Raw genomic sequence first — 130326 nt, 5'->3', positions numbered from 1 at the left:
TGTATGTTAGATTTCGATAAAAAAATCACTGTGGTACTGGTACACGTTCAAACAGTCATTTTTTTTCAGTAATTTTTAGGGTCACGCTCAAATACTACTGGTAACTCAACATTAACTCAAATCTTATCTTAATTTATATGGATTTAAAGAGGACAAAATTTCCAAGAAATTAAAAAAAAAAGGGTGTTGATACGATAAATCTAGCCCAAGATAGAAGCATTTGAAAATCGACAAAATTTCGATGAATTTTTTTGTTGCGATAATTTTGTTGCCGAGTGTATAAGCTAAGCTTTTCGTTGAACAAAGATTTTTTTTAATTAAAATCAATTTAAAAGGTGCAAGCTCTATTCTAAAATGATTGAACTAATTGAGTTGTCTATTGTTCCAGAATCATACCTTTTACGTTTAATTTGTTTTTCATTTTTTATAAAGGTGTATCCTCAATTGGAACGTTTTCAATTATCTTGGACAATGAACAAGAAGAATTATGTTTGCCTAGGAAAAATTATCTGTACTCATTGTAAATTTCATAATAAATGAAAATCATTTTTTTCATAAAATTTCCAAAAATCAATTTTTATTGCGTTTTTCAATTATCCTTCTGGAATTACCTTCCTAATTTAGTATAAAAATTTGAAGCTAAAGTCAGTCAAATTCAAAATTAAGCTCAAGTGTGTAAACGGCTCTTAAAGTCAGTTGAAAACTTTAAAGTTGTCTGGGGGGCAGTTAATCTCCGGGCCTCCACTCAGCCAATCCTAACAAAATTTTGTTTGTATTGTAAAAAATAATTAGGTAATGAAGAAGTTTAAATACGTACATGTCCAAATTTGAGTAGCATTACTACTTTTAAGATACTACTTGTAAAGTGGTGTAGGTTAAAATATTTGTTCAGCTGTAGGATTTAGTTGTAATCAAAAGCGACGAAATAGTGCAAAAAAGTAATTAAAGAGGTGGTTAGTGGAAAGATCAGTAGTTTGAGGAGAGTCTTTGGCAGCGTCTACGATGGAGCTCTCGGCTTCGATGTTGGAAAGGTAAGCAGCATTGACCGGAGCGTAGATGAATGAAAGCTGGCGAGCGCGTGCGAACGAGGCGAAATCCGCAGACGCGCGAGTGGCTCGACTCGATATAGGGCCAGTCGCAAGCTGGCCGTACCGTCATCGTGCGCGGCTCACACAGCCTACGATAGATAGGGGTGAGCCGTAGCGACAGTCGCGAGTGCAAAGCTGCGCAGGGAGGCTTGCGCGCGCACGGACACCCGCGCAGCTATAGCAGTATTATTCAGCAGCAAAAGTTTACTGCTGCTACTACCGTTGGCGAAAAGCTCGTTCGCCCGAGTCTCGGTGTCAAGCACTCCAAGTATACCCACAGTCCGAACCGCATCGCGATTCGCGAGCACAAAATCTGCACCTGTCTCGCGATACGAGCAGCTCGAGCAAAGTTAAAATAACCATTGCAATCGAGTCTTTATTAATTGTTTGTGTCTCATTCTCGAGTCGATCCGGGCAGTGAATTTGGCCCAGTTGACAGATACGCCTGCATTTTTTGCGCGACAACGTGCGCCAAGAGTTTCGCGAGCTGAACCAAGCTATAACCTGCAACGTGCGCCAAGTGTCGAGTGTGCAGCGTGGCGTTGTCGGATTTGCTTGGGCAGTTGGTTTAGAGCTATGTCGGAGCTCGCTGCTTCCGGAGCGGCACGATGACTCGCCTGGCTCTCTCGACTGAGCAGCCGCATTCAAAGGGCCAATGGCTTGCGACGAGCAGGATAGTTCAGCGATGACGAGCGAGCGTCTGCAGCATCGACAAGCCAAGCAATCTCCGCAACGTCGAGCGAGTGAAAGAGTGAATATGAACTCCGCTCGTCGCCACAACAATAACAAAGTCGGCTCAGCAACGAGCAGAGTCTCGTCCCAGTCGTCCGTGTCGTCTTGCTCGTCGTCGTCTGCCTCGTCGTCTCTTTCGTTCTGCCAGCCGGACAAAAACGACTCCTCCTCCTTGAGCTGCAGCTTCGACAGTGCGGATCTCGCTGCGCTTTCAACGACCGCCAGCTGCAAAATTAGCCATCGAAACGATGACAGCGTTGCTCCTTCTGCCGTTCCGACGACGGCTATAGCGACGTCTGCTCGTCAGCTGCGTCCTAGCAAACGAGTGAGTATGATTTACCTATTAGAGCCGCAATGCTTGGGTTGCGAATCGAACGGAAAAGACAAAAAAAAAAGTAAATAGCTGCTGCTTCGTGCGCCAACATTATTGTCGTAGCTATAGCTGCGCTGCCAGTGCAGTAGTAGTAAGTCTAAAGTTATAGTAGTATAGTAGATGAGGTTGTGGGTGAGGGTGACGAAAGCACGAGAGCTTGACGTAGGCGCTAGGCGGCTATGACGGCCTGACGAGCGATGACGATGCATGTGCAAACGGATCACATGGCCCCTTATCTCAATGAGTAGTTATATATATTGGAGATGCACTTACAACTTTGGCCTCGCTGCGCAGCTACTTTATTTTCCTTCTCTATCTTTTTCTGTTTTCTTTTTTTTTTTTTGCTTCGACCGACTCGCTGGTTGCTCGTCCAACTACGACTCGTTGGTGCGTTTCGCAGCTTTATCAAGTCCGGCGGTAGCGGCCAAGTCTTTAGCTAAAATCCGACACGGGCCAATCGACATTTCTGTCACGTAGCGTATTATAAGCCATATCTCACGCAAGCTCGGGACCGACGTAGTTGGGCTGGCATTATTTTTTACGATTAATCATCGCTTTGCCCTCTGGCTAGTGCCTTTATCACTATCTCGTGTATATGTATGTGCTAAAAGTCGGTGCGTAGAAGCATACAAACGAATCCAACGAGGAAGTTCGAACCTCGTAACCTAGTTTTATCAGATAACGCGAGCCAAGGCATATATACACCCTTGCGTATAATATATATATATACTGCATGTGTGCATATGGCTATATAGGAGTAGCAGCTCGTAGTAGCCCCCCATACACCCATGCGCTGACCTGGAGTGCATCGACTGCTGCTGCTGCTGCTGCTGCTGAGTAGTGGGTAATGCTGCGCACCCCACACTGCACCTACACCTAAAACCAGTACCCACACAGTCGCGTGGAATATTGCAGCTGTGAGCTGCGACGAACTGGATGCACTGCAGCTGCGGCAATGCTATCGATCAAGCTGGTCGTTGACATAAATGCGTCTATTTTTAATGGCCCAAAACTCTACATCTTCCTCAACATGCAAACAACTAATTCAACTGCTTATCTTTTTTCACATTCAAAAAACATACGAGTTTTACTCATCCTCTGAATTTTCGTTCATTTCCAGTATGCAAAGGAACGTATATATCTTTCAATTACCATGCAAACTTTAGCATGTTAACTTCCTCCAGCATTTGACATTTTCGTTTATTTATTTATTAGCTTAAAATAACTTATTAAGCGGTCGCATTTTCACGATTTCTAAAAGCTTTTGTATTGCTGTGGCTTACTCGAATTTTATATGCACTTACTCGGTAAAACTTTTTATTAGCTCCTAGAGCGTCTCATATAAGGCGCAAAGATGTGCTGTTGCTGTACTGGTTAGATTTTCGAGAAGTGAGAACTTGTGAAAAAGTTTTTTATATCTTTTTTTTAACTCTTTCCATTTGCGGATTTTTCTGATTCTGTATTTTTGATAAAATCAGATAACATTAAAAATAAATGAAATTTCTGCTGTGATTCATCAAAAATACAAAATGTCCTGTATATTAACTCAAAAAAGGAAATCAACTGAGAAAAGCATCTTTTAGTCCAAAAACACAATTCTATTAAAATAAATTCTGAATTTCATCGGCGGTAATAAAGAAATATGGCACATCACTAATTCGTTTACAGTCGTATTTTAAACAAGCAACCAGTTAGTAATTCAGTTATTAACATAATTTAATTGTACAAGACAAAAAGGTTGCACGTGTACTAGATTACCGAAGCTAAGTATTACTGCACTAGCCACGTTTTCAGTTTCCAATGGTTCTAAGTTGAAAGTACCTTTTTCTTTTTGCTACTTTTAATCTCATGTGTTGTAAAAATTGCATAAATATTGTATGTAAATGATGTGAATATGCTTTCACATGAAAGCACGCTGACAAACAATTGATTCAACGAATAACTCGTGCATTAAAAAGTATGAAATTGTTTGAATTTTTGAGTAGGTTTTTGTTTGAGTTTGGGCTTCTTAAAAATGCCTATGAAAATGAATCACAGGCACAAAGTACGGATGTGATAAAAAATGAGCTTTTTGCAAGTTTGATCAATTGTTGGGTGTAAAGTTGAATTTAAATAATCTTTGCCATCTAGACAAATGTACATAAATGTGTGCGTATGTGTGTGTGTGTGTGTGTGTGTGCTACTGGTACGTCGGAGACATTAAGTAGGGCGAGTTGGAAAGAGAACGGCAGTACGTAGAGAAGCTAGCGGGCGCACGGATAAATCGATAAGTTGTCTTTAGCAAGCCCCTCCTCGTGCACGCGGCCCTATAGCTTTGCCTATTGCGCTCGCTGCAGAAATATGTCTGTGTGTATGTCTTACGTACTGCACGTATCCAGAGACGCAGGCGCTAAGCTTTCATTCATGCTTACCTACAGCTTTTGCGCGCGCGCGAGCGACAATATGCTCCGCATTGCCCGGCTAGTTTATACTTGTCTCTATGCGTGCTTTACGTCCATTCGCTTTTTTTTTAATATACCTCTTCTTGTGGAGGCTTCGCCGTAGCTCACTGCCTTTGTAGCTCGATGCTGCCTTGGTGGACAAACAACCAACTACATTATATGCACAGTCAACTGCTCCTACCTACCGTATATGCAACTGCGCATTACCAATTCCTAAAAATTACATCTACCCATGCATTTAACAAGTAGAACGAGTGCGAGTTTCAACTGGCGCTCCGTCCACATGCTTACCTGTCTTTACCATTCATTTTAATTCAATTTTTTATATGTAAGACAAGTTTTTCTAATTCTCTATTTAGTCATCATATAAGGATTGGATTGGTTGCATGGAAAATTATCGTCGATCAATTAACAACGCACGCACATGCTTATAGCGCTCAACAGTACACAATGAATAATAATTTCATTGACCAAAAAATAGAACATATTCATTATTTTAGCATATATCTCGATGTATATAGATGATTATAAAAAAAACTGTTGCCGGTTAAATTTAACCGTTTAAGCTGGCAGACCTTATTTTCCATAATAACCGTATGTTCAATTTCATAAAATCAGTTTTATGTTCGTTTTTGTCTACCTACCAAACGTTGAAATCTCTCAATAGAAGAAAACTTTCTCAGTGCCGGTATTGTTCTCCATTGCGAGGTTTTACGGTGTTTACGAAATTGTTCGATGGATCATTCAAATATACTAGACAAAATAAAACAAATTGGCACCGTTGCATTCTCAAGTTCTCGTCAAGCATTCTAAAAGTTGTATGTGATAAGCAATAAGAAAGTTGCACTAGCGCCATACTGATTTTTCATTTCTACTGTTTGTTTATTTAAAAAAAATGATGTTGCTCGTGTGATAAATAACAAACGTAGAATCAGTAGTTTTTCCTCAATAATAAAATTTCAAAAGCGAAAAATCAATATGGTTGTGCTAAAACTTTCTCATTGTTCATCATTTACAACTTCCTGAATGCCCATGTTTGCAAAAAACCTCGTATTCAGAATATATAAAAGCCGCAAACTTAGATGGTCCAATTCAACGGTCTGTGTAAACTACAACACCAAATTTCCTTTTTTTCTGATAATCACTCATATATATTGACGTGAGAGTAATGACAATCACTTACTACTCAATGCGATCGTGACGTGTTTATTTTGTATTACACGAATACTTATGTCAAAGTCGAAGTAGTTACTTGGACGAGAAATTTTACAACGATAATATCGTTTCGATTTATTTCACGCAAGTTAGTAATGCAGTTGATCTTAATACTGGATAACGCGATAACGATTTCTTTTTATTGCTTCTCTCTGTACTTGCTTGAATTTAAGCTGGATAGCTTCATTGATTTCGCGATATTGTATGTGCATCGCCACACGATATTTCAATCAATTACTGCTATTGTTATAAGAATACTATCAAACATTCTGGGCAAAGAAGAAATACAATACATATTTGTAGACAAGTGAGAAAACTAATTTTTTCTAGTGCATCTACAAGTTGTGAGATTTCTCCATTTTATGGCATCGAGAGTGAATACAATTACTTCAGGTGTTAATGTTGTTATATTAACTTGTTCTTTCAGCTAGGTCAACAAATATTTAAAGCTCGTTTTTTTCATTACTTCTTCGACTGTTTGATCGCGTTATATTTCATTCAAAAAATGAAAGTAATTGTTATTTATGCAATAAGTATGATATTACGCACAAATTCGAGGCATTTTACCGTAGATCAGTATTCAAAATCGCGCTTTGTCCACGAAAAAATTCCTGAAAATAGTAACTTACGATACAAGTACCATAAGTAACAAAATTTTTGTCATGGCGAAATTATTATAAGGGTCGGAGCGCAAGCATGAGTATCATACTCAATTTTATTATGCATTTATGCAGTGAGGTGCTTTTTACTACCAAATAAAATCGACATTTTATTTTCCTATAACGTTTAGTTATTCAAAATGGTAATAATAATAATAATAATAATAATAATAATAATAATAATAGAAAAAAACTGATAGAATTTTTATAGTCTGAACACGTCAGCCCTGTAGTAAGGAATGGAAAAACGAGAGCAAATGTGAGAGGTTACTCGAATATAATGTAGGTTGCAAAAAAGTATTAAATGTGAGAAAAAAGTGTGCATAGATTGTCGAGGCGGCGCAAAGATAAGAATCGGGAAAAGTAGTTTTCTTTTCTTCAATTTTTCACTGGAGCATTCGCCATCGCCATCGTCACAGCTATAGAAAGGGAGCTTGCTCTGGTCGCTCTTTTCTCATTACCTAGCTCATATAGCTTGTGGATATAATACTCAGTTACACACGCGCGCTCAGACTTTTTCGCACGTTTAAGGCAGCGAATACTAGCGAGGTCTTAGGCGAGATTTAGATAAAGAACTCGATAATCTTTTGAGAATAAATCAAGAGGAGCCATTGTATGGTAACGCAAAGAAAAATATCATCGTGTACTAATTTAAATCAATGCGTATAACGAGTTAAAATTGTTCAAGGATTGTAGGGATAATAAAAACAATTCCTCGATTAAATGCCATTTCGGTAAAGTTTTAGCCTTAGAATACGTGCATAACTGTACTTACTTGAAATGAAAGATATCACAAAATTAGTACCACAAATGATGTTTTCATCACAAACTTTTTATCTCGATAAAATTACGTTCAATCGGTTGACCATTTCATCGAATTGAAGTGGCGTTGCACCAAAGGCTCGAAAGCTCTATTTTTTGCCAGTCGAATACATTGAAATTAAGCATCACGTCTTATGAATCGTGCAGAATATTAACCGACCCAGAAGGGGTGAAAAATAATACACGAAAGCTCATACCGATGTATAGTCGTTTTTCTTACACGAGAATGAGGAACATTTCCAATTTCCGAATGTTCAGCCAAATACAGATGGCGTTGATACATCTCCAGAGGTCTTGTTTTTCTCTCTGGGCGCGTGTCTATTTTAAGCTCTTCGAGCAAGCACGTCATACACAAACTTATCATCGTTTCGGTGTAATAGTACATTTAGACAGGATACTCTTCACGATTGTGTACTTATTTCGAGTACATTAATTGCAATGAGTTTCGTAACACGAAAATTTGATATTTTTGCATGTCCACACGAACGAAAACAAAGTCTTGACCTTTTTGGTAAGTTAAATTTTTTTACGGTGGACATGAGAATTGGAGAAAAAAAAGATGGCTCTCGCGTGCCGAAATACGGGATTTGCAGATCTCCACACGACTGCAACAAAATGTAAAATACTTCCTCGAAGAAAGTCTAATTAGCGTTGTTACCTTTATACTCGTACGTACGTACTGCAATATACATATGTATCATCATTTACTAAAGTGGGTCAGCCGCGAACATCTTCAGCGAGCTCTTAAAACTTTCAAAAAGTCCTGCCTCTTGCTCGCCTACGTGTGAATGTGTATTATACAATGTGTGCAGTGTGTATATACAATATTCACACACGATGTATGTGTATAATGTTGGAACCGTCGCTGGCGTACGCTGCGCGCGATGCGATTATCATGATGTAATTTATAAGCATAATTAAGAGCCACCGTGTCGGCCTGGCACGACCGAAAGTAAAATCAAAACCTTGCGGCCACGTAAATGAGCTGATAAAAACAATTATGATTTTTCATGATTTTCTTTAATAATGCAAGCACAGCACATTACTAATGAGATTCTGCCTATTAAGTTCATTGGGTTTATTTAATAGAAAGTGTCATTGTAGTTGAAATATTCTTTAGCTCGTTCAGGCTAAAATGTCAGACTACGCGATGAAATGCAAGCGAAATATGTGCATCAAGAAATTATGCACGTGTGCAGAGGTCAAAAAGCTCCCAACTTTGTCGCGCTTGCTCCTTGCCAATTGTGCCTTTTATAACTAGTGTTTATTTACCCGAGCAAGAAAAACGTTTTTTTTTCTTCTTTCTTCTCTTATCGCACTCTCTCGTGCCTCTCACGAGATACGGTCAGCGCTATATTTTCTACTAATTGCTAGCATATTTAGTTAGCTGGTGGTATTTTTCAAGGGAATGCAGCACACGTCGAGCCGTGAGAAAAACATTGTCAAAATTTCATCTGTTTGGGTGCCCGTGAAAATAGTTGTGATTAACTTTTCAAAGAGTTTCGGTTGACTGCTTGTCGCATCGATCGCCGAGAGATTTTTTTTTTTCAACGCTGGCATTTCTCATTTTACAACTATACTTTCTTATTTAGTATTTTCTTATCGCAAGTCCTGAATTCTAGTTGGATAAAGAATAATTTCTTAAATTTACCTGGAGGACAGACTGAGGCACTTGAAATTTGCAACTCACGAACCTATGCTCTGTTTACTTCAAACATGGTTGGCATTACTTTTTATTCCGATCAACTGCAAGTCTCGTTCGAAAGTATGTATGTGAGTAAAATGTATAATTACTATGTGGGAGAATAGATAGCACACATCCATTATGATATTATTAAGGCGCTTAAAAAACATCATATTGTAGAGTCACGTGGCATGATTAACAATCTGACTATTATAGGAGATCACGCGTCGAATTTTAGCAATTCAGTCGTTCAAAATGCCACCGCGAGCTCTATTTATTACGTACGTTATTTATCACATGCATTTCCTACGAGCAGAGAGAAAATTGTTGGCTGCTTCGTGCGCGAGCGAAATTATAATGAACGCCGAGAGCTATAAGTTGGCCAGGCCCACGAATCGAAATTCGAATGTGCAAAGCTCTATTAGAGCTCAATGGGCATTTCTCGCGAGCCTCCAATTCTCTGCTGTACCATACAATTGAAACGATTCAACGACAGATGCTGCAACGATCGTACAGAGTAAAAATTGAAAAAACCAAGGTCAAATTGTTGTAAAAATTGCGCCGCCTAATCGAGCTAATCGAGTCGATGGGAATGGAAGTAATTTGCACGAAATGTTTAGGAGCATAGCTCGCATGAACGCTCGATTGCGTACGACAACGACAGTCCAACGCCGAGAAGCGGAGGCAAAAAAAAAATGAAACGATCGAGTCGCCTCTCTCTAATTCGCTATTACGTTCAATCGTCAAATGCCATTAAATGTGCCATCACAATTCACGACGAGCCTCGTATAATCTGCCTAACGGATGTATCTGATTATTTACGGATAATTTGCTCGCGCAAAGTAATTCGTGTCTTCCTCAAACTCTGTCTTAAGGAGTACGCCAAGTGCAATGAAAATTCACTTTTCCATGCAATACGCACAACTTCTGCAACTTGTATGTATACAGTCGACTCGTAATACGCGTGCCGAGTAGAGAGAGATCACATGACGAAACCCTAAACCGCTAAAGTAACGACTGAACCTTTTACTTGCTACGATAATTCACTCGATGCTTCGAAATGCGTTTTGTACCATTCATTATCATCGGCAATCGGTGAAAGTTTATATTCCTATGGTATATATGCTCAGGCGTGCGCACGCACACACATGCGCACACACATACTCGAAAGAAGCCGCTGCTTAAAAGCAATGATCATTATGTATATGCATAATACTAGTGCGTATATATTTACTCGTGCGTTTCGACGGAAGAAAAAAGGCCTCTAAGGACGCCTTTAATTTAAGAGAACGATGTGCGCCGCTTTTTATAGCTTTTTACGACTATGCTCGAGTGTCGCAACTCTTGTCGTCTCTCTTTCTTTCTCGCGGCCGTTTTTTCGATCGTTCGCCGCTCAAAAGAATAATTAAAGGTGTTGTTTTAGAAATCTTTTGTCACACACGTTGTATTTGAGTATTTCAAGTGGACGCTGTACGCCTACTTAATACGATAGGATAAAGTCGGAGGTTGTCGTTGACAGCTGACTGGCCATCGTAGTGGCTTATCGCGATTCCTCGTTGAAATTCAACGAGACGATACGCGCGTGCACACACGCATACACAAAAGAGCGAGTTATTTCTCTCGGAGACTCGAAATTGCTATCCTGCAGCGGAAATCACGAGAGCAGTACTCTCTATTAAAGTATATAAACCTTGGTTGCTTCAGTCGAAAGGCGTCTTAGGCCGCAAGTGCTAGATATTTTAACAGCGTGTCAATTGTAACGAAGCAATAAAATTAGCCGCTTATCGAATAATGCAGCCTATACGACGTGCTATAGTCGCTAACATCCGCCATAAAAACGTACAGAATTCACTTATTACAAAATCTGCAATACTTTCTCCTAAGATTCTCTCTCTCTCTCTCTATCTCTCGCCGCAGCGTCGAGTCTGATTTTGCACTCAACTCGCCTCGCTCACTCCAGTTCTTTGCGGAGCACGTAATCCGATCGACATCGCAGCGCTCGAGAATCGTCACAATCAATCCGCTCTCGTACGTGCGAGCAGAGAATGCAGTCCCTTTTGCAACGCGTATTTTTACCTCGATGCACTTTACGCATAAACCTAAAACACCTATAGAACAGCTGATCGGGGAATATTTTAATTGACGCACCTGAGCCAGAGCGTTCGAAATTTCGCGCGCTCCTCTGACGCAAATTTACCTCTGCGGCTCTCTCGTCGCTCCGCACTTTTTTTGCCTTCGCAAATTTCTTACCTTATTTGCCTCTTTTTTTCTCCACTCTGAGGCCTGCTCGGCTCGCATTTCTCCTAACCAATAGCATAATGTGCACCTTGAGCTTGTTAAAAATAATAAAGGAAATGTTTATCTCGGGAACCGCTGCAACGAGGCAAAGTAAAAAATGTTTCTATATTTATAAATAGTTGAGCAATTAAAAACACGTGAAATGTCTCGTTAAAGTTAAAGTATAATGGACGAATTTTCGTGCAACAGAGCAAACTTTGAGCTATTTCAGGTGTAATTTATCGCGCATATCAAAAATCGCCTGCATATCTAGCGAGGAATAATAATGCGAGAAACTTTCCATTCGCCGACGTTCGTACGTGTAGCATCGAAAAAGATTTCACTTTGACTTACTAAACGCTCTCCATCTACCCTAATGCCTTTTTACGTAAACAATACATGATTGTCTAGATATTATGAATTGGTCTCGCAAAAATAACAACTTTGAGGATTACGCGTGCGATCAGAGCTGCTGTACTTTTTTTTTATATTAAATTTTATATCATACGTGAACGAGCTGAAACATCGCCGAGGGAAATCTGTCGGTCTCTCTAGACCGTAACATTGTCGTCGACGGTGTTATGCCGCGAAAATGCAAATTCACCTTTTATAGCGCTCATATATGTCTCGTTGCGATATCAAGCCATACCAAACGCAGCTTCCTTCTGCGCAAATGATGCTAAAAATGGACAAACGATTTTATTGTTATTTTAGCATTGCGTGTGCGTGTATGTGTGTCATGTAATATTTATAGCTTTTCTAGTCTCAGATTGTATCTGCTCAATGACTTTCATAAAACATCAATTGTCTTCGGTAATTTTTACGAAATTTTCACGTATTGAATTTCTTGAAACAAATTTCTTTTTTCAATAACAATGACATGAAATAAATGAAAAATTAGCTAACACTATGGTACCAAAACATCGAGTTTATAATGACACGAATAAACTGATTAATCAGGCTACCAAACCACCAATGCTTGAAAAAATCTCGCATACTTCACTAGTTTAATTTCCTTTTTCATACACATTAGAGGCTTTGGAAGGTTGAAACTATTGTAGTCCTACGAAATGTCATGGCTCAGCGTCCAAATAGCCAAAATAAAAAGCTCGTTGCGAGTTTCCCGATCAAATTGCTGTACTATGCTCAAGCAAAAGAACATTAAAACGCCATCTGTGCTTCATTATTCGAGGCTGTGGATCCACATGTTTATACTGGCTTATGCAAACTGCAGAAAGTCATTGTTTTTCTTGCGCAATTTTTTTTCTAAATGAACTTTTTCTTTCACTTTTTTATCATATAGACAATGCATAAGCAAATTCATTCATTAAATCATGTTATGAAAATAACGAACGTTAAGTGTATTTTTGAATATTCTTATTTTACTACGTTGATTTAACTTATAAATTTAATTCTTCGCAGACGCTCCAATTTATATTCAAGTAATGCAAGAAGCAAATTCAAGTTCTGTACAAAAATTGAGAAAAAGAGATAACATTAATTTTTATAATTTATAGATAATAGGATATGTAACTTTAAAAGTTATCGTATAAATCGTTTCGCATTATTTTGTTTAAAATGATTATCATTGTTATAAAAGAATAGAAATATAGTTTAGTGCGCGGTACCGTGCTATTATTACAGAGTTTGTGGCAAAATTAGTAAAAAGGGGTTAAAAAATGACACGATAAGTAATTTAAACTAAACGAAAAAAAGTTAATTAAGTAAGAAAGCAGCTTTTCTCAGAAGAAATAAATAAATAAAAAAATAATCAAAAATTGGTACGAAATAAAATATAGTTGGTATAATTTGTCGTAGGATTCGGGTGACTGTCTTCATTTGTTTTTCGCCCTCAGGCAATCCAAATATAATTATAGAATCCATCATCCAAGGCTGCTTAATTCAGCTCATACACATGCAAGCTCTTTATCGATAAACCATCCCCGCAGCTAATCTCTCTCCTGAAAATGAACAAACATTCTCGTATACAATGATGTTGTTCAATCACAAAGAGATTGAACCTATGATGAATGAGGCATACATTTTTATGCTAAGTTTTTTTTTGAAAATTTAAAAGATATTGAATTTATCGTAAGATATTTTAAGAGAAACATAAATTTTAATTAGAAGGGAGGTTCTTGTTACATGTGTGCAAATTACGCCTGCAACATATGTATTATTAGACTGTCCTCGTTTTCCCGAATCTTGCTTCCATGCTTTCAAAATTTCTTTTGAACCAAAAAACTCCAAAACTCGTAGGTGCGTCTTATTATTATTTGACCGAACTTGTAGTCGAAAAGTTATCCTTATTTTTCAAAAATTCTCTGAAAATGTATGCGTATTCTTTGGCTGATTCCTCTGAATTTTTTTTCTACATTTGTTTATTTCGAAATAAAAAATCCCAAAGGTTTGTAATGGTGATAAAAAATTTAAATTTATAATTGATGGAAACTCTGTTAGTGTTTTGAAAATAACTTTTTTAGTACATAGTTCTACAGCAGGTACGGTAAAATAATTATGTGGAAGGGCCGTAGCTACAATTATTTTAATTTTTAGGTTCTAAAAAAGTTTTAAAAGCACGGAATGAGGTTCCTTGCAACCATGGGAAATTATGGATACTCTCATATGGTTCATTATTTCAAATCACGTCATTACGTGTCTTGGTATCCAAACTTGTGGAAAACGAGAAAAAAATTAAAAACCAAGTCGGTACTTCGTCTCATTCGATGGAATACTGCAGTTCTAAAATGACCTCGAATTACTGCCAAATTGATTTATTAGTGAGATAAACATACAACATGTCCCCTCTGTGACCTGTCCTGAACTCAAAATTGCTTTTTTTCTCTCAATATATGTGTTTTTACAAAAATCCAATATTATTCCGGAACATAGACCCTCTGCTATACATCTCAAGTAAATTTTTTATTTATAAGTAATAAGTGTGTCCTATAATTTTGTGAAATTTCATATCATTTAAAATATAGGACCTGTTGCTGCGCTAGTGAATCATTTTGACCTCTACAACTCCACGAGGGCTATGCTTCGCTACGCTAAATAATGTGTCCCTTTCGAGTATGATGAAGCTGAAAAAAATTTAAGGCTTTTTAGAAAAATACCACTGGGAAAATTTCCCGATTTTTCCAGTTAAAAATGTCTTCAAAATAGTTATTGAAAGAAAACGGAAGTCCATATCATTTATAGCTTACAGGAGCGATATTGGGGTTCAGAGTCTCGGCTTTCTAACTATTTTTTCATGTACATCGGATGGGCATCAAAAGGGAAAAGTTTCATAAAAACCCTGACGCTGTTGATACGCGTCGGCGCAGCGTTGACTCGACTATTTTTGTATCTTGTCGGTGCACGACGTTTATTCACTGCTACATCAGAGTCATGGCAAAAAAAAAATTAGAATCTAGATTAGTAGAACTCAGGACTGTGATAAAGTAAATGACAATAGTATTACTGGTACGCGGGTTGGGCGAGTTAGAGCCCCTACTTTAAAGTAATTACTATAGATTAACATTTTCGCACTGATGCAGAATAAAACGAAAGCGGGTATAGATATGTGTGAAAAAAATCAAAGTCAAAGTTTAGCTGGGAGCAGCGAAAAGTAGACGCTCGTGCGTACACGCGTATACACGTGCGAAGCTCGAAAACGGTTGGGCGCAAACATATGTCGGTTATATTTAAAAGGCTTTTGGGATTAGCTTCATCAGCAGGACGTAGAAAAATATTTCCGCTCGTCTGGATAACAATTGATGTGCATAAATGCAAATGTGTATCGTAGCTGCGAAAAGCATTATTTATCTTTTCATAGAAAGGAGAGAAAGAAGAAAAGTTGGCATACGGAAGCAACGCAGGGGTGAAAGCTTCGCAGGCAGGCAAATGACGTTGTTACGCGCGCTTTGTCCGTTGCTTTATTCATGCAGCCGGGGAGAGGCAGCTCGAGTCATGGCTGTAATCGCGTTCGTCCTCGGGGCTCGGAGCGCGATGCAATTTGCGTGTGGCGCGCTACGCATGAGTAGCACAGCTGCAGATTCAAGGTTTTCTCGGTACGCGGCCGACGAGCATACCCCACCCCGTGTGCAGTCTCGGCTGTATATGCGCCGTGGCGAAAAGAGCCGCGAGCCGTTGTAGCAGCAGAAGTCGGCGGCCAGTGCACGCCAGACGCCCGGAGCTTGCGATCGCGTTCCGAGCTTCTCTCTCTCTCTCGACAGATATATAGCACACGAGCGCGCAACAGATGGCCTCGAGCGCCACGAGCATGTCGTCCACTCGCGCCCTGCTCGATCTCATGGTTTTTCTGGACGTGTGCCGAGTGTACCTGGACACGAGGTGCACGGCTCGCTCGGTCCACCAGACGACGGCCTACGCTCGGCCGGCCCTCGTGCTCGGCTCGAGTCGCGGCCAGAGCCAGCGCCAGCGCCTCGGGGCCTGCACCCTCTGGGCCATCGTGACGTTCGTGCGCACCGAGCCGGGCGCCGCGGACTTTTTGCGCTGGTGCCAGGCCTACAAAGTGCTCCACCTGCACTGCGAGCCCGACGAGCTGGGCCGCGAGCCCGAAAGAGGTCGAGCCTCCCTCGGCGGCCTCGGCAGGAGGATGCACGGCTTCGAGCGCAAAGTCGTGCGCGCCCTGCAGCAGCTCTTCTACAACTGCGCCCCGTGTTTGCCCAGTGCCAACGACCTCGCCGCCGTCTAATATCCCTCCTCGCTCCTCGTTAGCTTTTCCTTAATTCGGTGTCGTGATTTTGAAGCATAAACCGATACAACTTTAACTCGTTTTTCGTCAACTATATAATGAGCCGGACCATTTGCAGTAGCGGTAGAAATCAAGGAGCCGCAGCAAGGACAGCGGCAGCGTCGCCATGTCGGACGTGGCCGAACGCAACGAGCAGGCGGCCCGCTCCCTGGCCCTCGAGCAGGCCTACGTGCACGACGTGTACGAGCAGTGCGCCGAGCGCACCCTCCATAGCCGGCCCCGGCCGAGGATCCAGCAGTTTCTCGAAGAGCTCGAGCCCGGCGCCCTCGTCTGTGATATTGGTAACGTATACCATGCTTGCTTCATTCGCTTCTCCTATTCTTATGTCGCATATTGACGCCTGTAACGCGACGAATTTTCATTTCAACGCTCGTTTTCCGTCCGAGAGAGAAAGAGCAAGAAAAACGAGTAGTAAAGCAAACTAATTAGTCAGACGCCCGTACCATAAAGTGTAGTAAAAGAAAGTAAATGAGAGTGACAAAAAAGTGACAAAACATTCATGAATCTTCAAGTAAACGCAAGCACTATAGAATAATTTTTTAATTTTTTTGTACTGCCTATAAACAAATACGAATAAAAAGTAAAAGTTGCTCTTTCTCGGTGTCATGTGTTGCGCGCAGATGCAGCCCACGCGTCAGCTTTTCCATCGTTGTTTCAAATATTGTTTCATCCGCAGATAGCTACTTTGCTCTTTTTCCTTCTCTCTCTCTCTCTCTTTTATTGATATATGCAAGCTTGTATAGCATACGGACATTGTTGTGACGCAATATAGGCTTACTCTACTAGCTCGGACTGTTCGATACAATTGATGATCGATGTAGTACGTGCGTCGCGCTACACGCTTAGAACAAGGCCACCTGCATGTGTATATATAAAGCCGAGACGATGACTTTGTTATCACTGCACTCTTTTATGTACCTATGACATCGTCCCTTTTAACGCGATTATTCACTCGAGCTAGAGGCAAGAGTGTGCATGTTGGCTAAGGTCAGCAACGTTTGTGCGTACATGGATACAAAATCGCATCTGCGTCCTTAGCTGCCCTCGCACATTTCTTGCGCGTTACTAATTTGTCATCTGTCAAAAACGAATGTCATACTTTTTTACAATATGCACGATTCGATTTTTTAACAAAATGTAGTTACTGCAGTCGCAAACAACCGCGATAGTTTAGTCGTAGCGAGCAAATGTGTATAAAAACGTCGAAACATGATCAACAGGTTGCGGCAATGGGAAATATCTCAAGGTCAATCACAACGTGTTCAAAGTGGGCGGCGATCGATGCAGAAAATTGGCGGAGATGGCGCGCGATCAGAACCGAGGCCTGAGCGCCGGAACGGCCGCCGGCCAATGCGAGCTCATGACCTGCGACAATCTGGCCCTGCCGTTCCGCGACGAGAGCTTCGACGCGGTCCTCTCGATCTGCGTCGTGCATCACCTGTCCAGCACCGAGCGTCGCGTCAGGGCCCTCAAGGAGCTGGCCCGCGTGCTGCGCATCGGTGGCAGGCTCATCATATCGGTCTGGGCCATGGAGCAGAAGCACAGAAAGGTGAGTGGTGAAGCTCGCGTGTCCTCGCTTATAATATAGCGTATCAACTCTTGTGCTTATTTTTGCTCTTTAGTTCGAGTCGCAGGACGTTCTGGTGCCGTGGCCGAAAGCCTACTGCCTCAGCTCGGCCGGCGGCAGCCCGATCAAGCCCCGAGGCTTCGTCTGGGACGAGCATCAGCGTCAGCGAGACAGAAACGGCCAAAGTTCTTTGTCGGGCAAACGGTAAGCAAGCTCGTTCGACACACGTATACTTACTCGTAGCTCACTTTTGCTCTGGCTTTCCAGGGAGAAGCGACGAGGCAGCAAAGTCGCAGCCAACAAAGCCTACTGGATCGAGCCGATCTTCAGCCCGTCGCCCTCGACGAGCAGCAGCCTGTCCAGTCCCAACGAGACCTGCTACAGCTTCTTTCGTCGGGCCCTGCAAAAGCTCGCGGGTGGCCGTCGCAACAGTCGGGCCTGGTTCCTCGACAACTGGCAGCAGCAGAACGGCGCCGCCGCCGCCAACGGCAACAGCACCAGCAGCAGCAGCAACAGCAGCCACAGCGGCAGCAGCAACGGGCCCAACGGCTACGCCCTCGAGCACGGCCACGACGAGGAGGACGAGGAGGACGTGGACGACCTGCCGATCGAGCTGCGCCGCTTGGAGGACCCTCTGGGCGTCTCGCTGGGCGTCAGCGGCTGTCGGGGCTCCGATAAACGGGATCGGCTGCGACAGCAGAGCTCCGACAGCAGCGGCATGAGCGCCAAGTCCAAGAGCCTGAGCAGTCTGCACGTCGAGCTGCAGCGCAGCGACGACCTGGTGCGCTCGAGGTCGAGTCTGCCGCTGCCCACGAGCGGCCAGGCCTCCTTCGACGAGCAGCAGCAGCAGCAGCCCGATCAAGCCTCCAAGCCCAAATTGGTCAAGCAGAAGCAGCACCTCGCGTTCGACGATGCTTGCCTCGACGATCTACCCGAAGACACTGCCATTGACATTCGCCTGAGCGCTGCCGACGACGAGCAAAACTCCACCCTTCAGGTACGGCTGCTAACTTTTTCCAATGATTCTCGCCGAAACTAATCCTGCCTCGCATCTACTTTTAGGCGTCGTCCAGCAGCGGCATCTGCTCGTTATTATCGGCCTCCTTATCGGAGCTACCAAAGACGATATTGGTGTCCTCGTGCGAAGCCGAGCCAGCGGAGCAGCAGCAGCAACCGCAGCAACCGCAACTGCTCAATCCACTGAGAAACGTGTGCAAGCAGAGCTCCATGAACGAGGAGATCATGTCGTTCGAGCGGCTCAAGGAGCGCGAGAGCGTCCACCGGAATATCATGAAGCAGGCCTCGCTCAACGAGGAGCTCATCTACAACACCGAGAGGCGGCCCACCCTCGAAGCCCTGAGGGACAGCATCTACTCGGCCAGCGCCTCGAGGCGATTCCAACTCCTGAAAAGCGGCCTTACCAATCGCATAAGACAGTCGACGACCAACATCGAGAAGGTCTCGAGCGCGGCCATCAAGAATGCCTTTGTCGGAATACTCCAGGTAGGTCCCTACTCGCTTCATCGTTCTGACACATTGTCCCTGCGGCAGCAGCGCATCATCGTTGCTTTCCCTTTGACAGAGCTGGAAATCGACCGAAAGCCCGACGGCGACGCCATCGACCACGACCACGAGCGTCGCGAGTGCCATGAACAGCGCTAGCGCCGGCACTGGCCCGCTCGGCGCCGATCCGAACCGAGCCGCCTCGCAGCCGGACACGCCCTTGACGAGGCAGCCGATCGACTGCCCGATCGAGCGACGATTGTCGCGCGAGGATGGCTCGGACTCGTCCAAAGACTCGAGTCTGCAGAGCGACACGAGCGTCGACTCGGAGGACAGCTTCGCCTCGGTCATCTACGTGCCGAAAAAGTCGTCTTCGCCTCTGCTCGGCGGCGAGGCGGCCATGAACGCGTCGCCTCTGCCCTCGGCGGCGTCCAATTTGCAATTCATCGCCGCGTGCAGCGCAGCAGCCGCCAGCTGCTCCGTCTCGTCCTCGTCGGCGCCGCCCTCGCCCAGGCTCAAAGACGCCTCGCAGAGACTCAAGATGATGAACAGCGCTTGCTCGCCGCTGCTCAAGCAGCAGTTCCCGGCCACCTCCAAGAGCCTGCCGCCGACGAGCCCACCCGGCTTGTCGCCGAGGATGCTGAGTTTGGCCAACGCGAGGCCTTTTTTCCCCGGCAACGAGTCACCGCTCGCAGCGCCAGCCAGCGCCGCTCCTCACAGTTTGGCCGAGCGAGTCGCCGATATGAAGCGAAGCTTCGACGCGAGCCTGCCGCGCCAGCAGCTCTACAGTCGGCCGGAAATATTGCCGGTCAGGAGAATGAGTAGTCTCGGAGCTAACATGACATCCATGGCCAAAGTTACGAGCGACAAGTCGGATAAAAGCGAGCTTACTCGTGTGCAGATGACAATAAATAAAGAAACTACTATGGACATGCCAACAGAAATTAGTATAAAAAGAGATACGCCAGATTGGAAACAATCAGAAAATGTACAACCTCATCGGTCCAAAAGCAGTGAAGAAGGAGGAGGGGCGTCAGAGGGTGGTGCTGAAGAGGTGACTTCGAAAGCCAAAATAAACAACGACGAAAGCTCGGGAGAAACGAACGACAAGTCGAGCAATCGCTCCTTGACTAGCTGCAGCGAAGAAGAGGAAACACTCGGCAGTCGCAAGGCTCGACTGAACCAAATTAAAGAATTGCTCAAACAAAAGCCGGGATTCGCCGCGAGAACGAGACCGGCTTATCCTCTGGTGCGTCGAGCCTCGACGGCGAGCGGCAAAGCGTCCGAGGCCCAGGCCAACAGTAAACTCCTGCCGAGGCTCTTGTCGCTCGAGCTGTTCAACCCGGAGACCGACGACCTGGACAGCGACTCGTCGGGCCTGAGCTCGCCCGAGTCCTGCGGCAGCGTCATCAGCGTCGTCGGCGACAAGAAGAAGACGGCCAGTGCCTCGTCCAACAGCAGCGCCAGCGCCGACAAGCCCGACGACGCCAACTCGGACAAAGCCAGCCAGAAATCGACCTCGAGCGCCGACTCGGACTCCTTGGCGCAGGAATCGCGCGAGGATTCCTCGTCGCGACCGATCAACGTTTTGGCGAAATCCGACGACCAACGACTAGCCAAAAACGACATCGACAAAGCCATGGAAAATCTACTCCTCCAAAAGAACAAGGTCAAACTCGACACGGTAATTGCATTCTTTCCTTTTCTTTGCCTTGTAACGCTTGTAACGTAACACAAAGCAACGTTACAAGCGTTGGCTTGCGCACGTTGAAATAAATATTGAGTTTATTTAAATGGTATAATTGGTCGCGCAGAGTGGAATTGGCAGCAGATCGGGAGTCGGTGCTTTGGACAGGCACATATCGCCGATCGAGAGCACCTGGAACGAGGAGTGCAGCAGACAGCTCGAGGATCTGCGAGATCGTCTGGGCGAGAATCTGATCCAAGACATCGACCAGTTCTGTCGCATGAGCCAACTGGCCGACGCCGAGCACGATGGCCCTCTTGCCAAGTAAGTATGGGCAATCGATCGAATCCGAAATTCGATCCAACTCGATTACTCAACTGGGGTAAAATTGCAGGAAACAGACGAGGGCGACGAGGACGACGAAGCGGGCCGACAGCGATCACGACGCGACGAGTCTCAGCAGCGGCAGCGACAATCAGAGGGACGAGGGTGTCCAGCTGTCGCATCAACGCAGCTGCGGCAGCGAGACCGACTCGGCCTCGTTCGACGAGCCGCCGGCCACGACGAAGCTGCCGAGCGGCTCGCTCAGGTCGATCGGCGCCGGCAGCCCCCCGCCCCATCTGGGCCGCAAGCATCGGTCGATCGAGTCGAGCGACATCGGCGACTCGATCGAGCACACCATGAGCAGCGACAGCGAGTCGATCCGACGGAGCGGGGGCACCTCCTCGACCGCCAGCCTGGCCACCACCTCGTCGAGCTTCAACGAGATCGAGCGAGCGGCCAGAGCCAAACTGCCTACGGCGGTGGCGGCGGCGGCGGCGGCCCAGCTCGATCGAGGCCAGCAACAGCAGCAGCCCCGGCTCAAGACTCGACAGGAGCCGAGAAAGCAGCAGAAGCAGCTGAGCAGCAGCGCCAGTCGCAGATCGGCCACGAGCAACGACGGCACCCTCAGTGGCTCCAGTTCTCAGGAGTCCCTTCCCTCCGATCAGATGACTTATCATCAGTACTATCACGTGTTTCGCGAGGGCGAGCTCGATCAGCTGATCGACAAGTACGTGGAAAATTTACACGTCATATCCTCTTATTACGATCACGCGAGCTGGTGCATCGTCGCCGAAAAAGTACAAGTTTGGACCATATGACTCGTTGCGTTTCGCCACATGAATCTATATGTCTGTCTTACACCAAAGCCATACGTTCGACCAACAAATGTACTTAGTAAAAGGTCTCCTTCTTCGCCATCTTCAACCTCGATCATCCATCCTGAACATTCATGTTCATTTCAATCGACGAGCTTATACATCGGCAAATATACATTTCGCCATTCTATTAGTTTTGACAAGCTGTATCTTATACTTTCTATCCGCTGTAGCTTATCAGCTGTATCTTATACGCACTATCCGCGTGCCTATATTATTATATAATATATGCATAAATCATATTTGTCAAAGAGATACGCGTCGCCACAAAAATTCTTCGTTACCTCCACATATTTTATTTTTTTTACTCCATTTGCTGTGATATATATTTTATTGTTATAGAGAATTCATTATATATAAAAAAACCTTTTGTTATCATTCATTCAACGTTTACACAGGATGAGTGTTACATATGAACGTGAAGCGAAAAAAAAATTTTTTTCGCTCCACTCTAATATGTATGCAAAAATACATATTTTACGCATGTAAGTGAAAAGTGCAAAACAAAAAAATTCTTTTCATCATTACGTACGAAAATTCGAACAATTTATAACTTTTTATAAAATGATAAGAAATCTATTTATATGTTAAACTATGGAACAAAAATAAACTGTTTCCTCGTCAAGAATCGGAAAAATCGTCATTAATGTTGAAAAATCAGAATCTATGCATAAAATTCTGACTGATATAAAGGTATGGTAAAGAGAGAAAAAAATTGTTATATTAGTATTATGAAATAATTGGAAAATTTGAATATTACAAGGATTTTTAACACACTCAATCTCATGTGTTAAAAATGATTGTATGGAGAGTGCCACAAATAGATGTACTCAATGAAGATTTAAAAAGGTTGCAGTCTTATAAAGGTTCTGTATTTATTGTATCTCATCAATCTATTTACTGAAGAAACAATTTAATTATGTTATATTATCACAAAAAACATATCATTTAGAATAAAATACTATTGCTTTGACTAGAATGTAAAATATTTATTAATATCTGTGGACATCAGCACCAAATGACGTAAAAAAAAGCAAAAGCTCCAATACTTTCTTGTACATATGTAAAATAAATACGATAAAAATATATTAAATAAAGTAAATAGTAACAAATAATGCTCAGCAGCAGTAAAAAGCGCACATTTATATTTTTTTCAATATTATGTGGGTAGGTAGTTAATGAAAATTTTAATTTTTTGCAAAAAGCAAAAATATTCAATTATTTCAATATTTTACGACAATTCTCATGCGCTTTTATGATGTTAATGATGATAAATACTGCTGTATCTATTATATGTCTCAAATTATATTGCATTTATGCGTGTTATCTATAACTATGACTATTATACATATTTATAAAAAGTATTATAAGGTTGTTGTTGAAGAAAAATGTATTTGTTGAAGTGCAAAAATATTTTACGATTTTCCAAATTCAAAAGGTGATAAACTTGAAATTGATTTTCAAAAATGTTTGATACGATGTAGACATTGCCTTCTAAACAAGTTGTACAATTTTTTTATCAATGCATAATTTGAAAATAAATTATTAGAGAAATGTCAATAAAATGAACCAATATGACTACAGTTAAAATAAAGATGGTGTTTTTTTACTAATAGCTTAAAATCCAATTAGATGTATAAACTATTAGTGCCACGAACTAAAGCTTTGAAGAGTTTATGAAGTATGTCGAATAGTAGTTTTTATTGCAAAGACGATAGAACAGTCTTATAAGTAAATTCATTTTTCTAACGATTAAGTGTTTACATTACCAATTACTGCAAAGAAAAAGTATAACCCTGTAGAGAATCATCAGTTACTCACCTGCCAAAATAAAATGAACACAAATATTATAAATAATAAAACCACTCAGATATATAAGTAATTATCATTAAAAAAATGATTTACTTTCAAAATGAAACATACAATTGACCACAGCGAAAAAGTCAACTTCTGAATATTTCAAAATTATAAAAACGTTATCATTCTACAAATCTAAACAACACGTTGATTGCGAAACATGTTTTTTTATAATTTTTCAAACTAAAATTATTAATTAAGAAAATATGGATATTGTTAATGCTATGATGAAAAAAAAATAAAATTTTCAAAAACTTTTTTATAAGCAAAAAAATTAAATCGCGTGTAAATACATGTAATGAAGGTATTTCAATGATAGGACTACCATTTTATTAAAAATTTTTCATTGAATTTTTTCGAAAACTTTTCAAAAACACAGATTATGAAACTAATGAGCAGCTAATAGTTTAAAACGAGATTAAAAAAGAAAGGCCTCCACTCGGCATTTGGAAAAATAATCAGATAAAAATTTGCAGACAATATTCTAAAATCGTCATTTTACACACATCTTACTACCTTCTGAATATGCTCGGCTAGTAAATGAAACTTGTATTAATATGCAAAAATCAAAGTAAAGGATAAAGTCATGGTTAAATTGTTGTTCGAGCTAGAAAAATATACATTAAAATATTAAAGTATAGTTACGTGTAATTAATCATATCAATGATTAAGACAAGGATGAATTATTAATGGTATTGAAAATGTTTGAACACGATTTTTAAAATAATCTATTTTGAGTTGCCTATGAGAATAAATTTAAATGCAAAAAAGTTTATACGCGAGCCTTTATGATCAGGCTTATAAATTACTTGTATGAAAACCCCTGTCATATAAAATATAACAGATTTAACGTCTCGAATTGTGATACTTTTAACCAATAAGCGAGATTTAAACGATGTTGTGCAATGAGATAAGTTGTAAAAAGTCAAGCATTTATTGTGCAGAATATATTCGGGGCAAATTGTACTGAAAAATATGAATAAGTAACTGAGAAATACCAAGCTTTCTTTTTCATCTCTGAAAAAGATCTCTCATTATAGTAATATCATACACTTCTACCTTCCAATGACATATCAGTATTAAATGCTTTTGTTGTAAAATTCTATTATGAGAGTAATGCTAAAAAATATATGAAAAAATTAACGCTTAATTTGAAAAAAAAAAAAAAAAACAAATTATCGCTGCACAAATTTGACGATTGAGGCCCAGACCCCTTCACAAGTCTTGAATCATAAAATATATCTGAATATAAAAAATGACAAAGTATTATGATACTGACTCACACTCGTTATACTTGCATCAATATAATGGCAAATTACCTTGATGGACATTACTCTTCATCCCAAAATGATTCAAGCTTACTCATATTAAATGCTTATAAGATGAATTTATAAATTTGAAAACAATTAACGTGACAAATGATGCAGACTTGATGTATGTAATCATTGTAAAATATTTAAGACATGATAATTATTTCACAGATAATGACATGATACATAAATCATGGTAATGTGTTTGACAAGGCTCAAAACTATTATAGATTTTTTGATTCCAAGTATTGATGTTTAGAACAAATAATATAAACACAAATTCATTAAACGGTTTTTATATTCTGTTCATAGCAAAATAAAAGTCAAGTTTTATTTATAATATGAATTGTAATAATTATTACACAATATTATGAAAATATCATCAAAAGTAAGTATATAATCTTAAAATCGTTTATTTTGTAAAATCTGATAGACTTACTCATTGCGGTCAGCATAAGTATTATAATGAATATTATAAAATTTTTATTAAAAAATAAGTATTAAGCTTCCCAAGAAGCATTGCTCGCATAAGTTCAAGCTTTTGGTAAGTTCTGTTCTCCTTATCAATCTTTTCATAGTACTCAACTACTCTTATGCATTGCTGGATATTAATAAGCAAACACACTAAATGATTTAGCGTGATCTTATTATCATTTCACACAGATTTAAAGTTGTTTACATGATGTAAACGTAATAGCTTATAGAAATTTTTATTTTTGCCTGTCTAAAAGCTGCTAGAAAAAATTATCAATTCTTTTCAAATTGCAGTGAGAATTTATAGTTTTCAAAAAAAATTTAACAAGAATTAAATTCTTATAAGCTAAAAAATTTATCACAATGCATATATAAATATTTGTAATATATACATAAGAAATGATTCATATCAACCACAATCAAACATAAAATAAATTCAAACTAAACGCATACCACAAAATGAAGATGTAAAATAACTCAAAGATTTAAACACTTAAAAGATCTTTGTAACCATTTCAATTTAAGATTATTTGTTCAATTAAACATTTATTTCTGATTTATTTTTAACTTTTGACTTAAGTATAAAAAATTTAATAAATTTGCAAATTATCTTAAACTCACTATAAAAATTACTTAATTTGAATTTTGTTTTTCTGTTCATCATGATTGACGTGATTCAGCCCATATGTATAGAGTGTTTATACATTCTGTACACTAAATAAATCATCCACTCGAAAGTCACTCACATCAATAACAAGTTACTACTACTCGCGACGTAAATTTTCAAGACGAGCTTGAAGATCTGCATCGGCATCAGCAAGATCTTCGCCAGCTCCAGCAGCAGCAGCTACTGGTTGCTTTGAACCAGCTACACTTAAAGAACCTGATGCTTGTGGTAGTCCAGACAGCTGATCATTAAGCTGAAGACCTAATTCGTCTAAGACTTGTGAAACAACAGCATCGCTAAAAAAAATTAATATTGATAGTCATATGAATATTAGTTACTTCAATAACTCATCTAAGTAATTATCAAATTACCTTTCTTCCTCATCATCTTCATCTCCCATAGCATCATCAATGGCATCATTCATAATTTCCTCTTTCATGTCCATAATTTCAGATTGTTTTTCAAACTCTTGTAGAATTTTTTGAATTTGAGGAAGATTGAGTTGCCTAAAAATTTTTAAGCAAAGATTATTAGAAAAGCAATTGGAATTAAAATTGTGTAAAATAATATTAATCACTTATTCATATTCTGCATTGCTTTTGTAACCCCTTTCATAGCTTGAGCCATTGTATTTTGTGATCTCAGTGTTTGAATCTTCAGGGAAACTGCTTGTATATTAGCTTTCATTAGCATGAACTTTTTGACATAACGCCTGGTTCTTACAAGATCTTTTGCCATAATTTTAACAGCATCCTAAATTATCAAAAAGTATATCATTTAAGATAAGATATAAACTATTTAGGAGAATTATTCATTTATCTCTATTTTGTTTAATACAGATGAGTAAATATACCATTTGACCATCCTTAGCCATCTTTTTGATATCTTGAATAATTTTTTTCTCTTGTTGTTCCATTCTCATTCTCTCCCGATCAAGATCTCTCATGGCCTTATTAAGGGCTCTTTGATTTTTCCGCAGCATCTCCTCTGGAGTTACTCTTTTACCAAAAAGCCACTCCATCTTTCTTGTTTATAGCTAAAAAAAGGTATTGCTATTAATCAAACAAGTAACATTCAAATAGTACTTGAGCCCAACTAAAATGATATTTTAACTATGTACTACTGTCTCAATTTAAAAGTCACAGTTATTTTAACTGATATAATTTTTTTGAATTTTATCAATGATTAAATAACAGTACAGGTAAGAATTTGTCACGTTAGTTATCATTAACAGTATAATACCTTGAACATGACTCATTCTTACTTGTTTGATATTTTCCTTCAGTAGTCAACAACTATAAGTAATAATTCAGGTTAAAAATAATGTTCTTAATATTTTAAAATTAGTTTTCTTGAAAATTAAAATTTACATTTGGCAGAATACTTGATTTTTTAACACACACAAAACCTTCTTATGATGACACTCTTCACAAAATCAGTCTGATGAACACGTCAAAGACTAAACCTATAACTTTACGTACGCACAAGTCCGTATAGACACTATATTACATTCTGTTGTGTTTGTGATCGCTCGAGTATTTTGACCCCCACTCTTGCCTCGTGCAGAAGACAGAAGTCCGCTTCGACGATAAGTCAGTTTCAGTTAGTGCGTCTTTAATTTTTTGGTTAAACTTAAAAGTTTATGAAAAAAACATATAACTTTTAGTACATATAAAAAATTGGATTCTGATACCTACTATTTGAAATATATTCTTGTGAAAATATCATTGTTTCTGAAAACGAAAAGCTTAATTTTGTGTTGTGTTTACAACGATTATCTAGGATGAATATGTGAACAAGCTTGTGATGTATTTTAGTTTTTTTACACTTTTCGTCAATAATAAATAATCATCATGTCTGGAAAAGGTAAACAAAATTCAAAAAAAGCCATGGTTAAATCTGGTACCTCTCGAGAGAGTGGAGGTAAACTGTCTCAACAGTTGCAACAACCAAGTACTCCTTTGGCAACAGATCATTCCAGTTCTGACAGTTCAGAAGCTACAATAACATTACCTGTTATTAAGATGATAGACAACAGTAAACTTCTTCCACGTTATACCAGCATTCTTGAGCGAACTGCTGAAGAAGGAATCACTATGGAAGATTTGGATATACTACAAAATGAATTAGAAACATTATTATCGGCTACTGTTGTGCGTTCTAGGCTGATAAATGAAGAAATCATCAATCTCAATGTTTCAGAAGAAAAAAGGGACAAAAGATCAAAGGCTAGTAAAAGTTTAACTTTGGTTGATAAAAAATCAAGAGATGAAAAACTCAAACCCAAAGAACTTGGTTTAAAGTCACATTCACCATTACCTACAAAGTTGATGAAACAGAGAGCTGCTGGCAGTTCAGCTACTCAAGTAGTACCAAATCCTCATGAAATTGTAAGAGTAGAAGGTTCTAAGTTGGATGGGAAATCTTTACTACCAAAAAATGACACTTTAAATAAATTTTGGGCTTCGGTCGAACCATATTGTGGTGATATTACATCAGAAGATATAAAATTATTGCAAGATCTCATTGCTCATCATAGTGATCTTGGGGAATTTAAAAAAATTCCGCCTCTTGGCAGGCATTACACTATGGTGTGGGCTGAACAAGAACTCATGCAAGAGGAAGAAGCAGGAAGAGATCCCAATAATACAGAAAAGAAAAAACAGAGTGATGTGACTCGACTGCTGTCAAAAGTGGACAAAAAAAGTAATGGTATGAATAAATTTTTAAATGAGATGATCATTTCTTATAATTTTCAAAAAATGTTATAACTATTTTATTTTTTTATAGGAATATCAGGACCTTTAACTCAAAGACTTGTATCTGCTCTACTAGAAGAAAATGTTTATGTGGCAAATAATAATGCAGATAATAAATTATTCAGAGATGGCGATCCCCCAGTATTACGTGATTTATCTATTCAAAATTCAATGAATCTGGAAATGCGGATGCATAAAGAATTGGTTGAACAAGGTATTCTTGATGCTGAACCCCAAAAAAAAAATCCAGAAGAAGATGAAATTCTTATGGAAATTAAAAGATGCCAGAGAGAATTAATAGCATTGTCTAGTCACAATGAACAACAATTAAAAAAACTGTTACATCACGCTAAAGATGAATGCAAAAGACAAGAACTAAAACGTAAAATATCAACTGTTGACAATGAAGTTGTAGAAAATTATACAAAACTTGTTGCAGCAAAACAAAGAAAAGTACCACTGACTAAAAAAGATCAAGAAAAGGCATGGGCCAGTCTCAAAGAAAGAGAACAACTTTTAGAACAATTGAATTCTATGCCTCCAAATGATATTGGAGAACCTGTAGTAGTAAAACCTAATCTTGATACTCAATGTTAGTGTTTTCACAATATAGTGCCACTTAAATATCAATTAATTATTATCAAATTTGATTTTATTTGGTTCACTAAAATATTAATGTACATTTGTAATAAGATTCTTATTGTAGATTTTGAATAATGAGCTATATCTAATGATTGCAATGAACATTCATTGTCAAAAATTAAAAAATAACATTTTTCATAAACTACTTTGCATTTTTTGAGTTAAAAAAATGTCTATTCCTAGTTTTAAATACGCACTGAACTAAATCTTTCTAGTCTGTGCTAAGAGTTATATGAAAAAAGTATTTCATGTACTAAAAGTGAATCATAAATCATTCACTTCAAATGAAAGTTTCATTTTTATATAATGCTAATAAAATGAAACATGTATATTTTTGACACTTAATAATTTTGGCCAATTTGAGATCAATGTTAATTTGCTTACATACTCCCAAATGACGCATTTTTTTACTGCAAGGTATTATGAGTAACGCAGTATGTATTAAAAATTAGGCATTTTAGAATTTATGTTTTTTTATAAATGAAGAAAATTCAGATTATGAAATAAAAATAATAACTTCAAAATGAATGGATAACTTTCTCAATCTATATTTTCCTACTTATTTTACTACTTACAAGTAGTATGCTGTTAAAAAAATTTACATGAAACTTTATATGTTATTCAATCAAATATATTCAGAATTGCATTATACTAAGACTAAAATAAAACGAAATTTTTTTTTAAATTATTTTAATGCAACCCCTGTTTAAAAAAAATCGCTGGATTCCCAATTGGAAAATCTAGCAGGATTGGACTGGAAATCGAACTCGATTCGACTAGAAATCGAGCTGTATTTGACTAGAAATCTAGCTCGATTTTTTACTGGAAATCCAGCTCGATTTTCGATCCGAAATCCAGCTCGATTTTTAAACTGAAATCTAGCTTGATTTTTGACTAGAAATTTAGCTCGATTTTGGACTGGAAATCGATCGATTTCAGATCAAAAATCAAACTAGATTTAAGGCCAAAATTCGAGCTGGATTTTCAAAACTCGAGCTAGATTTCAGATCGAAAATCGAGCTGGATTTCCAGTCAAAAATCGAGCTAGATTTCCAGTCAAATACAGCTCGATTTCTAGTTAAATCGAGTTCGATTTCCAGTCATATCCTGCTCGATTTTTCAACTGGAAATCCAGTGATTTTTTTTAAACAGGGACATATGATAAAAAATTATTTATCTATTAAACTATGGTACTCAAATTGTGCCGGTAATGTTATTATTAATCTTGAGTTATACTATGACATTATTATAAAAACATCAACAATTTTGACATTTAATTTTCTTTTATTTATTTATTTATTATTTTTTTTTTAAATAAAAAGCTCATTATAGGTGTCTAGAATGATGCCAATGTGGTTTTGTAGAGTAAGAATATTTTTATGATGTTTTATTTTTAATTTTTCTATTCAGTTGTATACAAGAAACAAATGGGTAAGAAAAACTTTAGACACGTTTTACTCAGAACAACATTTTTCTGCACTATTGGAAGAAAATTTCGGAGAGTACTGTATGGATTGAGCTGAAATTGTGACTGAAGGTTCAAAATAACATTTTCAACAGAAGTGTTCGTAGCCGTTTTTCAATTAGTAAATTATTTTTAAAATTTTTATAAACAATTTACAGTGAAATTTTTTGACTAAGATCGAATTTTTTGGAAAGCGGCCATTTTCACAATTTCCACTTTTGGGTTAAAATCGTAGATACTTCCCGCTAGAAAAAGCATTCAACTTTAAGAGGTTTTTTTTTTGTTCTAGATGACCTAGGATCCGAGAAATGTTACCGGTAGTGAAAAAATCGTTTTTTGTAAATTTACGATCTATCCTTCCAATTCTGTTAAAATCAATAAAAAAATTTTGGGAAGTACTTCAAGACATATGTTATTAATCCCCAAAGACTCACATTAAAATATTTTTGTGGCCCCACGAAAAATTCGAGAATTTCAGCTTTATCCAAAAATTCTACAGCGGTGTTTCCCCTTGAAAATTTCGTAAGTCCCGAAAATATTATCGTTTGGGTGATTTATTTTTACTAATGAACGAATTTAATAAGTTCATTAAACAATAGTTAAATTAATAACTAAACGAATGATATGAGGATAATGAATAATTAATACAAATTTATATATCTCACGACAAAGATGTTTATTTGATATCACTGTACAGATTCTTCGCCAAGAGTTACCTCAACAACGTGCGACAAATAGCACAACAACAATCAATCGCTCGGTTAACAAAAACAAAAAAAATCACATTATAATGAATAAAACAAATTTCCTGCCTTACACTTGTGGCATTTGCATTGGGGATGTTTTTAAAGTATGCATTTATAATTATCGTAATGCGTTACATGCGTGCGCGAAATAGTGGGGTATGCTTTTATTCTGTCGTTCTTGATACTTTTTTTCGGTAACCTCTTTTTCTATTAATAATTGGTTTACAAGATTTCATAACAATGTGAGATATGCTACACCTAGCAGTGAGTCCATGATGTATTTAATGGTATCTAGTCAAGTGAGCTGTCTAGTAGTATCTGGAGATAATGTCAATAGTAAATGGTCAAGATCTTTTTCGTGTACGTGTACGCCTCGATGTTGCGACATTAAGACTCCTCCTTACTAAAATAGCACAAGTCACTGATTCCCATAAGAGACAAACCCATATTTATATAATATAACGATTTTTAAATTTTAACGTTTCGTGTACAGTGACGAAAAGCCGATATTATTAATGCAAAGTAAAGCCTTTCATTGATCATAATTTTCCATCACTGTAGAGAACTAAGCCTCTATCACTTTGATCAATCATATCAGGCTCCAACAAATTTACTGTTATGAAAGAAAAGTTTGAATTCCCCATGTGTGGTAGCAGGTATTGTCTCTGCATCCATGACTACAGTAGATAAGAGTAGAAATGTATGATGCTCAACCTCACTTATAAAATTTTAATGTTCATTTGTCATTTCTCAGGATGATATTGAGAACAGATGTTATTGCAATGTACATGTTATACAAATGGAAAACTCTTTACTGCAGGCTTTTTTTCCAAGCCCATAAGTAATGTTATAATTTATAAACACATTAATTAATTTTTAAGTTACTCATTTCTATCAAGGTTCTCAAATTTCTTAGTAATTTGATGAAAATTCAAATTTATTACCTAGGTGTATAGGTGTAACCAAAACTTCCCAAGTTTTTTTAACAAATTAATTGCACATGTTTACACTGATGCAAATGTATTGTACATTCAAATAAAAAATCTGGAACACCTAAATGTAATAAAATCTTGGATAACTTTTTTTAGAGCAGATCTTAAAAAATTGAGTATTAGATTTATATAACATGCGGCAAGTCAATAATTTATTTAGGAAACTTTAAAGCAAAGGATATGAGGTAAAAATGGCATGGATGGATTTCATACCAGTACAAACAAATGGTGTTACCCATTTAGGAACATAAAAACTTCCTAAATTTATTTGGAGACTTAAAGTTAAAATTTATTAACATATCTCAATTTTAGCTTTAAAACATGGGTTTGTCCCCTCAATATTATCATGGACTGTACCGCATTACCATAAACAGCAATCACAAACCCTAATTCAAGATCAATGATAGCTGTTTTGGCAGTGACGCACTAGAACTATTTGTATTTTTTTAAATGATTCATGGCTTAGAAGGCGAAGAGGAGCAGGAAAGCCATCATAAGACAGAAGAGACCCATGGCCTCTGACAGGGCAAAGCCCAGAATGGCGTATGAGAAGAGCTGTTGCTTAAGTGATGGATTCCTGGCATAACCAATGATGAGCGATCCAAAGACAGATCCGATACCAGCACCTGTAAAAATATGATGTATTATTATTATATTATATCATTACAATTGCTGTGAAAAATTAAGTAAAAAAAAATTTTTTAAAGAATTAGTATTTAGGATAAAGGATAATAAATAATAAATGAATGAAGGATATTAGTTACTCCTATATATATGAGGAAGGAATTCAAACAGGAATGGTCGTGATGATAAAATGAATCAGAAGGCAAATAACATGATGAAGGCCATCATTAGACAAAATAATCCCATAGCTTCTGACAAGGCAAAACCAAGGATTGCATAGGCAAAGAGTTGTTGTTTGAGGGAAGGATTTCTTGAATAACCAATTATTAAACCTCCAAAGACTAAACCTACTCCAATACCTGAAAATGAGAGAAAAGACAAGGGAATGGTGATAAGATAGGAAGTATAAAAGCAAGGTATCACATAGTATGCGTTAGAGTAAAATTTACAGGTTATATAAGTATTGCATAATCAGTATGTAAGGAACCTGTTAATTTATGTTCATCTGTTATTAATGATAAATTAAAAAATTGATTAAAAGGAGATCAATTGTTTAGTTTTATAATATCTTACCGGATCCTGCAACTCCAACAGTGGCAGCACCAGCACCAATGAATTTGGCTGCAGAGTCGATGTCACGACTGATCGTGGATGTTTGGAAGTTACGAACCAATGGGGACTGCAATGAGCATAACATCATTTTAGTTCATATTACAAGAAATTCTGATAACTACAAGCTAATTGGTGAATTTAATTTTCACTACTACCCTTACATAACCCTCACAAAGTTATGCAATAAAAAAAAGTAGCATTCTAAACTTTAACTGAAAAAATATTGTAGAAATCATTGTCAACTTACCAGACTGACCACTGGTGTCTGTTGTTTCTGTTTTTGGAAAGTCTGGCTCTGTTGGAGAACCGCGCTGCTCAGAGGCCTGACGTAGGCCTTTGTACCAGCAACCAGCTGAAAAATATTAGTTAAAAGATCAATTGACGTTTAACTATTTCAGGACAATTTTTATGGAAAAAAGTTCAAAGTGTCATCATTACATAACGACCAAAATGATAGAATGGACATTAGGCTACAAAATGAATACCATGTTAGTAGATTAAAAGTTATGGAAAAACTTACGGTGGACCTGGCAACGGCGGGGGCGATCAATCGGCTGCAAGCGAACATGTTGACTTAGAAGGTTGGCTTCGTACTTCCTTTGGAATAAACCTGAAACAAGTAAATTCTATAAGTCTCGAGTCAGAATGCTTATGTGAGCGTAACCCTTTTAAACGTTCGTTCTCACAGTCTTGCTCGCTCACACGTACACACGCACACATACATACAAGGTCACAGAGTTACGCGATTAAAGTCTAATAAAACGCGACCTAATTATCCGGACGAAATTATCCGTAGGTGCAACTAAATGAAAAGAAAAGATTTGTCGGAAATAAACGACGAGCAGAAACGAAGCAGCTTTAGAAGTCAGGCAAAGAGTCACACAGTCACACACTAATTCACTCAAGCTTGGAAGGTTACGTAACGAGAACGAATTTCTATACGGGAGCACGGGTCGAACGAGGGTCGTTCCTTGGGCTCTTTACCGAACTTTGCAAATGTCGAACCACACCCGGGTAATATGGGACGGAAAGAGCAGTGCAGAATCAGCAGCAGCGTAAGGCCGAAAAAAGTCTCGCGACGCGTTAGTCCACGTAAAGAGAGCCTTTTCTAGACGACGATGGATACTTACGCACGCGCGGGTGATATCTTCAACAGAGTGTGCACACCGGTGTGATGTGTGTCGTGTGCGGCTGCTGCGCTGCTGCTGCTAAGCAAAAGGCGCCTCGAAGAGAGAGAGAAAATGGCCGCTTATAGCAAAGAGCAGGCAGTCGCAGCAGTACGTATATTCCATATACATAGGTGATAGACTAGCACGAGAGGCGGAGTGCGAGCGCGCGCACCCGGCGCCACTATCGTCACTATAGAGACTCTATTTTGCAATTTACTCGATGAAAAGCCACCAAATAAATTTTGTTAACATTGAAAATGCAATCGGTATCCATGAATTTTCGCAATGGGATTTCGCTGGACGGCAAAAGAGCTCATGGAGCCAAATGAATCCGCCTACAGAGAAACTTAATTAACTAGTGGCTACTCGACGAATAACTCATCGTCTCGTGATCTGGCGAATCAGCAAATGGCTGAATGAATGATCGAGATGGACCCTACATTCGCGAATTATTGATACATATTGAAGCTTTTAAACATTAACAATTGCACCTAGTCGACATACCTATCATGAACTGAACGTGTTTAATATTTGCGCTGGGAGTACTTGATATGCCAAACAAGTTTACTATTATATTGAAAAAATTGACTCTGTGACGTGCATAAAAACATGATTTTATGAATTAGAACCGAAAGTAATTGTTTATAATCGATAACACAGTGCAAGCCCAGAATCAACTGTAGTTGAAATGAACATGATAGCTGAGGGCAACAGCCTTCGTTTGCCTTCAAAAATTCAACATTCAACGGGTTTCATGATACTTATAACATTGATTTCTAACGAATATTAGTAAAATATTACAAGATCATCAGATTCACTTGAACGAGTAGACAATTAACATGACATTTTACATAAACGACTAGTTAAATTTAATGGGATTCATTCATCGGTTTTATCGATGGTTCATTGGCAAAGAGCAGAAGATAAAAAAATAGGCAGATGAGACACGTAGGTCGGCAAGACAGACAAAATTATCGATTATTTTCGTACGCTGAAAGATATAAGTACGGGCGGTTATGTGGTCAATGCGACAAAACGCCGTCTTGCCAACGTGTTATGTGGTAATAGCTAGTTGCCTCGACATCACATGCAAAGACACGAGGTGGACAAATAAATTTTTCCTACGATTAGAGCGACTTTTCACAATGCCCAAAAGATCACCATGCTCCGGAAAATGGAGATGATCGGTCTGACGCTACGGACAGAAATAAATGATACGTCCTATTTAAGAGCAGCGTGTCAAAGAAGCGAAGTTAACTTCTGTTGGGAACGATCATTGCAGCCGCACAGGCGATGGAAGAAGCGCAAGTTCTAACCTACAAGACAATTGATTTTGCCCTGTCTACTTGCTCGTTGGCTTTAGCATGCCATACTGGTTATGCTACTACACTTTAAGCGACACGTCGGTCATTTTCGTGCATTCGGGGCGTGTGTAACTGCACAAACAAATTGATAATTTGCAACTTTTTGTTGGTGAAAACGGGTACTTACTTCGAGTGTTTTTCCTATTTAATAGGCTAAACTTGAACTGGTCTTGGAATGTAGTTAAAAAAATCGCTGTGCAGAACTGCGGCGCGAGCGGGCATACGAGGTAGGTATACGAATAACGGAGCAGTGTCGCTTCAAGCAGTCGGAGTTTCAACGAATGGGGGAATATAGTAAGAGTGGGGCTTCTTGGAGTTCTCAGGGGAAATACGCGTACCTACTCGATGCGCAGATGCTAAACCAAAGCACAAAGCCACAATGCTGACTGCACGCTGACGGACTGTGCAGTCGCACTTTGTGCTTTTCTGCAATTTGCATCGAGCCGCATGGCATTAATTGACAGCTGTCAGCCTGACATTATTGACCGCTGCAGTGACTAGCTTCTCTGGTCCGGCTTAGCAGTGATTATGAGGTAGCATTGACGCTTTGAACTCATGACAATCACATTTACTCGCAGCACCCAACGGTCACTTTTTTATCCTATGGCATTTCAGCTACGTACGAATTTTCGCTCAACTATTCCTAATTCCATTTAAATTTAAAATTTCGAGAGGTAATAGTAGTCTGGATTAAGAATTATAACTTTAAAGGTGCGTGCATGTCGTCTGCTCTGGTCAGTGACACTTTAGCTCGGTATCTATACTCGCGCGTTACTCGCTAGAAATATGAAAAGGCAGCTGCAAACGAACTGCGAACGATTTGAAATTCCAAAACTATACATATACTATTACTTTAATTATTTTACTATTTACATCGAAGGGAAACAATTGCTTGTGTAATTATCCTAGTAAGTGTTGAGAAATTGGTTGCGGTATAATAATTATAAAATGATTAAATGCAATGTAAGATAAGGTTATTCAGCATTCGACTGGTGAATAAGTGACAAGGGAGAAAAGTAACGCAACAGTTTTAATTTTCTAATCGTAAAATGGTTATGAATTGATAAGACAATTGATAAAAAAAATGCTGCAATTGAAGAAGCCGCTTGAATCGGAGCGCTCACAGTAGATCGACGAGAGTAAAAATTAAAGTTACGCAACGAGTTCGCAGAGTCGTTGCCGAACTGCGAGATCACGAGGCTTTATACCGAGACAAACGTCGAGCATACCGCGCGAGCCACGAGGACCACGAGGTAGAGCGACTCCCGGATATCGATGGGCTGGCGCGATTCAAGCTCTCTGCGACTCGTGCGAAGCTCGCAACGAGTGCGCGCAGCTGGCGACCGAGGAGCTTTTATCGACCAACCGAATTTAGCCGAGCGCAACCTATAGCCAACCTCATATGTATACGTATATACGCCTTTAAAGAGGGAGAGAGAGGGACGGAAAACTGCGCTACGCGCGCTAAGATGCACGTTCAACGGCACTCTACTCGCGGATAGCTGTTTGCATGACCGAATATTGACTATATAGAATCGTAACGAATTGTGCGAGCTGTGCCATGTCGGCTCGCTTCTGGCCTCTTCCAGAATCCCCTGGGTACCTAGAAATATAAGCATCATTATCCTCTCTATAATGCCGCAGTCGAGTTAAATTCTGAAACCTGATAAAAATTGATGCTGTACGAGAGATGACGCAGGATGCACGGACGCTTAATTTGATCCGGGATATAGCTTTCATTCGGACTATGATTAATTCTAAGTTGACATTAAAAAATTACGGAACGAATCCATCTTGCCGCACATCGCAGGCATCGCACACAATCTTATACTAATAATGATAAATAATAGTAGCTGTATACATATTTCATGTGTAGATGCAAGTTTGTCAAAAATAGTGCTGGAGTTGCCGAAGCAGCCGACAATCTATATGCCAACAATCGAGTCGATAGATACGGAGTCGCCGATACACGAGTTCCGATTGTCACCGATTGCCTGATTACGTCCCATAGAAACGCGCAGGGATATTCTTATCCGACTCGAAGCTCAAGTTGATTGTGTTTTTTCATTGGACCAATTCACATACCATATAAAATCAGTTATAATGATGATCGGTCGCTGTAAAAGCGATCCTGTAGGCTCATCTGTCTTTAAATCCACGAATCTTAGTTTCTCTGCTTGATTTTAAGCTGATCCATAGAGCCTTTAGCGGGTGCTAGGACGATGGATTACCCAACTCACAACTCAGTTGGCATCCATAATTCCGTTGCTGGTTTCATCGCCCGAGATTTATATTTATTTATCCGTAAAACAGCAACGAATGCCCATTTCAAATGGAAATTGACCCAAATGGATAGTCTGATTGAATGTCTATTTGGCCACGAGCTGCACAAGCTGCGATGAGCAGTATACAGCTGAGCCTGGACACATCATCATTATGGTGCGTGGGCCTGCATGGCATTACGAGGCAAGCACACAGGTACACTGCATATGTTAGCTGTATCTATACATATATTTATAGGCATACAAGAGGCATGAGCAGCGCAGCGAGAGCATACATATATGTATATAGAGCAGAGAATAAGCAGCTGGCGGCGCGTCGGCCATCCGTCACAGCAATAGCAGCTCAGAGAGTTGTCGCGGCTGATTGCAGAGGCCGCGAGCGAGAGTCGACTCACGACTGAGCCGAGCCTCAGCGCCGAAGCGAACCGAGCCAGCGTGTTAGTGTGTAAGTGTATTCGGCGTGTGTGCGCACTGCGTTACGTACTGCTGCGAGCGAGAAAGAGAGAAGCAGAGCCGTGCGCCGCTACTGCTCTACACAGCACCGCAGTCCACCGTGAAAAAGCTCGTGCAAGTTATATCCTGTGCGTGTACTCGACGCACAGAGCTGCACGAGAATAAAGCGTTGCCGATGCCGCCGCGGCTGCTGCAGCTACGACTGGCCAATATGCAATGCAACGGGGTGCATTAGACTCTCTCGTGAAAAGCTCGACTGAAAATACACGAGGAGCTGCTGCTCGTGCGGCTCGTGGCTCGTGGCTCGTGGCTCGTGCGCGAGTGCGTGTGCGTGTGTGCGTGTGAGAGAGAGAGTGACTACCGACTACTATAGTGAGTGCGTGAGTGGGATCATCGTGCGCCAGCCGCCAGCGTGTTCGCTGTTTAGCTGTTTCATTTGGTCTTGCCTATTGGTTAGTGGCACTTGGCATTTGGACGCGCGACTTGCTCCGGCTCGTGCGACGACCTGAGCCGTGCCGCCGCCGCCGTCGACGCCGACGCCGAGCCTCGTGGTCCGTCTCTGACACTCGCGCACAAAGTTAATTTAGCGCTGCGAGGCCCAAGGAAACGACACCTCGTTCGTGTAAGGCTTTCGTGCGCCCACACCTGCATCGTCGTCGTTGTCGTCTCTGCGTGAGCAGCCGGGACTGGCGTGCGGCTGCGGTGAGCAGACACCCGACGCGACAGGCGGCCACCTACCTACTTGGACTATTACTTGCATTTACGCTTGTGCATTGCCATGGCCGTATTCATGCTCAATATCTGTAAATTCAACTCTTGCGGCTTGACTTTCGGCACGCTAGGTCATCTCATCCAACACATCGAAGAGACTCATATCGGTATGTCTATCATACGTGCGTATAACGTACTCTCAATTTTGTTTATTTTTCCACGCGACTGCGGCGAGTTTTGACTCTCTGACATTCCTTGACGCAGTCGTGTAACTCGCGCTCGTTACTTATCGAAAGCCGTTTTACTCTGTCATTCATAATATTGTCAATTTTTTGCACGTTTTTTCATCGCCTCGCCTCCAAAGAGCGGAAGAAAGAGCCGATGGCGGCGATAATCGCCGCCGCACGTTGTCATGGTGACGAATTATTATACAGTTCTTTCACGCTTCGGCAGGTCTTGACTGGTCGAACCGCGAGCCCTTTACACGATTCTTGAATGTTGTATGCAGCGAGTGGCACAAGTCGCGAACTCGAGGCTTTTAAAAGTACCCCGAAATATAGTTCTTGACAATTGTCAATTGTCGAAGGGACCCGGCAAGTGTCTTTCTCGCGAGACATCGCTCACTCCGTCTACTTATCCAATGCACGATTTCCATCGTCGTTGTTTCGCTCGACGCGCTTACATTTCGTCTGCATGAATACTTATGAGCCATTCGAGTCGTATCTACATGTGCGTTCTACGAAGCGTAACGTATATGTTACGGCATACAACACGGGACGCTTAAATCGACCTCTCCAACATTTTCGCATGTACATTTTTGCATCGTGGGTCATGCGCGACACGTCCCAAAAATCAACAACTCGATATCACTACGCGCTGGTCTGAGCCCTAGATTTTTTCTAATAGTTAGCGATTACACTTACAAGTAACTTGGAGGCATTCGAGTTAATCTGTTACGAGTATACATCCGTCATGCTTAAATTCGATTATCGAGCATCGTCTCTTCAAGTGCTCCTGAGCATTTCTCCACCCTTGCGCGTTTTTCCGTCAGCGATTCTTGATAATAACTTTATCAATATGTATTCTATCAAACGCGTAATCAGTTTCGTCCGCAGAGCATAGGTTCGCGCGCCTACAACACCGTGTTGCATATAGAAGCGTAATTGGAGGTTTCGGCTCGCGAGTCAATGACCCATCTGGTCAGTCTTAAAAAAAGCGTCTCTTTTAATAAGGAGGTTCGATAGTAAACTTCATGTCTTTAGAAACGCCTGAAACTTTTTTATTTCAATCTTTGATAAGAAATGAATGCACTGTTAAAATCTTAGATTGATCTACAATCTAGTTTTCGAGAAAAAAAAAATCAAAAACGACGTCTTATACATGGGTCTTATGGGGAAAGTTACAACAATGTCACAAAAAAAGCATTATGCAAACGAATTAGACTTAAGAAATGAAAAAAAAACTATTTTTTAGAAAGCCAAGAAGGTATTGATCATTTTGAAAAAAAAAACGACTCGTTTTACAACACCGAATGCTCAATAAACAAGTCTAAAAAAGTGAGATTCTGAGCCACGCGAGCCGAAATGTCGCGTTTTTACACGTTCATCGCTGTATTTCAGCTAGTAAAAATAAAATGTACTCTATGGAAAATATGTATTTCGATGGGAAATTTCCTCAGCTTTCGATTGAGACTACTTTGAAAAATCTTAAAAATGCGTTTTTTGAGATATTTAATGTTAAAAGTTTATTTTTACAATTTTCCGTAGAAAATGGAAAATTTTTGAAAATCTGACTTCATCATCGGAAAGCTGAGGAAATTTCCAATCGAAATCATATGTCACATATTTTTTTTAAGTGCGTTTAGGGGGTTTTTCAGCGAGATAGAAGTTAAGCAGTTTCGCCTATAAGGGCCGTGCGGCCGCTGCATGCTGTTTTGCTTATAATATTTTGTTCCCATGAGTTGGTATCACTACATCGTGCCCGTGTATAAGCATAGGCGACCCCCTCGCCCCGCCTGCCCCTTGAAAGTGCTATCGAACCTCCTTAAATGTCATCCACTGCTGCAGCAACGAGCTCTCGAGCTCTCGTCTGCTGCGGCACGCGCGCCACTCTGCGCTCTCGCGATCAACTTAGCGCTACAAAACTGTCAGCCCGATAATTAATGCAATTTTAATCGATTTCACGCTGGAGCAGACAATGACCCACAAGTGCTGGAGCGCCAGGAGCGGGCACAGCCAGCCTGCGTGCCACTCAGCTACGTTTTGCGCTTCCTCACCGACGCGGCCAGACGGGAGAACGCCCTGACGGCGGTGGCGGCTCAGCAAGCCTCCAAGGCCCTCTCGGTGAGCTCGCTCGGCTCCTCCTCGACGTCGTCCTGTTTGTCTTCGGCGAGCTACGCGGCTTCCGGAACACTCGGCAATCCGCAGCAGCTTCAGCAACCACAGACGCAGCATCTTCTTCTACAGCAGCAGCTCCAACAGCCAAGCCAGCTTCATGCGCAGCAGCAGCAGCAGCAGCAGCCCCCCCAGAGGATGGTAAAAACCCTCGTGCCTGCATCAGGTAATAAACCCCCGGCGCGCTTGCAACGGACCAATAGCAAAGCTGCTAACGCGCAGCCATCTCGCCGGGAAACGTAATTTTATCTACTTGACGACTCTACGATACAAATAAGCCGATCGATCGATAGATCCATCTTTCTATCTTTATAGACGAATAACAAACTCTATAGGTGACAAATTACCATCTCTTTTACATGCAACAAGCAACAATTTTTATGTATATACGACGACTATATATTATATATTATATATATAATTATATATACACACATTTTCAAACGATTGACGAATGACGATGAAAAAATTCAATTGACGCGTGTGTGTGTTTGCATGCCAAGTCAGATCATTTTATTCAAGCCTTTTGTATTTATTATTATCATCTATCCTCATTGCTACTCCAAATTCCCATACTTTTTTTTCAATTTTTGTAAATCATTGTACAATTAGGCATCAGTAATGCTACAGCTGGAGCTAGTGACGATGATGAAGATGACGCTGACAACAATGAAGATGACGACGATGACGATGAAGACGATGAGGACATGATTGAATGCGACGACGAGGATGACGACGACGAAGAAGAAGATGATGAAGTCGAGGATTGCGCGAGCAACGATTCCTGGATAACGGCTCGAAGTAACTTCGAACGCAGCGTTGAGCAGCGCCAACACTTTCAACACAACGATTACACTTCGAGCAGCATGAGATACAATCCTACAGTGGCTAAGTGAGAGACTGACTTTTTTATATGCTTCATTTTGCTTTATCACTTTTTTTTCTTTCTTCATTTCTGCACTGAATCATTAGCCTTATTATTTTACATAAAAAATATATTGCACCACACCACATATGATATGGACACTGAGGATATCTCTCCGTATCTGAACATATTCTGGCACTATGCTATCCAAGATATGCGCAATATCTAGTATGAAGTTGATACTATCTCGACTCTTTGTACTCGAGATGTTTTTTATATTATCTTGTTAAAAGCATAAATCTAATAGATGTTAACTATAAATTTTGGCTTGAATTTTTTCTCATCCGATGTATTTTGTGAATGATTACAGAAACAACTATCAGTACCAGCAGCATTTGCAGCAACATCAAACCACGAAAGACGACAGCAGGCCATTTGCGTGTCCAGTACCAGGATGTAAAAAGCGCTACAAAAACGTTAACGGCATCAAGTATCACACAAAAAATGGACACAAAAATGACAAGCTGCTTGTGGCCAATTTGCAGCATCAAAAGTTGCAGCAGCATTTAATCAACAAAGCCTCACAAGCTCGCAACCATTCTAATGTTTCTAGTCACTTTCACAGTAGCGCTAATAACAATACTAGCAATAAGTTATTCAAATGTGGCTGTGGTAAAAGCTACAAAACGCCTTATGGGCTGAAGAATCACATGGCCGTTAGGCACAATATAGTACAGGATCAAAACAAATCAAGTTATCATTATTCACAGACTTTAGTTACCAACAATTCGATACCATCTGCTATTCAAGATCACGGCTACATCAAACAGCAAGAGCCCCAAGGGCTCGAGTGCGACGCTAATCTTGGCGTACTCACGCCCGCTCCTAGCCCTGGTTCACTCAATCATCACATCAAATACTCCGACATGACATCTTGATGCCTATGAACATTATCATTTTCATCGTCATGTTGCCATTAAATTTATTTATTTCCATTACAATGATAATTATGTAATTTTTTTTCTTTTACTGTTGTTATTTGTGCATTTTCAAGTACACACACACACACACACACACACACGTACTATTTTGCTCGCTCTCAAGGTATTTGCTAAATGAATACAATCGTTCGCCGGTGTATTATCATAATTGTGCAGTGACTGAAAATATGAAAAATATAAGATTATTGATATTCTTAGATTTATTATAAATATAGCATTATATATTATGTAAATCCAATTGTAAAACCAATGCAATTATTAATTATCTATCAATCAATTTCTTTATTTACTATCATCAATACTTAATATTATAAATGTTTATGAAAAAAGAGCAGATGTTAATTGTTATCATGAGAATTGAACAGTCGTTGAAAATTTTTTCCCACATTATTTGAGGAAATAATTATATTATTGATTTGTTATAGATTTTATTAAAAAAAAGAAAGAAAAAAATCGATCATACAGTGAAAGAGATGAATTTATAATAAAAATTATAAAAAATGTGATAGTTTTTCTCTGAATTATTGACATTTATAAAACAGATTTATTGTTAATTTTATTATATAAATAAAAATTTAAGAAAAAGAAAGCTACCAGTGTGATAATATTGACGCTTCGCATCTTTAAAAGTTACATAATGTAGTGTAAACTTTTCTCAATTATATATATTTATACCTAGATGTTCGTTGCAGCGTAGCGCTAGTAGGGCTACCAAAACTACTACAGATTGATGTAAAGCGATTTTGAACCAAAAATTTATCCCAAATCGCATACTGATGAAGATTTTTCACGAATTATGGATTACCATATTATTTCCTTTTATCATTTAATATTATACAATATGAGTATTATTAATATTATATATAAAAATAATACTAATATTATTAATCGATATTTAATAATATTAACATTAAGAACTTTGTAAATAACTAAATATGAAAATCACGAAAATGGACGTTCAAATGCCTAGAAATGATTAATTTTTCATTACAGTTAAATGAAATAAAATAATTTTCGCATGAACTCTTGCCTTTGAATAATTGAAACCTTAATTATAGATTTAAGAATTCTAAATTTCGCTAAAAGCGTTTTCAGTCTCGTGAATTTAATAATCTTGTCTGATTATTGTGAAAAAAATATATACCAGTTGATATTTATTTCTTTGAACAAATTTATTCATTCTAAAGCGACGATTTTTATATATGAGTTTTGTTAATTTTTTTTTCATTCATCATGGTATTATATACAGTCACGTACACATATATTGTATAGAGAAGAAAAAGTATAATATGGGTAAAAAAATTGTATAGGTTTTGAAATATTTCTACCTATATGCATGTATAAGAAAAAAGAAACAATCAGGAAGAGAAAGATAATAAAAATATTAGCTGCTGATGTGCTTCAGGTGGTATAGATTCGATAATATGATAATTTGTTTTTTAGTATTGCTCAAAACATTTTTTCATTCTGCAGCTATACATATTTAAATATATATAGCATAATTTTCAAGCAAAATTTACTATGTATTTTATTTTATAATGGATGTATGTACAAACGATTATACGATATTTTTATATAGCTTCAACGTATTCATACTCAATAATATATATTTGTTATATACTTATTTTTTTCGTAGCTTTTCGTCGAAGTGGTGTATCCAACAACATTACCTTATATTATAATATTATCGTTTCACAAAAACAATTAAGTGAAAATCCATTTGTGCAATAATATGATACATTGAAGCTTGTAACACTCTCACACATTTTCTAATATATTTTCGTTATTATTATGTCTTCTCGCTCTCGTAAATTTATTTTTGCTATCTATTACACATGAATTATCTCCTCTTGCTATAGCAAGATTATTCATATATATTTTGTATTCTACCTTGTATGTACGTCGTAATTAAGATACTTGTTATAGAAAAATATGCTATGCCTAAAATAGGATAAAGGCCTGCAAAGGCGACCACAATGTAATTATATATTCTCATTCTCTCGTCTCGTGCATGCACTTAGGTAATTTACTAAGCGATCTGTTCTTTGTATTAAAATTTGTGTGCATAAAGACAAGGTAATAATTTCGTCATTTCGTCAAAGCAAAAGCTTGGTATCATTTCATTCTGATATATGTACTTTGTAACATATCTATCTGTCTACGTAGAAAGAGAGAGAGAAGTGAAGATTAATGAAAAATCAAAGATGAGAACACGATTACTTCGATCGACGGTATCAAGTACTTCCTGTTAAAATATTATTTTGATCGAGTATATGTCAATGAAAGAGTATTGGTGATAAATTCAGCTTAGGAGTACGCAGTTGCATGCGGTACATAAGAAGGAAGAAAAATCATGACAATTCTTAAGATGTAGTTTAGTTTATTTACAGGAAGACTCAATCTGCCGTGCGCTCTACAGTTAAAACATTAAATAAGGGAAAAATAACAATAATTACGACCATTTATCATTTTTTCATTATTGACAGATTAGAATAATAATATGCAATAAATAAGATATCACGCAAGTACCCGTTTCCAATGCGCTCAACACGTATTACATTGCATTGCTTCAATTTACAATGGTAGAATAGTTTATTTTAGAACAAAATCTCAATATTTTTTCAATCTATTTTACAATAAAATATTTGAAATTGTCACCAAATGAATTAATATCAATCATGTCATGTACCTATGAAGTCGTAAATATACTTAAAACAGACACTCACCTTCGGTAATAATCGTACTTATGTATCGTGTCTTGTATCAATTAATGTAGTTATTACTTTTTATTCAGAAAATTGAACATAGAAAGAACATTTTTTATGTTTGCAAGTATGTTTGTATATAATCTTTTTTTTTAATTTGTACTAAAAAGTATTCACTTATTATACATATACATTTATAATTGCATCTTCAATGTTCGATCAGTATGAAAAAAATGAATCGTTGCGGTCATACCCGAATTCTGAGCATTTTTATTGAACAATTATCACCAATTATGCATATACATGGCATTGCTTCGGACCGAAAACAAACGAGATAGTAGATAATTATTCAATATAAGAGTGAAAAAAAATATCGAACAATATTTATTTCTAGCTTTATTTTTCTTTTCATTTTCATTGTCATGACGATTCATATTTCTCAACCAATTCGTTTCTTTCGTTTCGGCGCAAGTAATCAATAGTTTTTTCCTTGGGAAAAAATGTACTCGAGTGATTTCACTTTCTCTAGTTACTACATTTTTTAAATCAAGTACTTTACAGAACATAATGTAAAACTATATTTCTTGAAGAATTTGCAAGCGGGAAAAGGAAAACGGGTATATTTTATATTTTTCTCTTTCCTTTCCAGAATATGAAAAAACAAAATATACAACAAATAGTGAAGAAAATGTAAGAGTTTTATCTATCTTCTCTTTCAATTTATCTTTTTATTATTTCTCTTTCTCTCTCTCTCTCTCTCTCTCTCTCTCTCATCTCTCCTTCTATTTTGTTTTTATGTAAAGATACGCACTCTGTCTTCCGATTGACAAGCAAAATGTGCTTTTTTCATTTAAGCTAACGGCGATCGTTAAGGAAAAATGTTGATTTAACGAAAAAATTTTTTGTAGCTTCCACATTAATTTATAAAACGAATAATTTATTTGTTAATTTATCGTTTTTAACATAGCAATAACTTTTTCTTTTAAATTTGCACCAATGCTTTTAAAATATGAACCACTCAAGTTGAACATCACTGATTACTTCATGTAACTATTGCTTCTCGCTATGTAACAAGTATTTCTAGCTCAACTTTTTTCGTTTTTTTTCCAAGTCCTCACAAGGTTTGATGTTCTTTACCTACCAACCCAGTTATGTTATTATTCTAAAAATTGCAGCCTGCTTCACGCAGTAGTTTCAATGTTCAATTTGTGATAGTCCTTTCATCAGCTTTCAAATATAAATTCCCTCAGACAATCATTACTAGTGTTCATTGACGTTACAATTAATTAACTCGCATATTAAGTTGATAAAAAGGAAGTAATTTTAATAAATAAAATAAGCGAGAGCAATAATTAAATAAATATAATGATAATTAATAATAATAATCATGATAATAATATTAATGATAATTATATAAATAAGACAAACTTACGGAAGAAAACGAGAATTACCGACAAACTATCTGCCTACACGCTATATAGAACGGCTGACAGCCATCTTTCGCAGTAACAGTATGCAGTTAATAATTCATAATAATATATGTATATACTTTTTTATATTCATTTATTATATGTATATAAGACACACACCGATCAGCAAATATCTATTTAAATTATTTATTAATAATTAAATATTTTTGAAGATAAGAGAACGAGGAACGGACACGCGCTGTCGTTGAAAGGTTCATCGGTCATCCTGTTTGCTTTTTGTATGTTTTATGAGCATAGCCAATGTATATACATGTACATACATATTTATTTGCTATTAGCAGGTAAAGAAAGTTACACGGACGTATGCTTGCATGAGCGATGGTTTATCATTCTTTTCACACTCATTTTATATCAATACATTAGTCAGATACACAATTACAAGTGACTATTTCTCGCGAATCCTCTAACCGAAGTAGCTTCTTCTGATCTGCGATCAGAATGAAACTCTTATTTTTCGATGAGGGATTCATGAAACATAATGTACACACTTTGCGTGGAAAAATAAAATGTTCAAGTTAACACGAATTGGCTCCGATAGAAAATTCACATGCGATCTTCAAAATTCTAAATTTTACTACTTTCGGCACGTTTTATGTTATATTGTTGATTTTATGTTATAGTTTACGGATGACAAAACGTGAATTTTAAGAGTTGAATCAAAGAAGGTAAGTTGTCGTTTACGCTTAAAAGAATTAGTCAAGTGTACTTTAAAGTTGGAATGCAAAAATGATAAATATGCATAAACGCTGTACTAGTCATATTCCATTGCATCATTATCAATAGATTAACTACTGTACTTTTACAATTATTTCTGCTAATAATTAAAACTAAATATTGTTATCGATTCACAGATTTAATAACGGCAGTCGTCATCATCAATAACTATCCTTTTTAAAATAAAAAAATTCATTCTGAACTGCATTTTATATAAAGGCACATAACTGAACTTGTTACAAAATAAAATGGAAAACAACTAACAATTAAAACGAGTTTCCAATTTACTTTTTTTAACCAATACATTTCAATCGATAAACTCGCTCTCATCCATTTTAACTGAATAGTATGACATCGCTGAAAACGCCGATTTCTCAATTCGACATCTAATGATAATGACTGACCGCTCTAAGAATTATACATTTGCCTACTTAAAGTACGGAGGAACGCTTAATTATTGAGTAGCGTTCGCTCTTCTTCACTATTTCGTCAAAATAACTAATAAAAAACAAATAATAAAGAGTAATCCTTTAATCATATAGTTTCAAATAATAATCATGTTGATTCAAAGTAATAGGTACAGTAGTATTAATTGCAGCGTTGAAGGTTAGTAGGAATTTAAAGCTGGCAGCACTTAGTAATCAGATGTATAATATTACTAATAATTTGCAAACATTAATCTTTTATACAATCATATAAGATATTCAATTAAATGACAATCTTTAAAAAAATGGCACTGATCACAAAAACTGTGCTTGTTGAACTTTTGTGATTAATTTGCTTGAATGTACTGTATGATTTATGCACTGACAATCGTTATAATAAAACAATTTTTCATCATACTATAAGAAATACATTCCGTTTTTTAATCAAGTATAAGAATTCTTTAAACTTTATTGAAGATTTACCTAGTAATCTGTAGAATTAATCTTCAATTTAGCAAAAAAAATTCAATACTTAAATATCTTTCTTTCCTGCTTTGTTATCAGGTTCTTCTTGTATATCTTATTTAAATAATTAAGCCTCTAAGACTGGGATTCCGTTCCTCTTCTCATTGTCATCTAACGCTTGACAAATTTAGCTATATTTTTTCAGGAGCTTATTCAATAGTTAGAATTGCTTTCACTCAATTTTAGAGCACACACTTGTACACAACGTACTTCACTCACTCACGTGTACACACGTCCGCACGCTCACGCACACATACTCTCACACATATATAATATACTCTCTAATGGACTCTCACACATATTTACGTACTGCTTTTGCACACGTAATAGTAATAATGTTCATTTGTTTGATCCTTGGTGTGCAATTATCATCATGATACAGAGCTGCCAGATAAATTATCTCGTTTTCTTCGTGAATTTTCGTTTAATATTTTACTTAAATTAATTATATATAACCAACTTCCCGAACGATCTACACACTAAAATAGTTCAAATTTTTTGCACTTTTTCACCAACAACAACTGGATTATTACGCCGAATTTCTTGAGCGCCCATTTCTCTATAATCAAACTTGCAATCATGTTTGTCACTGTATCGATGCACAGCGCAGAAGAGTCCACCACATCGACACTCGAATCCTATTAAAAAATAGTAGGGATATTCTCATTTAATGAAACAGCTTAATGTACTTAAAAATACAGGTATGAATCAAAGCAAAATAAATACCAGTCAAGCCAACTTTTTTGCGACAAAGAGCACATCGGTTCTTCTTTTTCTTACTGTCTTTATCAGTCTCTTTGCCATCAAAGCAGTCATCCAAATCTCCACTACTCACAGAACTTCCAGCAGCTGTACTATTACCTGCTTCACTTTCTTGATCATCCCTGCTTGTTTGTAACTGTAAATTTTATACATAACCATTAATATTATCAATATCAGTTTAGTTCACAAGTTTTTATACCATGAAAATATTGAAATGAAAAGTCATTTCAACAATTATACTTTTTTTAAATTTTGATTTAATTTTATTGCCAAAAAAAATGTCTTGGATGGTTTAGGTCTTCATTATGATAGAACAAAAAAAAATCTATCATAACCCCTGTACATATGGTTACCATGGATACGAAGAATGGAACAGATTTAAAATTCTGTAGTATTTTATTACTTACATCTTTTGAACTAGGCAGGTCTGTGGTTGACTGTGGCATGGGTATTGTTGGTATCGTAGGTTGGGCAGTTGTTCCCGTAGATGCTGGACTGGTAAAAGTAGTTTGCAAAACAGCAGCTGCAGCATTACCTGCAGCTGTTTGTGAAGCTGATGGTGCTGATACTGGTGGCTGCTGTTTCTTTTTCAGATTTTCTTTAAAACACAATGAACAGAGTCCATCTGTAGCTGGTGATCCATAAAAGCCACAGCCACTTCGGCATAGAGCTTGCATTGGATTTGATTCACGTTCCATTTTATCTTGAATTTTAGATCTGCTTTAAAATTATATCAGAGCTTGCAGGCTCTTAGGTTGACTCAGGTTCAATGTGTAAGCACGATGAAGTATAGTTTCACACCAACAAAGTTATAGTACAGTGTTGAATGAAACTTTTCAGGCAGGCAGAAGCAAAATTGAAGCCTTTTTTCTCTTGTGAACACGTATTTTATCGTGTCAGTGCTTGATTACCTGAAACATAAAAGTATAGCAACAATGAATAAATAGAATTTGCGCTTGACAGCGTAATCGACAAGATGATAAATTTAAATGTTATGAGTCAACAAATGAGTTAGATCGTAAGAGCAAGGAGGGCGAGGAGTCTGGCCAGCGAAAAAAACGAAGCTAACATGTATACAAATGTACATGCAAGATTCGCAAATATAGACGCACACGCTCACGTATCGCAGGCATTCGCAAATAAATAGGGCATTTCGAAGATATAAACATGTAAATATTCTCAATCATCGTGTGCAAAACGCACAAGTGCAGAATGCATGGGCAAATTTGAAGTACTTGCGCAAGCATAGAGAGTAAGAGCACAATTTTCGCGTATACTGCGACAGCGATAGCAGAGTCAGACTATGCTTACACCATCATCGTCATCGTCGCCTCACCTCTTTGGGTCTTTCTCGCTCACTCACTCACTCACTCACTCACTCTCTTTCTTTCTCTCTCTCTCTCTCTATCTCCCCCTCTTTATTCGCAACAATCATCATTCACTTTCCACGAATCCGAACAAGTTGCTCGACGTATAAACTTGCACAAAACACGCACACGGGCATTAGGAACATGACTTTTAAACGCTCCGCAAAGATACACACATTGATATATTTTGTAAATAGTCCCAATAGGACGTGCTGCTTTATGCGCGCTTGTGCACATACATATTTTTGCGTGAGCGGAGGTAATGCTCGAAGTAAGTAAGAATTACAATCGCCTACAGTCTGCACCAACACACTCACTTTTCAGAGAGCGCCTCTGTTCCCCGACGGCAACCGAGCGAGCACAACATGGAGGTGCTGCTGCTGCTGCTGCTGCTACTATTACTACTGACGATCACGAATATATAATGTATATATAGATGTACACATATATACATATATTAAATATATATGAGTATGTGTATATGTACTTATTATATATACATATAAAACGTATGAGTTATGGATGTATAGTTATTAACGTATGTAGTCAAGACAGATTTTCACACACACTCGCACAGACGATTTGCCACGGAGTCGCGAACACATCACACAAAGCACAAGGCGTAGAACACACAGACTCGTTGGAGTCAAGTATCTTGGAGCACAAATTAAGGCAAATGGAGAGAAAAAACCTCAACTGTAAATATCAGACGAACTTTTTGGTAATAGAGACGAACAGACGCAGACAAAAAGTCGATGTATAATAGAGAAGCTGCTGCTGGTGGTGTTACTAATGCTGCTGCTGCTGCTGGGTTGGCTGGCGCTGCTGGTGTGTTGGCTGTGCTCGCTCGTTGCGATGACTGTAGTTCCCAGCTCTCTGAATGCCCGAGCGCGACAGAGAGACAGCGCCTCGCTCTTGTGCTGGCTGACTGCTGCTGGTTGGTTGGTCGCTTGGATCTCTCTCTCTCTTTCTCGCTCACTCTCTATCTCTATCTCTCTCTTTTTCACGCGCGCTCTCTTTTACACTGACAGTACGAGTAACGTATACACTGAAGCTCGTGCGCCACTACTCTGGCCTCGACGACGATGTGTTACTGACGCGACGGCCAACTTTCAAGTAGTGGAAACCGTCGTGGTCGTTGCCTCGTCGTCGACTTGGCTGCTGGTGCTGCTGCTACTCCTGCTGCTGCCACCGCCGCCGTCGTCGTCGTCGTCGTAGCCGTCGGTAATTCAGAGTGGGGCAATGTTGAACTCGTAGGAAAGCCAGTGTATACTTATACGTACACAACAGTCACTCCTATGCGATGCGATACATACATACGTATATCGTTCTTCGCATATAGATATATATTTATACGAGGCAGTGAGCTCGAGATAGGGAAGGAGAACTGCTGATGCTTCGAGGCTGACTCACTATATACTTCAGCTGCTATATAGATATAGAGAAATCCATGTCCCACACGAACACCGAGTCAGACTGACAGTGCTCAGAAAGAATATAATACTCGGCAAAGGCTCCAACTGCGACTCTGCGCGACCAACTCAACGAAAGAAAGTTTTTCAGTCTGATAACAATGAAATACGAGACAAACTTCACATCGTTGATTAGCCTCTGTACACCGTGTACACTGCTGCACACTCGGTGCATCGTCCTTATTTTTTATAAAAAATATTATGTACTCGAACGTCTTGCAGATTTTCTTCGCTTTCACGATAACCCGGCAGTTGATTATTTCTTCTCGAGAGCTTACGTAAGAACGAGGTTACAACGTCGAATAAAGCGTCAAAGTAGCTATGACTATTTCACCAAGGGAAGCAGCATTACAGCTTTCTTCGAAGCTTCGGCCTTGCGATTTTTTCATATGCATGCGTAACGATCGTCGCCGAGCACCAAAGCTCGAAGATTAATACGCTTAGATGCAGCCTTGGCATTGATCTATACAGCTGCAAGTTCTATTTCAGATTCCTGTTGGCGTCGATATACACACCTGTACGTTGAGTTCTGCACTTGCTCGCAGGCGCACGCACATTACGTAGGTACATCTGTCGATGTGCCTTTCGACATTCAATATATGCTTTTTGTTCTCGCGAGACACACGCAGTTGATAAAGGCACCTGCGAGCCGCGACGAGACGATTTTCTGGCGAATATCCAGATGCGCCACGGAAACTCGTCTATATCTCCCACACTGCCGTTGTTTCGCTTTCGCACGATCGTACGTACGTGTGACGCAGCGATTAGCTGTCATTTCAAGTGTTTTTTCCCTCGCGCTCGCGAATACGTCGTTGGACTTCTATGTTTGTGTTACATATCTATATGTACGCGAGCTGCGCGGCGTCTTGGCATTTGGCAAGCACGAAACAGCGCAGCTCGACGAGAGTACGTTGGCTTTGTGAGAAAATGAGCTTTTTTCGAGTTCAGCTTTGTGTAACAAAGTAAAGCTTTATACGCGTCCATTTGCTTTGGCGCAAATGTCAATGTGCTTTTTTAAAATCTTGCAACCGCTCTAATTTTCGTACGTCATCCATCTCTCAAGCTTGTTTTGTTGCTCGCTAAAAAACGTGACTTACACTTCCCTCATTTTCATCTTCGCGTAGACTTTACTTATATTGGACTGACAAGTCTCGTGCAAATATTAATTCTCTGTTCCGTACAACACAATAATCTCGGGTTAAAACATTTGCGTGCTCAACCGAATATAATGTTGAATATTGGGGTTTCAAAATAACATGTACTCATAAACACGTGCTTAAAAGTACTTGTAAGCATTACAACTCACAGCTATAAAAGCCACGTGGTCGAATCAATTTTCCATCTTAATAGATTCAATTTCCAAAATGAACCTAAAATTTTCGACCATCTCATTTCCAAGCATCGTATTTAAATAGCCATATAGTGAGATTAAACTGGAAAATTGTATGATAAAAGGGCCTATTTTAGGAAAATTCAACAGGGTACTTCCGATAGAGATAACCTTTTTCTCCAACTGTTCAATATTCCATAATTATCCAACTTCAAAAATCAACGGCTTTCAATCAATATTCAAGATGACTAGTGAATTTCAAAAAAGAAATAGTATTCTCGGCATTCGAATGGTGTCGATCAGCCTCGCTGATGAATGTATAAAAAATACTACGTGAAGTAAAGATAATAACAAAAAAAAACTAGTTTTAGTGGTACAAGCATACTTCGGTCAGACGAACAAAAGATGTTTAGGTCAGTGTACTTTCATTTAAATCAGTTTACCGAATAGAACGAAAATATTCTTACATGGGTATTTAATGTGTTCACCTTGTTTCGAAAGAATCTTCACATATCTCATAACAAAGAGAGTCAAGTGCAACCAATCATGTCTCATCATCGTTATTATCATCTCAAATAAGGTCGCTCACTATTCTATTATGTTACAACTATGATGACTTCAAGCTTTTTTTCTTTATCTACAAATCTGAACGTCCATCTCTACTCCACGTGTTACATATCATCGTATAGCGGTTGAATACTTTCACTATGTATTTGGAATCATATGTTCGAATCGGTCGATTAAATGAATCCAAATACAAAAACCTCAACATTAAACTTGTTCAGAGTTATACCGGTAAGAAATATGAAACAAATGTTAATTCATTTTTACATGTTGCAATGTGGTTAATTGTTTTAATGATTCGAATTTTCAAATCACAGCAATAGATAAAATTACTTAACAAGAAAGAGAATAATCATCACGGAGCGAGTTCTCAGTATTTTGAAGAGAAAGTGATGCTTAAATAAATTAACTGGGTCGATATAAACAAGGAAATAATTTCTTTGAATTGTCTAAAGAGACTTTAGTAAACAGCTTTTGGAGTCAAAGGCATGGTTTATGCGTCGATCATTCAATAATACTCAAATATCAAGAATATCCAAATATGATGATCAATACATATCACATTCATTTTTATCGCATAATGCCCTCATTTTCTTTTTATGTGTGTAAGGGTGACAAATTTTTTTAGATGATGTAATGTCCGGTTGATGTTGCTAGATCATATAGGGTAGGTGCACCTATTATTGTGCCTGTCTGTATTACTGGATTTTAACATGTAATCAAATGTTCAGTAATAAGGTCATTAAAGGTTATGTCTTGGGCACAGTAATAGGTGTTTTACCCTATGTATAGTAAAATTCATTTCCACTCAGTTTTTTGTAAAATTATAAATCGTTTCTGTTTTGAAATTTTGAAAAAACAGTCAATACAATTGCGATATTTTTATAGTCTGTGAATCGAAATCTGGTATGAATATTTTGTTATTCAAACTAGTCATTTATTTGAGGTCGTATCTATCTATAAGTCTAAAAAATAGTATACTTTGGACAAGTAAAAAGTATGTTTATTTTGATAGAAATGTTGGTCTAAAATATGCCAATCTGTTACAAGCTCAATGCTCGACTGAAATCAGCGAATATTGCTCAATCTTTCACGAACAATAAGTCTAGATCGCTCGCTCAATGCCGCGCTGTCGTTTCATAGTAAAACTTACGTGCACGCGCATATGAATATTATATAGGCATCGTAATGCAGGGTTATCTTTCTGAACTCGAATGCTGTGCGCGCGTGCGGTCACTGCAAACGCTTACAAGCGCACGTTGATAGGAGCGACATTCTGCAGCTATAAGCTACAACTGCAAATTGACGCGTTCGCCAAACACGCGTGTCAGTTTGTGTAATATCGATTTGAAATATCCACCACGACAACAAAGGCTGCTATTAATTTCTTTTGACATTATACTGTGCAACAATAGCAAGAACCATTTCACCCAATTTCAATTAACGGAAGTTTGATACCCGTTTATAATTTTAAAAATAATTTTAAACAATAAAATAATTTACTAATTTCAAATTGATACTTCTGAACGAGCAGTCAATAAATATTTTCCGATTACTTTCATAAAGATGATTTATTTCTTAACTAGTGATTCTCAGTGCGCAACGACCCGCAGCTGCAGCATATAAGAGATTGACTCAAATTTACGTCACCTCTATACCAATTTGTACGATTGTTTATAAAGAAAGTTTACAAAGTCAAATATTTCGGCGAATGAGACGGTATAGTTGTTTCAAAAGTTATTGACTATCGCCGGCATTAATAGTCAATGACTTTTACTAATATTTGAAAAGCTGCAATCAATCGTAATCTCAATGAAAACTTGAACGAATTAAGTCTCTTTGTCAGGAGCATTGCAAATGCTGCATGGTTGAAACTACCAAAAATCATCTGGCCCAGGTGAACGACCGATACGAAGCAAAAGCACAGGCGCAGGACATAACCATATATTTATAACGACCACTCTGACCAGCAGAGCGACTGAGACGATGATTCATTAACGCACACACCGACGCGTTACACGCACCGCATACGTATAATAGAATGGGAATATAGCCAAAGATATAGCGATGGTGTACTATGCAGAAGTGGCGTGCGCACAGCAGCAATACGAGTTACGAGTATAAACAAATGTGCGCTTGCGCGCGTATAATGTCTGCTATATACCCGGTAGAACGTTATCGTCGCAGCTGCGTATCAGAACAAAATGAGCTTATTTTTTTTACAATTGTTAACTTTTTTTGGAAGAACGTCCCAGGATAAGTTTACAACTAATGAATTGGGAAAAAATTAAAAACAAAATAAACCTCTAGCACGTTATTTACATGCTATTCAGTAAATTTGTGTACCTTTGTCTTTGTCGTTTGCTCTCTTTTTTCTTTGACTTACAGAAGGATTACTTATTATCGTCATGAATTTTATCAAATCGCGGGTATTTATAATGCACACGTATGCGCGTGCCTAACAATTGTAAAGTGCATTATTTTCATTTTTTCATATACAAGATGTACGCGCGTCATTGTAAACGTGTGCGGCTTTTCTCCTGCATCACTCGTCAGCGGGTGCGCAATAAAAATAATCAGCGTTCGTTTTAGCGAATTATCGTCCAATTCGAGAGGTTCTTGAAGATTCGTAAAGAAAATGATCGGATGCTCTCGCAACGAATATTTTTGTTAATAATAAACCTCGGCCAACTTTACGAGCTCGAACTCATGTCCACGCATGTTTGTTGCACATTTCGTCAATGGCGAGCTGAGTAATATATACTCCATTCGTGATTACATAGGCGAAACATTTACAAAAGTCATTAAAGACTGAGAATATTACGATGAGTAAAAATGTGAGGTACTTTTGAACACATGGAATAAGCTGTGGATGCATTGGTCAGTTCCGCTTCAATACATATGTACCAACACGAGTTAAAAAGAAATGCGACATTTTCTACAGAGACAAATTTTTTAAGAACAAAGATTTATATGACCGACAAAAGATCGACGACCTCGATGCGACTAATGTCGAGTTTCCTTTGTGCTCGCATACTGTGTACGAGTGAGCTGTGCGTATGTCCGCTTACGCGCGCGACATGTTTTTTCTTTTTTGATGAAACATTTTCATTATACGGACGCTTGCAAGTGCTTATCCTTCTATTACTGACGATGATGCCTCAACATTGAAAGGAGAGGCCTAAAAAGCAGTTACCACGTAGTACTGTTTAACGAAAAAGTGCATACGAATATGCACACAGCGGGCACTGGTTTGATTCCGAAAATTGAGATCAACTTTGCGGAGCATCGAACTTGAAAAGCCATGAGTCAAAATGCAACAAAGAAAAAGCTTTTTCCGCGAACGTGTAAAAATTTGTTACTAAATGAGCTCCTTTTCATGTGCCTATGTACCGTGGCCACGTCATTCTGTTTTACTGCTATCATGTCAATTCTCGAGCATTTCCGGTAAGAACAAAATTAGGCGATAATGAATTAAAAATACCGACTCAAGATTTAACGACGCACCGTGAATTTTCATTAGAAAATTTGGCCAAACTTCTTCGTCTTTGTGATACGATTTTAATAACGATTGTCTCAATTGACAAGGTTGAATAACGATAACGATAACAATTAATTCTCTTTTATTTAAATCATCTGTACCAGTATAAGTACAGATATAAATATTACGAATATTTAGGTGTGAATTTCAAAAATCTTAAGTCCCATTACAATTAAGATCGTAGCTTGTACTATATGTGGGAGCATGCAATGGACTTCTGTATACGTGGCCTTGGTTCGGGGCGTGCTCGTCTCTCTTTCACTCTGGCAATTGCGAATTTTCGACCTTCGAAGCTCTTCGATGAGTGTACTTTTCTCTTAGCGTATTTTTCTCTCTGTCTCTTTCTTTCTTTATTTATTCCTTTATTTCTTTCTCTTTTTTTCAATATTCACTTTGTTCATTTACATTCAACTTGTCGATGTGGAAGAAAATATTGTTCGGTATGGACAAAGATTGAATCTAAAATTCGATAACAAGATAACTAATTTAATTGCTTAAAAATGAAGTCATTAAAGTTATAACTTTTTAGATAAGATTTCTTTTAAAAGATATTTCATTTGGAAAATAATCTCATCATTCTTACCTACAAGGAGACCGCTCAAATCTTAGAACACAAATTAGCTTCAATTTTTGTTGTTGCTCTTTACTTTAAAAAAATCTATTCGTAGTTCAAGATTACCCATCTTTGTATATATATTGATGTGTGTATTGTAGTGAGCCGTGTCGCCGCTAGGTGGCCCAGAGTGAAAGTGCAGTTCACGCGAATGAGTTTATCAAGTCTGTGCGCTAAATGGACCCAAGAAAGCTTGGGTCTATTTAATCGCATCGTAAAACCGCATGGTCGAATTCACATGCTCAACATGCAAGTTCGAATACTTTTAATTAATATCATGGGCGATTTTTTATCTCGAAAAAGAACGACCTTAAAAAAATATCAAAGAACAAACGAAAATTAGACCACAAATTAGTCAAATAATACATTTGAATTTTTTCAGAATTGTTGAGACTGTTTATCAAGTATTTTTACTTATTCGAATTCGACGTCTTTTCTAACAGAGACTTCTGAAAAAGGGTGATAAATGTTCTGAATAATTTTTATATTCTCTTAATAATTCAAACGTATTCTTTGACTACTTTTTCGTCTCAGATTTTTTTCATTTTTACATGTTTTTTTAATAAAAAAATGAAAAGAATTGTAAAAATGGCCCTAAAAATTATGAATTAATCTTGTTTCCAGAATTGAAATGGTGACCAAGTTATTTTTAATTAATTAAAAAAGGAAACACTCAACAATAATAATTCAATCACAAGAAAAAAAATAAGAATAATAAAAAAAAAGCAGTTAGTCCATTAAAATGTATCGTATTGCACGATACGCAATGTACCACAAAGAAATGAGGATTTTCATTTTTTACATAACCATCGAGTATGAATTCCTGGCCAATAATGATTTTTGTTCATTAGCTCATAAATAGACTTTTTTTATCATTTATACGTTTTATTTTTAAATGGAGATACGTTGTTAAAGAAAAAATGTACAACAACCAAAAATAACATTTGAAACGTCTATAACATTTCCATTTGCAAGATTTTACGTCAAAACATTTAGCATCGTTAATATATTTTTTTCCATATTCAGTAGTATTTTAGAATGAATTTGAAATGCACATATTTTAATATTTGCCAAAAAACAGTCAATGTTATTATTTAACCTTTTTGATTGACTTTTTGATAAATATACGCATGCAACATAGTACGACACATTATCTTTCGTAAAACAATGATGGTAGATATATGATAAATGTTCGATGAAAATTTTACTTGATTATGGCATAGACACCATTGCATTGACTAGCTACGTTAAATTATCATTAAAAGTATATTGATTAATAAGTAACTATACTTAGTGCGTCGTATAATAAAGTCATAAACATGTTACGTAAATACGTTAGAGCACCGTTTTCAATAAGAATAAGAAGCCTATTTCAATAAAATACCCTGATCATCGAATGAAAATTTTGAAGAGATGAATTTATAATTCCATATACTAGTCGACGAGAAAAATAAAAATATGCAATTTAAAAAGAAAAACTACCCGAAAAAACAATAATACCGTGAAAAAGTTCATCGAAAGATCTAGTTACATAGTTAACAAGTAAAAAAGCCATGATAATAAATAAAAAAAAGAACACGGAAAAATCACATAATAATCTATATACCCTTGGTGCATGCACAAGGTAAAGTTTTAGATCATCAAACCTTGTGTATTTTTACAGAAAAAGTTATATTCTACAGCAAAATGTTGCATACATTCACTCTTAGAATGCTTAATTGTATTAAAAAAAAAGAGAACTCAAGCACTTGATGAAAAAATCAACAGCTGCAAATCAAAGTTATATGTGTATACATCTATAGAAAAACCTGAGGAGGAAAAGCATCCGATCGATCAATTGGCACAAGTTACATAATGATATAGACAATTATATCTGTGTATCTCACGACCAACTCGCCTTACATTATTACTCATACAGCTCAATGAAATATATACCAAAGTGTTAATCTCAGAAACTGTTAGAATTGCATCCTTGTGAAAATTTATTTTTCCGGCGCAGTGTCTTAAAATTTTAATTATAGCACTTTTGGACTCTTGTGCTAAAATGAAAATTGTGTGAATGTAGTTTTTCAACAAAACTAGAGAAAGCATGATCAAACAGTGAGTACTGTAATCTCACATTTTGAAGAAAAAATATACCCACACCTATTGTTATTTATAAAAATTGATTTTTTTATTTTTTAATGTGTCTAAAAATCCAAAGGTTTTCCATAAAACTTGTAATTCTCAATGTTATATATAACAATTGACATCTCAGAACATTATCGCAAAGATCACTTGAATGACAGTGAATGAGATTTAAGTCATTTAGTTTCAAAATTTACGTAAGTTTCAGCAATATATAAACTAATGAATATGAAGGCAGAAATTAGCGGAAACGCGTTGAATAGATATCCAATCTGAGCAAATGAAGGAAAAAGGGGAACACACGTGCTGTTGTAAAGCTTGCCCACAGAAGAAAGTATATACTATAACAATATACTATGTGCACACACACACACACACAAATTCATGACAGACATCGAGGCCACCAGCACAACGTCGTTCTTTAATTTGTCGAAAGCGAAAGATATTGTGTGTGCAGCAAGCGAGCAGGCTCTGAGTACTGCTCATAGAGAAATACATATTTCTTCACTCGTACTCGAGTTTTTAGGCAAACCTATATGGGCTCGGGCGCGCTAAAATTATTATTATTATTAAAGTACATTAATATGCGACACTTTGTCACAACGGACAAGGTGATAGAGAATTTGAAGGTTTGTTGCGCGTAACGATTATTAATCCGTTTGATTTGGCTGAATTATTATTATTAAGATTGAGTATTTCATTAAGTCGAAAAAGTATGACAAAATATCGGAAACGGTTGGTCAACTATATGTATTGCAAATCTACGCAAGTGGTACTTGTCAACTCTTTTGGACAAAATGAAAAAAAAATGCATGCACGCATATAATGCATGTGAAACGTACTGTTTTCTTTCCATGAAATATAATTCGACATATTTTGTAACAATTACACTTGTACTCGAATAGTAGTACAGATTAGCGTTTCTACGCGTATGCAGGTGATTATAGACAGAGGTTATTTTACAGGGAGAAAAACTATGGCAAATGAAAATTGTTTACGTCAAGAGAAGCGCATGGATTTGTCAGTAAACGCATAGCGCTGCAATGAGCAGCGACGAGCATCGAAGACTCCTGCGCAGGCAAGAAAAAAGCACCTCATTCGCAGGCGAAACATGTGTGTGCGAAGTAAAATGCACACACACATATATATAAACGTGTACGAAATCCAATCCCCACTCTTTGATAAAAGTTAGTCAATGTGTGTCCAAAGCAGCAGAGCCAGCTGCCGACATTCCCCGCACATATAGGTAGTTCTGCTAATGTTGTTTCTCACTTGCAGTCGCCTGGCCTGGCATAAGCTCTCGTGGCTCGTGCGTACATGGATAGTGCGCACTCACACAGCCGCACACAGACGCGAGACATTAATAATCTCTCTTCCCCTCCTGTATTGTACTGTGTTCGTATATATGCGTGTGTGAATAAGCACCAAGGGTAGCGAGGCAAAAACCGTAAGCGTGGGCGCACATATACATATGCCTTGTATATAAACACGTATCGTGATTCGCGAGTGCGTCCGTGTAACGTGCGCAGAGCACAGGCGAAAGACACGCCAAGGCAAGAGACGAGTCTCTCATATATATATATCCCATATGCAGTCTCTGTGTATATAAAATAAATATATATGTATATACGGTACAGACTACAGATTGCCTTTAGGTCTCTGTGCATCTATACGTTTTTGCATACCTACACTGCTCTTACGGAGCAACGCGCACACGCGTACATGTGTTTTTATGACGTAGATCTCTTCTCTTGGCATTTTCTTACTGATATTTTTGCTGTTACTTTGCACGCACAAAGCAGTATTTACAGTGATTACGTGCAATTTTCTCCGTACACTCCGAGCTAAACGTAATTCCTTGGCGTTGCTAACTTAACTCGGGCGACCGAACGCGCAATTGTTTCGTTAAATGTACAGGTCTCATCGATAAGATATGGGCAGATGAGGCAGAGAGTAAACAGTCGACGAGCATTCGACGAGCATTCGACTCGCTTATCTCGCCGCAAATTTCCCATAACTGAACGTCCTTTTGAGCCGAATGAGTTGTCGGAAGGCTGCTTGTACGAAGGCGCACGTCGAGAAAGCCCAAACCTTACGAAACGCGCACACTTGCGCGAATTTCAAAAGATCCTGTGTGCGCCTGACCGCTGTACAATGTACACGCAGCTATAAGTGTTCAGTTGCAAACTTTGCTCGCAGCGTCATCGAGGAAAAAAATGAGACTGGAGCATAAAATAAGAGGAGCAGCTCTGCGTGCGTATTTTACGGTGCGTACTGGCTCCCAACATAGGTACGGCTATACCCGTAGAGACACGGAGAAAGAAGAAATAAAGTGTCGGAAGGTAAGTTTTAAGGTTTATTCAAGTGCGATGTTGATAGGTGGGCAGGGAAGGCAGGCAGCTATCGCGTGTGCAGGAACGATCGCATACGCACTCGCTTTGTCAGCTTTTCACATTTTTACTTTCGAACCGTAACGCGAGTTGAAGCAACAGAGACCACGTTTCACGCGATTCCAAGCTTGGAGCGACGTAGTGCGCCCATATATATGCACGTATGTGAGCTCTTATTGCAGTCCGCAGGTCGAGGCGCATATCTATATATATATATGTGTGTATATGCGTTTGTGTGCGTGCAAAAGTACAGATTGCACACACACAATGCAATGCAGTGCACGACTCGCAAGCCGCAGCACAGCAGCGAGCGTACCAAACGTGTGTGCGCACACTTTCTCAAGAACGTTTCTAGCGCGTGTTCTCGACGCAAAAAAACTAAGTTATATAGCGCGCGCGCACACACACACACAATATATGCACACTGCACTTGCCACGAGCCCACGAGTTGCGATACGGAGTCGACACGTGACAGTTAAGTTTAGAATAAAAAAAAGCAACCGAGAGAGAGAGAGAGAGAGAGAATGACTAATTCCGCAGCGAGGTATACGATACGTAATACGCTCGAGCATATGCCAGCTGCAAGTGTCTCATTGTATCGGCTCAATAAAAAAAGTGCACGCTGCGTTATAATAATCTCTGTCGCATGCATTCGGGAGTCGTGCGGCCGCAGCGGAATCGTCGTCGAGCACAGAGACGGAGCATCATGGCCGGAGCGCTGGGCAATGCGCGCACGCGTTACACGTACACATGCTCGAATGATGTTTTAGACGTCTAAAGCTATGAAATGCCGAGCAGCTGCATCCAAAGAGACACATATTACAAAGCCGTCAACACGCGACGATATTTTCTATCTCGAAGTTGGCTTATACAATGTATCAACGTATATAACCCAGTGATAAAGAGAGCACGTAACTACTGCGCAGTCACTAGTCAGTATTAGCCTTCTGTGTGTGCGTGTGCAATATATACATATAATATGTGTGTGTGTGTGTGTGTGATGCATTGTGCGAAAGCTAACCTCACTCGCCAACAGAGTCCACGTACTACTTATCAATTTCACTTGCTCATCTCATGCTCCTCGCAGTCTTATTTCTTTAAAAAACATCAAAAAGCCTAACGCATTGGCGTATTGCCGAACTAATCTTGTATGAACGTATGAATAAGTGTGTGATAAGAGAGAATTTAGCGGGTCGTGCACAATGATACCTACCCCTTGCGAGGTCTCGGAGCCATCGTGAAATTACAAAAACGAGAGATTACGCCCAGACGCGACACGTGCACAAAAGTAGCATTCGTGAATTTACGTATTGTACACACATACACACATACATATACACGCGGATATATAGCAGTAGCAATGCTCCGAGCCCTAGCGCAAATTTTTTAGCTATATATAATACGTGCATATGCAAGGTGAATATCGACAAAGAAAGCAATTTAGCTGCACTGCTATAAGCTCACGGTTTCACCGAAGACCAACTCATTGGGAGAGTCTAATATGGACATATCTATATTTTCTCTATCTTGCTCTATGTGGCAGATTGTTTCGAGTTTTATGTTGACGAGGACGACAAAGACAACGGCGTATAGGGTGTCGCCAAGACAAAAAAAAACAAGTTCAGAGAAAATGCGATGCATACGAGATGTAGATATTGCATCGTCGCCGTGCAGTCGCAGCAGCCGTCATAGCGCAATTGCCAATTGCTGCACGCTTACATACATTACACACATACACACAGATATTTATGTATATATGGATATGATTCAATATTATTTAAATGCTCGTGCAGCGGGAATGCTTAGAATTTCACGCGCCATGAGAATATTTTTTAACGCAAAAAGATAGTAGGGACAGTGGAATTTTATCCATTCCAAAACAGCGACTATCGTCAAAAAGTACAAAGAACAAAAGTCTAAAAATCAAGTCAAGAAAATGTTGGACTTTTTTTCAGAATTTTTGTACGTGTCCCTCCATTTTTACTTGGCTTTCTTACTATACTAATTCGAGGTCCAAATTCGAGGATCCCCGGTGAGCAGTTATTTAAAAATTTCTGAGTCTTACCCATATATATGACGTATATATAGTGTAATATACGTATATATACGTCCAAGGAGAGACGTTACGTGGCTGATACTTCTCTTTGCCTCTTTTTCTGTGTTTTTGCATTTACATGTGCATATAAAAGTGTGTGCGTGTGTGTTTGCGTGAAACATGCAAAATACATGACAACGTCGTATTTTCGTCTTTCTTTCTTCATTCATTGCAATGCACTTGCTTCGTTTGCTTATTACACCTGACTCGAAGTTAAAATTTGAAAAGTTGTTCATTAGGACATTTTTTATTTCACAAAAGGAGAGTCGCTCTTTACGTAGTACGAAAGTACACGCTTGCATTCACGCGTTAGAGGAAGGGAGTGAACTAAAATAACAATTCAAGTTTAGAAGTGGGGGTGATAATTCATGAAGGGTATGTGAATGTGCGAGAATATGTTATACATGAAAAAATCATAGATATAATGCCTATACTTCAGCATATAATATATAACTGTGCATATAAGGAGTAGATATGATGACAATTAAAACGGTGCGTACATCTAGCGGATGTGGGTAGGTTGAAGTACATAGCACATCATACGTGTCTACATGTGTTTGTGTCGTATGCATGTAAAGTAACTTACCGAAGGCCGCGACGGCTCGATGTAGACAACGGACGACTGAAACACAGCAACAAGCAATATGTCAGCTGACTCGGTCGCAAATTTTTCCTGAGTACCTTGCTACCTTCAGATTGCACTGCATTATCACACTAAATTAAGCACTGCGATTTTTTTCGATCGTCGCCTTTATTGTATTCTTGCACGTCGAGGATCGTTCATTCATTCGCTTTCCCGAAAACAACGACGAGAAGCCCAAGTATATTTTCTTATAATGCGAGCGAGCGAGCAAGCGCACGCCTGTCTGTGTGAATGGGTGTGTGTAATGTACTACTGTGTACTTGCACTGGCACGCACACTCCTTATTTTTCTCCTCTAGTTAAGCTGGATATTCTTATGCGTATGTGTAAATACGTGCATTAACATTCATGATTCGATGTACGCAGAAGATGATGAAATTTACGTATTTAGTTCGTTAACCGTTCCTTATCGAATTCGATTCGAACGTCAGCTGCCAAGCGGCCGAGCGAGCAAGATTTGTCAACGTTCGACGTAGTTGATGTTTGCACACGTAAATTTCGTTCGAAATCACACCACTCACGATTTCGCTGCAATCTCACGTTGAGTACTATATATTATTATACTTGAAATACGTGGGTAGCGCAAGTATAAAGACATAAGATTACGACGTCAATGAAACGGAGAATACGAGTATCGCAAAACCGTATGCCTTGTGCGATTTATAATTTTTTTTTTTACGTCAATATGCATCGATATCTTAAACGCATTCAAATATCTAACCGTGCTTAGTTAGGTGCGACAAAAAAGAGAAGTAAATAAGAAAATGACTATTACATATATAGAGTTGTAGTGTGTATAACGTAGATACGTTTACGTGTATCCCTAAGTTATATATATGTATATATTATTATATATTATATATTATTATATATAGACTAAAAATGAAAAGCGAAACACGCGACGCACAATGATCTACGTCCGCTGCCCGACGACGACTGAAAGTACGAATTCACATAGAACTGCAGGAGCCGCGAGCGACTTGAAGCATCCCCACTCGCAACTTCGATTTGGCGAGCAGCACAAGCGCGCACACACACACACACACACACACACACTTACATAGCACAAGTGCACACACGCTGACGACTAGCCGCTGAGTAAGGGTTTTGCAAGAGTCTCGTATGAAGCTTCTTCTCTGTGGAGGGGAGACATATGACACTTATCCCAAACATAAACGCATGGTATACACATACACACAACGCACGCACTCCCCTCTTCGACGGGGGAGGCAAGAAAGGCGAGGGGGGCCTCAATTCTATCTCTTTTTACGAGTCTTTGTCTGTGTGTGAATGTAGGGGAGTTAAAATTGTAATTGACATTTAAAAAGATCTTCGGGAATTCTCTAGCGATGGTAAAATAGATAGTCAACGCATTTTTAGGGGGTGGATTTTTTAAATGAATGCTTTTCCGCCTCGTTGCATATGAACTTTTTTTCCTGCTCTTGAATCCGTATCTAATCGGCAAATGCAGCTGTAAAATAGCTTTATTTCCGCGGCTAGGATTATAAATTATTAACCTACACATTTTGCAAACTTGCAATCTAATATTTTCACAAATGTTACAACTCTTATTGATGGTAATGTTGAGTTAGTTTGTCAAATCATTGCTATCGTTTGTTTCTTTAATGTAATAATGTATTTATTTTCAAACCGATTATTTCATAACCTCATTGAGGGACAGAAATAGAGATAATTTAAGGACAGAATCTAACAAGTTATTGTATTTACAATCGATTAACTCCAAATAATCTTGAAACAATGATTACCTAATGAGCTCGAAACTCGTGCATTTATTTCAAGTATTTTTATCCAATCCATAATTTTAATCTTGAATCCTGCATGACAATCAATAGTAAATATTTACATTTTTGTATATTAGCTTTCGTCCACAGTTTTGACTTCTGCACAAAGTTTGGCTGCGACAACCGGACCGATGTTTATACAATACAATACAGCACACTGCATAACATTAGTTATGGTGTTCATACTTGGAACTATTTAACTTTCAGGTTATGAGACCCAGACGCTGAGTTTGTACCGTGATTGAAATGTTTTAAATTTGATACTTCTTGCAAAAGTATAAAGCAATTTTTTGTTATACTGTGTCACTTGAATAAATAAAGAACAAAAATGGCAAGTTCAAGACCTAGACGTTCCAATGCTGGTAATAAAATGGCCAAACTTCTCAATGAGGAGGAAGAAGATGACTTCTACAAAACCACTTATGGTGGCTTTGAAGAAACAGAACAAGACAATGATTACAAGTAAGTTTTTTTATATAATATAGATTGAAACATACATTACTCTTTATATCTTTTTCTAGACAAGAAGTAGAAGTAGAAGATGAAGTTGACTCAGATTTCAGTATAGATGAAAATGATGAGCCTGTATCAGATCATGAAGTTGAAGAAAAAAAAAGACAAAAAGGTGTTTTTACTAAAGCTTACAAAGAACCTGCTAAACCTTCTTCATCCAAAAGTAAAGAAGTGCCAAAGAAAAAAAAATTTAAAGAAAAAGTAACAAAAGAAAAAGTTCCTCGGATACTAATAGAAAATATTGGTACTATTTAGTTTATCTTTTGCAATATTTTACATAAACTCATCTTATTCAATAGCACATACATTTTTATTTTAGAAAGAAAATCCATACGCAGATCAACTGCAGCAAAATCTGCAGAAACTTTAAAAAGATTAAAAGAGCGAACGGAAGATCAAAAAAAGAAAGTTAAAATTGCCAAACAAGATGATTATAAGCCTTCACAAGAAGAATTATTAGAAGAAGCACTTTTAACTGAAGAAATTAACTTAAAATCTTTAGGTAGGTAACTATTTCAAATAATTCTATAAAAATTTGATTATTCATATATAATTTTATCTTTCTCAATTATAGAAAAGTATCAGAGATTGGAAAATGAAAAAAAAAATGCAAGAGCCATTCGTAAACCAAATGTTGGACCAATGATTAGATATCAATCATTTTCTATGCCAGTTATGGTATTGTCCTCAAGTATGATAAAAGAAAAAGATACGCTTGTAGACTTAGACGTGGAAGAATCTTCAAATAAAACTGATAACAAGAGGTAAATTTTGATTTTGAAAATTTATTTAAAAAATGTCTCATTGTAGAATTAAAAAAACATTATTTATTTTTAGCAGTAACAAAGAAAAAGAGAGTAATGAAATTGATAATGATAATATGGATGACAACAAAGAACAGAACTTTGATTGCATAGAAACTAATGGATTCTATGAAAGAACTTTTGTTACTTTTGAAAGTGTTCAGCAATTTGAAGAAATTTTTAAGAAAAAAATTCCACCGAGAAGAACCTTAAAATCCTTATGTGCCATAACAAGGTAAATCAAATTTAATTTGTTCATATCAACGTCCTTACCGCTTCGCATAGCGGATAAAATTTTATTTTTAAGCTGACAGACACGACCAATAGCTTTATTTTTTTTGCAGTATATATACTATATTTCGCTTATTTCAGTTAGCGATGCATATAAAAAACTTATACTTATCTTCAACAGGTATCCAGCAAAATACAAAGATCCAGTCACAAATTTACCTTACAGAAATATACAAACTTTTCGCCTTTTGAGAGATGCGTATTATCAGCGACTTGAAGCTAAGGCAAATAGCATTGACTTGGAATCAAATCCAGAACTTGCTCAATGGATTGAGTATAGACATAAATATCAAAGTAATACTCTAAGAAATACTGTGCGGCTAGAACCAGCATCAGCTTCTTCGCTTTCTTCTGGAATGGCTCATTAACTGTTAGAAACTAATATTATCATTGTAATATAATTGTCAATAATAGAATTTAGTTAAGTTAAAGGACTAAAGGAGGTTAACTTTATTAGGAATGATCAAGTGCATACTTATGCACCCATGCTTATGTACCATCATCTCAGTCAGAAATTTTTTTTTATATTCAATTTTTATAATAAAATTTTATAAGCATCAGCCTTTGAATATGAACTAATACTCAAAATGTATATTTCATCTTGATTCTTGTCACATGCAATTAAAATTGAAAACATATCATTTAAATCAGGAGGTAGGTATAATATACACATAGTTCAAGGAAAATGATCCATATTTATTTAAAAGTAAAATTATGATCGACGCAAAAAACGTTATTAAATCTCGTTTCTTCTACCTTTATCATAAAATTATTTATTAGTCAAATGCATTTAAGATCATTCAAAAGAACTACTTAAAATCTTTTTTCTGTTTCTTTCAAATCTTTAGAATAATCCTTTGATATCTTTCTTTTTTTGGGGAACCTGAGATTTTAATAATAATCGATGATTTTTCTTCTATACAAAAATTTCAAGTATTTTCGATTTCCAACAATTAAAAAGTATTTAGATAAGAAGTCATTGTTTCAAACATCTATAATGAACTTTCTTATATTAAGCCCTTTCAATGAAAAATCAAGTGAAAGCTCTTTAGAAACTTACACGATTATTATTATTATTCTTTTAAGTTTAATAAGAAATTGTAAAACATAATATAAACTTTTAACCACGATGTTTATGCGTATGAAAAGGAACGAAATATTTTAATTGTACTTTATCATGAAATCATAGTCAAGTTGAATACCAAGAGGAATTTTACATTACAATTTTTTCAAATAAAAAAGAGAGCAAGTCTATAAATAAAACATTACTTTGACTAATTATATGGTGAGGATGATGCTGTGCATAAGAATAAAAATGACTGCCTTTGAACACAGTTTGTTTCTACTTTCTTTTCATCCGCAACAAAGTACATACAAATTTATACACTATTATTAAAATCATCAACTTATTGGATCATCAAAAGTTTTTTCCCATATAAATAACATATGACGTTCAACAGCAGAGAGAATTGCGATTTGTTGCCATGCTTAGAGTCACCAATAATATACATCACAAATAGTAAATTGTGTTTTTTTTAAATTATATATTCATTATCAATGCATCAAAATTACGCATTTCAAAAATAAAAAAAATCTTATCATCATGTACTATGAAAAAAGTGGTAATACAATATTTTATCATTGATAACATAATATATGTATCTGTTTACCTTTGCATTCTTAAGAATTTTAACTTTTTAGTCCTATTCTACCCTTTCATTACTCATTTGTGTGATATAGTGTGTATTTGTTTTTGAGTATGATTTGCATTTGTGTATCTGAGTTTTGCTATATTAGCGCATTGAAATTTTAAAATGCATTCCCAATTGAATGTGTATCATGGTATGTAAGCGCACATGAGCAAAGGTACAATAAACATAGCATAAATAGATCAGAGATAGAGTTTAAGAGAATGGTAGAAATAATTGAAAATGTTGCACGTTAAAAAAATACAGATTTGACAAGATAAAATTTTCTGAAGATATTCAAGTGAATGGAAACATCACATGGAACACTCCGAGGATCACTTGATCGTTGCATTACATCATGCACAAAGATAAAAAATTTTTGCCAAAGAATTAATTGAAATTATTTCTAAACTGTGTAATTTTATCTGCTTTTATATTATGTTCAATAGCATTAAGCATTTTGCTCAAAAAGTTTTGACAAATTTAGTTCAGCATACGAGATCATAGGCCCGTATACATAGTCTTGGTTCTCAGGTACTAATATGTACCTGATTCATCTACCAACAATCATCATTTCTCTTGTTTCTTGCTCTCTGCCTTTCTTGCTGGATCTGAAAAAACAATTTCTTGGTAAAAAACTTTAAAAAAATTATTCCTTTAGTTACATAACTTTAATTTTCTAGAAAGGACCAAGTAAATTTAGCAAATGTTTGATTGGGCAAGGTATCATGTGTACGAATGATACCTTGCCTTTGATTGCACTATCATAAATTTGATATCATAAAATCTTAGTATGTAAAAATTGCATAAAGACTGATGTTTTAAAATTTCATGAATAATTTAAGATAAATTATGAATTTAGAGAGAATTAAACTTTTTTGATGAAAATATAAATTGAACTCAAAACTTGAATGAATGAATCAATTTAAAATAATAAAATAGATTTTGACAATTACTTACTTATAAAGCAAATCATTTAATGAACAAACACCACGTCACTGGCAGCATTGTTTACGCACTCCTTCAGAACTCATTGTTGGTTTAACATCAATTGGCTCTACATTTTGTGGTCGAATTGTATCACCTTCAGGTGGATCTCTTATTTGTTTTTGGGATACAATTCTGTATATTTCTGTGAAATGTTGAAATTATTAATAAAATCGTTATTTTATTAACAATTGTATTATTTTATAATTTACCTGTTAAAATATTTTGAAATGCAGTTTCAACATTGGTGGAATCTAAGGCCGAAGTCTCAATAAATGAAAGACCATTTTTTTCAGCAAATGTTTTAGCTTCATCTGTAGGTACTGCTCTCAAATGCCTCAAATCTGATTTGTTGCCAACTAACATAATGACAATATTTTGATCTGCATGATCACGTAATTCTCTCAACCATCTTTCCACATTTTCATAAGTTAAATGTTTTGCAATATCATAAACCAATAAAGCTCCTACTGCTCCACGATAATACCTACAAATTTAATTAGTCTTTACAACCGAGTTTGATAATTAAAAAAAAAAAAAATTGTTCAGTATGAAAATATCTTACGCAGATGTGATAGCCCTGTAACGTTCTTGACCTGCTGTATCCCAAATTTGGGCCTTAATGGTTTTACTATCAACTTGTATACTTCTTGTTGCAAATTCAACCCCAATAGTGGACTTGGATTCCAAATTGAATTCATTTCTTGTGAAGCGTGACAGTAGGTTACTCTTACCAACACCGGAGTCTCCAATCAATACAACTGTGACAAGAAGCAAAACATCATCATTCTAAGCAGTCAAGTAATGACTAATCCAATGACATCAATCTTAATCAATGACAATTATATGAATCAATCAATAGCAGAGAAATGGCATCGAGGAGCGATTCACTTCTGTGCATACAGTTTGAATGTAAAAAACAATATTCAGAATGTCATGAGAAAGAACTTGCATATTACTTTTTGCAAGTATTTTTATCTATAAGAGTACCAAGTTGTATTATTTCATTAGAACGAGTTAATCATTTGATTTGATATAGCCATTCGCAACATACATCTCAAAAATTATTCAAATCCAAGGACGTCAAAAAAAGTTTGGGGAAAATAAGCGATTAAGTAGCATAAATTCTCATGTCAATTTTGTTTTTGCTGCTGTAAAAAATGGGAGTGAACTTTATGAATGTGATCAACGTCTCTTTCTCTCGCTCATCATCGCGGTTCAATTGGGGCCATATAATGCATGCTATATGTACAGTCTATAATATAGATGCACATATGTACATACATACATACACTCACATACACGTACTTACGTATGTATAGTCGCAAAAGAGAGAGAAAGAGAGAGAGAGAGAGAGAGAATCGTGAGCCACATCGACCGAACCTCTAAAGAAATGATAATTTGTCGTTTGCCATTATTCTAGGAACAGAAAAAAATTTGCGCGATTGATAATGAGACGTTGATGAAATCTTGGAGTCGCACATAGCATCAACATGTCATAGGTAGGCCAACGTAAAATTGGACGGTACGATTTCAATAATCGTCGTTGAAGGATAAATAGTACGTCGCAGAGATGACTATTTGACGATGACGACTTTGGGCATATCCGTGGTGATAATGCTCGAAATAGAGAAAAATATAGAGAGCAGCGCAACTATGGCCCGATGACGTTCAGTGTCAATGTAGCAAAAAGTACAAATTGTACGTTAATACGATGGAAATGTGTGGTATGGGAAAGTGCATTTAGGAGTACATCTTAGTTGCCAATTATACATATGCATGCGCGAAGGCTGCGAGACTCACCTTTGAAGAGATAATCGTACTCGTCGTCGCGGGTTCCCATTTTCTTTGATTCGTTGTTGCTTCTTACACACTACGTCTCGAAGGATGACTCTCCACTTGATTTCTCAGCCAGACGTTTTACGGCAGATATTGCGAGAGAGAAAGAGAGAGAAAGAGAGAAAGAGAGAGAGAGAAGGAAAGAGGAAAAACGTAAATATATAAGTGTGTACTGCGATCACGTATATAGAAAAACTTGCTACGAAGCTCTTTATCTCTCTTATATATGTCTCTCCCTCTTGCCACTCGCCAGCACAGACAGTATTGTATGACTGTTATACTCGAATTCTCCAATATCGGTGTGTGAGAGAGAGAGAGAGAGAGAGAAACTTGTGTATCCGCTAGTCCGTACGCGAGTGTACGTATAGCGATGGAGGCTAACAATATACTATAACCGCAACTGAGCCTCTATGGCAGGCTGGTGTAGCGAGCAGTAGCGAGAGCCGCCAGTCGCTTGGCTCGGCGCTCGCGGTTGGAGTCAGCATCTCTGCCCGCGCCTATATAGCTGCTACTCGGTGGGTAGAGCAGAGCTTGTGTCACACACAGCCGTGACGACTGACGAGACATCAATTAATAATAAGACATTACTACAGCCAACAAATATGCAGAAATTATGTTCACCCCTCCACCCTTCCCTCCAGTGGAATAGAATGAGTTGATGCACTGCATTAATACAAACTGTACCCCTATAAAGATCATAATATATGTATTATCATCATGTTTGAGAGCCCATATAGAGAAATCGTAAAGCTCTAAGCCCAGAGGCAGCTGCGAAATTTTGGCTTGACCAAATTTTCTTTAAAATGATATTGTTGAATTTGTTTCGTGCAACTATTAATCAATTTTTGAATCCTTGAGATTAATGTTTTGGGACGTGGATACCATGCAATTTCGACAATAGCCAGCTATAGGTATATCTTCATCTGTTCGACTAGCCGCTGCAGTCGCGAGTCTGCTTCGCTTGTGATCGTAAACATACACATGCGCGACTGAAACGCGGTGAACAGCAGAAAAAGCTCGATTCTGCAGAGAGTAGCGGCTGCTGCTGTCAAAGTGTCTGTCAGCCGCCCTCTTCAGCTGTGCGAGTACGCCCCTTTCGTAAATACCTACCGCGAGCTTTATTGCTTTATACAACTCAACTCACATATATGTATAACGCGCACACACGCATGGCTATCTCCATACACACGCCTTATATACGTGTACAAATTTGATATACGCATGCAATTGGTAAACACGTAGGACTTACGTGTTCGTGGCAAGCTAACAATTTCGCAGTTATACCTGCATTGAAAATACAGCCGTCCAAATCATTATCAATTATTTAACGTATTTACTATTTGAAAAAAAGATTAATGCTCCTTTATGAAACCCTTACTGAAAAACCGTGGACGTGAACGATACTGTTCGAGAACAAACGTTATCAAGCTGATGCTGAGTCATACCCGACTTCTCGTTGCAACAAATTCAGAAAATTTTTCCACAATCACTGCTTTAGTGTGGCGACTTTTGGAATAGTTCACACAGATAATTTATTCCGCTTAATTTTGGAATTACCTTGAAACTAATGGTTCATTAATTTTGTTTTTCTTTCAATATAATAGGTCGGTATAAATAATAAAATTATTTTCCATGTTATTATTTTACGTATTACATCAGATATATTTATTTAGTCCCAAAAACTACTTATTCTCAGTATCGAAAAGTTCAAATATATAATCACTGCATTTCTAGCAAATATCTCTAATTAGGGCGTATTTTTGTGATAATCATGTATGTACAATGTAATCTTACAAAAAGATGCTTTTTTATTATTATTATTTGATCATTTCTTTAAAATATTATCTTCTTCTGATAGATTCATGAAATCAAATAATTCATATTTTTAGGCTATGCAATTAAATTATAGCTTTCTATTAAGTACTCATATTTGAGTAATGATTTATATAGAAGAAAAAATTTGAATATATGCCATCAAAATTAAATTTATAACAATGCTTCACAGTTAACCTGAAGGTGCAGAAATAGAATCAAATTAGCACTTATAGTTATGTTTTACAACACAACTTTGATGATAAGCGCATTATAAAATCTATGAGAGCTGTAGCACTCAATCATAATTACTATAATTACAAAATAAGAAAACGGGCATTTCATAATTGGAGTTTATTAAAACATGTTTTTATGTAATTATAAAGACAAGCCACAAAATTAAAGTGTTCTTGAGGCTATTATTGAACCATAAAAACATGTTACAAAATATTACTAGTAGAAAATAATTCAATTTAAGATAGTTCTCTTTGACCTGGGGTGGTGAGTGAATTTGTCAGTATTATTACAATTTATAAGAGATTGGTAGGCAAATTGATCAGAAATAATACATTTATTTAAAATTTTCAATTGTATCTTCAAATGTACTTTTATTATCATCTAAATTAAGAACCCATTCACAATTTGAAAGAAATCAAGTTCTAATCGACTACCCAATAAATCCTGAATTTTTCATGTATTAATACATTCTTCAATATTGTCTTTATAAAATTATTCTTGAAGTAAGATTAAGGTTATTCCATATGTACCACAAAATTTTTTTTATTTATACACTTATGAATTAACATAAATTTTGATGATTTTTTGGACAAAAATTATTTCCAAATGTTTTTGAAAGTCTGGGTAAAAATTAGAATGATTAAACCTGTTTTCTAAAATTAATCAGAGTTTTTTTAAGTTACTGCGTATAATTTTTTTAAGACTTTATGGTACCCTTTATTTAGTAATTTGTTAGGTAGTCAAAGAGATTTTAGAAAAAATATTTTATAGTGATCTTAAAAACTGGATTTGAAAGTTTTATTTTTACACTAGCTTAGATACCTTTAAATACAGATGTACTTATGAAATCTAACGCATCTTATTTTGTATTTCAATATGCAAAATATGAATTTGTTTAGAACGCGCTCTAACAACGCAGGGATCCAGCCTTTCTTTATTATTTATACACTAATGACTTAAATTATATATTAATATATATATATACACGCATATACATACTTTAGTTCGCACAAATGGCTTTGTATACACAATATTTGGAACTACTTTTTTTATATTTCGAGCAAAAAATGCATAGTTACGAAAATTATAATAGAATAAAAAATTAACAAAACACGTTTATTACTTATAGTACTAAGCTATTTGCTAAAGCTATTTGCCAAGTTAATTGAAAATATATTTTTTTATTTAGACTCTTTTCCCATTATACGATACTTTGTTTACAAAATATTTTTCTGACAAAACTTCCTAAGAGTAAAATGCATAAGCTATCAACGACACAGGCATCAACTCTTTGTCGTTGAAATATTTTTATTTTTGTACATATAAGATTGTTTGTCAATCTATGCAAACGTTAGTGTTATTTTTTTTACTAATACTCTTTTAGTTTGATAAGAAATAACATGAAATTTTTCGTTTTTTTTTTTAAATGTCAATTAATATATCAAATTATCCTTTTCATAATCTTTCTGATAACATGGTTTTACATGACATACCATTAATACAATATAGCAAAAAATATTTTTTCACATCAGTAAAAACCTTCTTGAACTTTAAATAACTGGGATAAATTTCAAGTTGTGTCATGGAATATGACATCAGTTTGGTTTATACTTGCGTAGGAAGTGGATGGCCGTGAGTGTTGGCCAGGATCGGTGTGTAGCAAGGGTGATGAGTAGTTGTCATCGATGTCATCGTTGTCGTTGTTGGTATATTCGTCACGAGGCATTGCTGCTGGTTGATTCTGATCCTCATATTGTTGTCGATTTTTTCTTGCTTGTTCTTCGATTCGGATTTTTCGACCATGCGACATCACGTCTGTAAAAGACGTGAAAAAGTTTGTTATACTGCTGGTGATTAAATTAATTACATACGAGGTTCAAGGTCACGAAGGGCAGCAATGAATAAATAAAGATAATAATTACAATTTTTTTCGTAATGAAAGTTCAGAATTTTGTTAGATTTCAAATAATTAATGAACTATGTAGGCTGGTAATTTTTCACTTAAGGGTGCGCATTAATTTTTATCCACGCACCAACATTCCTAAAAAATAAGCCAACAAACCACAAGAGACCAATGTGTTATTATTCATATAGAATAAAGTGCACCGAAAAATTTCCGAAAAGAAAAAATTTAAACGCGCTTTATTTATAATGATATTGATAAGTCATTATTTCACACGAAAACTACACTACGAACAGTCAAATAATTACTAATGTAAACTTTTTAACAAGTGCTTAAATATGTAAGCAACACTAACTACATAACAATGAAAATAATGAGTAACTTGCAAAATTGTCATTTTTAATCAACAAGTTCACCAATTTTTAGTAAATGATTTATCAAGTTGCCAAATGAGTTTAGTAATTCAAATTCCATACAAATTATGCAAAAATATAAATAATATGACAAAAATTCTGATGGTTTGATAAAAATGTAACTTCATATTTTTAATTTAATGAACGCAAAATCAAATATCATAGATTAATAAAATTGATTTCGTAAAATTTCATCTTTTAAATATAAAATAGACACCTAGGATTATGTAATCATTCATTGATTAGTAAAAAAAAAGTAGATGTTAAACTGAAGACCCAAATTATGTCTGCACACAAACAATGAACGAAAATATACCATTAATGTGCATGAATTAAATGTGAGATCCATAACCACTACAACTATAGGGGTAACTGAAATTTTACAAAAATAATCAAATAAAACCGTGACCATTCCCAAAAATTTCGTAAAACATCAATTACTAAAAATTTCATGACCATAAATAGAATCTCATTCATAAAATAAAAATGAAATTTAATATGTTCAACGTTATTTTAGAAAATTGAAGAATTTTAACGAATTTATCAAAGATCATACTTATTTCGAGATGAACTATTAACCGAACTATTTTTACATTTCTAGTCAGATGGCGCACTTAAAACTATATTTATCGATCATAATAGACTTCTCGGAAGGAAGGTGTAGTAGTCATAGGTGAGGGATATATGGGGTTGCTTACACGATGATTCAAGGAAGTTTCTTGCACGTCCTCCAGATTTCCCTGTTCTGCTCTCTTGTGATTGGCCAGCTTCTCTCGGTTCATGGGCGAGCCTAGAATCACGAAGATATATCGTGATTCGATCAATGAAGTTAATTCGTAAAATCGTTAAAGATAAAAAATTATGAATACAGATTTTAAAATTTTATGCTCAAAATTAACCTCGATGTAAAATTTGGGACAAAGGGGGGATAAAATTTAGGAAAACGAGCATAGTAAATTAGACGCATAAAATTATGATAAAATGGAAACTTATAATCATCAATTGATTGATACAAAACTTACCTATGTAGCTCAAAAGGACGGGTAAAAATATGAGACCATGAGCTGCACCAAAAAGCACAATGCCTAGATACATCCTAAAGTAAAATACCTGAAAAGTAAAGAATTTTTCAGCATTGTTTTTTACTCTATAGATTAAAAACGAATTGATTCATATAATATATCAGCATACTTGGAAAATTTGACTTTTAGCAAAGCCAAGGACTATGATTCCTCCAAATTTGGTTAAAGTAATACCACTAAAAACTGAACTGCCCATGTTTGTTAAAGCATCAGATACTCTTTCTACTCTAGTTGGCTGAACAGAGACGGAGAAAGAATGTACCAAATGACTGCAGAACTCAACTGCTATACCAACAGCCTAAAACAAAAATTGCACTCATCATATTGTTTTACATTTGTTTAGTCTATATATTTTAAAAATGAATTCTAATTATTGAACTCACCATAACAAGGTTTACGAGTGACACAGCATTAAGAGTTATGTGCCACCAGTACATTAAGCCACCGATATTAACAACAATCATTGTGATGGTGATGATCACGACAATTGACGAAAATATATCCAGACCCATGAGAAAGAATGTAACAAGGAAAATAGCAAGTAAAGAAATACCAATGCTTTGTAGTGTGTCGGGCCACATAGTTAAGTACTGCTCGTAAAACACGTAAAAAACGCTGTATGGAAATACCTCAACCTCTTGTTCGTATTTTAGTTTTTTAAGATTTGCGTTGATCATCTGCGTGATATTGGCTGAGATAGCACGCGCTTGTCTCATGGACTCGTAGTAGTCATACGACGATTTAAGAATAGTATGATATGCCATGAAATAGGATGCATCAACTTCTGATAAATGGTTCCGTGGGTTTAAGTGATAATTTACACCTTGACCGTAAGCTGCATGTCCTCCTTTGACGCAAGATGGATCAGGATTATCTTGCAAGAAAAATGATACATATTTTCCAAAATCTGTTTCATTAGGACGGTGATATTTATTTGTGGTGATTTGGCATGTTGGACACGAAGTATCTTCATGAGGACAAAATGATCCATTATCTGCGTTATATCTACAACACGCAGGAGCTAAACTCGCCCAATCAAAATAATCGTCTATCCAAGATGATGCTGGTTTAGCTATAAAAGTTCTATTGGATAATTCTGACGCAGCGAAAATTTGTGTTGTCAAAGAATCTGAATTGCAGTACTGTCCACTACAAATCAAATTCTGCACTGATGGGTCAGAGTAATTCAGACCGTTTTTCACAACGAAGTATACTGGTGGCCCGATGGATAAATAACTGTTCAAGTATTTGAAATATTTTAGTACAAAACTATCCTCAGGCATAGACAGTTCTTGATCCAAACCAATTTCAATGTGCGGTACAACAGCTATGCTCGAGCATAGCCAACCAAAGAATATCACCATTACAGCAGCACGTACCCACTTTTTCATGAGCATCGGTACATAAGCAAATTTGAAAATTTTATACAAAACACCATCAATCATTTCTTCACCATTGTCCTTCTTCAAACCTCGTATACAGCACAAAATATCCATTCTAGTTTGCTGTTAAACAAAAATATTTTAAATGATTAATTATTCTATGAATTTAATACATTATTTAGCCAGTTATATCCTTACCGAATGCCTGAGAGTATCCAATGCGAGCAGACTAACGAAGCACGTAATTTGAAGGATGAAATCAATGAGCAATGCCATTCCAGCGTAAAGAGCAAAAGCTTTTACAGCAGGCATGTCAGATAAACCACCAAGGAAAAAGCAACAGCTTTCAGAGACACTTGTTAGCAACATACTTGGACCCACTTGACCTAATGTACGTCCAATATGCTCGGCAATGGATTCATCGGGACGGCGACCTTCACGTTGATGAGTTTGCACGAGAATGAAGATATTGTCAACACCGACAGCGAGGACGAGGAAAGGAATGACCTCAATGATAATGAGAGTTGCTGGTAGTCCGATGTAACCAAAAATACCGACCGAGCAGATGACCGATGCTAGCACAATCAGTACACCACCCAGTCCTAGGGTTATTTTCGAGTCAACCTGTCAAAAATTTAACAATGCCACTTTAGTCTTATGCACTCATAGAACGTATGATTGAGTCGGTTATCACCGAAATCAAAGCGTATGTATAGCAAATCATTTACTAACCATAAATGTTTTGAAGGATTTCCATTGTCCAAGTGAGACGGCGATGTAGACAAACATGATGAGGTAGGATATCAGGATGGTGACGACGTCCGATGAAGATTCCCGGTCAAGTTCATCTTCTATCGAACGTTCGGACGTGAAGGCCAAATCCATATATTCAGGTTTTTTCTTTTCTACCCAGTTCTTCATGAATGAAACGTAGTTTTCTTCCCATTCCATAGCCGGTACTAATTTTGCCTTGTCGTGATGATTGTTGACCAGGAACGTCAGTATGATGGCCGTGGCTTTTTCATAAGGTGGGTTGCGTAAATTTTCGCCGGGTTTAGTAAAGCCACCAACGGCAATAGCTGGTTCAATTGGTCCACCGTATTGAGCAAGACATGAAACGCTGTAAGGGTTTCTGTGAAAAAAAAAATACTCATTACAAATGATCTTTTAAATAAGATTTCCTGTTTCTAAAATTGTGTCCAGAATGCGGATCGAAATTTAGAAGAAGTATTTCAAATTCAATTATCTTAATGAAGGTCGCATGTTTAAGTATGATTGCATGCGCAGAATAATTCATTCATTTAAATATATTAAAGTGTGTTTCGAAAAAAATTCTGAAAATATATGAATTAAAAACGCAGAAAATTCTATTTTTCTTATCACATAAGAAATTGTAATTACAAAGACAGAAATATTGTAATGATCATATAGGACCAAGCAATTTCGAGTCAGTCAAATACTTGCACCTACATCTGTATTGAAATGTTATTAAAAGTTGTAATTAATATCCCTACTTACTGAGTACAATCTTTGAAAAAGTCCAAGTAGTTAAGAGTGTTATTATTTTCATCGAGGGTTGCCGCATCAAAGTTGTCAACGTCGTCCTGCCAGTAACCCCAGATGCTTTGTACGACACACTGAGAAGTGGTCGGTGGTCCGGTATAAGATGCATGAAGTGGCGCAAAACAAACGTCAGCCAACGTATAATTGTTAGGTGTTTTGATAGCTTTTATACTTTCTTGAAGCTCCAATACTGTCTTGAGAAAAGTAGCATTGAACACAGGGCCGAAGGTCACGTTGCCATTCGAAGTCACGTGTTTGATCTATGACGAAACGCAAAAAATTAAAAATCCAAAAATGTTGCCGATCGTAAAAATTCAACAGAGCCGAAGTAGGCAAATCATTTATTATATGATTCATTAAAAAAACAACGACATATCAGGAAAGCCATATCAAAGTCAGATGTATGTAAGTACTGCGCAATAAATATTACTGTCTCTTGAAATGACTCATCCAATGAGTAGCTGCTTCCAAGTACGATAAACTCTCGTGCATTTTTATTGTTGAAGCCAATAACGCGACTCGAATGCCGTTCTTCTTTCGGATTTCCGCGACCTTATCTTTGTCACAGGCGAGCTTTATAATTACATTTCGGAAACATTGACCTGTCTCGAATAAGGCGAAGTGTTTTGGAATCATAAATTTCATCACTTGAATCAGATAGTTTATTCGAAGCTGACTAAATCCATTCAAATAAACAAGCCATTAAAAATTACTTAATGAATCAACAAATATTCGAAACGAACGTTGATAGAGCGCTCAGCTGTGGTCGACTTGACATCAATGCCTAGCGCAGTTCTCAATATTTATTTCCTCGAACGTGTACGAGTTACAATGTTACCGCGACTTGTTGCTTCGAGTTGAGAAAAATGTTCCGGGCTCTTTCAACTTACCGGTGGCAGGTTAACGGACGTGATGATGATCTGCTCGGTCCTATAGAAAGGTTCGAAGTGGGAGTCGAAGTACGAGCGCTCAACGCGCGATCTCGATAAAGGAGATGCCCATAGTTCCACTGGATCAGTGGTAACGTGAAGAAATTTGATGCCCATTCCGAGGCAGACAACGACGGCAAAACCACACAGCAGTACCATCCATGGATTGCTCGCGCATACTGTAATCATAATGATCGTTAATTCCTGCGATAATTGTTGCAGAGCTCGCGTGCATTATTTTTCACGATAATGTAACAGAGGCAGCACGCGACACTCGAGTAGATACAACCGTGCGATTGACAACGATGCGCTGGAATATTAGCCAAGCAAATTTTCAAGAAGAAAACATAATAACCACGCTTTGCTTACAATGAACTAATAAAGTGTAATTTGAGCGACGTCCGTCTCGTCAGCGGAATCCGTTTGAATCATGCATGAAATTTTCGTCCCAACGAATCTCTTACATTCTGAACTTATTGCTCAGCCTGCGTGCCATTAAGATTAAAACAAATCAATTCGATAGGCTAGTTCCAACTGCTCGTCGTCAATCTCGTACGATAATATAAAAGAAGTCAGAATCAAGAAGAGGACAGGCGAATTTAATTTGTCGGCCTAATTCAATTCTGGCAAACTTACCAACACCCCAGCGGCAGAAAATTTTTTGCAAGTACTTGTCAGTGTTGGCTCCCAGTCGTTCGATGAAGGTCGAGCTTTCTTCTTCTCGCAGATTAGTAGGTAAATCGTCCGCTGAAATGACGCCTACATCATCGGAAAAGAAATTTTAAATAGTCATGTAAAATTATGTTCCTTTAATTTTAATTTATTCTGACTTTCAATATAAGCAACTTATGTTCAAAGATTGTATATATAAATGTATATATTTACAGTTTGTTTGAGCTTGCAATATAAGATAATGTGAAAGAGGTAAAATACTACCATATAGCTGTTAGCGGATATAGTAGATCGCACGTTTAGACTCGACAATGTAGGGGAGATTTATGAAATAAAATGTCTTTATTACCTTAAACTTTAGAAAAATTTGACCATTATGCAAGCTCAATGACTTTATATGAAAGAGGGAAAAATCCCTTCTTTTTTAATAGAAAATTCCCCCGCGATGTCTTATTCTTAATCAATTTTTTTACCTCTTTCTCATAATATTTTTTTTACCACTCTAATGCCAAATTGACTTTGTGAGTGTTTTATTTGAAACAGATATGTAAAAACAAAAATTTCTAAGAGACAATACAACTACAGTAATAATATAAAATATTTACAGCATTATAAAGCAATAAAAGACTACTATATTAAAATATGCAAAAAATATAGAGATCGACAATATGTCGCGTGACCTTTCCTGCCTCTACGTACGCAGATACACGCGCTCGCGTAAATTGATCGATACTAGACATTCTATACGGCGCCACATGAAAACATTTCTTTATTCTACTTTTGCGACACTTAATAATAAAAGAAAAATTATGAATAGCGTGTTTCTATTAATTTTGGCCATTGCAATGAGTGAGCCAATTGATGCCTCTTCTATGATTAACGATTCCAATTGCCAGTTAAGCATGTACTTCAAAGGTATTTATTGAAATAAATTGTCATTAATTCGACAAGATTGGTAGCTTAATTCAAAAAGGTAGAGAGATCGAAAGAGAGAGAGAGAGAGAGATTCAAATACTGTATTGTGCTGAGGGCGTACCCCTTAGACAGGCTGAGAGAAAGTCATATTCAATGTCACAAATTGAATATCTTTCTTTCTTAGAATTTTTACAGATAAGATATGCAACTTTTCATGCTTTTATAATGTACTTTGGATCCGAATAACGTACAAAATTTATTCTTGACTACCGCAAAAAATTAAAATTCCTTTCATTTTTGTAGTTTTTTATGAATAGACTAAAAGATGTCTTCATTACAAAGTTACGCAAACGAAACATAAACGACGAATAATTAATTTATGATGCACCTAAAAATACCATATGATATTATCATTCGCTGATGTGAAAAATCGCAAAAGTATCATAAATACATGTTTAGTTTTATAGATGAAAGTTTGTATTATTATATCGTATGGAGTTGATAGATTTTTTTTGATAATTGTTCAATTTCCAAATAAATGTGTACAACGTGTGAACATGCTTAGATAATGTTCGTATAGTTAAATACTTTCCGTACCCGATTTTTTTGTAAGCTAAATGTTGTAAACAAAATATGTATTGATAAATCAAGAACGCAGAAGGCGCACTATACTCAGCGTACAACATACATGCGTACGTTCGTGAGAGTTTTTATAACAATTATATAACCATTGCATGGATTACTTCGAAGGTGTAAACTTCCAAATGCAACTGGTACATCTTTAAAATAATTTTTTTATATTATATATCTATCAATATATTAAAAATGTTATGATTGAGACAAAAATTGGCCTGGTATATTTCTACGCGTTTGTTTACGGAATCGTAGCCGCTGACCTTGAGCTATATATATGTACCATACACATTTAACGTATAGACGATCGCGAAATAAGAGAAAGAGTCGTACAACGAAGTAAGTGCGAAAGAGAAATGTATTTTATATAGGTAAAAATATGCCGAATGAGGTTGAAGCTGGATTGGACCCAAGATACTTTTATTCGCTTATATCGATTTATATCAAGTCTGGTAAAATCATATTCTAACGTGACATTGAACTTGAAATTTGTTTTATAGAATAGTTTAGACTAATTGCATTAACGGCACGATAAGAGCATTTTTAATAATATTTTGAACGTACGATTCGTATTATTTTCTATCAAATTACGCTTGATTTGTTATGAACTATTACTTACATGTCAAGCATAAAAAATACACTAGTGAATAAATTCATTAATGTTTTATAATAAAAAAGCGAAGCCAGAGGTAGTTTATCGGTTAGTAAGTATTATAAACAGTTAGTTTTACAATTAATAGTGTTAATTTTTAAGCACAAAAAGCTTAAGTGGTTAATAAAAAAGCAGAGAATGAAAGAAATGTGTATTAATCAAAATCGTACTATAAGTATAAACAAACGTGTGTATACGTTTTCATATGGTCAAATGAAACATTCAGTGTGAATTTGTGTGTGCACATAAAACTTTCTATTCTAAAAATATGAAAAAAAGTAGGCGTGATAATTATTATGGTTTAAAAAACATTGATAAATTAAAGTAAAAACATAGCCAAACGAATGGACAAAAAACAACATGAATGCAAAAACAATTAAAAACGCCAAACGTGCGTAATTGGATTTTCACTTTGGAATGGTAAAAAACGTACTGGAACGTTTTGATTGTAGTGGACTATCTTCTTGGTCGGCTGCGAGAGCTATACGAGCACCATCCCCTGAATGATGCAGTCCAGCTGCTAGTCTCCTACCAACCTGTCGTCCTACTTCCTCACCTCGTGCAACTATACACACACATTATTTGGTTGATCACACGTACATACAGAGTGATAAATATTAAGAAAAACTTGAGCTCGTCTTTTTTTTGTTTTATATTAATCAACTCTACACAAAAAACCTTTTGAATGTTTCTTTTTTGGTCGTAGTTGTTAAATACTTTTCACGCAAAGTTAAAAAGGAAAAGGTAACATCTGGAATAACATATGTTATGTGGCAAGCTGGCGACAGAATACCAAAAAATAAATTTATGTGATGAGATCCTTTAATGTGAAGCAATAAATAGTATTTTAATTGAGCTCCTTTCAAATAACGGCTAGCTTTTAATCGAAAACCAAATGTTATTCTCGATTTTAGAGTCCTATTGTAGACTACAATCATATGGAACGATAAGAGTTTATTTAAAATTTTAAAAAATCATCTACTCCGATCACGATTGACGGACGTTTGTGTTATTCCAAATCATTCTTTTCCGGGCAAATGATGCGCTTCGGATTAACAATATTTTTGAACTCGTTGTTGTTAAATTACGTAAGAATGACTTTTTGAAAAAACGCAATATTTAACCGAGTCCTTTATATTATATAAATTTAATGTTAAAGTGTGCATCGATCGCGTGAGCCTTTTAATTCATTATTTTTAGTGATTAGGAGGAAGATTGACGCGGGGAAGGTCGTTTTAAATCAACGTTTACAGACCTGACAGTGTTTAAGAAATAATTGCACTAAATATTTGTTTTGATCAAAATAAAATATTTAAAAAAAATTCGTAGTATGTAATACGCGTGATTGGTATTAGACCATAACCATGTAAAAAATAAAAGTACAAAGATATGCATATAATCCTTCACCTCCGCATGAAAGTTACTGAATTACTCTCAAATTTATTGGACGCACCTAATTGAAAAAGAATGTTTAAAAAATAGCTTTAAATTATATAAAAGAAATGTAAAAAAGTTGTTAATAAAATATAAAGATGCGCGAGAAAAAAATGGTTTGTAAAATTAATTTCCAATCCAAAGTAACGAAGTAAAGAATAACGTAGTCAAATACAAGTATATAAGGGAGAAAAGTACGTTGGACTGCATTTGTAGGGGAAAATTGTCGTAGACTCAAATTAAAATTCATCGCGATAGGGTCTGAAAGTAACTACACATAATTTAGTCTCTTTGTTACGAGTCTTTCGTCGCGAGCATAACGGCGTTAATCAATCGATGCTTCAAGACCGATATTTATATACTTACGTGATTCTCCGATTTTCTTTCGATTGTTAAAGCAGACATGCGACACAATGAAAATACCACTGCCCAGAATGAAAACAACCGTCATGATAACAGCGTATCCATCGCCACCCAACAATTTAAAAGGCTCGGGTAGCGGTGGCAGCGGCGGTGGTACCGGACAGCTTGCTTGACAGTCCACGCAACTACAGGCCGGTGAATCATCCTGATTGTGTCGATAATAAAAATGAATGGAATTAATAAATAAATGAGAAAGTAGGTAAATAAATGTTGGATGTCGATCGTTCGCAGAGTGATCCGAATCGCAGGAAGGCTCGCGAAAGAGAAACGGCGAAAACGAGGCTAAATGCAAATCGATATTGGCTACGTGACATAGTTTTAGAGAAGATGGAACCGACTGTAGTCGTGCGTACACAAATTTTCGCGTCCAGCCGTTTGATACAACGCGATCGAAGATAATAAGATGTAGAGAGTTAATCGTCGATGGGTTAATTAAAACTACTAGTATGTTGTGAATAGGCACATAGCCGTAAAGTCGTAAAATATTTAGCCGCGATAAAGGGAAATTATCGGGCGAGTGTCGGGTCTATGAAAGAACGGATCCAGTGCCTTGACCCGAAAAAGTTGCCAACGCAGCCTAATAAAATCTCGCTTCTGTCTGTATCGTGCAGAGAGACTTACGTTGATAGCCTGATTGCAAGGCGTCACAACTGGATTTCTGGGCTCGAAAGGCCCGATCGGCTGGTCGCTCGCCACATAATCGATTTGGAACGGCACGAAGGGACTGTTGGCGTCGCCCATACTGCCGAACCATTTCATGGGGGTGCATCGAGACGAGCCGTATTCGCCGCACATGAGATCCATGACCACCTGGCCACTGCTGGGCATCTGAACTCGTTTGCACGAGTCGTAGGTGCCATTGAGATATTCGGGCGTGAAGTACACTTGAATGCCAGCGATGTAGGATCCGTTATCTGTAAGAGGCAAATATATTGAGAATCGGCACGAGTCGGCGAGCGTAATCGCTGACCGGTCATACGATTAAATCAAGCTTTCGCGCGCGAGGCCTTCTGTAATTGAATTATCAACTAATATTCGATCCAAGTCTTTCTTATTGAAGCGATAATCTAATGTACATTTTGTCTATTTAACGCGTCACACTCGGATATGACTCAGTGCCAATCTTTACTTTCACGAATTGTAAACAAACACGGGGCAACGAAAGCACAAGTATAATTATATGAGTATGCGGGAACAGAGTTTAGTACGGGCGCGTCCGCTCACTGAATCATCGACGAATCGGTATAGAAATTCCACAGCGTGAGATGTGCTTTTTTTCCCGTTCTCTCGCTACACTAGTAAATGTAATAAAAGAGAAATCGCGCACGTGGCGAAATAACTCACTATCGTTGCTCTGGATGCTCGTGACGTTGACGAATTTCGACTGCTCGGGGCTGCAGGTGAACTCGCATATCTGCTTGAGGAAGTTGGATAGGCAGCTCGGACACCGCTGGAGCAAATTGGACGCTTGAATGATTTGCGCGTCGAGGGTCGTCAGCTGCTTGCTGTCGCAGCAGGTTCTCGGCATTCCATCCTTTGGCACGAGATGCGGACAGTACTTGTTGAGTATGGCGCGGGACGCCTCGTCCTCGAGCTCCTTGGCCGGGCCGCTGTAGGGGCAGTTTTTCTTGCGCGGATCGCCCGAGGGTCCGGCGCACTCGCTGTACCAGACGCAGTGGCCATCGCCGCTGCTGCTCGTCGCCGCGCTCGTTATCTGCCACGAACACGGAGAAAAATGATTGTTCGATTAAGCCGTTGATATGTATTATTGTTGATATTTGTCGAGCGTTTATTTCGCCGGGTATTATCGTACACATGCTCGGCGGCTATTTTATCATCTCGACATCTCTCGTACAGAGATCCGAGAGATTTAGATCGTATACAAATCGATACTTTGGTAAAGTAACAATGTATTTAAGTCGTTCATTCATTTGACAGAAACAAATAGGGAAGGAACGATCGGCGCGTGCAATTGATAATACGAGTTCGTAAGAAATCTCGTCCCGAGACAACAGCCGCCATCGCGTTAAAAGAGAGAGATAAGACTTTGGTAAACGTCGTGCGAGGCAGGCGCGCGCGCGACAACAAGCTCGTGCTCGTTGCGTCACGATCTATATTAAAATGTATGCATATTGCCACTCGATTCAGCACCTTTGGCGAGTAAAAAAACATCGGAACGGCGGCAGCATCGCGCTGCTGCACGCACCTGCACGCATCTGTTTACTATCTATCGATGTGCTTCGCGCGAATACGCGTAAATTGCGTTATATAGTGTAAATTCCTCTTTCCGTGCAAACGCTCGACTAAGCCGCGTGTCGGTAAAATATCTGAGAAATCTAATTGCGCAAGATTTTTCGGCGAAGTTCATTTCGCGGCCAAAATCACTTCGCGGAGAGCATAGTGCCGAATATTCGTGTTTTGTGCGACGTCTGCATGTAGATTAAAAACAATGCTCGAGCGCTTTTCAAAGTTTATGCCTCTGATTGCTACGTCGAACCGCATGTTGCAGCATTATCTTCAATTATCATGAGAATGATAACCTAATGCTCGTCCTGTCTTTACGTGAGTAAGTTTGGTGTACGTTAACTCTTACTCGCATGCTCGGACGATGACTTGTCGAACATCGTTCGTGGAGAAACAGTTTTTCGACGCTATTCTATCGATGAAAATTCCAAAATTTCACGATGAAAACATTTTTGCACAAGTTCGAATTGACTTGCCTGAACGATTGAAATAGGACAAAAATAGTTGTTCAATGTTCTACTTGCAAATTTGTCATTATGTATTCAGCCAAGATAATATCGCGCATAGGACACATTTATATTTAAAGCTGGAGCAAGAAGTGACAAAACTCGAGGCTGCATGTTATTAGAAATTGTAATCGAAATTGACCGAAAAACAGCATTCAAACTTGTACGGAAAAAAGTTTAGAATCGATCAAGCAAAAATAAGCGATTGCTCAAAGATTAAATTATATTCATCTGCAAAAACAATGATTTATTTTGCAAAAAATCTGCCAATGACAGAATGCGAGAAAACCTATGGATATAAAACTTATTACTCATCAGAGTAAATCAATGGATCCGTCTCCTGACCGAGACTGAAATACGATATTGAGAAAAAGACGAATTCGAGCCGCCAGTTATCTTTCTGCGTGTCCGTGTGTATGTTTAAAGTAAACAATTGACGTCAGACCAGTAACGATTAATTTAACATTTTTCCATTTGTGGACGTGGGTCATTTTCTTTCCTTTGTGCGTTGGATAAATCATCGGTAGAATATGAAATTTCTCCGAACCAAGTGCCTCGTGACAGTACACATGCGAGCATTGACAATTCATGATCGATAATGCCAGTTGTAGCTGTATAATATTTGCAAATAAGAAACATTGAACTGTCTCAAGGTGCACGATGAACCTTCCAAGTGCTAGATGGCCTATATGAATAATGATTTTGCAGTTGCGAATGAGCCAAGTCTCTGCGGTGGGACCCAAAAATTAGGGTTTACGAAGAGGAAGAAGCAGCAGCAGCAGCGAGTAAAAACACTGCTATTATATTGTGCAAGGCGTACGCTGGAGTAAGAGCAGCGTAAACGGGTTGACGGCCGCGAAACTCGTAAGTTTGCACGCTGGGGCGTGGTAGAGGTGGTAAGACCTTATTACCTACGAAATGCCAGCAACGCAACGACGACGCGCGAGCACCGCGGAAACGAAACAAATGAACAGATTACAGAGCCAAGATAATATGTACCTATCTTTCTTATATCTAAAAAGCAACGAGGCGATATAAAATGTATATTCGCGACTCACCTGTGTTTGCTGGGCCAAGAGCAAAAAGCCGAGCAGCGGCAGCAAAAGCGTCGTCGCGATCATCGGACTCGGCCGATGACTATACCTCAGTATCATACTGTTGATGTGTAATGACACCTTCCTCTCGTCTGTCTAACGTATCGGTCTCTCTCGGACGTCGTTGCTGCAGCTGAACTGCCCTCGCAACAACAATAACAACAACAACACACGAAATCACGACAACTGCACGCACTAGCGCTACTGCTATAAGTGTCGATTATGCTCGCAGGCATACAGATCACAGGTTGCTACTTGGCGCAACGGAGAATATTCGCGATCGCTGCGTGGAGTCGAAACGACGCCGTTGACGTTGATCGAGCCTTGGTCAGGAATCTTGCTTCATGCTGTCTTATGTAAAATAATACTAACTGACACTATGGTAGTGCGGTCAGCTCGACTACACTCGCGAGTCGCGACTGACTACACCAGCCCCTGCGTTATGTGTATATATCTATCTATATATATAACAGTGCGGGTGTGCGAGTATGTTGGCGACTCGGGACAAGGTGCGCGCTTAGCGCTATCCAAGACGGCCGTTAAAATCTCACTGATGCACGCCACGAAACTACACACTTGAGCAGCCAGTTGAAAATTTATGGAATTCGGGCTGCGCTCGCTAGTCGCTACCTCTCCTACTACCACTACTGAATCCTACACCACAATTCGCAGCGCGACTCCCTTTCTTCGACGCTCGACAGTCGACGATCGGTGAGTCGATGCATACACACACGCGCGCACACACATACCTCTTATTATAGCTCTCTTACGAATCAACTATTTGAACGTATATATCTATATATAATGGCCACACATGTAAGCGAGCTTATTGCTGCCTTCGTGCAGACTTATTGCTCGGTGTGAATGTGTGTATGTGTGTAGTGTGTACGGCAGATACCAGTCAGATTACATGAGTCAGTGTTGCGTGAGACCGAGAGCGCAGTCGCGGATATGTGGCGCGATATGTTTTTCTGCTAATCATGCTGAGGCCGCTTCGCTTCAGACGGTTCTTTTTCTTTTCTGCGACTACTGCATATGCAGCTTAGCTCGGTGGCCGTCGGGCGGCAGCGGCTACTATGCAGCTGCTCGCTCGCATTTGCTGCAGTTTCGACTCAACAAGAGCCATTGCTGTAGTCGATGTCAGCGTTTCACGCAAATTCGCGCACGCATTCGCTCTGACAGCCAATCAGTTGCCAGACGCGCTACATATGAAAATCTATCCTCTTACTTTTTTTTCAAAACTTATTCACAAAATTATTTACAAAAGAGCAATTTTTTTGAGGATGAAGATCAGACTCGAGTGTTGCTCAATTTCAAATGAAATAAAGCTATAATCATCACAAATGAATTCTTCCCGTAGTTTTACTTTTATTGTCTTACATGACTCATATCAGAAAGCACACATTTATTAAGAACAGCCAAAAACCGGATTTTTACACTATCCGAATAAGTGAGGAACAAATTCTAAAGCCATAATATTATAATTTATATTACAAGAATTACCCAACCCAGAGATGTTTTGAAAAAAATCCCTCTTGACTTATCATTTCTGTCTGTTGTTAAAAAATATCAGTTGGCTTTGCTCTACACTTTGGGTTTTCAATCGTTACTCATCGCTTCGAGTTTCACTCAGAAAAATTAATTTCTGAAACAATTGTTTCCACGTGAGTTGATAATTACTTTCGTCGCTTCCATCTTTTAATATTAAAAATAACATGAAATCCATAAATAGAACGTAAAATTCCAATCTCACAAAATAAATTAGAAAAACAGATAAAATTTCAATATCACCTTGACATATTTATCTTAATTCAAAATACTGATGCGTTCACTTTTCGATTATTCATTAAATTTCAATTAAAGTAAACTTAGAATGTGGTTTTGTTTGTCATTTGTATTATGTCATTGAACATTAGGACAGTCTTCTAGTGATATGCGAAAATACAAATCGAAAATCATCGTGAAATTATTAGTTTATACGAATATAATCGAGTATGATAGTTGATGTAAAATATGGGGTGAATTAATTTTTAGTAAAAATTCGATAAATTTAAGTAGTTTTCTATTTTACACATCAAGCATAGACATATTTACATGTTTTGTATTAATTTTTATCGGATCAAATTATTTGATGTAATATGTAACAATGATTAGTTTCTATAAAATTTTATAACGATATGTAATATCGTGGACAAAAATGTTAATATAATAATTTAGCAGATTCAAAGCAAACATTTTATGAACAAATCTTTAGCTCCATTTATAAATCTTGATCTTGCACTATAAAATATGTATAGTAGTTATTATCTCATAAAAGTCCTCATTGAGTTAAATAATATCTATAAAGTTCCTAATGTAATAATATCAGTCAAATCAATTGCACAAGAAAAAAAATTTCAGTTTTATCTAATTTCCAAGGTTTTAATATGTTAAAATTATTTTAGGCTGACAATGTGAAGTAAGGGCAAAGATACAAATATACATAGCCCAAGTACATTGCTCGGCCAATGTTGAAGATGCTTGTTAATATCACAAATAATTATCAGCCGCGACAACAGTGTTGTAAATAAGTCATAGCTAGGCAGCAAGTAAATTTTTATTGCCATAGTCTTATTCCGCTGTGATCCATATTCATAGCCAGGACTGGCAGGTGTGGATGAGCAGAGAAGCGCCAGGACCTCTCTTCAAGGCGCATCTCATGAACCATGTCACCGCTATCTTTGTCCCACATGTAAATGTTGTTGGAGTGCGAGCAGCCGGCCTCGGTGCTGTGCATCGAAGAGCTCGCCACGACGAATTCGCATCTAGTCCCCACGAAGTGCACGTTATAAATGGTGAACGAGTACTTGCTCTTTTGGGGCCTCGAAGTCATGTAAGTATTGATCGGATACGAGCGCAGCGTGTTGAACAAATAAATCGGATCCTCTGAGTAGGCAGCTAAAATTTCCGAACCGTCGTGAGTGTACTTGACTGTGAGAATTCGTCGAGTGTCGTCCGGATTCATCTGCGGAAAGAGTTTCTGCACTGGCTGAGAAAGATTTCGACAATCATAGATACGAATGTCTTTGAAACCACCGATACAAAATTCTGAACACTTTGTTGGATTAATGTCGATGCTGCACACCTCGTAATAAGTTGAATTGTCATGTTTAGCTATTAGCAATTCCATCGGTTTCTCCTCTCTTATATCAATATTAACTATTTTACCTTTTTGACTACCAGCTAATATTGTGTAAGGTAAGTTAGCACTGACACAAAATTTAAAGCCTCCACAAAAGTACTCTTCATCTTCAAAGTATGAGTTTTCTAACAAACGAGATTTGTTAGCTGTTAAATCCATAAGACGTATGTCTCCATATTGACCACTAGTTACAATCAGATTTTCAGTATCCGAAGGCACCCAATTCACCTGTCTAACAGTGAAATTGTGTCCAGAACTAAAAAATGCTTTGAGTTTAGGCTTTGACCAGTCCCAAATCTGTACGGCATCATTACCCCAGTAAACATTGGCCAAGAGATTACCTTTAAGGTTAAATTGTATCTCAGAAATCTGCTTATTTAAAACTGTAGGAGAGTTTTCTAAAGGTGTGGATGGTCTTAAATTTTGCAATGCATTTAAAGTAGTACAATAACTAAGTAATGATTTATTTATGTTGACACCCAGCTGCTGGTTAAACAAATTTTTGATAACTGACCACCTGTGTATAGTCTTTTTACTTGTGCCTTCCATTGCCTGAAAAATTGTACATTGAAATTATAATTTTTCAAAACAGTTATAAGCAAAATTATAAAATTTATCATCACCATGAATAAAAAGCAGTTGTAGCTTTAGAACACTTGAAGTAAACACTATGCAAAAACCAAATCATTTGCAAAAATAACAATGTATTAATTAAAAGCTATTTCGAAGAATGAAAAGTCTCAAGCACGTCCACGTTTTTTCTACTCTAACCCTTGCCATGAGTCATCAAGTATATTAAAAACACGTTTAATTATAGTGAATTCTCAATGAAGTTTCCGAAAAATCATTCGATCAGTTTTACATGTAAGAATCAAGATTAGCACGAGTCAAACATTCAGAGAGTTCCAAAATCCTCGTTTATTAAACTCTCCAACCTTTTGTTTTGGTCGCCTCTTTCGATGGCTGACCCCCTTTCTCGTAAAGCTACATCTCTTTGACAGAGCTGCAGGATCAACACTGATTTGTCCCGTTAAATCGCGCAACTTTTTCTTTACATTTATTTAAAGTTTCTAATTCTCATCGAGGCAAATCGTTAATACGCGTAAAATTGTGTATTAATCGCAACAAAGAAATATAATGTCAAAGCGTTTACACAACAACGTCAACAACAGCAGATAGCAACAGCACGCAGAATGCAGAATACACGGATCTGTCAGAGCCAAGCAGTTAGCAGAGCCAAGACAATAATAATTGTGTTGTGCGACGTTGGCTGTAGACGGCGACACAATCGCTCACAGCTGGTCGTGAATGCGCGAGTGCAGAATGCAGATGCGTGAAATTAAGTTTCTGCAATTAAAATCTTGCCGAGTATCCAAGCAGTTCCTTCAAGTCAACGCATTGACGTTATTTTTCGTGCAATTTTCAGTATTGTAGCAATCGGAAATCAAACTCACGCATTGAACACACCTTTGATGAGATACAAAAATGATTCGCTGCAAGGTGATAAGAAGACACTCTCTCGTTGACATGCAGTTAGCACTCGTAAGTTATGCATACGTAATCTACTCGCCCTGCGAATTATCGAGAAAGACGTGTGTGCGCGATCACATATATTTCCAAAATAACGATCACGTAACGCAAGGAATATTTTACCATTTTTATCGTCTAATAATCGTTACATCATTATGTCGATAAAACTTACGAATATTTTTTTTTTTATACAGAAATGGGATGAAAAAATTCATAAAAAATTTTCTACTGACAAACTCAGTGCCTGCCTATCGCCTGAAGCAATACTCAATGATAACGTACGCACTGAATTTATAAAACGTCTGAAGTTGATCAAGATGACCACGAAAGTCCACAATACTTGTAACGAAGCTGCTGTTTTGATACCATTTTGTATTCATAATGGAAAATTAGGATTATTATATACCCTGCGGTCCAATAAAGTTAGTACAAACAGAGGGCAAGTTTCATTTCCAGGTGGTATGAAAGATAAGGATGACAAATGTTTAGAGGATACCGCTCTTAGAGAAACATGGGAAGAACTGCACATACCAAAAGACTCTGTGGAAGTATGGGGTTCTGGTAATAGAATAGAGAGAAAACATGTTATTGTTACACCAGTTGTAGGTTTTATAGGTGAAGTAGATCCAAAATCATTGAAAATTAATCAACAAGAGGTAGAAGAAGCCTTTGTTCACCCTTTGGAAAAATTCTGTGATCCTGCATTATGTCGATACACACAGTTTAGAAATAATTATACTTTGCCAACATATTTAGGTGGTAATCACAAAATTTGGGGATTGACAGCTGTGATAACCCATATAGTAATGAATGCGTTACTGCCCAATGTGTATAAACATAAAATTGTAAATCTTCCTCCATTAATCAATTACAAATACCAAAGCAAAGAAATTAAATCTTGATATAAAAGAATTGTTGAGTAGATTTTGTATGTGGATAAATTACATCAACACAATTAGTAAAATAGTCGGAATTTATTTTTAACAGAATTAAATATATTTTTCTACAGATTATAATTTGGTACAAACGTCGCGTAATTTATCGCACGAAGTACTGTACATTTTATATAAAATGTAAATCTTTATATACTTTGTTTTCGATTCGATCGAAACCAATTGATATCTGTTGTGTGTGTAAGTGTGTGTATATTTTATGATATTTCATTCTAGTTACCTCCAAGCCATTCCTCATTTTATACATTAATTACGAAAAGTACAGGAGTGTATATTGAAGTGTTCGCGGATAAAAAAGAAAATTGTTCAACAGCTTTTAGTGCAGAAAATAAAAATGTTTGTCAGATCAAAATCGATTTTTTAAAAACGGCTTACCAAAATGTGTGCTTTGAAAAGTTATCTGGTAAGCGATCAATTTATTGCACATGCATCCAAGATGTATGTCAATCTCACATGCGTTATAGTTAAAGTATAAAAGAATTTTCCCAAATTTTGTACTAATATTTTCCAATTTTATTCTGACGATTTAACCGTATTAACGTGAATCAAAAAAGTCGACTAATTCCTTTTAAAACAATGGTCTCCCTCGATCAAAATTATATTTACACTAAAGATATTTATTTTATTTAATATCGATCGTATTGATTACGTGGTGTGTATCTCCAAATCGACGAGAAAGAAAAACAACATGACAAATATCACGACAAATTGCATAATTTTTATGAAATAAAAGCTACATACCAAAGGTCGTTTTACATTACTATTCATTTGATAAATTGTTTTTAAACGTATTTCGTCGTAAGTTAATTTTTCGGATCATCGTTATCATGTGCTAAAATAAATAAAAGAATACTTAAATAAATGTTTAATTATTCATTTAATAAATATATATACTTAAATATATATATTTATATTTATATATAGTATCTATATATTATTATTATTATTATTATAATGTACCTCGTGTCATCGTTTGTAGGTCAAAACAACGGGTGCACGTGTGTAGTGTGTGTGTGTATGTGTGTGCGTGTATTTTTTTCGTTTGTCAATGGCATAATATAAATCATTCGTTGTTTTGTCCGTGTGCCTTGGTAATAAAATTTAACATGTATTTTACAAGCAGAATGAGTCCTTGCAATGGTTTTCTCTGAAGCTAAGCTAGCCACAACACAGTTCAGCAGTTGTCGGGCAGTGGGCCGAACAGATGGACGGCTGGAACGTTGTCGCCCGAGTCGCCGAGATACGCCGCGTAGAGCTCCTGGTAGCGGGACAGGGTCAATCCGCCTTTTCGCTTGTCGTCGTCCTGTACAGAAAATGTCATATCAAAGCGATCACTCGTTGTGTCTTATTCTTTTTTGCACGTACATTGAGAAGCTTCTGGTAAGCCTCGTCGATGATTTCGATTTTGGGTACTGGAATTCGGGTGACGGTGTTGTATCGGTACTCCTCGACTCCAATAACGCCGTCTCCTGTTTGGAAACGATCGTTGATTATAGTTATGACTCATTTATTCGTCTCTCGATATAATTATACATTGGCAAAAGATGGAAAAAGTAGATGGTCGTTTACGCACCGTTCATGTCGACGATTTTGAAGTGATTGTCGATAAACATCTTCATGGCTTGGGGAAATTCGGCGTAAGACTTGCCGACGCAGCACTTCTTGACGGCATCTTTGAACTCCTCGGTGGTGACCATGCCGTCCTGAAAAGGTCAAAAGGTTCGTCTTTGGCTTCGTGCAAGCTGTCACCGGTCATCGTGTCGGAGCGTCAAAGCTACTCACTTTGTTGAAATCTGCGATTTGAGATATCTCGTCCCAGAGCGACAGCATGACGTGCAAATTTTCCTGATGGCGGCTGGCGTTGAATATGCCTTTGCCTTCGAGGACCGTCATCTTCAGGGCCATGCACTCGAAGTCGTTTTTCTCCAGCACTCCATTGCTGTCGGTATCTGCGTGCAGGAAGAAGGCAGCGATCGGAGAAATTGCATGGACAAGTTAGCAAGAGTGGCGCAAAGATTCACGGTCACCCAAAAGCTCGGCAACGATCCGATATATTTGACGGATGCGGAATCAAAAGAGCAGAGCGATACATTGTCTTGGCAAATGATTACTTGGCAGAGGGTCAACGACGTGCAAAATTTTTTTAAATATCTTTTTAAATATCGTTCAGCGTTAGGCAGCCATCGGTCGATGAAATGCAAAAAAAACAACAACGATAGGATCCGTTTGGTACGAAGCTCTTGAATTCCGACATGGGTGGCTTTAGCGGAGCAACGCACGAGCAGCCAAGTCGATAAGAAGCGCGGCCGGTGGCGTTGGGTGTCCTGCGAGCTCAGCGCACGAGCGATCGAACGATGGCATTGCCCTTAACCCGCTAAAAGCCGCTCGTTTATAGAGGTACGTTCCGAACGGCCGCCGGCCGAGCCAATTAATAATACTTTGATCGCAACCTTGTCAGGGACTCGATACGCCTGCAGCTACACACCTACGGATCGTTTGCATTGTTTGCGCGTCTCTCTCGTGCTCATCTGGTCGTTCGACCGAGTTACCTATTTTGTATAGACGTAGATGGGTTTCGCCGCGAGCTGCCAAACGCGCTTAATCTCTCCGATATCGAACCGAGTCTCGGGGGAGGAAGAAAGAGACACGGGACTAATTTTAAATCATCGCGCTCTTCTCGGCACTAGATTAATGTATCGCTATTGTCACCCACACCGAGGCGCAGAGTCCAACACTGCGAGCGACCTTTAATTTGATTCGGTATTGAATTACTCTGCTCGAGGCAGCCGCGCACGCTTCGCGATCAACCCCACGCGTTAATGCCTCTTGCCAAGAACATTTTGCACGATTTATTGCATTACTCTTCGATCGTTTCTCTTTCTTTTGTCGTTATTGCGCGCGAACCGGGCCGCGATCTCCCTGTCCACTGCTGCAGTCCGTGCGTCACTTTGCTACGGATCTTTTTTGCAGCGCTCGACCAAAAGGACCCACTCAGCCATCTCTATACTCGTACGTTCGCTTTAAAATAGCTGCTTTGTTTAACTCATTACTTCGCAAAGGCTCGCATAATTGACCATGCCGGCAACGGCTGACACACCGAGCACGGGCAATTATTTCGCGCCCAAAAATAGCCCCCCCGGTAATATTCCACGAATTTTTCCACGTCAAAAGTCCTCTTGCTCGTTATCTCTCTAGCTGGTCACCGAATCGGCGGTGACTCGAGGGAAAACCGATGCGGAGTAATCGCGTTTCGAGTTGAATACACACACACACACATATGCACGCAAACCTGATATGGTACGGGCCTAATTACCATAAAGATATTTGACGACAAAGTTGCAGCGGTTGTCCCAGGAGTAAGCCATATTTTTATCTCGTAGCCACTTGTTGATTCAACTCGAGGCAGTAGAACAGGAAATGCGCTTGTGCCTCTGCAAGCAAAAGAGAGAGAAAAAAAACAAAAAACTAAATCATCGTCGTCGAGCTGTGTGAAATCGATCGCAGCAAGAAAATGACCTTTACAACAATGCGATGCATGCAGGCGCGCGCGCGCGCGTGTGTGTGTATATGTAGAGGATAAATCATGAGCCGTATTAAAATAGTGCCGAGTGATTGGCTAACGCACAGTGTCGAATGTTGGCCAATTATGTTATAGAATACGTTTAGGATGACATATTAATGTATTTACAAGGTTTTCTTTTTGGCCTAATCCAAAGTACTCGGCAGCCGAAATTGCGCACCGGGAGCTTGTAACAATACAAGCTGCAACATATAAGCTATTAAAAGAACACCCAAAACCAAACAAATGTTCTCGTTAGCGCGCGCGCAAACACAAATTCGAATTAGTCCATTAATTTTGAATTTGCTATCGTCGAGCTTTCGAACTTTTCAGCTTTTTTTGATCGCTTGTTTCAACTTATTTTCCCGCAGAGTTAGTTTGTAGTTGGTTTATCGAGAAAAATTGATCAGAGTCGAGGATCGATGTTTTTTATCATCAAATATTTAGAAGCGATGATTGATTAGTTGAACGAATCAACGTCATTACGAAATGAAAAATGCAGAAGGTATTAATTTTTAGTAAAAGTAAAAAGTCTTAATGTAAAAGTATAGATTGATACGTCGATCCGTGTTTAACAATTAATGCGAGGATAACGTCGTAAATGATCGAGCTTGCAGCAGCTGCACCGGAGCTTGCGATCACCGCTCGACACGTAGACGCAAGCGAGACAGTTGGAATGCCGATGTAGGCGAGGAAGAAAAGAAAAAGTATCGCGAGACAAGGACAATAGGTCAAAGTTAATGTACAAAGGTGTGGGCGAACTATGCATGCCAGTGGTTGGTCGCCGGTAGCATGGCTACAAATTTTTTAAACGAACAAGCGTATCAAGGTGGACTACAGTGGTAGACGGAGCGCAAAGTAGAACGAGATGTTATTTGTCGTCGATTGCCAAAATCTATAGATCGACCATCTCGCCCTTTCGATCGTTAATCAAGCTTATATATTTGTCACTTTGAATTATGTCCTTATTACAGGTTGAAAGACGGGTCACGATGGGGTGTCAAGTAACGAGGATTAAAAAAGCAAACGAAATGCGAGGAAATGCGGAAGGCGAAGCAAAGTTAGGTAAACGTAATTAAGAGCAAAGTAATGATCGAACCTTTGAGAGAGTAATAAAGAAGCCGAGCCGAAACTGCACGAAGCACAAGTCAGCAGCAACAGCAAGAACACAAGCGATGACAGTGACTAGGAGGAGCCGTAGTTTTCAACTGCCAAGTAACTGTGCGCGTCCGACGATGCTTAGCTTACTCTGTGATCGTGCACCGACTCTCTCTTTCTCAGCCTCTCTCTCTCTCTCTCTCTCTCTCTTTCTCTAGCTCAAAGTACCATTCGCGCTCTGCAACTAAAAGTGCTAAGTTTAGCCCCTACTACTATACGCGGGCAGTAATGTTTCATACATGCGGCCTTATACCCTCGTCGGAAATGTCGTTGCTGCCGCCGCCGTCGCAGTTGCCGTCTCAGGTAGAAATTCTATATGAGCTCTTGCAATGACATTATTGTTATTATTATTAGGTTAATCGCTGAATTCGCGCTCACGCTCGAGAGGGAGAGAGTCCGATGCGTATAAAAATTGCTCGCTACAACGAAATTCAACACCCTCGAGCACGTAGTTGAAGCGCCAAGAGGGAGAGAAGTTGAGTCGACCATCGCCCGGGAGCGAATCCTATCGAGCTTTGTGCATTGTGCAGTGCAGCCGCGTGTTATTTTTAAATGACAAAACTCGTCGCTTGTATACAGACGTTGCGTTCATGTAGCTCCGTCGATCTGTGGCTGTGCACGCACGTGGCGTCTCATGTACATCATGCTACGAGCATACGAGCGCACACACATTGCTGAGCGAACCCGATCGCCAGACAGCGAGATGCGCCAAGGTCTGCGCGATCAATTTTTATACTTTGTAACGATCGCAGTTGCCATAATGTCATGCGATACCAGCCGATCTTTTAGAACGACGATGTTTGCTCGCCTATCGTATTGACGCGCTTCGCCCGAGCAACGAGCGAGTCGCCCATCTACGAGGATTCGAGTTCGACTCGATGCCCCGCGCGATACCGATTTCCTTTCCGCCTACACTTGTTCATTCGACCATTTCAATTTATCCAGCTTGCCTCGAGTCGAGCATTATCTTTCGTAACTGCGACCTTTTAGCTTCATAGACGAACTTTTGATCGTGGACTTTTGACTCGAACGACTGATATGGTTGTTTTGCTCGGCCCGCAAAATTAAAAGCACAAGTTGCAGATAGACCAAGATATACATCGATGTCAAGCAAGGTTGACTCTGTGTTTCTTTTAAAAATATCAGCGCGTAGACTGCTTGTCGGTTCGATCGAACGCGCCGCCTGACCAACGCTCCTGAGGCTGCCATCGGACCGTTATTGTATATCATTGTTGTCGCGCCACGCATCCAACGTAAAAATTCCAACTCACGAGTAAAATTGAACCAGACGATAGAAGCTCGACTTGCGCTTGACAATATATCGTGCAGCTATTCCAAACAGTGAAAAATGCTCTACCTCGCTCATGCATCGTAGAAAGCTCTTTTGGCGTATAGGCATTTTTTTCGCTTGCTGTATGAAATTCTACAGTTGATGAGCAAGCTGATATGTATGGTCGCAAGAAAAACGACTCGTTAACCAGTTGCCTTGGCTCGAAATCCATATGCACTACGAAACAAACCTTCCATGATTATATTATACGTATTCTTGCTGCACACGTGCACAGCTCGGAGGTAATGGTCGCATTGCGCTTCTCGTGAAATGCGTATGTATAGCTGCGCGAGTGCAATGAAATAAGAAGACAACAAGTCATATGCGCCTATACATACACACATACACCTATCGTGGAAAGAGGAAGCGAGCGAAATTAGAATTTTCAACGAAACACAAAACATACAGGCCAAGAATAAGGGTACGAAAAGACTATATGCGCCGGAGAGTGCGACAATTTAACTCTGCGACTGCTCGAGCACTCGGCGCCCTATAGCACCTACTTATATCTACACGCGCTCGACTATTATCAAAACCCTACTTAATCATACTTGAACATTTTAAATTATCCCCCTATTCCCGCCCTTTGCTCATCTTTTTCCCCCCTTTTATAATTCAACGGGCTTACCTGTATTTTGCCAAAATAAATAAAATAATTTTATTTCATCTTCGTCTGCGATCTTGAAAAATCGTCTAAGAAAACGCCGTCTGATATTATTCCATTGACGATGTAAGAATGACAAGTAAAATTAAAAAACTTACCATTAGACACGAAAGCAGATGAAGCAATAAAACTTGCTGTAACGCATCAAGTTTTATTTAAGCCAAGGACTGGCCACAAATAAATTTAATATAAAAAAGTAACGAATTTTCTATCCATAGGTCATTATTTATGATTTAATTGGAGATAAAAAAATAAAAATCTGTATAAATTTGTTCGTATACTCTAGTTTTACCAACTCAGCTGTTTGTTTGGTTATGACAAAAATTTGAATAAAAGTGTGTATCTGTCAATTTGGGAGACTCGCGACTTACATTACTGCTCATAGCACTGTTTTTTTATATTACGTTGTACCGATTGATAAAAAGGAAAATGAGTAAAATTGTATACAGCAGTCACGCAACTTACAATCGCGAAGCGAGCGAATTGATGCACGCAGGTGCCCCGATCGACCTATCCTTCAAACAGGCTCGCAACGTCAAAGGTAAGTAGGCGAAGCTGCGATTCTCATGGCAAAATCGTGACGACGATGAGCATGCAAAATATCAACGTCCGACAGATCTGTTGGATCAAAACGAACAGGAGCTGCGCATCAGCCGTACCGGCCGGCTACCAGGCAAGGGACTGCACAATCGTTACCTCACCAGCTCCATATGGCTGAGCAACAACTGCTTCAAGAACGTTTGCTGCCTGCACGAGCTGGCCAATCGTTACCTCGAAAATCCGCGCGAGCTCCGTTGGCTCGATTTGTCCTACAACCGCATCGAAGACATCGACGACGATTTGCTCAAGATCCAAAGCCTTAGTATACTCTATTTGCACGGCAATCGCGTAGAAAATATGAAGAGTATCGTCAAGTTGCGCCAGTTGAAGAGCCTGCGTACTCTCACCCTGCACGGCAATCCGATCGAGCGTAAACCCGATTATCGACAATATATAGTAGCCATACTGCCACAAATACAGAATTTAGACTTTTCACCGGTTATCGACTACGAGCGAAGGAGAGCTTTGCCTCCGGGCTTTTACAAAATGGTGCATGTTGAATAAATACCAATTATTTTGCTTTTATTTTTATTACAATAATTATCAATTAACATCTTACATCTTGGTCAATACACCAATTCCTTCCTAATTTCTCAAAGTTTTCGTAAACTCGCAACGCGCCTTATAATTATCCATATTTCTTGATTCCATTTCAAAAAAAGTTACATCATACACAAACAAACAATTTCTCAGCAATAAAAATTTCTTCAAAATCAAGTCAAATATGTTTACTGTGATTTAGTTGAAGCTAACTTTTCAAACTTACATTTGCTTCAAAGCATCGTACAAAATTACTTTTACTTTACAAAAGAATTTTAAAAGGCTCACATTTATTGTGAATTTACGCTCTTTTGCGTTCACAGTACAGAAATTGATCGAAAAACTAGAATATTTACAGTAATTTTATTTCTGTACTCACGTAGATAGAAAGGCTCAATTCGTTTGAGCACAATTCTGTGTCATAAAAATAATTTCGATTTTCGCAAAAATCCGGTTTACAAAAAAACATCGATCACAAATTATTATAAATAAATCATAATTTTTATGAGCCTTTCATGCTCTATTAAATTACAATTGAAAAATAAATCGAAGATTTGTTGAGTTCATTGACAGAACTGAAATTTACATATTAGCATCATTCCGTAAAATTGATCTATGTTCATTTAATTTTTTCTACTGTGTTTTCGTTTAGTAGATCGATCTCGTGACCGACTCCTCGATCTATAATCTCGATGAGTTCGTGATGATTTGTGACTGCTAGATCTCCGCCTCGATGATTTTTTAGTTTTTCGTGAGCGACTATGACTACGCGATCTACTACGACTGTGACGTTTTCTTTTGGAATGCTTCATAGAGTCCACACGTTCAGGTGTATTTGACGTCGATTTATTATTCCTGAAAATAACAGTTAACAGTGTCAAAAAAAAGTTTTAAAAAACGATGTAATTACTAGCTTCATATTTAGGAGAATGGAAAACTTTTACTTACTTTGGTGATTTTATAGTTGCAGGTAAAGTATTGGGATTTCTACTAATAAATCCACCCCAAGCATTTCCATGTCCTTTACCCAAGGGTGGACTGGGGGTATTTGCGCCTGTTTCAACTGCTCTAGCCTTTGTTCTTGCTTCTTCGTATTTTTTTTTCAGTTCATCAACTTTCTTTTCAAGAACTTCAGCCTTCACTCTTGGCCTAGCATATAATCTCAAGATACTTCTGCAAACATCTCTTATGTCAGCTTCAACTACTTTGAAAATGCTAAACCACGCAGGCTTCATGGGTAAAGGCAACTTTATTTGCCTAGCGCTGAGATAAATACAGGCACAGGCAACAGTTTCAGGTTCATATCTTACAAAGACGTCAGAGCGCAAGGAATCATTCATGTAGTTCCAACTAAGCTGCATCAGCTGATTATTTTTTTCATAACCAAGAACTTGCAAATAAACAACAATCATCTTATGTGGATGCTTGACATGGACACAAAACCCCAGTTCTTTTAGAACTCTTCTCTCACTCTTGATCACTTGGTTCTTCAGAGCTACATAATTTGAATCAAGTATCACAGGCTGTATGGTTCTGAAAAAGAAAAGAATTTATTATAGAATTAAGTAATAAGAGTTAGTTTGGTTGAATTTGTATAACTGAGATAGATTTTTGGAAGACTTTTACAAGGTGAGTTTTGGTATGGCGTTCGTGGAAACTTACGAGTAGAAAATTATCTTATCCACTCAAAACCTTGAAAAAATGACATGTAATCATAGGTGAAATTACAATGACATAATATTGTGATTGATATAAATATGATGGTACTCAAGTGGTATACAACCTATGGATTACCCAGCAACTCTGAAGAATATTTCACTGTATAAAACGCACTGTTTACCTCTGACTGGTGCCCATTCAATTTTCAATGTACATTGTTACTATGATGCAAGAACCAATTATCCAAGAAATTCATTATATATAAATTTTTACTTACAGTTTTGAAATTTCAACAGAAGAATTTTATAAGCCATCGGCTTGCTCTTGAATGGATTTTTGAGATCACTGGTTCTTGGAACATATAAACAAGGTACCAAAGATTATTGTTAAATGATTTGAAGGTTTAAAATATACAAAAAAATTATTTGAAAAAAATAAAATATAAAATTTTTTAACTTATCCCGATTATTACCAATAATTGAATACACTGGAACATAGGACTTTGAATAAGATTAATAATAAATTTTTTTAAAGGTTAGAATCATTGAATTTCTCTCTGAAGACTGTCCACAAGTCAAATCTATAAATAGAAAATTTACAAACTAAACCTCAGGAGAAAATCAATTTCAGAAAAATATTAATGAAATATTTCTCAAATACATATCAATAATGATGAAATAAAAGAGTAAGTTTGCTAATTTTCTAATTATCAGATTTGCTTGCTCTAATAACCTTCCAGACCATTGCTCTTTTTTACATATTTATACAGACAAAATTATCTGTACTCAAATCCATTTAATGTCTGAGCTGCAAGCCTTGAATAATTGGAGCCTCTGGCTTTTAACAAGAGAGCTGTTCTTGAGTTGCTTGAGCTTCTTTAGATGCTTACATGTATATATACTCTAAAGTATCCAGAGCACTATGCCGAACTCACCCTGTTAAAAATCATTGAAATGTTTACATTTTGTTAAAGAAAGTTATAAGCCTAATTGAATTGAAAAATATTTTATGAAAAATTATTTTTCACAAGCAAGTAATTTATAATATATCATTTCGAGTCCAATAATTTAGATTTATAAATGAATATATTGTATATTACAGCAACTACTTGCTCTGGTAGTATAAAATTACCATAACATCAATTCAAAAAGATTGAGGTTTTTAAAAATTTTCATGTTTTTTCCAACAATTAAAATAAGTAAAAGATACTTACTTTTGACTTTGTACTTGTTTTATATGATTGAACACGTTGATGACATCTCTAATATGCCTAGGAGCTTCTTCAATTTTGCTAGCTAAACATACACAGGCCATAGCAGTGGTTTCCATGTCATACCTGACGAGTGATTTGCTGTAATAAAATCTCTGGAAAATTACTTGCCCCGTAGCCATAGCAACCTGCAATAGAAATAAAAATAAGCCTTTTAATGGTAATACCAATTATGGTGTTATAAATGATTTATATGAAAAATTTATATTTTTGGATAGCAAAACAATTAAAATTGACCCAATGCAACACATTTTGTATTTTTCCTAAAAGCTAATACATTATAAATGTCATAGTTGAAGTTATTGGGACTTGTTATTTTTCGCGCTATAATATAGAATTAACATTTTTTAGAATTAACATTTTTTTGATACCATGGGTGCGTTTACACATGAGATAAGCAGACTAAACTAAAGAACTTACTGTTTAAGTTTAACAATAATTGATATAAATATTGTAGTACTTTTAAAATACTCAATTATAAAATAATAATAAATGAGTTAATATGTGGCTAAAATCCTGGTCAATTATTATTAGTTATTTACAATGTTATGCATTTACACTATTTTATAAAAACTTTATAAGCCCTATAAGTTTTATAAATGAAATAAATGATTCTACATTACCCATCTGAGATATAATAATATCTAATTACATTATTTTGTTAATAAAAATAATAAATCCCACTACCAGCAGGAATCTTTTGATGAGGAAAAAAAAGTATTTTGAATTTTTATTTTAAAAACAGTGAAATGGAATGGCATAAGCAATAGAATTGCCCTCATGTTTAAAAGATACATTTTTTTTTAATTGACGTCATATATAGATAGTATTCATAGAAAAATAGAATACAGAAAATAGAAGAGCACGATAAATAAGATATATTTCAACTAGGATTTCAATATAAGTGGAGTAAAGTTCAGTAGTTATTTAGCTAAGAATTTATCGTGGAACCTAGGGATTTTTGTATCATGCAAAACTCAAAAGAGAGATCAATTGAATTTAGGTTAGGTTGAAACAAAAATCTACAAGTAAGCTTTATCGAAATTAAATATAATATAGAGATAAAATAAACGTACCTGAGGTAACCTAAGGAGAATTCCAGCGTATTGAATTAATTCACAGCCGAGTATACGCAAGTCAATTTCTGTATCGGAATCCAAGCCATCGAGGCTGGACGGTGTAGCAGCCAATTTGTCTTTTGGTAAAAGAACGTTTTGCAATGTTAGCATTATTTGACCATAGGGTTTCTGAAGGGCTGGGGGAATAGAAGTCGTGCTGCCCTGCTGCTGCTGTTGTTGCTGCTGTTGTTGTTGTTGTTGTCCAGTAGCCGCTGCAGCTGTCTTCGTGGCAGCGTGAGCTGCTATCGATGAATTTTCCTTCGTTCCCATGGCTCGAGTAATGCAATTAACTCGCAGCTCCTTGTAAAAATTGTGCTTTTCTCACTATCTACACTTTAACTGCTATTGATTAACTAACTTAAGTTCGAGCAACTATAATCACTCAACAATGTGATGGGACTGTTTTGCAGTTGAACAAAAACAAGTGTTGGATCATGGATGTCTCCAAGCTTGATCTAATTCAATGGCCTCGCCACAACTGCTACGCTACGCTACATACGACTGACTAACCACACATATACACTACACACACAGTATACACACACATATCCAGCAGCTACTGCAAGATGAAAAAGATGGAGACAAAGTGCAGACCAGTGACGACGCTCTCGGCAGAGAATTGAACTTGTAGTCTGCAGATTTCATTTTGATGTGAGCGCGCATATTTAAAACTAAGTGTATTATGAATTATTATTAGAAAAATTATTAGAAAAATAGTTATTGAAAAAAACTAAATCTTTTAATTTGCTTCATGCATAAGTAAATTGTGAAAATAATTGACAACGTCTAGCCATCAAATGATTCGTCTAGTTTTATTAAAATAAAATGAATAAAAAATTTATATTGCATTTCATTTTATGATGAAAACTGCTATCGATTAATATGGTTTTATCAATTTAGATCTAAATTAAGTTGATAATAAATAATTTGACGATCCCAATTATGGTGGTAATGTCCATTAACTTGGAAAACGACTTGTCAGTATGCTTTAGGTGATCTACATAAACTCATGGTGGCGATTGGCAACAAGTCTCTGTCTGACACGCTATAGCGCATATACCCTAATGTCACACGTGCTTTCATGTTTATTATAACCTTGCAATTAATTTTAACTTAACACTTCAATCTTACACTTATTTTAAAGGAAACAACGTTTAAAAAAGAAAAACTCACGTGAATATTAGTTAGTTGTTTTTATTAAAAAATGAAGGAGACTTACATTTCAACTTGTGAAAAAAATTTCGTTAACAAAGCGATCCTCGCAGATACTGTAAGTAAATTGATGTTTATCTTAGAAACTATAATACCACAGCTATTTCATTATGTCAAAATAATTTGTAATTGCTTTGATACTGGTTCTTATTTTAAACCGCTCCTTGTCCATATATTTTTTATATTTCACGGCTAATACATTTAATCTACGACTAATTATGACATTTAAGACTGATTGAAATTAACAACTTTCATATTTTTTTATGATATCTCTAGAATTAGAATATTATTTCTAATGACACAATTATTTTTTAAAGCGCTTAGATGGAAGAACTTTATTAGAACCAAGACCACTTAAAATAAATTTTGGAGCAAAATGGGGATCATGTTTGGTTTCATTAGGACAAACAAGGTAAAACAAAAATAAGCGTGATTAGTGAATTACTACTTTTATATTTTAATTGCAATGATTTTAGAGCAACAGCCCAAGTTTCTTGCGATATTCAAACACCAAAAGCTGCTCGTCCTAACGAAGGAATGCTATATGTGAGTGTAAATTTAAGTCCTTTGGCTGCTGAACATTTTGATGGTAGTAGAAGTTCGGAAGCTACTGCAGTTATCAACAGAATTTTAGAAAAATGTTTGAAAGAATCAAAATGTGTGGATTTGGAGTCTTTATGTATTGTAGCTGATAAAAAGGTTTGCATTAAATCCATAAAATTAATTAATATCTGTAAACTGCATTTTGGGAATCTTCATTCAATTCTATTTCTGCAGGTTTGGAATATAAGGGTGGATATAACGATAATCAACCATGATGGAAATTTAATCGATTGTGCTGCTATTGCTGCATTAGCAGCTCTCATGCATTTTCATAGGCCAGATGTCACATCCACAGGGGAAGAAGTAATAGTACATTCTTTTACAGAAAAGGATCCTTTACCTTTGACACTCTATCATCACCCAATCTGTATATCTTTTATAACATTTGAGAAGTGAGTGTTTTTAAAAAAAAAAAATGTTCTACTTTTTACATTAAAAATTCTCACAATTTCAGTGGTAAAACCGTTGTAGATCCTTCATATTTGGAAGAAAGAGTTGGGACTGCAATTTTCACTTTAACTCTCAATTCCCACAGAGAAGTTTGTAGTTTATATTTTGATTACATGGAAAATACTGCCTTGGTTGCCGATGTTATTCCTTCTGTCTCAACTTTTGCTGCTAATTATGCATATGAACTTATTAGAGAAGTAAAAGAGCTGGTTAGACAGGATGTGGAAGCCAAGTAATATATATTTCAATGTAGATATTTTCTGCTCTAATATAAATTTCTAAAAGTAATATTTTACAGATATAAAAAAGAAGTTCCTGAAATGAATACATTTGCTCAATGCATTGCTACTGATAAGGTTACTTCCATGATCAGTGAACGTATTAATATTAAATTAATGACATGGAATCATTACAACCAGGCAGATGAAGGTAAAATAATTCATACAATTTATTCAAGTTGAAATTTTTTATATATGAAGTAACAGTTGATATTTTTTTGAATAGAAGTTTCATGTTCTATGGAAACAGATCCTGTCAATGAAGAAAAAAGTGAAATTATCAATGTAGGAAATGGTACTGCAGAACTTGTAATGTCAAAGGTAAGAAAATTATAATGCTAGATGAAAAAGAGGTAGATAAACTGATATTTTAATTTAATTATTTTGTTACTATTCAACTCAACTATTCCGTTTTTAGTCCAATATCGCAGAAGGTGGTAAAAATATGTGGCACTCCTCAGATTCATCTGATAATGAATTTGAGCATTGGCAAGATGTTGAATTTGTAGAAGTAAAAAATCGTCAAAAAACTCCTGCTGAAACTATTGGTAATGAAGCATTTTTTTTTTATAAAAAAATATGAAGATTTTAATGCTTTTTTTTTCATTTTACAGATCTAGGTGGAGATAGTGAGGAAGAAGAAACTACAGTTTTAAGTAAATTAGACTTGGAATAATTATTGTTATAAGTTTATGTAAATATTTGTACAATTAACAATTATCTTGCATGTATAAACATTATTTCATTACAACTTGTCATTAAAATTAAATATTACCATGAATATACATTCATTTTTATTAACCTAAAGACTATTATTTACTGATAGTTATTTTCATAATATCTTACACTTACATCAATAATAAAATGCCTATTTTACATTTATCAATTTTTTATAAGTTGAATAATCTAAATATTCTAGATATATCATTACACAATATTACAAATACTAACATTCAAAATAAAATGTAGAGCTATGTTGCATCGTTGTTTAGGCCATTTTTTTGATCTAGTTTATTGGCATTGGTTTTCACTGTGTAAAAGAAATAACTTAACACATCTTTTTCAACTACTTGCAGGGACTTGAAATGTTTCATAAGAATCTGGAACACATAAAATTAGTTAAAATGTTTTAATTACTTGGTACGTTAATGAAAAATGTTTCTCACTTCTGCTAGTTGAGCTTTGTTTATGCCAGGTTTCGTAGTTAGTCTATAATGACGCTTGTACCTCCTAAGAGTGCCAACTTGCAATTGAAATAAATCAACTTCAGGAACATCATTGTCCGTTTCACCAGAATCTTCTTCTGAATCTTTTCGCCTTCTTTGATGTTGTTTAGTACGAGCACTTTGAATTACTTGCTTATGGTAGTCACATATGTACATATGCCTTACCTGTGATGAAAATGTTTGAGTTGTAGAAAGATAAAAATGTAAAAAGGACTAGTGATAGATTTCATTTTTAAAAAAGTTGACAATGTTTATTTAAATTTATTATTTAAAAATACCTAAAAAAAGGACAGATGAAAACAGGTATAAACGAGAAGCTTGGTATTTAAAATAGGCAAGAAAACGTTTGTTGGATATAATTGATGAAAAAAGTTCTCCAAGTGAATGATAAGATGTAAACTTGTTTTAATACATGGATCCGGAAAAAGTGAAATTTTGGTTTATTGACGAAGAGGGAACTCTTGGAAGTTTTGTACTTACATGATTGTCAATGCAGAGTTTCAACCTCCTTTGCGTGACGGTTTTCTGTATTCTCTTGCTGTAGGATGCATTACCAGCAACTCTGGTACACCTTGAGCCATCATCAACGAGACAGCAAATTTGATCTGCTGCTCCTCGCGAATCCTCTTCACCCGTACTGAAACCGTTCATGTTTAATGTTTTTAAGCACGGTCTTTTAGTTTTTTTTTACTAGGGCTACGTTAGCGCGAGAAAATATTAATTTGTTTGTCCACGTCCAACGAGTAAGCAAGTGAAATATTTTGAAAGTCTATGTATGACGTATCGTCGTGTAGGAAATACACGTTTAAAGCGCGTTGTACGTGCAAATGGAGACTCTACACGCTGTCAAAGATCAGTGGAACTTTGTTCGGTTAGGCAGGAGATGAAGATGAACCGGCCTCAAACTAAATCGAGTCCCTAATAAGAGTAGTGCGTCGTAGGCAGCAATATGCAGACAATTTTTTTCATCGCAACAAATGGGATCGAATGGTTGAAGATAATTGCCAAAATGTCAAAAGAAACTTAGCAATGGCAAGTTGACACTATATATGAAGACACAAGAACGACTACGAACTAAAAACTAAACTTCACACTGAATGTATGCGTACACCCTACATGCAGATGAAGAAGAACTGTTCTTATAGTGTAACAATTTTAGCCGCGGCAAAATATCTTCTGAAAGGAAACTCACACTCGATAGTCAGCGGACGTATTAATCCGTGGGTATCCCGTATCGTGCAACGCTGAACGCACGGTGGCGCACGCTTGTGCCTCGAGAGCAGTGGTGGGCTTTCGAAGCTAGATCGCAAAACTTGAATCGAAGGGAGCACCAAGCCATCTTCAGGCCATCGTGGGAAGCAGCACGAAGTCGGCCACCGGAGCTGATCCGTCCGCTGCACTGCGTCGTCGAAGGCGTTGTTGTAAAGTTAGCAGGGAGCCGCTACCATCAGCGTCCTCTGGCGGGTGACGGGTTGCTATTACGAATCTGCGCTAGCAAAATGGAGGCCGAGTCTGGCGGGGCGTGTGCGCCCGGCCCGCAGCTCTCGTCCATTATGTGCTCCAAACTGAGTTCACGACGGCGGCGGCGGCTTTGGGATGCGTGAAACGCCGAACGCACAGGCAACGTTGACGCTACCATACTACGAAGTACGAATTGCGATATGCGCAGCACCGAGTTGGCCTACCAACGCAGTCTGACCAACCTTGCCACGCTGAAACTCGCTCGATATTGATCATGTCAGGTAAATACGACTATAGAGCTTGATGATGGATGTTGAGTCGTTGTATGGAGCAGAAAACGAAGCCAGTTAACTCGATACGATTTTCCCTTTCGTCGGAATGCACTTGGAGCTCGGCAGTTACGGCAGTGTCGATTGGGCTCTGACACGACGATCAACGACATATTGTCTTGTTGCTGCAATTGATCTCGACTGCACTCCATTTACACGTCGTAAATGTGTATGTGTTACGTTCGCTCAGTGTACGAGCAGCTATATGTCAGAATACACTACTTGCGACCAAAGAACATAATTTGTTGTTAGTGGGGTGGCAGCCTGTGCATAGCGTGAGCGACGATCTGTCCTGCGTTAGATGTCACCCGTATAGCCGTTTCGTACGTACACTTTTTCAAAATTATATTTTTTCTACTGTCCACAATTGTGCACCTGCACAATAAGAAATTAAAACGGGAATTTATAAATTCAACTTTGTACCAATGATGCAGAATGACTATACCAGCAACTAGCCAATTAGCAAGTTTTAGTACTCGATCACTATTCTACACAGTTTTTTGTGACATATAAACAATTCAGCGTTGCATTATATAAAAAAATTCAGGCAAATAATTGAAATTTTTTTTTTAATAATAAAAACTCGAAAAATATTTCTCTCAACGTTGATAACATTAAAATAAGTTTCAAAATCTTGTTCAAGAGTTGTAAAGTTAAGATCAAAAGTGTCTAGTAATTGGTTTTAAGGAACATCTTTTTGCGCCAACATTTGGTCGCAACTTGATGTAATATATTTTCATCATCATGATATCATGAAGTGCGGTAACACCTAGCCAGCAGAGTATAAAAAAATTTTTGAAGATTTAAAAAACACCAAGACCAATGAACGATATTCGATTCGATTGTACAACTTGAATGAAAGGGTTCAATCATTGAGATGTGGCAGGGTTATTGTGTTTACAGTCACACTACGTGCTCGCATACAATTTTCATTCTCAACAAAACAAATACAATCGGGTCGATCTTATTTTAGTATTTGGTATAAACGAGGCCTGAGATTTCGAATAAAATTCCCATTCACCGCGAACGGGATGTTTCTCAGTTGCGCCGGTACTGCATCATGCGTAGTTCAGACTCTGTAAATATTCATTATCATGTGATCGTCACATGCGATTACCGGGTATTGAATGTGTATCGTCGACGCGAAGCAAGACAAGCTCAAGCGCATCGTAATTAGTGGCATAATTGTTGGCAAGTTTAGCCAATCGACACTTTTGCCGACCGTCGTTAAAAACTAAAGTCCGGTAAATTAAAAATTTTGAAGGAAAATGTTACTGTACATGTCACTCGTCATCGATGTATAGATGGTAATGTCGAGCTTTATCTAGATTGCGAAGGGTGCAGAGCAAATCATTGAGTCCGATAGAAGCTGAAGCCGAGTGCAGCGCCTAGGCAGGTAACGGTCGTCTTCAACGCACGGCAAACGACCCTTGGTGTAATTGAAAAATCATAATCTGTCGAGCACGATTCGCGTCCGCACGTACGAAATTTGCACGTATGTCGGCAATTCGGTCGATATCACGTACAAGTATTACGGTTGAAGTAAACAGTCGAGTGCACGCGTTGCGCAAATTGACTCGTACGCGTGTATTTGTTCGCGCGCATATACACGAGGAAACGAGCGTTGATTCGCTGCTGCCCTACGATACTGCCACAGAAGCAGTTGGTGGGCGCGAATCGTAAACACGCAGTGGCGATGATAATAATAGCAACAACATCATCTACAACAACAACAACAACAACAACAACAAAGATAAAAAAGAATGTAAACATGGAGCAAACACAAAGAGAAGCTATTAGGGAAGTCGGGGCAAGTATAGCAGCGCGCAACGGACATTTTCAGTAAAGTTTCCCGCCCTTTTCGCTGCGTCCAATGCGCGCGAGTGTTTCAACGTAAATGCAAAAGTTTGAATCGTCGAGTGCGCGAAATGCAAAGCCTCAGAGAGCGCGCAAGCGCAAGGCAATTGCAACGTCGGCTTGGCGGGCTCGGGGACTGCGAACAACGCTTTCAACGACGTTGTTGGCTCGATGCGTCCGTTCCTATATAGATATCCATGCACGGCTGCGCTCATATTTGCGCTATATAGCTATATAGAGTTGCATGTATATAGCCGCAGAGAAGAGGACGTATAATGGAGTCGGAGCGCGAGCGTTGCGCGTTCGCTCTCGTCGCTGGTGGTAGGGATCGAGGCAACGTTACAAGCGCATACATACTTGCAGCATACACACAGAACGGCTATACGGCGCCGCAGTCTACTGGCGTTTCGCGAGATCGTCCGTGCGAAATGAGAGACGCGACGGGATTGGTCAGCTTTTTGTGGCTTAAACGAAAGCAACCAATGCCGCGTGGCCGCTGCTCTTTGTATATAAGGTACTTAGGCCGTAAAGCTCGGTATATACTCGCGGGCTCGCTGCTGCAGTCGGCCCTTTGAAAAGTCTGCTCTACTGTACGTGTATAACTATAGATACACGAGCCATGCCTACATTGCCAGCGCTGCCAGTATACGTTACATGTATTATTTATATACCTGTATACCGTACATGTGGCTTGCGAGTGCTTCTCTCAAAGTGTAGACTATATAGGTATAGAAAGAGCGTTAACTTTACGCACGCATCCGTAGTTGGTTCAGGCCGTATAGCTACGTATGGATGCGTGTGTATAAAAGAACCTCCGGCGCGCTCGTTTTCTCTCTCTCTCTCTCTCTCTCTCTCTCGTTACATGCTACAGAAAGCGGCGCGCCAGGCGATGTACATATATAACCGTATATACGGACTGGAATACCCAAGCGAGCTCTCGACAGTAAGCAGCAGCCCGTGTATATCTGTATATGCCCATCACCGAGAACGTATATAGGTATAGAGGCGCACGAGAGCATGTACGTATAAAGGTATATAGCCTGGCAGCGTTGGTGCGCGCGTATACATGGCACGGGTCCCGCTTGCACTTAGCCGCAAGGGATATGGCTTTGCTTGTGCAGCGCACGCTCTATACTCTTTTCAGAACCTGCGAGTCTCTCGTCATCGTCCAGCTTTGCCCCAGTATATATACCTATATTTGTATTCGTGTATACGTATATATATTCGCGCGTATACACGCACGAGGTCTTTTCTCTCTCTCTCCCATTCGTTGGCAGTGTCGCTTATATATACGTACAATATTATCTACACGCGCGTATATAGGAGCGAGCGCGCGCGCGTTCGGCGTCGTTACGCCTCGACCCTATGCGACGGAAAGAGACGGAGCGAGCTCAACGAGGCTCTCTCGCGCGCGTATATACGGTTTGGAGCTGCTATATAGCCCAAGCAGCAGCAGCACAACATCGCGTCAGCAGCAGCAACAGCAGCGGCGCTCCGATATAGATATACACGCGCCTAACGTATAGCATAGCAGCAGCTCTGCCAGCAAGCAGTAAGCACCATCACCAGCACATACATACCGAGTTTGTAGTAAGGAGTCAGAGCGCGCGCCGATCAGTCTTGCTCATGATATACTGTTGTGTGTAACAGTTTGTATTGAAACATATAGATATATTCTGCACCATATATACACTCGTTCACAACATATATATATATAACATATATATACATCTATATATACTGCTTTGTACATCCACTCGATATATGTGACTATCGAAGCTTACGTTTATATGTGCAGATAAAAACTACGCGATATAAATCATCATTGGAGGAAAAAGGCCAATCGCAGGACTTTTCTTGTCGTAATCAGCCGCTCGTCTGACAGAAGTGGTAAGTCTCTTTCAAATCATCGCAACATTTTGCTCCCTCGACCAAGTGCCAACGAATTATCCTTATAATATTCAGTCCCTTTGTTTCGTTTGTCGACTTTTCTCGACCAATTGCGCGAATACGTTAAGTAAATATTCCATCCGGTATTTGTTATTTACGTGTTTAACGGCAAGCGCTCCTTTGCTCGTGTGTTATTGTTTTTGTTCTGTACCGATCTCGCGGGAGAAAATCATCATGAGCGAAAAACGAAGAAAAGTATAAAATCTCGAACGCAGATGCTTCTGTGCGTTATTTGCAAATACACGTATTATAACAGCAGGTTAAAGTCGCGACGTGTATTACACTTTTAGTGATAAGATATAAACCCGCGCCAAGTGTGTGCGCGACTTCTATATGCCGAGCGCGCGATACTTACATATAATACGTCTCGCGCATATGTAAGAGCGAAATAGAGATAGCATGGCACACACAGGCCAGGCACATATATATAATACTTTGTATGTACACTATACAGTCGGTGTCTCTGACTGCCTGCTGCTGCTGATGCTGCTTCGCGCAAGAGAAAAAGAGACGGATAACACGCGAGTAGCACATATGCGCTTGTCTCGCTCGCTCTATATCTCTATCTCTCTTTTTCTCGCTCGCGTTTATTCTCTGTCTGTTTCGCGTGTATAATATATATTCATAATGTATTTGTGGCTTCGCACTGAAGTGCATAAAGCCGAAGCTGCTTTCCAATTAATGAATAAAAATGACCTCGACCGCGTGACAAGTAACAGCCAGTCGAATTTCGAATTTTTTCCTTTTTTTTTTCTTTCAAACTTACATCTCCTAAAAGTAGCACCCATTTCTTCGGTCCAACTTCAGCTTCAAGCTTTTCGCATTCTATCAAAAGCTAAGTTAAGCTTTTGCCACTCTCGGGTATAGGTAGCAGCAGTGACTGCCGAGCAAATGGCTGTGCGGTGAAATATTTTTATAAACACATTTGAGAGTGAGTGTGTGCGCGATTGCGTGTACTTTTACATGCTTGTGTATGCACATACATTCGAGTTTATGATGGACACATGCGCACGAGTATAACGTATATATTTACATTGATGCGTGTATGCGTTTAGGCTTCTATCTCGCTCCGAGTGTGCCTTTAGCTTTTTATATCGTCTGCGCGTGAATATTATATGTGTATCACTGTTGTGTGCCTGCGCGTGCGTTCTATTCGTTCACGCAGCCGTTGGAAGATGAGCGATGCAAACCGTACTGCACCCGAGCTCAACAGCAGATCAATCTTTCTTTCGCGATTTCATGGCTTTTGACTTTTTACTCGATTGTCGTTTCATCATTTGCTCTCCGTAATCGACCAAAGAATTGTTCTTCTACGATGCCTGATGAATTTTTATACATTTTACTGTTGATCATGTCCAATGCGATGTACACAGCCGTCGTGCAGTGGCTGTCGGGCGCATGTGTGGTTGCTGCTGCATATTAAAATGTCGGCATGTCTCGTAGGTATATATGTATATAATATTAAGCTCTTCGCAGTGTTTTGCCAGATTCAAGGCGCGCAACTTTGAACGATAGACAATTCGCAAAAAAATATTCGTCTGAGCGCTCAACTCGTGGGCCAATATTTTCATTAGCTGGAACAATTTCAAACGTGTAAATAAAGTCGTAGCGAAGAATAACTAAAAAAATTTGTGCAGTATATACAATTGCTTGTGGTTCGTTTTGTACCAATGCTCTGCGCGTCTATCAATGTATTGCTCCGTGTGTATATATGTACTTGATATGTAAACTTGGTGTGTTCGAGGCAAAGACATTCGTCTATTTTTTTTATTTTTCATTGTTAAAACGATCATTTTCGGAATGTTGCGGGAATCCATGTAAAGTACCGATTAAACCGTCCACACTTTAAGTCATCGATTGGCGATTATTCGGGCTCTTGGCACTTTTTCGGTCGATCGAAGGTTGCGTGCTCTATGCGCCTACCGTCACTGCTGCTTCGGCCGTGCTTGTGTACGTATCGTGCACTAATGCTTGCATGCATGGCCTCTATGCACACTATACCATGCGATACTACATAATTACGTATAAACGGTTGTATATATACATACTCGACGTACACATGCATTGCATAGGGAAAAGCGCTCGGCTTTGCGCGCGCGCGCCAACGACTAAGACGAAAGCGCACTCTATAACTTGTGAAAAACAATTTGAACTTTTTATTTGTTCTGGGCAAGTGAAGATATTACTTTGTAAAATAGCCCATTATTTAGCTCATGCCCTTATAATAGAAATATACGCGTATCTGATTTTCTGTGAAATTGAATGTTTAAAAAAATATTGTGGCTTTGTTGATAAACTCGTTTTTTTTTCTTAATCTTTTTCCTGTCAATACGTACTATTTTGAATTTGTCACATAATTTAATTTGATTCTCTGTAGTAGCTAGCTCCAAGCTGCTCCGAATCTTTTGGAGTATTTTTTTCCAAAATCACTTGTTCAAACGATAAATTTAAGCAAAACCGCTAATTTTCAATTTCTGGTCAGGTTCTTTGAGAGTTTTAAAAATTTTAATAGATTTTGGTAACGTTTTTCATAAAAATTGTTTGTACCTTTGATTACATAAAGAATCGTCCATGTATTATTTATCAAAAATATGAATTAAAAAATCCCTTCCCAGTACATCCTCTGTTATAATGAGTATAGAAAGAAAATGAGAAATTTTTTCAGTGTCTCTTGACGTATTTTTATTTATGTATATGCATAAACGTATCCAACTATTAATTTCCCAGTATGTATAGCTTTAGGTAAGCTTCCATGTTGTATCTGCATACAGGAGAAAAAAGTATATAATATGTATGTATATATAAAACCGCGTCAAGCATGCTTACGTAGTTGGCGCATTATAGGTAACATACGTGTGTATATGCGCCGTGTGCGTTTAAGCGCGATGTATTCGCTAAAGTAAAGGCCAGGCGAAGCGCTGCGCAATATATATAGGTATATATACGTATACCTATAATACACATACTGCGTACAGTATGCGAGTATAAGCGTATAAACGTGGGCAACTATATAGATATACGTTAGTCATTCGGACGTACTTTTATATATGTATATATTTATAAGGTAGAAAAAGAAATCGTGTGACGGCACACATAGAAGCAGCCTGGCAGTCGCAGACGCATACACACACGCGCACACACACACAGCTGTGTACTGGCAGGATATATACATTGAACGAGTAAGCGAAAGAAAGAGAATACACGCAATACTCATATGTATTTTACGTCCATATGTATGTATGCTATGTTCATATGTGTGCGAGCATATACGTAGGTATATATACATATATAGCGTGGGAGCGGGAGAGGATATATAATACGCAGTATACGCGACTCCCTCCGCTTCTGTCTCGCTCGCACTCTTTGGCGCAGAAAGTCGGAGCACGGCACGGCATAGCACAGTATATACAGCATAGCATAGCAGCAGCATCAGCAGGCAACACACAAGTATATAGGAATATATATCGCTGGGCTTTGAGCGCGAGCGAGACGGAGCATACAGACGGTAAGTTGGCGAGAGAAAGAGCGAGCGAATGAGAATGACTGGGTGAGAGAGAGAGAGAGAGAAAGCATTGAGCGCACAGCACACACAGCTCTGCTGCAGCACGGGCTCGTGCAGTGTATATAGCGAATATATATAGATATATGCGAATACATAGAGCGTGTGTCAGAACGAGCGAGAGAGAGACAGACAGAGTGGGGATTATAGCAGGCAGGCAGGCAGGCAGGCAGGCAAGCAAGCAAAAGCAGCAGCACAGGCCAAGTAGCAGCGCAACGCATATAGCCCGTGCTCCAAACTGCCGAGTCGAACGACGAGTGCGTGAGAGCAACAGAGACAGACAGAGTCAGAGAGAACATAGCAGCAGCACGGCATAGGCATCTCTCTCTCTCTCTCTCTCTTGCCCGCGCTATAGCCTACCTATCCTACTGCTATACACAGAGAGCACAGCACTGAGCACAGGCTGTACGTAGCAGCAGCAGCAAGCAGCAAAGCATAGCATAGGCACTGATCACAGCCAGTAACAGCAGTAGTCGTGCATCACTCGTCTCGTCTTGTGTTGGTTGTATACATACCCCCCGTATATATACTTTGTGTGTTTACGTGCCTCTGCCAGTTCATCTATAGATACTGCAGTGAAGCATCAGCTACATATCGCCAAACCTATTGGTAAGCTATTTTACTCTTCGAACCATTTTCTAATCGACTCCGATTTGCAAATATATTAACGTCGTCGTTCGACTCTCGAAGCGAACGACAAGTTGCTCTTGTCTAACGATTACGCGCAAGCCAAAGTTTAGTGCATTAAAGACTCGCGAGTAGCGCGCATCGTCGCTGTGGTCGTCCAAGCTATCCTCCATGCCTCTCTCGATCAAATCTCTAGGCTCTTTTGGCCCTTTGAAGGCATTTTTCGCAAAACTCTCGCTGCAAAAGTTTCTTAAGCTTATAACCTATAAATACGAAATGCGCGCGCGCGGGGAGGGCGCTCTGTTGGTGGAGTGTATAGCCAGCGAGCGCGCGCTGTTCTCAACCGCTCAATCGTCTGCTATGCTTCCTTCTCTTTCGCACCCGTTAGCCCGACTCCGCAACGTATCTCTCCAATGTATATATAAGCTCGCGCGAGTGTTCTATAGCCTGTATGTGTGTATTGTATGTATATATACATACAATACACGTACGCGCTGTGCTGCTGGCGTTGCTGTGTGTCTGCCTTGTACGAGCCATTGCGACTACCAATGCTATATAGCTCGATCGAATATACGCATGAATCTACGTGTATTTACGCCTCTAAAGTAGCTGCTCCGATGTATAGATGTATATTTTTATTTTTCTTAAAACGTTTCCGAAAGCGCGACATTTGCGCACGTACAGTCTTCACAGGTCGCGTAACGAGCTAATGGATTTTTTTCCCGAACGCGCAGATGATACCGCCGTTGTCTTTCTTTGTGTCTGTCACCTCTCCGAGGCGCTTGACGCTTCTTGCGTGTGCCGTGCCATTTGCACAGCTCGATTCCACTTTTGCCGCCATTTTGGCAAATTGTCATAGTATTCTGCGTTTTAATCGCAATTTTTTCTGCCACTTGCAGACCGTCGAGCGCGCCGCGCGATGCCCGATGTGCCGCGGTAGCCCGCTGCTCCGTATGTGCACCGAGTTGCTCCGAAAAAGCTCGCGCTCTCTCAGTGTACATTGTCCACGCTGCCAAGTAACCGAGACCCTACTGCCGATCCAAGCACTGCAAATCAAAGCAATGAAATCGGGAACGCGTACAAGTGCTTCTCTAAAGAAGCACCAATGGATACGCTTATGCACCAGACAACTGCGACGCACTTTGTGTACGCGCGTCCAACTGCTGGGACTTGCTCTCTTGTTTATATTTATTTACGCTTACGTACGCACGTCGATGCGCGCATTAAATACATTGAGTATTTGAACTTATTAAGCGACGCCATCTTTCTCTTATATTATAAAATATGTATCCGTGGAATTATTTACTGATTTTTTTTTTAACAAAAAGCCAATTAATACGTTCGCTTGTACGAATTCATGAAAAGAGGCGCGCGCGCATGCATATTTGCACCGAATAAACGACAACACGTCCTCTCCTTTTTCCTCGTATACAAAAGCCGTTTATGTTCTCTTGCGAGCGAAATGTTTGCAGGATGTATTTTTGTGTACGCGCGTCGACGGTCTCGACACCGAAAGCTAGCGACATCTGCAGCGATTCGCGCGAAGCGTCTTTTTCGCACGGATATTCCATTCTGCGCGTTGCTGCAGCCAAAGCCCCTCGCTTACACCCGTTGCTTGCATACATGTATACACATATATGTCCAGCTTATGCAGAGAGAAGTGCGTTGCTCGTTGCTTGCTGTGTGCAACATTGCAGCTTTTCCGTTCGCGTCAGCTCATTTCGTTGCACTAGCTGTTGAGTACGTGCACTATACTGCCTTCTTCTCTGCGTATGTATACGATTTATCGAATGTTAATTTTATTTTAAATTCTAAAGAACGAAGCAATCCAGTAACGCTTTTACTTTTGCTTAAATTTCATACTTGGAGCAATCGCTTCCATTGCTCTCCCACAATTTTTCTATTTAAAAAGAACTTTGTTTTCAAACCTGTCAAATAGATGCTCATGTCTGTGATTGACTAAGGCAATACGAAATGATATCTTTCAGTTCATTCAAAAGCGCAAATGCCCTAAATTCATTATACGTTTGCTTGCAAAAATTTATTCGTGATCCATGCTATCTTACAAACACTTGCTACAGAAGCGATTCCGTAAATGCGTCAGGTTTCGCTCTATTACAAACGTCGTATAGTAGATGCCGGTCGATCAGCTGATTTCAAAATATATCGCCGCTTTACTGCTGAATTATATATGTACCTAAGATCGTATTTTCACAATATCTCACTCTTTCTATCTGTCTTGGTAACTACGCGCAGCAGAGAAAAGTTTTCATTCACCTTAACTATTATGAAAATGTAATGTTAACTATTATGCTACGTCGACAAACATTTATAAAATTACTCGTCCTCAAATACTTTTTACCAAAAAAAGAAGTACTAGCGTCTTAAAGAAATTTATATTATCCTGTTTATTCATTTCTTTTTCTTCAAATTATTCCAATTACATACGTGTGTCATTTAATAATTTCATCTCTTTTCTTTCCAGGTAGCCAAATAAACGCTAAAAACACTTTGAATTTCTATACACCGTTCATCGGCACCAGATAAAAGCCGGAGAACCCCGATCATCATGGAGGTATGTATTGAAATCATTTGTGTATATTGATTTGACAGTAAAATGAATCCATCTTCGGTACAATTTGATTTAATGATTATGCGTAACTGGTCTTGTACCTTTTTTGCTTTTTCATTTTTAAATTATTTAATCTCAGTTAAAAGGGACAAAAACGTGGATTCATTTTTAAAATTGAGTTTTAATTTTATATATTCTCAATAAATCTTTCAAATCTGAGTATTTATTTATATATTAAAATAAAAATTTAAATATTTATGTCTTATATACAATACATATATTTGGATCTGTAAAATCGAGAAAAAATTCCTTTCCTGCTTTCCATTATCATGTTTTTATTTATAATCCTGTTACAATCCCACTGAAAATGCTGAAAGTACAGAAAGCTTATATTTATATTTATATTAAAAACATTGAGCTCCATATTGATTATTTTCGAGTCCACTCGTATATATTGAGGAATTTCGGTGTGTCCTCATCATGCATTTATTTTTCACTAATTGATCAAAAATGTCAATTCTTACTTTTGTTTTTCCTTTATTAATTTACATTATTTGTTGAGAGTTTAATGTGAACAAATAAAAAGGTTATTAGCCTCTTGTCTTTCTTGATATTATATACACTGTACACGGATAACTAACGCCTTGAAGTAGTAAGAAAATTGCGCATGCGTACAAAAAAAACTTACTGTACCGAAGTGTATCTCCATATATGAGGAACAGTTTTCCATGAAAGTGTTTTCATTGCCAGGTGTCAATGCTGCGTCACAAACTGAACCGGCTGCATCAGCTGTTCAATATATTTGTCGCATGTTTCTTAGTCGAAAGCAACTGTTTAATCACAAAAAGCTTTTTATAAAATACTTATAATTAACTTGAGACTTTACAGTTGCTTTGAATAAAATCTGTGTTTACGGATATTTTGATTGCACCCGATTGTTTTGAATAAAAACGCGCGAAATTCCGAGCGTCTTTCCCGCCTGTTTAGTTAAGTTACTCCTTTTTGCGTGCTTAATTAAGAGAATGTAGAATCAATACATTTATTGAAAGCTATGCATCCACCATAATGAAAGCGGCACTATATGCTCGGTGATTCACGTATTCTAACTTCAATCGGATTTGCTAACGAATTTTCGGTATTGCAGATTTTCAAAAATAAAATCCATCAAGTTTTTGGGGGTAAAAGTCGATAATAATTAGCTGGAGTTGCGCCATGCGCAGCGGCATCTACGGCGTCATGAGTTTTACTCGATAATATTCTCTTTCGTATTATATTTCCCCTCTTTTTTTATACATATTCTTATCCTTGTTGCTCTCGGGGAACGCGTTCGACTCTTTCGTTATACGGCTACACACACTGCTGCGCAGCAAGCCCTGGGAATGCCAGCTCGCGCTCGTTCGCTTCCCCTTGCTCGCGCGGCGGCGGCGGCGGCTGCTTCGGTCTCTCATATTGACCCGAACCCGCTTCTCGTTTTCCCTCTCTCTCGTTTCGATTCCGCTGCCGACGCTGCTGCTGCCGCTGCCTTTTTCGAATATATGCATGTGTACGGTATATATGTGTGCGCTAAAATTCGCGGTTATCAGCGAGATGAGCTTCAATCCTCTCTCGTGAGAGCCGCGCTGTGGCTGCTCTCGGCTCTCCTTTCTTTGGAATTATTATTATTTTGAAAAAGTTATAACGTCATGCATATACTCCGAATTTGCAGCTATTTTTTCTGAATCGACAGCTTAAGAAGATGCATGATATCAGTACAGCTTCCCCATTTAAAATGAGCGTAGAAAAAAATTTTGAACTCGAAGGGATTGTATAATTATGAATTTGTACCAAGAAATAATTACGTAATAGGCTCAGTAGTGCTAAAATAATTTTTAATCCACCACCAACTCGTAATGTATACAAGAGAAGAAAAAAAAAGGAACCATTTGGTTCTTAACAAAGGTTATCGCGATCAGCTAAACAAAAGGATTCAGCGCCCATTCTCTTTTTCGCTTACGTCGTATTGAGCGCGCTACATACACGAGAACCAAAAGAGAATGGAGAACATGTTTTTATAAACCATAGCGCGCGCTAAATAAGATTTTGTGTTTTTCTTACAGATAGGCGCGTGCTTCAGCATATAATGTTATGAAACTGAAAAAGTAAATTAATTGTGAATCAGAAAATTTACTTGTTGAGTTTTAAATTGTAGATATTTTGTCTTCAAAACGGCGCATTTTTTCCTCGTCAAACTCCAAATAATTGTGGAGTAAGAATATTTTAACGTTGAAATTAACTGAAATAAAATGTCTAAAATTGTAAAAAACCCTATACATTATAATAAATCTCAAGGGTAGAATAAGTGAGGGGGTCTTGCTGGCTTCTATTGGCGCGAAAAAGGACGCCGCGTGTTTTATAACAATTTGCGCGTCTGTATTTGTGTGTGTGTGAGCGCGCGCGCTTATATTCTCGTATACACGCATACAGAAACGAAGGCTCATAACACGAGGCAATCTGATATACGTTGGCTCACAAACACCAAGCTCGTTTCTCTCTCTCTTTCTGCCTCGCCCGTACACATTTCGCATCTTCTGTCTCTTTCTAAAATTTTCTCTTTCTTGTGTGGTGGCGGTTATATTACGTATACGTGTGCGTACGTATATATATGTATCTGAAGCTGAGCACAGCCCGGCAACACTGCGCGCTGCTCCGTTGAGCGCGCGTTCAACTTCCCCGCCGACTCCCCTTGCAATTCGACCAACCCATCCAAGCGTTCATTACGACGCTACTCGTATAAAATCTATACTTATAAAATTTAAGAATAAAAAATAAACCTTTCGGAGAATCAATTGATTTTAATTCTTTCGTGAAGGATTAACTTTTTGAGTATAAACAAATGCCGTCGAATTTTGAAAAATAAATTAAGCCTTCAGCTGGATAGCAAATTTTTCAACAATTTTATGCTAAAAAAAAGTTTGATGCTCCAACTGGTAGTAGTGGAGTGAAAAAAACATGGATAAGCACGAGGAAGGCAAATGCATAATAGACGGTAGAAGGGAAAAACGGCGCGTATGTATATTATATTATAGTAAAAAAAGGAGCCAGGCTTCGCCGAGCCAGAAGCAAAGCAAATCAACGGAAAAGAACGCCGACGCCAGGAGGAAGCGAGACAGAAAAAGTAGCGAACGAGTCGCTATTGCTGCGCAGGCGCAGTTGAGCGCATAAAGACAGATGGTCTTCTCTCTTTCTTTCTCGCTCGCTCGTATATGTGTAAGCATGAGGGGGAAGGTCAAACGAGTGCGAACGAGAGAGAAGACATGGCAGTGGCACCACCGTCTTTCTCTCTCTCTCTCTCGCGCGTTCACTTCCCCTACATACTTGCCTACACTGTTGTCTCCTCTCCTTCTCTCTTGAAATAACGCGCGGCCATCGCGCAGCGGCGCGAAAACTACTGTACACAGCCTCTGATAGGTATATATCGTAAGCTTTTGCCAGGGAGGGAGATGTGCACGTACACAGGTTTCGGCCGCGTGTGAGTTGGCGTCTGTGTGCGTGTGCTTGTCGCGTACATGTGACGCACACACTCGCCCGGAGAGACTCACGTACGAGCCAACACAAGGCAAGAAGCGTCTCCCTCGCTTCGGCTTTCGCATTCGCTTCCATTATAAACTCTACATTGGCGCGCTCGTACAC

At 37.9% G+C, this 130326-nt stretch overlaps 16 protein-coding genes and 1 long non-coding RNA gene across 38 annotated transcripts; 8 read left to right on the top strand and 9 right to left on the bottom strand.

The window, feature by feature from the left end:
• The first annotated feature begins 1320 nt into the window (after positions 1-1320).
• On the top strand, positions 1321-23413 carry LOC106652961 (mucin-5AC-like). 2 transcript variants are annotated; one of them, XM_023462592.1, is made up of 9 exons: positions 1321-2145; positions 16112-16331; positions 17271-17599; positions 17673-17821; positions 17885-18614; positions 18680-19120; positions 19200-20804; positions 20935-21131; positions 21202-23413. In XM_023462592.1, exons 2-9 carry the CDS (start codon positions 16157-16159, stop codon positions 21947-21949), a joined length of 4374 nt encoding a protein of 1457 aa, XP_023318360.1. In that variant the 5' UTR covers positions 1321-2145; positions 16112-16156; the 3' UTR covers positions 21950-23413. The 2 variants fall into 2 exon arrangements, with proteins under 2 accessions (XP_023318360.1, XP_014227656.1); XM_014372170.2 differs by having other exon boundaries at positions 16109-16331.
• Positions 23414-25453: 2040 nt separating this feature from the next.
• On the bottom strand, positions 25454-28101 carry LOC106653023 (charged multivesicular body protein 2a). 6 transcript variants are annotated; one of them, XM_023462593.1, is made up of 6 exons: positions 28012-28101; positions 27685-27945; positions 27168-27350; positions 26892-27067; positions 26686-26820; positions 26412-26610 (listed from the first exon to the last, which is right to left on the bottom strand). In XM_023462593.1, exons 3-6 carry the CDS (start codon positions 27333-27335, stop codon positions 26412-26414), a joined length of 678 nt encoding a protein of 225 aa, XP_023318361.1. In that variant the 5' UTR covers positions 27336-27350; positions 27685-27945; positions 28012-28101. The 6 variants fall into 6 exon arrangements, with proteins under 6 accessions (XP_014227722.1, XP_023318361.1, XP_023318363.1 ...); XM_023462595.1 differs by lacking the exon at positions 28012-28101 and adding an exon at positions 27557-27609 and having other exon boundaries at positions 27685-28003; XM_023462594.1 differs by lacking the exon at positions 28012-28101 and adding an exon at positions 27579-27609 and having other exon boundaries at positions 27685-28003.
• A 49-nt stretch (positions 28102-28150) lies between these two features.
• Positions 28151-30433, top strand: LOC106653022 (transcriptional adapter 3-B). The gene is made up of 2 exons (XM_014372235.2): positions 28151-29026; positions 29105-30433. Exons 1-2 carry the CDS (start codon positions 28168-28170, stop codon positions 29668-29670), a joined length of 1425 nt encoding a protein of 474 aa, XP_014227721.1. The 5' UTR covers positions 28151-28167; the 3' UTR covers positions 29671-30433.
• A 1404-nt stretch (positions 30434-31837) lies between these two features.
• On the bottom strand, positions 31838-36952 carry LOC106653265 (ATP synthase lipid-binding protein, mitochondrial). 6 transcript variants are annotated; one of them, XM_014372654.2, is made up of 5 exons: positions 36815-36952; positions 34675-34764; positions 34402-34506; positions 34116-34221; positions 31838-33544 (listed from the first exon to the last, which is right to left on the bottom strand). In XM_014372654.2, the coding sequence occupies exons 2-5, from the start codon at positions 34720-34722 to the stop codon at positions 33381-33383; spliced, it is 423 nt and encodes a 140-aa protein (XP_014228140.1). In that variant the 5' UTR covers positions 34723-34764; positions 36815-36952; the 3' UTR covers positions 31838-33380. The 6 variants fall into 6 exon arrangements, with proteins under 6 accessions (XP_014228140.1, XP_014228141.1, XP_014228144.1 ...); XM_014372655.1 differs by lacking the exon at positions 36815-36952 and adding an exon at positions 35285-35391; XM_014372658.2 differs by lacking the exon at positions 36815-36952 and adding an exon at positions 35144-35250.
• A 2469-nt stretch (positions 36953-39421) lies between these two features.
• Positions 39422-44627, top strand: LOC106653038 (juxtaposed with another zinc finger protein 1-like). The gene is made up of 4 exons (XM_014372262.2): positions 39422-40300; positions 42327-42692; positions 43139-43418; positions 43762-44627. Exons 1-4 carry the CDS (start codon positions 40201-40203, stop codon positions 44327-44329), a joined length of 1314 nt encoding a protein of 437 aa, XP_014227748.1. The 5' UTR covers positions 39422-40200; the 3' UTR covers positions 44330-44627.
• A 3386-nt stretch (positions 44628-48013) lies between these two features.
• Positions 48014-68084, bottom strand: LOC106653226 (AN1-type zinc finger protein 5). Of its 4 annotated transcripts, none has more exons than XM_014372589.2 (4): positions 67099-68084; positions 51421-51924; positions 50978-51149; positions 48014-50889 (listed from the first exon to the last, which is right to left on the bottom strand). In XM_014372589.2, exons 2-4 carry the CDS (start codon positions 51709-51711, stop codon positions 50741-50743), a joined length of 612 nt encoding a protein of 203 aa, XP_014228075.1. In that variant the 5' UTR covers positions 51712-51924; positions 67099-68084; the 3' UTR covers positions 48014-50740. The 4 variants fall into 4 exon arrangements, with proteins under 4 accessions (XP_014228075.1, XP_014228076.1, XP_014228074.1 ...); XM_014372590.2 differs by lacking the exon at positions 67099-68084 and adding an exon at positions 53078-53597; XM_014372588.2 differs by lacking the exon at positions 67099-68084 and adding an exon at positions 53096-53597.
• Positions 68085-68488: 404 nt separating this feature from the next.
• LOC106653228 (vacuolar protein sorting-associated protein 72 homolog) lies at positions 68489-72054 on the top strand. 5 transcript variants are annotated; one of them, XM_023462552.1, is made up of 7 exons: positions 68489-68506; positions 69164-69418; positions 69478-69713; positions 69789-69971; positions 70044-70233; positions 70307-70507; positions 70685-72054. In XM_023462552.1, the coding sequence occupies exons 2-7, from the start codon at positions 69285-69287 to the stop codon at positions 70929-70931; spliced, it is 1191 nt and encodes a 396-aa protein (XP_023318320.1). In that variant the 5' UTR covers positions 68489-68506; positions 69164-69284; the 3' UTR covers positions 70932-72054. The 5 variants fall into 5 exon arrangements, with proteins under 5 accessions (XP_023318320.1, XP_023318319.1, XP_023318321.1 ...); XM_023462551.1 differs by lacking the exon at positions 68489-68506 and adding an exon at positions 68549-68731 and having other exon boundaries at positions 69034-69418; XM_014372596.2 differs by lacking the exon at positions 68489-68506 and adding an exon at positions 68762-68953 and having other exon boundaries at positions 69034-69418.
• On the bottom strand, positions 71887-75496 carry LOC106653229 (ras-related protein Rab-11A). Its single transcript, XM_014372598.2, has 5 exons — positions 75042-75496; positions 73804-73999; positions 73451-73725; positions 73212-73383; positions 71887-72862 (listed from the first exon to the last, which is right to left on the bottom strand). Exons 1-4 carry the CDS (start codon positions 75079-75081, stop codon positions 73247-73249), a joined length of 648 nt encoding a protein of 215 aa, XP_014228084.1. The 5' UTR covers positions 75082-75496; the 3' UTR covers positions 71887-72862; positions 73212-73246.
• A 1222-nt stretch (positions 75497-76718) lies between these two features.
• Positions 76719-93764, bottom strand: LOC106653198 (Niemann-Pick C1 protein). Of its 4 annotated transcripts, XM_014372538.2 has the most exons (15): positions 92936-93759; positions 90472-90841; positions 89749-90041; positions 89071-89272; positions 87704-87835; positions 85035-85157; positions 84360-84577; positions 83425-83729; positions 82639-83038; positions 82105-82530; positions 80908-82029; positions 80634-80822; positions 80465-80552; positions 80141-80232; positions 78897-78941 (listed from the first exon to the last, which is right to left on the bottom strand). In XM_014372538.2, exons 1-15 carry the CDS (start codon positions 93029-93031, stop codon positions 78936-78938), a joined length of 4062 nt encoding a protein of 1353 aa, XP_014228024.1. In that variant the 5' UTR covers positions 93032-93759; the 3' UTR covers positions 78897-78935. The 4 variants fall into 4 exon arrangements, with proteins under 4 accessions (XP_014228022.1, XP_014228023.1, XP_014228024.1 ...); XM_014372536.2 differs by lacking the exon at positions 80141-80232 and having other exon boundaries at positions 76719-78941; positions 92936-93764; XM_023462487.1 differs by lacking the exon at positions 78897-78941 and having other exon boundaries at positions 80054-80232; positions 92936-93764.
• A 1247-nt stretch (positions 93765-95011) lies between these two features.
• On the bottom strand, positions 95012-97380 carry LOC106653080 (DDB1- and CUL4-associated factor 8-like protein 2). The gene is made up of 2 exons (XM_014372327.2): positions 96776-97380; positions 95012-96704 (listed from the first exon to the last, which is right to left on the bottom strand). Exons 1-2 carry the CDS (start codon positions 96776-96778, stop codon positions 95568-95570), a joined length of 1140 nt encoding a protein of 379 aa, XP_014227813.1. The 5' UTR covers positions 96779-97380; the 3' UTR covers positions 95012-95567.
• A 19-nt stretch (positions 97381-97399) lies between these two features.
• On the top strand, positions 97400-98593 carry LOC106653031 (nucleoside diphosphate-linked moiety X motif 8). Its single transcript, XM_014372251.2, has 2 exons — positions 97400-97694; positions 97877-98593. The coding sequence occupies exons 1-2, from the start codon at positions 97638-97640 to the stop codon at positions 98582-98584; spliced, it is 765 nt and encodes a 254-aa protein (XP_014227737.1). The 5' UTR covers positions 97400-97637; the 3' UTR covers positions 98585-98593.
• Positions 98594-98819: 226 nt separating this feature from the next.
• On the bottom strand, positions 98820-103450 carry LOC106653032 (sarcoplasmic calcium-binding protein 1). The gene is made up of 6 exons (XM_014372253.2): positions 103294-103450; positions 101949-102066; positions 100418-100584; positions 100209-100338; positions 100001-100104; positions 98820-99938 (listed from the first exon to the last, which is right to left on the bottom strand). Exons 2-6 carry the CDS (start codon positions 101998-102000, stop codon positions 99810-99812), a joined length of 582 nt encoding a protein of 193 aa, XP_014227739.1. The 5' UTR covers positions 102001-102066; positions 103294-103450; the 3' UTR covers positions 98820-99809.
• Positions 103451-105775: 2325 nt separating this feature from the next.
• Positions 105776-106450, top strand: LOC106652960 (leucine-rich repeat-containing protein 51-like). The gene is made up of 2 exons (XM_014372169.1): positions 105776-105887; positions 105963-106450. The coding sequence occupies exons 1-2, from the start codon at positions 105776-105778 to the stop codon at positions 106448-106450; spliced, it is 600 nt and encodes a 199-aa protein (XP_014227655.1).
• Positions 106451-106460: 10 nt separating this feature from the next.
• LOC106653040 (cyclin-L1) lies at positions 106461-111080 on the bottom strand. The gene is made up of 4 exons (XM_014372268.2): positions 110492-111080; positions 109359-109543; positions 107435-108019; positions 106461-107341 (listed from the first exon to the last, which is right to left on the bottom strand). The coding sequence occupies exons 1-4, from the start codon at positions 110801-110803 to the stop codon at positions 107110-107112; spliced, it is 1314 nt and encodes a 437-aa protein (XP_014227754.1). The 5' UTR covers positions 110804-111080; the 3' UTR covers positions 106461-107109.
• Positions 111081-111539: 459 nt separating this feature from the next.
• Positions 111540-113857, top strand: LOC106653171 (exosome complex component rrp45). Its single transcript, XM_014372492.2, has 9 exons — positions 111540-111803; positions 112063-112157; positions 112222-112444; positions 112523-112740; positions 112803-113030; positions 113097-113227; positions 113303-113397; positions 113495-113624; positions 113691-113857. Exons 1-9 carry the CDS (start codon positions 111738-111740, stop codon positions 113750-113752), a joined length of 1248 nt encoding a protein of 415 aa, XP_014227978.1. The 5' UTR covers positions 111540-111737; the 3' UTR covers positions 113753-113857.
• On the bottom strand, positions 113734-116397 carry LOC106653172 (histone deacetylase complex subunit SAP30 homolog). The gene is made up of 3 exons (XM_014372493.2): positions 114783-116397; positions 114243-114467; positions 113734-114176 (listed from the first exon to the last, which is right to left on the bottom strand). The coding sequence occupies exons 1-3, from the start codon at positions 114951-114953 to the stop codon at positions 114048-114050; spliced, it is 525 nt and encodes a 174-aa protein (XP_014227979.1). The 5' UTR covers positions 114954-116397; the 3' UTR covers positions 113734-114047.
• A 3121-nt stretch (positions 116398-119518) lies between these two features.
• On the top strand, positions 119519-126661 carry LOC106653173. Its single transcript, XR_002763628.1, has 2 exons — positions 119519-119839; positions 126571-126661. It is a non-coding gene; the product is annotated as an uncharacterized LOC106653173 (long non-coding RNA).
• Positions 126662-130326: the final 3665 nt, after the last annotated feature.

The sequence above is a fragment of the Trichogramma pretiosum genome, unplaced genomic scaffold (assembly GCF_000599845.2).
Source record: "Trichogramma pretiosum strain Unisexual culture from Peru unplaced genomic scaffold, Tpre_2.0 scaffold8, whole genome shotgun sequence".
Taxonomy (NCBI): Eukaryota; Metazoa; Arthropoda; class Insecta; order Hymenoptera; family Trichogrammatidae; genus Trichogramma; species Trichogramma pretiosum.
This window is presented reverse-complemented; position numbering and strand designations above follow the sequence as displayed.

Bases quoted from the DNA above. Each gene is read 5' to 3' on its own strand.
- LOC106653172 (XM_014372493.2), bottom strand. From the start codon at position 114,953: ATGAACGGTTTCAGTACGGGTGAAGAGGATTCGCGAGGAGCAGCAGAT. The intron at 114,468-114,782 runs GTAAGTACAAAA...TTTTCATCACAG, and splicing joins AACTCTGCATTGACAATCAT to GTAAGGCATATGTACATATG. The intron at 114,177-114,242 runs GTGAGAAACATT...TATGTGTTCCAG, and splicing joins ACAAAGCTCAACTAGCAGAA to ATTCTTATGAAACATTTCAA.
- LOC106653040 (XM_014372268.2), bottom strand. From the start codon at position 110,803: ATGGGAACGAAGGAAAATTCATCGATAGCAGCTCACGCTGCCACGAAG. The intron at 108,020-109,358 runs GTAAGTATCTTT...TTTCTTTTTCAG, and splicing joins AAACAAGTACAAAGTCAAAA to AACCATACAGCCTGTGATAC. The intron at 107,342-107,434 runs GTAAGTAAAAGT...TGTTATTTTCAG, and splicing joins GCAACTATAAAATCACCAAA to GAATAATAAATCGACGTCAA.
- LOC106653171 (XM_014372492.2), top strand. From the start codon at position 111,738: ATGAAGGAGACTTACATTTCAACTTGTGAAAAAAATTTCGTTAACAAA. The intron at 113,031-113,096 runs GTAATATATATT...AATATTTTACAG, and splicing joins AGACAGGATGTGGAAGCCAA to ATATAAAAAAGAAGTTCCTG. The intron at 113,228-113,302 runs GTAAAATAATTC...TTTTTTGAATAG, and splicing joins TTACAACCAGGCAGATGAAG to AAGTTTCATGTTCTATGGAA.
- LOC106653228 (XM_023462552.1), top strand. From the start codon at position 69,285: ATGGCAAGTTCAAGACCTAGACGTTCCAATGCTGGTAATAAAATGGCC. The intron at 69,972-70,043 runs GTAGGTAACTAT...TCTCAATTATAG, and splicing joins AATTAACTTAAAATCTTTAG to AAAAGTATCAGAGATTGGAA. The intron at 70,508-70,684 runs GTAAATCAAATT...TATCTTCAACAG, and splicing joins TCCTTATGTGCCATAACAAG to GTATCCAGCAAAATACAAAG.
- LOC106652961 (XM_023462592.1), top strand. From the start codon at position 16,157: ATGTCGGACGTGGCCGAACGCAACGAGCAGGCGGCCCGCTCCCTGGCC. The intron at 16,332-17,270 runs GTAACGTATACC...CATGATCAACAG, and splicing joins CGCCCTCGTCTGTGATATTG to GTTGCGGCAATGGGAAATAT. The intron at 17,822-17,884 runs GTAAGCAAGCTC...CTGGCTTTCCAG, and splicing joins AGTTCTTTGTCGGGCAAACG to GGAGAAGCGACGAGGCAGCA.
- LOC106653229 (XM_014372598.2), bottom strand. From the start codon at position 75,081: ATGGGAACCCGCGACGACGAGTACGATTATCTCTTCAAAG. The intron at 73,726-73,803 runs GTAAGATATTTT...TTAAATTTGTAG, and splicing joins TACAGGGCTATCACATCTGC to GTATTATCGTGGAGCAGTAG. The intron at 73,384-73,450 runs GTAAATTATAAA...AACATTTCACAG, and splicing joins ATTTCAAAATATTTTAACAG to AAATATACAGAATTGTATCC.
- LOC106653031 (XM_014372251.2), top strand. From the start codon at position 97,638: ATGATTCGCTGCAAGGTGATAAGAAGACACTCTCTCGTTGACATGCAG. The intron at 97,695-97,876 runs GTAAGTTATGCA...TTTTTTATACAG, and splicing joins TTGACATGCAGTTAGCACTC to AAATGGGATGAAAAAATTCA.
- LOC106653023 (XM_023462593.1), bottom strand. From the start codon at position 27,335: ATGGAGTGGCTTTTTGGTAAAAGAGTAACTCCAGAGGAGATGCTGCGG. The intron at 27,068-27,167 runs GTATATTTACTC...TTGATAATTTAG, and splicing joins TGGCTAAGGATGGTCAAATG to GATGCTGTTAAAATTATGGC. The intron at 26,821-26,891 runs GTGATTAATATT...AAAAATTTTTAG, and splicing joins GCAATGCAGAATATGAATAA to GCAACTCAATCTTCCTCAAA.
- LOC106653032 (XM_014372253.2), bottom strand. From the start codon at position 102,000: ATGGCTTACTCCTGGGACAACCGCTGCAACTTTGTCGTCAAATATCTT. The intron at 100,339-100,417 runs GTGAGTAGCTTT...TGACCTTTTCAG, and splicing joins AAATCGCAGATTTCAACAAA to GACGGCATGGTCACCACCGA. The intron at 99,939-100,000 runs GTACGTGCAAAA...TTTTCTGTACAG, and splicing joins CTTACCAGAAGCTTCTCAAT to GACGACGACAAGCGAAAAGG.
- LOC106653198 (XM_014372536.2), bottom strand. From the start codon at position 93,031: ATGATACTGAGGTATAGTCATCGGCCGAGTCCGATGATCGCGACGACG. The intron at 90,042-90,471 runs GTGAGTTATTTC...TGCCTCTTACAG, and splicing joins GAGCATCCAGAGCAACGATA to ATAACGGATCCTACATCGCT. The intron at 80,823-80,907 runs GTGAGTTCAATA...TTTTTGTTTTAG, and splicing joins CACTCGTAAACCTTGTTATG to GCTGTTGGTATAGCAGTTGA.
- LOC106652960 (XM_014372169.1), top strand. From the start codon at position 105,776: ATGAGTAAAATTGTATACAGCAGTCACGCAACTTACAATCGCGAAGCG. The intron at 105,888-105,962 runs GTAAGTAGGCGA...AACGTCCGACAG, and splicing joins ACAGGCTCGCAACGTCAAAG to ATCTGTTGGATCAAAACGAA.
- LOC106653265 (XM_014372654.2), bottom strand. From the start codon at position 34,722: ATGTTCGCTTGCAGCCGATTGATCGCCCCCGCCGTTGCCAGGTCCACC. The intron at 34,507-34,674 runs GTAAGTTTTTCC...AATATTTTTCAG, and splicing joins CCGCCGTTGCCAGGTCCACC to CTGGTTGCTGGTACAAAGGC. The intron at 34,222-34,401 runs GTAAGTTGACAA...TGCTCATTGCAG, and splicing joins AGACACCAGTGGTCAGTCTG to TCCCCATTGGTTCGTAACTT.
- LOC106653038 (XM_014372262.2), top strand. From the start codon at position 40,201: ATGGCCGTATTCATGCTCAATATCTGTAAATTCAACTCTTGCGGCTTG. The intron at 42,693-43,138 runs GTAATAAACCCC...TTGTACAATTAG, and splicing joins AACCCTCGTGCCTGCATCAG to GCATCAGTAATGCTACAGCT. The intron at 43,419-43,761 runs GTGAGAGACTGA...GAATGATTACAG, and splicing joins TACAATCCTACAGTGGCTAA to AAACAACTATCAGTACCAGC.
- LOC106653226 (XM_014372589.2), bottom strand. From the start codon at position 51,711: ATGGAACGTGAATCAAATCCAATGCAAGCTCTATGCCGAAGTGGCTGT. The intron at 51,150-51,420 runs GTAAGTAATAAA...TAAAATTTACAG, and splicing joins ACCTGCCTAGTTCAAAAGAT to TTACAAACAAGCAGGGATGA. The intron at 50,890-50,977 runs GTATTTATTTTG...ATTTTTTAATAG, and splicing joins CAAAAAAGTTGGCTTGACTG to GATTCGAGTGTCGATGTGGT.
- LOC106653022 (XM_014372235.2), top strand. From the start codon at position 28,168: ATGTCTGGAAAAGGTAAACAAAATTCAAAAAAAGCCATGGTTAAATCT. The intron at 29,027-29,104 runs GTATGAATAAAT...ATTTTTTTATAG, and splicing joins AGTGGACAAAAAAAGTAATG to GAATATCAGGACCTTTAACT.